The sequence below is a fragment of the Schistocerca gregaria genome, chromosome 1 (genome assembly GCF_023897955.1).
Source record: "Schistocerca gregaria isolate iqSchGreg1 chromosome 1, iqSchGreg1.2, whole genome shotgun sequence".
Lineage (NCBI taxonomy): Eukaryota > Metazoa > Arthropoda > Insecta > Orthoptera > Acrididae > Schistocerca > Schistocerca gregaria.
Window position 1 is genome coordinate 572,232,648 of NC_064920.1, and position 144,179 is coordinate 572,376,826.

At 39.0% G+C, this 144,179-nt stretch overlaps 1 protein-coding gene across 6 annotated transcripts; it reads left to right on the plus strand.

Annotated features, from left to right (window-relative positions):
• Positions 1 to 12,083: 12,083 nt before the first annotated feature.
• Positions 12,084 to 101,454, plus strand: LOC126356406 (lethal(3)malignant brain tumor-like protein 3). 6 transcript variants are annotated; one of them, XM_050007368.1, is made up of 15 exons: positions 12,084 to 12,456; positions 12,725 to 12,908; positions 13,855 to 14,234; positions 21,278 to 21,671; positions 30,751 to 31,916; positions 37,271 to 37,564; positions 50,315 to 50,501; positions 50,636 to 51,135; positions 59,085 to 59,289; positions 59,962 to 60,185; positions 71,141 to 71,369; positions 76,935 to 77,246; positions 77,487 to 77,700; positions 93,460 to 93,588; positions 98,675 to 101,454. In XM_050007368.1, exons 3-15 carry the CDS (start codon positions 13,965 to 13,967, stop codon positions 99,207 to 99,209), a joined length of 4,659 nt encoding a protein of 1,552 aa, XP_049863325.1. In that variant the 5' UTR covers positions 12,084 to 12,456; positions 12,725 to 12,908; positions 13,855 to 13,964; the 3' UTR covers positions 99,210 to 101,454. The 6 variants fall into 6 exon arrangements, with proteins under 6 accessions (XP_049863325.1, XP_049863326.1, XP_049863327.1 ...); XM_050007369.1 differs by having other exon boundaries at positions 12,084 to 12,451; XM_050007372.1 differs by lacking the exon at positions 12,084 to 12,456 and adding an exon at positions 12,606 to 12,625.
• Positions 101,455 to 144,179: the final 42,725 nt, after the last annotated feature.

The window sequence follows — 144,179 nt, forward strand, 5'->3', positions numbered from 1 at the left end:
CATTGCAGTGAGGACGGACACCTCACACGATGACTCACCATGTTTTTGTTCACTGGAAGGTTTCCATAGATATTCTGCAAGCATTTCTGAAGATCTATGATGCTCTGGTATTCTTCTAAAAAAAAAAACAAAAAAAAACACTATTTGAAATGAACCTCCATTACAGATGTCACCTATTGGAACTATATGAAACTATAGAAGCTGAAGCAGAGATATTCCATGGTGTTTCACAACAAATTCTGTATTTTTTTCGGCTGGAATTGGCCAAGAAAAAAATATGTGTTGCTTTACTTATTGAATGACCCTTGTAGATAATTGCATATCTGCCAGATTCCTCTTCAAATATCTGTAAAATTGTATTTCTTTTTTTGGCAATATTGAAAATTCAAGGATGAGAAGAACTTAATACTTTTTCAGCTTTATTCAGATACTATTCCATCATAGATAATGATGTCATCTGCAAAAAGTCTGAGAGATTACTCTTTAATATCATCTATCAGATTATTAATGTGCAAAATGAAAATTAAGGGACCCAACACACTTCGTGGGGGCATACCTGAACTTAATTCCACGTCTACAAATGACACTCCAGTCCAGATAAAGCTCTGGCAGCTCCCTACCAAAACATCCTCAATGCAGTTGTCTATTTCATTTGATACTCCATATAAATGTACACACGTTAACAGGTGTTGGTGTGGTGCAAAGTCAATAGCTTTTCAGAATTCAAGAAAAACGGCACCCACCTGTTTGCCTTGATCAGTGACTTTAAGGATGTTAAGTGAACAGAGAGCATGCTGGATTATGTATGCCTAACATTTCTGGAATCTGTACTAGTTGGCAGCAAGGAAATCATTTTGTTTGAGCTCTGAATATGTTCTAAGTCTGTGCAACTTAGGGATTGTAGTAATATTAGCTGGTAGCTGTGTGGGTCATATATGCTCTCCCTCTCAAATACGGTTGTGACCTATGCTTTCTTTCAGCCACTGAGCAGTTTTCTGTTATAGAGACTATGACATACAGGTTGGTTGTAAATTGGTGTCCATAAATGAAGGGATATGTTCCTTTTATCAAAAAATTACAAAAAGTCAATATGAACAAGGGTCCTAAAATCCTTTTTTTAGAGAGCTACAAAAGGAAATCACGTGTAACATTACCAATAAAACCTTATAACTCCATAACGAAATGAGTTTGGACCCATATTCATATGGACCTTTTCTAATGTTTTGGTGTTGTGAAACATCCCCACATTTATGGACATCAATTTACAAATGCCCTGTGGTATGCTTAAGAGGGGGACTAACTCAGCTGCAAATTCTGTATAGAATCTAACAGAGACTTCCGTCAGGCCCAAAACCTTGTTCAGTTTTAACAATTTCAGCTGTTTCTAGACACCACTGGCACTAATATTTATATTATTTATCTTTGCAATCTTGAGACTTACCTTAGAAGATAGATTAAGGAAAGGAAACCTACATTTCTAGCATTTGTAGATTTAAAGAAAGCTTTTGAAAATATTGACTGGAATACTATCTTTCAAACTCTTAAGCTGGCAGGAGTAAAATACAGGAAGCGAAAGGCTATTTACAATTTTTACAGAAGTCAGATGGCAGTTATAAGAGTCGAGTGGCATGAAAGGGAAGCAGTGATTGAAAATGGAATGAGACAGGGTTGTAGTCTATCCACAATGTTATTCAATCTATATATTGAGCAAGCAGTAAAGGAAACAAAAGAAAAAATTGGAGTAGGAATTGAAATCCATGGGGAAGAAATAAAAACTTTGAGGTTTGCTGGTGACATTGTAATACTGTGAAGACAACAAAGGATCTGGAAGAGCAGTTAAACAGAATGGACAGTACCTTGAAAGGAGGATATAAGATGAACATCAACAAAAGCAAAATGAGGTTAATGGAATGTAGATGAAGTAAATCCGTTGATGCTGAGGGAATTATATTAGAAAATGAGACACAACCTAACCAACAGAAGAGATCAGTTGGTAGGACGCATTCTGAGGCATCAAGGAATCACCAATTTAGTATTGGAGGGAAGTGTGGAGGGTAAAAATTGTAGAGGGAGACCAAGAGATGAATGCATTAAGTGGATCCAGAAGGATGTGGGTTGCAGTAGTTACTCAGAGATGAAGAAGCTTGTACAGGACAGAGTAGCATGGAGAGTTGCATCAAATCAGTCCGTGGTCTGATGACCACAACAACACATCTTTGCAATGGGGCATGAATTACAGTGGGGCCTTTGTTACCCTCAATTTCAATTCCAGTGTCATCTGTGAGTGACTGTACACTATGTTTTGTGCCACTGACAGCCCTTAAGCATGTCCAGGAACTCCTTGGTTTTTGTGAGAACTCTTTGAGATTCTGACATGGCAGTCATTGAAGTCTTCACATGTGCCTTTTTGATAGTATATGTGTTTCATTTAGTATCTGTCTATGTGCCATTTATTTATAATTTTCTTCATAGAGAAACTGCACCTTGGAGAGACCCTCTCTTTATGAATTTTTTACTAGGTACACATTTACATCCAACCTTCTATAAGGTTCAAATAAAATAGAAAGAAACTTCCACATGGGAAAAATATATTAAAAACAAAGATTCCAAGACTTACCAAGCGGGAAAGCACCGGTAGATAGGCACAATAAATAAAACACACACACAGAATTTCTAGCTTTCGCAACTGACGGTTGCTTCTTCAGGAAAGAGGGAAGGAGAGGGAAAGACGAAAGGATGTGGGTTTTAAGGGAGAGGGTAAGGAGTCATTCCAATCCTGGGAGCAGAAAAGCACCGAAACTGGAATGACTCCTTAACCTCTCCCTTAAAACCCACATCCTTTTGTCTTTCCCTCTCCTTCCCTCTTTCCTGAAGAAGCAACCGTCGGTTGCGAAAGCTAGAAATTCTGTGTGTATGTTTGTGTGTTTTATTTATTGTGCCCATCTACCAGCGCTTTCCCGCTTGGTAAGTCTTCTATATGGTTCTGTAGAGGAACTTTCACTCTGCAGTGATTGGACTTTCCAGTATCATATTAAGTATTAATGCAGTTCGCAATGGCTCAACCTCTTCGTTGATGTGTATCTGGACTTATTCCATATCCATGGAGGTTCGCTTTAATGATGGAATGTGTGGAAGATATGCTGAAACTTGCTGTATTGACTTATGCCTATGGTTCAACATGAACCACAAAACACTACTTGTGATTTATTCTTTTCTCATTCCTCACAATATTTTTCCATTCATCCACCTTGTCTTCTATATACTTTAGTGAACATTCTTCTGCATTTACCTTTTTTCTTTGTTTTGAATGTCATCATCCAGTATACTTATTGAATTACCTATCTTTACTCTTGAAATATTAAAAAAAATATTAATCTTTGTTCCTCTGTCATTTTCATATGTGTAAGAAGCATAACACGGCTCTTCTAAATCAAATCTGGGTGTCTCAAGACAGTCCTGTAAACTTCTTCCTCACTTTTCATATTTTTTACCACAGATTTTTGGAAGGCCTTTTCTTTATGGGTAAGGAGATTTATTTGCATTCTAATGTCTAATTTTTGTATGAATTTACATTGCTGTTTTTTTAGTATAGATGTTCTTACAAAGTTAGCATGTCATCTCAAGATTAATGATTCTAGCACCATTCATATATTAGTGAATCACAGTATCTGAATTACTCAGCTGAGGTTTACAAATTTTTGGGTTTTATTGGACTTTTTGCAATTTCAGTCTTTGACATTTTGAGTGCATCCTAAATGTTGATCTTGAACTATTCCAAATGTTGAGATTTGAAGGTCTTTTTCCTTTGCAATTTTTTCCAAAAGATGTATCTGAATAATGGCTGAATATGTATTTTGAACAAATACTCACCTGCAAAAGCCAGATGTAAAATCCAAAACCTTTGTTTTTGGTTTCCAGTTTGATTTCATTATCTAGTTATGTTCCTTATAATACCATTTTCCATTCCCAAAATAATTTTTTCCACAATATAGTTAAAGAGATGCCTGTCTTCTTGGAGCCTTGTTTTATTCCTGGATGCTTGCGATAATTTTCTTACAAATTTCACTTTGGAGTCCATGCGTTTGTGAGGGATTGTATGATTCAGTTTGTCAGTCAGTTATCTATTTTGAATTCATGGTGTGTGGACAGAAAAGTTGATCTGTCTACAGAAATGTATATTGCTTGGAAGACAATGGAAGTGGTGGAAAACTCATGGTATTGTTTTGTCTGTAAGTAATGTCAGGTTCATGTGAGGTAGTTGAATATTGGTTTCATCTTCCTTGTGGCATCCTCCCTGATGTAGCTGTCCATCAATCTGACTTTCTAACCAGCTCCATATGGCACTTTCTAGGAATTTAGTTTGTTACTGGATGGATCACTCATTCCCATAGTTGACTGCGTCCATTTTGTCTTTCCTTTTGTGAAGCTTATGAATTAGTTCATCTTTCCAGTCTTGTGATATTTCTTAAACTTTCATTTTTTTTTAAATATGTGTAGTACATGACTCATTTGTTAGCTTTGGACAAGTAAGTGCCCATGTAATTACTTGTATTCCATGTTCTCTTTTAGTTTTAGCTTGTTACCATTTTTCTTATTGTTATGGACTAGGTGGTTAACAAGATCACTGCTCAATAAATGACTAGTTTTAAGTTCATTGTAAAGAATGGCTTTTTTGTCCTTTCAGTTGATGCAATTGTTAACCCTACAGATGGGGCCTTAAATGCTGCTTTACTATGGAGCCAGATGAAGCCTGGTTACTATAACAAGTTGTTGCCCTCCATTACTCAAATAATCTTGAGATGGGCAATGATGCCTCTACAGCATCATCATCACCATCATCCATCTTTTGACACACACTGCTGGATAAAAGACTCCTGTAGATTTTTTCGTGCTTTTTGATCTTCATATATTTCCTTACATTTCACCTGCATTGTTTGTAATGTCATCTGCCCATTTTCTATGAGGTCTTTTTTTCTTTTACTATCTCTAGGAATCAATCAAAGAACATCAGCAGATCAACTGCCATCTAGATATTCACCTGGCTGCATGTCTAACCACATCTTTCATATTTCATTAGAGTCATGGCTTTCAGTCTAGTCTTTCGTGTGATCCGTTTTTTTGTCGTTGACTTCATTTGTCAAAGGTTTGATTTCCCCTCATTCCAACAATTTCTAACATGCACTTCTGAATCACTCTCTGAGTAGTCCTTGTTTTTTTAATAGTTTTGCATTGAAAATGCATGCCTAAGTGATTTAAATCAAAACAGTTAATACGTGCTGGTTATAAATTTTTCTTTTCAAATAAACTGGAAAAACAGTTTTCGAGCTCCTGTTTCATTCCCAAAAGCATTCCAAACCATTGCACTCTGCCTACTTATTAAGTTTCTTCTTACTTTACTTTACTTTACAAGTGTCTAGGGCCTTATCAACCATACGCCTGCTCTATGAGCCTCTTCCACTCCTGTCTGTCCAATGCGCTGTTTGTCCAGTTGCTGTTGCTGTTCATCTTAGTTGTTTTCTCCTGTATGTTATCCCATCATCTGATTCTGGGTCTTCCTCTTTCTCTTGTTCCATCTAGTGTTCTGTTGAATGCCATTCTACATAGTCTATTCTCTGTCATTGTTGCTATATGGCCTGCCCAATTCAACCTTCTCCTCTTGAGCACTTCGACGATGTTATGGTATTTGTATGATCCTCTTAATACTTCATTTTTTTTCTTATTCTCTATTCCATGTTATTTTCGTCATATACAGGTCCAAAAATTTTCCTTAGTACTTTTCTTTCGAATATTAATAGTTTTTCTTCATCTTTCTTTCCAAATATTAATGTTTCACATCCATATAACATCACAGGTATAATGGTCGATTGATATAAGTGGATTCTGAAGTTACTGGTAAGTGATCTTTTTCTTAGAATTTTGATGAAACTAAAAAGTGTCTTGTTTGCTGTTGCTAAAGGGGCATCTATTTCTTTATCTGTTCTGTTGTTATTACTAAAAAGACTTCCCAGGTACTTGAAGAGGTCAACAGCCTTGAAATTGAATTCATCTACAGTCAAAGGTGCATCTTTTCTGGTTTTCTTACTTATGAGCAGGTATTCTGTCTTTTCTTCATTAACATGTAATCCTGTTTTCTCAGCAATTTTGTAGTAATTGTGCATCATTCTGATTAATTCTGTTTTGGAACTACTTATCAGTGCTACATCATCTGCGTAGGCAAGTGTTATAAAGTTCACATGCTGCAGCTGGATCGTTTGTGGACTGGTTTTAGAAAATTCTCTATCGATCATCTCTAGAACAAGGTTAGATAAAATAGGTGAAATGGCATCCCCTTGTCTCCGTCCAATGCACACCTTAAAATCTTTAGTTTCTCCTACCACTGTCTTTATGCGACATAAAGTTTCGTCTATACTCATTTCAACTAATCTGATTAATTTTGATGGTATTTTAAGTTCCTTCATTATATGTAGGAATGTCCGCCACACACCGTCAGGTGGCTTGCAGAGTATGGATGTAGATGTAGATGTATGCTATCATAGGCCTTTTTAAAATCTGCAAATAATATGTGGACATCTACATTGAATTCCCACGCCTTCTCAGTTACATGTCTTGGGGTGAATAAGTGATCTAGTGTGGATCGGTTTCTGCGGAAACCACATTGGTAGTCCCCAATCAGTTCTTCTGTTATTGGTATCAGCCTGTTTAATAGGAAGCTTGATAAGATTTTGTAGGTGACATCCAGTAAGGCAATTCCTCTGTAGTTATCACAAACAAGTGGATCATTCTTCTTAAACATGGGGCACACAATTGCAGTTGTCCAATCTTAAAGAATGGTTTCTTTCTTCCAAATTGTTTCTATTAATGCCTATATTTCTAATTCCAGTTGTGGGCCTCCATTCTTTAATTACTCGGTGTATATCTGGTCTTCACCACAAACCTTGTTATTCTTTAATTTCATTATTGCTTGCTGTATTTCATTTACTAATGAGGTAGTAACTGTATCAGCTGTATCAATTGTACCAGGTTCTTCCAATTTAAAGTAAGAATATGGGTCATTGCAGTTGAGCAGTTGTGAAAAGTATGTCCATCTTTTTTGTATGTCACTTTTGTTGGCCAATATTTTCCTGTACTGATCTTTTGTAAACTGTTCCCTTTTGTTGAATTTACCAAATGATTTTTTTAATGTTTTGATACATCTGCCTTGTCCTGTGATGATGGAAATCATCATCTGCTTCTTGGATCATATTGTTATAGTATTCCCTTTTCTTTTGTCTTAGGGTTCCTTACGTTTCTTAGTGGAGTTTATAGTATCTTTCCTTCAGTGTCATATTGTCCCTTTCTTTAATCCATGCATTCCTTGCATTTCTTCTTTCCAGCTATTTTTCATTATATTTATTTGGTCATTTTCTTTTACCTATGATTTTGAAAGCTGCTTCTTGAATACAGTCCTTCAGGTGTCTCCATCTGCTTTCAGCATCCTGTGGTTCTGTATTGGTCAGTCTCGGATTTGCTAGATTGCTCTCAATTTCTTTTGTAAAATTTTCTTTTATATTTACTTTCACCAGGTTTCCTATGTTATATCTTGTAATTTCTTCTCTATTTCTATTTACTTTCCTTTTGAGTTTCACTTTCATTTTTGATATGATTAACATGTGGTCTACGTCACAATCATCTCCCCTAAAGGTTCTGACATCTTTAATACTGTTTTGGGATCGTTTCTGGGTAGCTACATGATCTATTTGATTGACTACCTTTCCATCTGGGGATACCCATGTTCCTAAATGAATGTATTTATGTTGAAATTTTGTGCTGCATTTGCAAAGTTTATAAGCCAAACCCCATTATCTGAACTTTCCTCATGTAAGCTAAAACTGCCAATGGTTGGCTTGTAGATTTCCTCCTTTCCTACTTTGGCATTAAAATCTCCTAATACTATTTTCGCATTGTGCCTACTTAATGAGTTCTATGTTTGTTCCAGTTGGCTGTTGAATTCTTCCTTCATATTGTCATCCTTATCTTCTGTGGGTGTGTGTTCATTTAGAAATGTAATGTCTAACCACTGCGCCTGAATGGTTATGTATGATATACAGTTATTAACATGTTTGAACTCCCTTATTGAGTCACCTATTGATTTATGAATGTACAAACTGGTTCCAAATTCATGGCGCTGACCACAGTCTCCATACATTATTGTCCCATCTGCTATTTTCAGTGAACCTGTTCCCTGCCATCTTACTTCTTGGAGAGCTACCAGTTGCACTCTATATTTTCTTAATTTGTTTGCTAGTATTTGGGCAGTTCCAGGGTGGTACAGAATTCTAATATTCCACGATCCAAAAGAGAATTCCTTCTCGCTTTGCCAGTTTTTGTTCCAGTAAATCCTGTCCTGTTTCCAAGGCTTCCATTGAGTATCCTGACCATTTTGTATTTTTACACGAGTGGGTTGGTAGCCCTCTGCACAACCCCCAACATGAAGGACCAGGAGTCTTGATTTTGGGATACTCTACCCCTAGGAGGGTTTCCTTCACTGCGGCTGAGTGAACCTCTCCTGCCCGTGCTAGTTTTGGTCCAATCCGGGTATTTTATTTCCCCGGTACCCTCTATATCTAGACAGCATTTCCCTATCCCCCACCTGGGGAGGCGCCCAATGGAGAACAAGCAAACCCCACTTAGGATTAATTTTCTTCAGTTGCCCTAAACACAAAGCCTATATAATCCCATTGTTAATGTGTGCAAAATTAATTTTTATATGTTGATTACAAATTATTTTAGACTTTCAGTCCTACTTTCAAGCTTTCTCTATGAATTTCTTTCATTTTTTGTTGAAGTTCATCTGCACCAAGAGTAAATCGTACACTATCCCCAGCAAAACAAAGGAAATATTAATGTGCTAATTCAGATGCATTCATCCTTCTTTCTCACAGTATAGGGCTCTGAAACTAGGGTGCTAAAATTAGTTTTGTTGATACTGAATCTCTGTGCTCACTGATCTACCAGTTCTGAATTTATTACTGCCTTGATGAAGTCTGATGGGAGATATGATATTCACATAGATGTTCTTCAGTGCATCGGTATAGAATGAACCATTGGTCAGATTCTGAAGCGTTGTTAGTATACACTTTATTGAAACTAAATGAAAAGTCTTCTGAAAATGTGTTAACACCAGGCAAAGAGGTTAATTTGCATTCTTTTCTGCACTTCATAGTTCTGTCCTCAGCTTGAAAATCGTCTTTACTAATTTACATTGCTTGCGAAAAACAAAGATTCTGGGTTCAAATCCCTGTCTGGTGCACAATTTTAACCTGCACCACTGCAGCAGAGTGAAAATTCATTCTGGAAAATGTATTCATATTGCTTGTATGTAATATAGCTGATGGCTAGCGAAATCTTTACTTCACAAAGTAAAAGTCAAAGGAAATTTGTACCGTACTAAATGAGAGAAGCAAAGAAATCTCTATAAGAAAATTATGTTTTAATTGACTATGAATATACACTATCAATTATTTCCTGGTCCTTAATATTGCAATTCAATCTTGTTATGCAAAAACATTCCCATTTAGATACTAACTTTGACTGGTGGACTCTTGGAGAAAGACACTCATGAAAATCTTGTACCCATTTCCAAGATAAAGTTTTCAGTACGGAAATATCTCAGCTTCCTCTGTCTGCTTCAATAGAGATTTTGAAGGCAAAATTAGACTAACAAAAACTCACAAAGTGATGTACAAACAATCATTAAACTTACATTTTATCCACAGATAAGAACACACTTCAATGTAGGTCAAAATAGGAAATAACATCCAGCAAGTATTTTGTGGTGATTTGCTAAGTATAGATTCAGATCAGAAGTAAGTCTCAAAAATATCAATGTCAATGACCTCACTAACATTAAACTGGAATAAAAGAGCTGTTCATTAAACTGTAGGCTCTGAGATTTTACTCTGTTTTTTTTTTTCTTTTTTTCATAATGAACTACTGCTTCTTTTCTTTCACTAGCGCAAAATAACAAATTATTCCTGTTGATTAATTTTTGTGTCTTCCACATGATTCTCTGATAACCACAACACACATTCTAGTACAAATGTTGCTGTTTATCATCTTGGATTTAAAAATATTTTGCCTATATATTCAACACACCTTCTGTGTTTTGCTGCAGTATGTAAACAAGTTCTTATATATACACTTACTTTTGATAATTTTAACCTATACTATTTTGTTTTGCTTACAGCATCATCTGCAACTGTTCCTAACTGTAATATCTATCTTGTAGAATAATTTTACTCTAAAAAATACCTAGCAAACACATTAACTTCAGTGGGATGGGATGGATAGCTTAACCTATCCAGTGACAATCAATGTGTCAGGCGGAGGTCATGCAAATAAATCCTGCCTTGAAGCAATTGGGGTGCAATCCAACCATGTATGATGTCAATGAATGAGAGAGTATCCAACTGTCACATCCATGTGTGAACATCCTGGTCTTTTGACAGATTACTCAAACCCTACATTTACATGACTACCAGAATGTTTTTACCATGCTGTGTCACATGGCTTATGGAGCATACTTCACCACATTACTCTGATAAACATGCCCAGTGATGTTCTTCAGTTACACATATTTACATCACCATCTCTACGAATTTTCCTGCGATATTTGACTGCTTCCTTCCTTTTACTTTATAATTGTAGTAGTTGGATTCATGACAACAGAAACGAAGATTCTGGTAATTGTTGTTACTGTTCTTTGTCATTAACAAGACCATCATATTTTCTCCCTGTTCTGAACCGACCAGAATGTGTTTTGGCAGTCGCACAAAGTACCAAAATCGTGTTATTTATGAAGTGAAAGTCTGGGGCCAATTAATTAAATTGTAGGGAAATATATCTAGCGACTATTAATTTTTTGCAGACTTGTCGCATTTTATTTTTTAATGGCAGATCTAGATATACTTCACAGTTGCGGTACACAGAGGATTTGACGAGATGTTACAGCAGCCCGGCAGCTATATTCCCACCAACAAATGAACAGAGTCTAAACAGGAGAAAGGAATTAAACAAAACATAGAACTAGACGAGTTGGGGTAACCTGCCAATTCCGTCTCTTGTCAGCATATCTTCTTTTAAAGACAAATCTACTAACCTATTAAGTTCCTCGGTGTAACATAATTATAAAATACAGCATCTAGACATAATGTAGATGCAAATGTTGTGCGTAACTTGTGTTCGAATTGAACTTCCTACTTTAACATTTATAAATATACTCTTTCCCGCCCTACTGAAGATAAATACCATAAAAGAAAACTGGATGTTGCGCTTGATACGTGAAATGGGGAAGACATATTGCTGGTGTGTAATAATATTAAAGAAGCGGCAGCTAAGACCGAAAATATTGGGGCTATGTTGAACAAAAATGCAGTTCTGTGTTTAGAAGTTTTATTCGACATATTACAGATTATACCCTGTGCCAGGGATATTACATAAACCTTTGGAGCATGAATTTAAAATTCTATGGCGTAGTGCGAAACGTATTTCTTTCCCTCGTCAGGGCCTGAGCACTGAGCCGAGGTGATAGGTGCTGTCATTTATCCAAGAGGATTAGCATAGTGTATGCGCCAATTTACTCAGTATATCCTCTCAATTATAGCAGCAATCACTGAAGCTCTAGTGAATGCACTCACTAAGTCAGCGCGTAAAAGTTCGTTAAAAACTTGGCAGAAGGGCAATCAAGTCATACAAACTAAGCCTCCTAGCAAGTTACGTTGATCTCTACATTATTACGATCAGTTTTATTTTATTGTCATAAGCAAAAAAGTTATTTCAATAACCGAGAAGTTGTTGTTCAGATAGTAACTTGCTTCCTGTGTAAAGTAAGCTGAAAGTAGTGTTATCCGTATTTCAGGTGCTGCATCTTATTAAGAAAAGATCCTTTTTTTAAATAAATTCTGAAGGCTCGAGAACGCTTGAGATAGTCACATAAACCGTCCACTTTGCGTCAATAGCGCCCAAGTACTATTAATTATCTTTGAAATCCTTGGATTCAACGTCTCTGGAGGTGTTTTCAAACAGTAGTGCGTTGCGAATAGCGTAGGCATTCATAAAATGTAATTATTGATCTTCAGATCAGTCGATTGGAATATTTGTAATATTTTTGGTGACATATGCGCAGTTACATTCGTGGCAACTATTTTATGTTTCATATGGGGTGAAATGAAGAACTGTTCCATACGTAATAGTTTGCAGTTCTACCCCGTCTACAACCTCTGTAGTGGCGCGGAAACTGCCCTATTCGTCATAGATGTTACCAGTCGAGGCACCGCCTTCTCTACTCAATGAGCGAAGTTCGCTGAACAGCAATACCACTACCAACCATGAAGCTACGTAATGAACGGTGTTTGTGATTAAAACAACAAAAGTTTTCATTGAAATAAATTTAAGAAAGATCCTCGGAGGGACGGTAAGGTATTTTGAGATACAGTATTAATGTTTCATTGTTTTTTTAAGGCGCTAAAGTGAAATAACCGTATTTGCGAAGTTTGTTTTGTTGTGGTATCTAAACGTTGGTAGAGCGGACTAGTTGAGCCAGCGTAGTGTAGATTGTTCGTATACTGTAGACCTTCGGTGTTTATAAGTAAACGTCGCTAAAATAAATAATCAACACAATTATTGAAAAATTATTGTTGCATTTGAAGAGCGACTTTTAAGTTTGGATCTGCTTGTTGGTTTGCAGCACTTTTTTCGTAGGATGAAAGCGCTTGTGACATGCGAATATCAGTGCTTGTCTTCGGAGTTGCGTGATGTTAATTTTATTTGCCCGTTTCTTGCGAGCAAGAGAATTGCAGAATGATAATGCGTGATTTTACGATGGGCACATATTGTTGATCTCATACTCAAAAAGTAAAACCTATTTACAGGTAAGTAACTAATGAAATTCGAGCGTGCCTTGTACTTCCTAAACGCAGTTGTGCCGTAGAGTGATTGCGCGAATGTTACGTTTCGAATTTAACGAAAAATCTTCATGTTCCATGAGTTTGTACGTACTGATATTGTCAGATACGTAACTTGCGCGTATTTTTAAATTAAAATGAATTATAATTCTAAGTTGATTAGCATTATTCTGCGTTACTTGTGTATTTAATGTGCGGTGGACTATTGCTCTTCCTTTAGTATACAGATTAGTCATCTTGGATATGAAACTGCAGAGATAGAGATGTGTAGCTAGTGTTTTTATTTCTCTTGCACACAGTTTGCTGATACGTGCGCCGTTATCACCACCAATAATAAATCGCCGCAAAATGTCAACGAAACTTCAATATTTACGCTAAATGAATGTGAATTGTTTCGTAACCGGTATCTGCGTAAACTCGAAGACACTCCGAGTTGTAAGGGTTTAAGCGTATAAAGTGTCAACGCACGTTTTATTTTTGCCACTTCCGCGTCGAGTAGGCTGAATGTTTCGAAGCTTCGTTTACAGTGTACTTGTAGTGTAAAATGCTTGTACTTCACCCATTGTATAATAGAGTCGTCTATATTAATGCGATTCATCGCACACCAAATAACCTGTAGCGTAAACAACGTGCAATTCCTTGCAGCAGGAACTAAGATTTTCCTTCGAAACACGCTTTCCTTAGACGTGTTATGATTTTAAAGCTGATGTGAATTTAGTAAAAAAGTAATATTATGCCTATGTCTGCATCGTTTACTTGTGTTTTGAATTCTGCAATGCGTTAATAAAACCTGCACTCCTTTATTCTGATACACAAGAATCTAATATGTATTTCTCATTAAAAAAGGTAAAAAAAATGTTTTTTAAAATATATGACAGTCCACTACTCCCTCTAACAACATTTTTGTCAACAGGTTTTCGCCAAAATATGCCTGTTCTCTCATGTGAAGAAGTGAGAAAAAGAAACTTTTTGTTTATAAAATTTTGTTGTTAGTAGTGCCAGCAACATTAACATTACTTTACAATGAATACGCCAATTATTACAACAGTTGCTGCCCAGACAACAACTGCAACAGAATCTCCAACTTCAGTTTTGGTCACCAGGCAAACAGTAGAAAAAAGCCCTGTTGAAATTCCTGTAGTGTCATGCCCAACAGCTCGATCAGTTGTCACATCAAGCAGTGCCAAAGTGATGCCTGTATTCTACATTCAGAGTTCATCATCAGGCACCGTTCGTGTAGCACCTGCTAATGGTACTACTGCTGCCAGCACAGCAGGCACTTCAACAATTCAGGTATGTGTTACTCAGTTAATTGCTGGTGTTCCACCTACTTTCTTTATTGATAACCGAAAGTGGTTGTAAGCTAATACTATTATGCAAAAAAGTGAAGGAACTGGCAGAAATTCCAGTTTGGTTTTAAAGAAACTTATCATTGATATGTGAGTCCTCTTGTTTGTTGTCAAGATGTATCAATGTGTCATTAGTATTGGTGTTCCTAAAACTGACAGACTTTATGTCACTTACTTATCGCCAACAGCTCATATTAGCCTTAGGTGCAAATAATTTCCGCGTTCCTCGTGTTAATTGACTGTACTCATGGATTTGGGAATATCTCTGTTTGACTCAGAAGGTGGTTTCTGGTCCCTGTTTCTTCCAGTTTTAGTAGTTTATGCTGAAAGGTGATAATTTGGCTGTGAGTTGTCGAAGTCAACAAATGTGAAAAAGAAATCATAATTGCCGTGAAATACTGACATGTAACATAGCCTGAGGCCTGGATTAGATTGAAGGTGACAGTTTGGTTATAAATTGATGAGTCGGTATTAAAGGCTTCAGTTAATCCACAGTGAATGGACACACTTTGTCTACTATACATTGAGGGTATTAGTTTTTGTATAATTTGTTGGTAATAGTATAATAGGCCATGAGGTGTTTGAATGATTTCCTGATCATGCAAGATAAATTTGTCATGTGTTATGAAATTATACAGGAGTAGGTAATATAGTAATATGACAGTTTGTTGCTCAACCTCACATAACAGTGAACTTGCTTGTGTGTCTGTGAGCACTTGCTATGCACCAATAACCCTACAGTATATGAACGTGACAAGTTATGAACTTATGTTGCCAGTAAGGTGACGTGATACTTAATTCAAAAACAGCATGTGTTTTTTAATTTAAGTGTAGTGAATGGAGAAAAGTAATTCTGCTGTCCTTTAGAATCACTTTACATGTATTTTGTTTTATTGTTTTTGTTCATTAATGAAGCATGCAAAACAGTGAGTAGAACAGAAACAAGATTTGTCAAAATGGCTTTGATATTTTACAGTGTGGCACATCCATATTTATTTTGATAGGTTAAATATACAAGACCTTAAGTAATACCTCATTAAGGTTTATCTCGATTACATTTGTTGTTTTAGGCCTACAGATTTTACATTCTGGAAGTATAATTTTGTTGTCAGAGGAAAATTGAGGTTTTCTTAAAGCAAGAATTAAGTAAAACATGTACATATTAGCTTTTCATTTATCCTCATTGCTATTTTTTTAAATTTGTTTTTGGTGTGGTTTATGATGACAAAGCTCATTGTGCACTGCTGTGCACTGTAAATTTATTGTTAGTGTTCTCATCAATAGATCACACAACTCCAAATTACATGAACACAATGGAAACTATGAGGCCTTAAAAGCGGCAATATCCTTGATTTAAAAACAACACAGCAGTTTGGATGATCGAACACACTACTATTTACATACTTCGCATCTGACCAGTCATCTTCAGTGAATATTTCTCATACATAGAATTACACCACCAATAATAAGATTCCGTCAGAACTAGGCAGAATTATTTGGCAAGATAATGATTACACCACCATACTTTGAAAATAAAGTGAGACCACAGGAGTCACCTTCCTAGTTCTGCCTAAAATTAACAACTTGAGATAATCATCTTATGCATCACATTGTAATTATCCAAAGCATCAGATCCCACCCGTTGGCTTTGACCCGTGATGTAAGGCTGTTGTGGTGTGTGACGTCACGACTGTGCGGAATTTAGTTTGTGAGAATGGCGTGTTAGCAGGTGTCATTTTGATGTGATTGGGGGCTCTCTCTGGTTGTGTGTCAGGTGATGTTTCTGGTTTAGTTCACGTGTGTGGCTTGTTTATAGGTGGTTTATTGTTGCAGTCACTGGTTATGCGGTTCATTTGCGTGATAGCATTGCACGTGTGTGGTATCGGAACTGTGCTTTCAGCAGAATATTTTTCAGTGAGTTAATGATTTTAGTTGTGTCATTTCAACATTATTGTAGTTTTTTTCCTGTTCGTGTGTGAATTTTGGTAAATTGCTTTTTTTATGTCTTTGGTAGGTATGGATGTGACTGACAAGGTCAACAGTTTTCGGTTATCGGCGATGATGGGAGACAGTGCGTTGTCTATAGTAAAATTTCTTCAACTATTCAGATATTTGGATGAAGTCATGAAGTGTTCAGTATGTCGTGAAGAAATGAGGCTTATTAAAGTTCCGGCGTCTCGGACCAGGGACTGCTGTATTTGGAGATGTCGTAAGGATAATAGGTCAAGGAAAGTGTTAGATTCCAATTTTGTTGGTTTGCTGTGTTTTTTGAGGTAGTGATGATTGTGGACGTGGTTGTAGTTTTGGGTTTTATGGTTTAGTATTGGTAGTTTCTGTTGACCTATGTAGGTCAAGGGAAATGTTCAATTCCAATGTTTGGTTGTGGCTGTGGGTGTTCCGGTATCAGGAGTTGCTGTTGAGCTATATAGGTCAAGGGAAGTGTCTGATTCCAGAGGATATTGTTTATATTTATATAACAGAGGGAAACATTCCACGTGGGAAAAATATATCTAAAAACAAAGATGATGTGACTTACCAAACAAAAGCGCTTGCAGGTCGATAGACACACAACACAAACATACACACAAAATTTCAAGCTTTTGCAACCAGCGGTTGCTTCTTTAGGAAAGAGGGAAGGAGAGGGAAAGACGAAAGGATGTGGGTTTTAAGGGAGAGGGTAAGGAGTCCTTCCAATCCCGGGAACGGAAAGACTTACCTTAGGGGGAAAAAAGGACAGGTACACACACACACACACACACACACACACACACATATCCATCTGCACATACACAGACAGAAGCAGACATTTGTAAAGACAAATAGTTTGGGCCCAAACTCTTTGCCTTTACAAATGTCTGCTTGGGCCCAAACTCTTTGCCTTTACAAATGTCTGCTTCTGTCTGTGTATGTGCGGATGGATGTGTGTGTGTGTGTGTGTGTGTGTGTGTGTGTGTGTGTGTGTGTGTGTGTGTGTGTGTGTGTGTGTGCGAGTGTATACCTGTCCTTTTTTCCCCCCTAAGGTAAGTGTTTCCGCTCCCAGGATTGGAACGACTCCTTATCCTCTCCCTTAAAACCCACATCCTTTCGTCTTTCCCTCTCCTTCCCTCTTTCCTGAAGAAGCAACCACTGGTTGCGAAAGCTTGAATTTTGTGTGTATGTTTGTGTGTCTATCGACCTGCCAGTGCTTTTGTTTGGCAAGTCACATCATCTTTGTTTTTAGATATTTGTTTATATTTACTTTGTCTCCACCCAAAAACCCCCAATTTCCCACGCTTGTCCCATTAGTTTCATTCTACATCTACATCCATACTCCGCAAGCCACCTGACAGTGTGTGGTGGAAGGTACTTTGAGTACCTCTATCGGTTCTCCCTTCTATTCCAGTCTCATATTGTTCATGGAAAGAAAGATTATCAGTATGCCTCTGTGTGGGCTCTTATCTCTCTGATTTTATCCTCATGGTCTCTTCGCGAGATATACGTAGGAGGGAGCAATATACTACTTGACTCTCCAGTGAAGGTATGTTCTCGAAATTTCAACAAAAGCCCGTACTGAGCTAATGAGTCTCTCTCCTGCAGTCTTCCACTGGAGTTTTTTCTATCATCTTCATAACGCTTTCGCAATTACTAAATGATCCTGTAACAAACCGCACTGCTCTCCGTTGGATCTTCTCTATCTCTTCTATCAACCCTATCTGGTATGGATCCCACACTGGTGAGCAATATTCAAGAAGTGGGCAAACAAGTGTACTGTAACCTACTTCCTTTGTTTTTGGATTGCATTTCCTTAGGATTCTTCCAATGAATCTCTGTCTGGCATCTGCTTTACCAACGATCAACTTTATATGATCATTCCATTTTAAATCACTCCCAATGCCTTCTCCTAGATAATTTATGGAATTAACTGTTTCCAGTTGCTGACCTGCTGTATTGTAGCTAAATGATAAAGGATGTTTCTTTTTATATATTCACAGCACATTACACTTGTCTACATTGAGATTCGATTGCCATTCCCTGCACCATGCATCAATTCGTTGTGGATCCTCCTGCATTTCAGTATAATTTTCCATTGTTACAACCTCTCGATATACTACAGCATCATCCGCAAAAAGCCTCAGTGAACTTCCGACGTTATCCACAACATCATTTACGTATATTGTGAATAGCAACGGTCCTACGACACTCCCCTACGGCACACCTGAAATCACTCTTGCTTCGGAAGACTTCTCTCCATTGAGAATGACATGCTGCGTTCTGTTATCTAGGAACTCTTCAATCCAATCATACAATTGATCTGATAGTTCATATACTCATAAGGTTTTTTGTGAAATGTGTGTGCGTGTGTTGGTTTTTCAATGTATTTTCATGTTTGTGGTCATGTTTACGTAATGATGTCAGGCGCTATATTGAAGACATAGTGTATGGTCGTTTCTGCCATATTTGTGGTGTCATGGGTCAAAGAAGACGGGTGGAATTGGCTGTTTCTGTATTTCCATGTATTTTATTATACATTTACAAACATATAAAGCATATACCAAAGAAGGCAGCAGCTACAAAATGTGAACAGCACCGAACTCTTAGCCTAATATCACATGCATCAAAAATTCTCATAAAAATAGTTCTGAAGAGAATTGAAGAGAAGGTGGAGGATATGCTGAGTGAAGATCAGTTTGGTTTCAGAAGGGGATTGGGAACAAGAGAGGCGATTCTGGCACTAAGACTCATTATCGAAAAGCAATTACAGAAAAATAAACCAACTTATATTGCCTTTATAGACATGGAAAAGGCATTTGATAACGTTATCTGGCAAGAGATGTTCAGAGTGCTGAGGAAAATTGGAATAAAGTACAAAGACATCCGCGTGATACTCAGTTTCTATAAGAATGAGGTGGCAGTGATTAGGAACTGTCACCAGGAACAACAAGCAAATATTAGAAAAGGGGTAAGACAAGGATGTGCTCTCTCTCCTCTTATATTCAATGCTTACATCTAGGAAGCTATAGACCAAGTTCGAGAAACTACTGAGGTGGGGATCAAAATTAATGGGCAGAAGATAGACATGGTACGTTATGCAGATGATATTGCTATAGTCACGGAGACAGAAGAAGATCTAGAGGAAGTCCTCAGAACAACGGAAAAAATTCTATACAATCAGTATGGAATGAGAATAAACAAGAAAAAGACTAAAGTGATGGTATGCAGTACAGGAGCAGAATATGAACCTCCGAGAATTAGAATTGGAAGAGAGGAGCTGGAAGTGATACAGGAATTTACTTACCTGGGAAGCCAAATCTCAAGGGATGGTAGAAGCCGGAAAGAAATTGCGACCAGAATACAAAAGGCCAAAATTGCATTTAATCGGAGAAGGAACTTACTCACCAGCAACAACATCAGTCTGAAAATAAGGAAATGCATCATGAAAGGTTTTGTTTGGAGTGTGGCCCTATATGGATGTGAAACTTGGACAGTTGGAAGAGCAGAGAGAAGATGGCTAGAGGCCCTGGAGATGTGGTGCTATAGAAGGATGATGAAGATCAGCTGGACAGACAAAGTAACAAATGAAGAGGTGCTTAGAAGAGTACAGGAAACCAGATCTCTGTGGAGGCACATCCAAACAAGAAGAGACAAACTTGTAGGGCACATCCTACGACACAACAATATCATTGGAACAATAGCAGAAGGAGTTATTGAGGGAAGGAATCGGCGGGGGCGACCAAGGATATCATACATGCAACAGATCATGAATGACGTTGGATGTAACACGTATGTGGAAATGAAGAGGAAAGCAGACAGAAGAGAGGAATGGCGCTCTGCTGCAAACCAACCTGAGGGTTGAACACTAAAAGAAGAAGAAAGCTTTGCAAAAAAAAAAAAAAAAAAAGGAAGCCGCAACAGTAACCAGTTAAGTCTGAGACGTTTCAGAGTGTCGAGCTATCATCCATGTGATGGGAGAAAACCAGTTATAACATAAAGCAGAATTTGTATTGTACTGCTAAATGTTAATTTTTTGTTTTAATATTACTATGTACAATAAATTGTAAAGTTATTGATAAATTTGAGGGAAAAAAGATTGCTGTTTTAATGGTGCAGGATGTAGGAGAATCTTCTCTCTCATGTGGAACATTTCTTCATATCATCTAATTTCATTTGATTATACTGTTGTGCTTACATACAAAGTACGAGAGTTCTTAAATTCCAGCAGTGTACTGCATCATATTGTATCTTGAAGTTATTACACCAAAATTTGAAATATTGGAGAAGTTTGTTCAGACATCATCTTTTGAAATCTAAGCTGTTCTACTGTGTAGCAGAGATAGTAGTTGTTTATTTTGCAAGTCATCTGCTTAATGCACCATAATCCCAATTTTAATTAAAATCAAGTGCAATTTCTCATTTATCAAAACATTAAAAGGTGTGAAAAACATAGGAGCAGTATAAGTACATTTCTTTAATGTAATGAGTGTATGAAAATTGAAAAATATCATTTATTGATATTTGTTTGAAACATATTACCCTTCTTGTATGATGTGACTTGCCTCTGCATAATGAGAATCATGATTTTCAAGCAGTTCTCTTTTTATGCTATTTACAGTAAAGAAATTTATCTGACTTGGATGGGTATCATTTGCTAATAACAAAAGAACATTTAAAACCTTTAATATACAACACAGAGTCCTTCTTAGAGGTTAAGCCTGCACCACAGTATATGAATGTGTGTTGTTATTACTGTCACTGTAACTCACAATATTGTTATAGATGTCACTTTCATTCCCACACTTCGCATTGACCAGCTCTTACCATTATTGACAATTTTACCTAGCACTTCACCCTTACTTTTATTATAGAAGGAATTAGTAACGTACTATATTTTAATATGATATATTTTATGGTGTCAATGTGCACATGTCATGACAATATTACTTTTAGAATGTTAATGTATTAAAAGATTAATATCGTCATTTAATACTTTGTGCCCTTCTTTCAAAATAGAAGCTGCCTACAGCTCCAAGAATAGTTGCTGGTGCACATTCTGTGAAACAGCCTACACAACATTTGGTTATACAACAAGCTGGTGGAAAACAGTATGCCTATGTGGGTACCATCATCAAACCACATGGAAACAAGGAACTTCTGTTATCAGCGGGAGTTCTGCCCAAGCTTGCACCAGCTCCTGCTCCCCCACCTCCTACTGTTAATGTTGCTGCAAACCAGCCACCGGCTCAAGTACAGGTGACAGGATCTGGAAATACTGCTTCAAATAAAATGACATCTCTGCTTGTTACTTTGCCACCAGGAGCACAACATGTTCCATCAAAGCCAGGCATGATAAATCTGAAGATATCAAATGGCCAAATTCACACAGACAATAAAGGCTGCATCACAGGTATGAAAGCATTTTTGCTGTGTTGTTATTACAGTGTGCTACCTTATTAAGTTGCTGAATAGTGATTGTGCACTCTTTCTTCGTGCCCTTTGGTTTCATTGTATTGGTGTTCGTAAAAGATGTTAGATGCATATTCATTTGATAATTTGTCATTGATGTTTTGGCTTCATGCTGTCTTATTAGGAGAAACATGTAAGCAGAATGTTTCACATAATGGAATAATCATCTGCTGTCTGCACTAACCAAAGCCCTAAGTTATTGATAGGTTTGCATTTTGGTGGACAATTACTCTTTCAGAACACATTTCTTGAATATCACACTGTCATTACCATCAGTTATAGCCAAACCATAGATGAGTGATTATTAGATGTTGTCTAAATAATTTATTTTGAAGTCATTCAATAATAGAGAGACATTCACTGTCATACTAATAAGTATGAAGTGTCTTCTTCCTGAAGTATGTGTGTACAGAGCAAACTGGATAAATATAACACTGCACTCATAACTGAAAAGAATCCAGTTGAAATCTGCATGTTTTACAGGCTTTATATAATTTCCATACCCTAGCCCAAGAGTACACACACCTGGATAGCCAGGCTTTTTAAAGCACTGTTTCTGTGGCAGGGAGATGTGCCAGATCTGTATCGAGTCCCCCCAACAGACTAATGATGAATGTCAGTGTGCCGGCCACCCTAGGTATGGCCTTTAGGCAGTTTCCCCTCATTGCAGAATGTGAATACCCATGTCCTACCTCTGTTAACATGACTCACAATTATTTAGAAAAACTGTCATTCACTTTCATGTGAATAACACTACACACAGACTGTTGGGGTACACACATTCTCACATTCTCGGGGGGAGGGGGGGGGGGGGGGTAACAGGGTGGCAACAGGAAGGGTATCTGGCCACCCCCTAAATTAACCATGCCAAATTCATTAATAACCATTGCCAACCCTGTGCCAGTGTGGGGAAAAAGGCACAAGAAAAAGAAGTCTTAGACCAAGTGAACAGTGTTGTAATCCCTTTTTAAAGATTCTGAATGTGTGGAGAATGCCCATCTCTTATGGGTGGATTGTCAGTGGGATGTGTTTGTCCACTTAAAAAGACATATTATATTCTTGACGGCTAAGACACTGTTGATAGTTTGGTCACAAAACTATTTTGCATATCTCATATCAACTATCTACATGACATAAATTAATTGTTTCCAAAGGGTGGCGTTTTACTGCATGAAAATTAAATGTGGATACTGTGTAGTGTATTATACACGTTGTAGATGCAACTACTGTGAGTATTTTCATGAATGAATTGAAAGGTAACTGCGACACAGTAGGTGCATAACAATAACAGAAATTCCTGGATTGAGCAATATGTAAAATTATGGAAAGGCAACCACTCACGTATAGTGAACTGATGCGCGGAGCACAGTACCACTTAACAGGAAACACCATTCCCACTAGCTTTTGAGCAGTAGCTGTTTTTCCAGCAATAGAACACACATTCATACACACTACTACAAGTTTTGCCTTGGTCATGTGTGTGTGTGTTTGTTTGGGTGCCTGTGCAGTACTGCTGGAAAAAGAGGTAATGTTTGAAAGATTGTATGAATGTTGCTTTTTGTTCATGTGCTCCACACGTCAATCAGCTTTAGGCAAGTGGTTGTCCTTCTCTAATTTTATGTATTACTACATATGGGAGATGGATAAGAACATCACTATAGCATTCACCTTTGATGCTGAGTGAACAAACCACAAAGTGATAGTTTCAGACAGTTCAGGAATTCTTCCCGTATCAACAAGCTTGTGTGTATGGCTCTAAAGTAAATGTTGTCTTTGTAGGCATCCCAGTTGCTTTCATTTTGATCACCACCTACATATTATCATCACTGATTTTTATTGGTAAGGGGCATTATGTGCATCTGAATTTGATTTTGTCAGAGGATTTTAATGTAGGGGGAAAAAGACAATAAGCTTCCTGTTATTTTGTGGAGCAGCATTATTATCAGCAAACACATGGTAGTTCTTTTGGGAGTGGAAAAGATGAGCTCAGTTCCCCCATGTACTGCTGCCAACAGTTAAAAAAATTCTTGTTGCATTGTATTGATTTAAATCTGTCATCAAGGCACAATTAATATTCTGCCTATTACCAAGTCAAAATAAACTTGGTAAGAGGCATGTGTGGATTGTGACATTCATTCTGCAAACATTTATAAATTATTTGTTGCCACTTTGATGCTTATTATTAAGATCAGACACTGTCAGTGCAACCCCAGTAGGTCAGGCTTGAAAATGAACCTGTAACAATCAAAACTGGTTGCCTAATATAAATACTGCAACTATTGACAGAATCATTAATAAACATGTTAAAAAGTAAGGACATTGTTGTTTCAGTACAGTATTGTAAGACTGTAGTATCTTGTAGGAAGATCTGTTAGTCAAAATACCAGTAATATACGACCAGTTCTCAATTTTCTAGTTAGTAAGCTCCTAACTATACAAGACATTCATGGACACAGCTGCGTGTGAATAAATGTGTTCATTTCTTCCATGGCTTTTTGTTTCACTAAACTGCTGACACTTTTTCTGTACCTTTGTTTTCAGAAATATTGTTTGTCTACTCAAGATTTCGTATACTTTCATACTCTCCTGCACTATTAAGTTGGTGCATTAGTTCATAGCGTTTTTCCATAAATTTTTTAAATACAGCATACACATAACAGAGATTTTAGTCATCAATAATATATTCTCCTTCACTATTTGTAACAGTCTGCCAACACCAGGGAACTTTTCAATTCCATGACTATAGAAATTATATGGTTTAGAGGCAAAGAACTAATTAAGACATATTCAGAGCACACTTTCATCTGGAAAGCAAGTTCCTCGCAGATTGTTTGATAGAGAGTAGAAAAGGTGAATATCTCAGGCAGGAAATGAGCTGAATAAGGTGGGTGCAGAGTGACTTCCCAGCCCTGCCTTCCCTGTCAGTCTAGCAGAATGAGGGCAGGCCTTATCATGGAGCAGAATCACTTCAAGCAATCTTTTTGCTCATCGTTCTTGTTTTACCTCTGCAAGATGTGTCAGTTGTTCAGAATAAATGCCAGATGTGATTGTTACACCTCAGGGAGGCAATTCGTAACATACCACACTGTCACTGTTCCACCAGATGCACAACCTTATCTTTTGTGGATGCATGCAGATCTTTGTACAGGGAATTGGTTCTTTGTTTGGTCTCATTCATTCACTTCTTTTCCTTATTTTACCATAAAGGCACCATTCCTCATCTCCATTAACAATAAAGGGTAGGAGTGGTTGGTGTTGTTTGCGAACCATTTGATGATGGGCAAATAGAGATGCACATATGGCCAACTGCTGACTTTTGTTGGCTTTTCTTGAGAACAATGACATAAATCATATTGGTTTAAAGCATTTAAACAATCTTCATTGAACCCTGTAGGTCTTCCTGAAGGTGGAGTGTCAATCCTCCTTAGAAGGAGACGACCGTTTTCTTGTCATGTTCCATCCAATGGCATTATCCCCATATACAGTGCACTGTTTTCCACAGTGGCTGCAACAGTGCTCGTCATTATGATAATCACTGCCGCACAGCCCCCAGATCTACGATCTTTCCAAACAGTGGCAGAAACATGATAGTGGTGTCCCTTACCCTTAGACATTTGAAATACATTATTTAAAAAGACTCACAAATAAATACTGAGTGAGATTTTTTGTGAATGGGAGAATATGAACCCTTCAATAAAGTAGCAGGCTTTGTTAGCTAATAACTCTTTTGTGTGACATGAAATTAGTTATAGGAAATATACAACCGGTAAAGACAACAGAGTAGTAAGACAGTACACAGTTTTTTGTGTTGTCTCATTGTCACTGAACACTTGTACCATGGGAAGCAAGGAGAGGATGCTGCTTGGTGGCTGGTATCCTCTTCTATAAAACAAACTGCACACATGAATTAACAAGGCTCTTTATTAACTTAAACAGGAAGCTACTTAACTTAAGTTAGTCCACGTGTTGTGGTACAAACTCTTACATAATAGTTCATGTTAGCTTCACTGCAGGTGAAGTACAAGTCCCGCTATGTGCATTACTCTGGTTGCTAGGTACTGACTGACTCTGAGCTAGTTGCGACTGCGACTCGCACTGGGCTGCAACTGATGATTCGAGTTGTTGACTCACTAGATGACTGACTGACTGAGCCCTCCAGTCCGCAGCAGTTATCTAAATGCAAGCGGCCGAGATGGATTTGTTGGCCTGTTTCTTGTGAATCTGTCTTTGGCCTCCCTCCTGATAGGCTTGCTTGCTCTGGTGCCTACTATCAATCTTCTAGCAGCCTTTTTGCCAACCGGAGTGCTGGCAATAGCTTACACCAGCACATCCCCCCCCCTTCCCCCCCCCCCCCCCCCCCCCAAAAATGCCACTGTCGCCGTGTACTGGGGCTGCAAACGACAATGGGGAGGGAGGCAGGATTCTGGACATAGAGATGAGCCAGGAGCTGTGCCTATGAACAGTGCACGCCAGACTACCCCACCATCTGGCTTCTGAAGCAACAGGAACATCCTCCAGAAAACAGCTGCCAGGGCACACGTCCAGGTCTGAGGGCGTGTCTTGGGGTGATGATGGCGATGACGGGGCCAGGTCCATTGGCTTGGCAACCGGGGCAGCAGGGCTGAAGGCTGCACAGTCCTGTGAGGCTGTAAATCTGGGAGAAGAAAAGCAGCAGAATCACAGAGCAAATGACATGCGTGAATTTGGTTATGGTGGCGGCCCTGCAAATCATCGGGACTTACAGTCATATAGAAGAGGCAATGCATTCCTGGATTATGCCTCTTTCCCAGTGCCCACAGTTGTGATAAACCCTGAAAAGAATAAGAACTTGTGGCACAAAGCGATACTTGCAGACCATTGGTGGCGTCGGGTGCTGCAATGAGTGTAGCAAGTGTAGCAACGTCAATGACAGTGGCTGTGCAGAAGTTCTGCTGGTGATGGTGTGTCTTGTGGATGGGAGCAATAGGAGGTGAGATAGAGTTGCAGTGCCTGCTCTCCAAGTGTGGGTGGTGTGAAGCTTTGCCATCTGTTGCTTAAAAGTGGTACGAGACGTTCCGCTTCTCTGTTGCACTGCAGGTGAAACGGAGCACTTATGAGATGACAAATGCCATTTTGTTCACAAAACTATTCAAAGTCATGTGAAGTGAACTGGTGTCCATTCTCTCACACAAGTACTTCTGGCAAACCTACTATGCAAAATATGGAGTGCAACACTTGAATGGTGCTACATGATCTGGTAGAAGCCATAGGCATCACAGAGGCTGAAAGAGTCTATCACTATGAGCCAACGAGTGTTCCAAAATGGTCCTGTAAAGTCTATGTGCACTCATTGCCATGGCGATTGAATCTTAGGCCAAGCTGAGAATGTCTGTGGTGAAGCAGATTGGTTTTCCATGCATACACAACACTGTGACATCATCTGTTCAATGCCAGCATCCATGCCCTGTCAAGTACAGTACTGTTGCGTTAACTGTTTAGTGTGAATAATTTCCCAATGTCCTTGATGGAGAAGTCGCAACACATTCTTTTGCAACACTTTGGAAATAAGCACATGCGATTGTCCACTGACGTTTTGAACTAGAACCACACCTTGTTGTACTGAAATGTTATGCCGATGTGCAAAATATCGGCACACAGCTGAGTTCTGGATACTGGTCAATGGGGGAGGTCAAGACTTGTGAATGTAATACAACAAAATCTTGAGATTGGGGTCTGCTTCCATGGCCTGTGATATTTTTGTGTGGTGCAGGGGAAATGATTCTAGCAATTCAGAGTCCTGTGCGTTGATTTGGCAACAAGGTACGGCAGATGCACCAAAATCAGTCTCTGGGCCAATTGGAAGGCAACATAGGGCGTCTGCATTGCCATGCTTTGCTGTAGGTCTGTACACAATTTCATACTAATACTGCGAAAGCAACAAAGCACAAAGCCCATCATTGCAATTTTTGAACAGTGCATATAGGAACTGGGTTTGACAGATAAAACAGGGACTGCAAAGGCTTGTGATCTGTCAGTAAACACAACTTGCGACCATACAAAGAGTGATGGAATTTTGTCACACCATATACAATAGTGAGAGCCTCATAATGACGTACCTGCTTCATGAAGACATCTTATCATCTTTGAAGCTGATTTATTTACTTCTTCAGTTTTATCTTTAGTTCTTTTATGTTTTGAACCCCAGAAAGCTTTTTTTCTTTGTGTGCTTATGATTTGCTCTTCACTATATAAAAACATAATGTATTTTAACACTGATGAATCGATCTTACATACAAAATCGTGGTCATGTGTGTACATTTATAATATATGTCTTTCATATAAACATATTTTTATTTTAAAACAAAGATTCCAAGACTTACCAAGTGGGAAAGTGCCGGTAGACAGGCACAATAAAATAACACACAAACACAAAATTTCTAGCCTTCGCAACTGACGGTTGCTTCTTCAGGAAAGAGGGAAGGAGGGGGAAAGACGAAAGGATGTGGGTTTTAAGGGAGAGGGTAAGGAGTCATTCCAATCCCGGGAGCGGAAAGACTTACCCTAGGGGGAAAAAAAGGACAGGTGTACACTCGCGCACACACACACACATCCATCCGCACATACACAGACACAAGCAGACAGAAATGTCTTGTGAAATGTATCCCAATTGGTTTTTGAATACATCCTAAGCTGATTTCTGAACATTTCCTAAGTCACATTATGTATTGTATTTTAATAAAATGACACACAAACACACACACACAAAATTTCTAGCCTTCGCAACCGACGGTTGCTTCTTCAGGAAAGAGGGAAGGAGGGGGGAAGACGAAAGGATGTGGGTTTTAAGGGAGAGGGACAGAAATGTCTGCTTGTGTCTGTGTATGTGCGGATGGATATGTGTGTGTGTGTGCGCGAGTGTACACCTGACCTTTTTTTCCCCCCCTAGGGTAAGTCTTTCCACTCCCGGGATTGGAATGACTCTGTACCCTCTCCCTTAAAACCCACATCCTTTCGTCTTCCCCCCTCCTTCCCTCTTTCCTGAAGAAGCAACCGTCGGTGTGTGTTTGTGTGTTATTTTATTGTGCCTGTCTACTGGCACTTTCCCACTTGGTAAGTCTTGGAATCTTTGTTTTAATATATTTTTGCCATGTGGAAGTTTCTTTCTATTTTATTTACATATTTTTATTTTATGTCACTTAGTAGTGTAGTATCCTGGTAAACATTTCCTGCAAAAATTCGTTTTCTTGGATCGATTTCATGTTGTTTTTGGGCTGTTTGACTGGTCTATTAGATTTGTAAGAAAATACAATACATAATCTTTTGTACCAGTTATTCCTCTTAGCCGTTTAGTTCCATTACGGTAGTTTAAGTTTAAATCTGTGGAGTTTGCTAATGATAATAATGCTGATTATTCACACACTCAGTTAATCACAAAAACATATAGTGATCGTCACTTGATGTTCAAATGTTACTGTTTATTCAGTTGAACTAATGTGACACAATTCCCTTTTGTCTGTGGGAAAGATTTTTTTTTCTCCCTAGAACACTTGACATGTGACTTAGGAAATGTTCAGAAATCAGCTTAAGATGTATTCAAAAACCAGTTGGGATGCATTTCACAATCTAATGAATAATCAATAGAACAGTGTGTGCTGGATGCTAGATGCTTTGCGAAACAAGTTATTTGAATTTTATGTCCCATGAAATTGCCACCTGGGGCAGGTACCCAGTTTTGTCCCCACCTAAATCAGGGTCTGCTGTTGCAATATGTTCACTGTATGCAATATACCATGTGTGATGTAAATAATTTATTATACACACTACTTTTTTTGCAGTAAATGCACCCCTTTTCTCACATCTGTATTTTTTTTTGTTGCCATGAAGTGCTCCCCACCCCCCCCCCCCCCCCCCACCCCCCCATTCTTTTACATGAAGCAATTTTCTTTTATCTTTTTAAAATGCAACAAACTTAAAAATTAAATTATGTGACCAATGGAGGTATTCCAAACTAGGACTTGAATTATAAATTTTGCTTTCGTAGTTAATGCTCCATCAGCTAATTTTAACTCTATCCCACATCTTGTTAATGTATCAACACATTTAACCGCTTAATTTAACGATTTTTTTTTTCAAATTATGTTCCAAATAATAATATTTTTTGATTAAAGAAAACTATCCCATTATGAATGACATTACATATAGACATATAAAGAGTGCTTTTAAAGCTCAGAATAATGAGTTGCAAAATTTTGAAAACCACCGATTACAAAGTCCTGCGTATACTCGTGCACTGGAATTTGACTAAAATAGCCTGTGTATTATGTGTAGCTGTCAAATCTAACCATGAATTTCCTATTAACATAAATTTTGGAGGAGCTGGCTGGAGTGCAGTGGATGTATTTATCTGATACCACAGGTGAGCAATTGTCACTCAGCTGCCCAAGTGTAGTCACTTTTGGTCTCTAGTGAAATAACATCACATTTTTCTTCACTTTCGAGTTGCTAAATTCAACCTCGACCTCAGGATCACTATAGTAATCTATCTTTTTTTTTCTTCCTAAACAACAATATAGAAGAGATATAGATGATATCTAGTGGCAACTATTTCAACAAAAACATGATAGCCAAGCTGCAAATGTAGTACCAGACTTGCTCTTGCAGCCAAACACATAACTATCAATGCTGAAACAGATATAAGCAGGGTTTTATTTTTGCATAGATCGGTTCTTAAGTTGCTTGAGTATATTCAGGATTTTAAGTTTCTATCAAAATAATAAAAATGAGATAACTCAGAGTTGTATGTTAAATGGTTAATTGCATGTTCAGTTTTCTGTAGATTGAAAGTTTCATTCTGGAAATGTTAGTTGTGAGGGGATTTCCTCAAAGACTCTTCACATAAGACTAATGCTAAAAGAATATCAGTGATATTTATTGCTTGATTATAACTACATAGTTATCTTCTGACTGATTGATGGTAACATGTGTGAATCTTTGCTTTTTTTGTTGTTTAATAATTTCATTGTTATTATCATTTTTTCCAGTTCTTCGTGATTCTTCAAAAGTACTACCAACCACACCTACACTTCAACCAGCAACAGTGAAGCCCAATGGCTTGCTGATACCTGAAGTTACATCCAGTACACTAACTTTAACTCCAGTGCCTTCAGAAGCACACACCCAATCTGTGCCAATAGTGACCCAGCAGCCAGTGATACTTCCTGCACCTCCTGTGTTGCAACCACAGCAGCCAAGACCAGAGCCATTGGCACAGCAACGACAAAGAGTCCAACAGCAGCAGCCTCAGCAGCAGCAGCAGCAACAACAACAACAACAACAAAAGCCACAGCAATTGCAGCTTCTACAACACCATCCTCAAAAACAGCAACAAGTGGTACAACTGCAACCAGAACAGCAGCAGCATCTACTTCAACAGCAGCAGAAAGTGAAACAGGAGCAGCAGCAACTACTTCAACAGAAAGTGAAACAGGAGCAGCAGCAACAGAAATTAAAGCAGGAACAGCAGTTACAGAAACTTAAACAGGAGCAACAACAGCAACTGCAGAAGTTAAAGCAAGAACAGCAGCAGCAGAAACATCAGCTAGTTCCCAGCTCATGTGCTATTGCTGTTGTTCCAACTACTGGGACAGCCACAGTCATTTCTGTTCCTGCTGTTGTCACTTCATCTCATGGGACTTTATCTGTTGTCCCTAAGCTTAAGGAAGACAGCACACGTATTAATACTGTTGTCACAACTGTCACAACAACTAGTATCACCAGTGTTACAACTGTTAGCAGTTCAGCCTTGGGAACCGTACCTGCTGCCTTCAAAGCAAAGGATGATAGTGGCTGTACTGTAACTGCAGCAGCAATAGCTGGAACGACTGCCGTCATCACTGTTCCTGTTTCTGTTAGCCCATCTCCTCGTTCTGCATCTGGTGCTCCAAAGATGGTGGAAGATAACACACGTACTTCTGTGCTTGCCACGAGCACTGCAACAGCTTCTCTCATCACTATTCCCAATGCTGGTACATCACCTCATGCAACTGTATCAGTTGCTCCCAAGATGAAAGAAGATAGTGTACGTACAACCTCTGTTCTCACAACTGCTGGGACCACCATCATCAGTATTCCTGCCGCAGTCAGTCCATCTCCTTCCACAGTATGTGCAGCTGTAAAATCAAAAGAAGATGGCACACGTAACACACAGGTGATGAGGCATTTCTCAGAGGTAGCTAAACAATAACTATTAAACTTTTTCTGTAATTGCATTATTGATTTGTTTTATGTAATGCATGGATATCATATATAAGGTTATTTAAGTTCACTGTCCTGAACTGAATAACACATTCCCAATTTAATGTTCATCCATTAAAAAAGAGAAGGTAGAAATAAACTAAAGCAAGAGCAACCTAATGTAGGCTTACATGATCTGTAACAAGAAGTAAACGCTGTTATGAGCTGCTTCTAGGGCTGTATTCACGGGATGAACCAGGCTGACACTGAAACACACATGAGATCTATTACTGAACTTATTTTTCTTAATAATTGTTCGATTTCTACATGTAAAGCAAATGGCTACTTTTCACTTTGCATGACTTTTTAGTTCTGTAATGTTTCTCATTTGATCTTGAAGACCGTTTGTAGTTAAAAATTCTCATGTTTTTACACGTAGCAGTGTAGCATCCAACCTTCTTAATAAACTACTTAACATTCCATAATTCATTATAAGACATAATGAAAATGAAAGCTCCTAAACTAGCCACAGTGAGGTAATAATTTTAATATTAAAAATATATAACCTCATTGCTGATAGTTTTGGAGCTTTCATTTTCTTTATGTATTATTATGATATATACAATGCTGCAGGCACAACAGAACACAAAATATTTTTGTAATTTGTTGTGGTTGTTGTCAGGTATTGGTATTTGTAGACAGACATGCACTTGATTTACAAACCTTTTATTGAAAACCGGCATTAGAGAATAACTTAATGTTTGCAACATTCTAGGCCATGTATTAGTGGGAATGGAATTAACTGAAGGACAAAAGAATTTTTGGAATGTTGATGTCACTTCTTTCAGAAGTAAATGTGGGTTACTGAATTTCTTTAATGCTACAACCACAAGCTGACAAGATTCTGCATGGGCGCAGTGTAGCATCGGGGAGGGGGGGGGGGGGGGGGTACTGAATTACCAACTATGGATGTGGATGTAACGCTAGGCCCACATGTAACTTTAAAATCATCCATGAATAGGAAACTCCAAATATATTTGAATTTTCCCTCAACAGGTCATTTAAATGCTATGGTCTTCCAGTCGCTCATATTTTACCTTATAAAAGGCAGGCAGTTAATTCTTGCCCATGCCCTACATTTAAGTGAAATGCACATTGTGTATTCTAAACTAGTAGTGGAGAATGTTCTATAAGTTAATGCAAGAAGAGACTTTCCTTTGGATGGACATAACATTTCACTCAATTGCTTTGTAGTTGAGATGAGAAACAGCAGATGCCAAAAATACAAATATATTTATTTAACAACAGTGGAAATTCCTGGATGTGATAATATGTAAAATAAAGGAAAGATAGTCACTTAACTATAGCTCACCAATGCGTTGGGCATAGAAACACTAAACCAAATACAGTACTTATACTAGCTTTTGAGCTCTTGCTCTTTCTCCAGAAAAAGTACGCACATTCATGACACAACCACACAGACATCCAAATGCTTGCAACTGTGGCTGTGGTGAGACTGACACTATGTCTCAGAATGTGAATGTGTGTACCTTTTTCTAGAGAAAGAACAAGAGCTCAGAAGCTAGTGTAAATATTGTATTCTGTTGATTGCTTCTGTGTGCCACACATCTGTAAGCTATAGGTGAGTGGTTTCCTTGAATTTATTTTACAAATATATTTATAAATGTTTTATTGCCCAAACTGACTGATATGCTAAATCTTCTATAAGACAGTGTGCCTTGTTGTACTAAATGTTCCTTTTTGAAATTTTCATGTTTTTACATGTAGCAGTGTAACATCCAAGCTCCTTAATAAACTACTTAACATTCCACAATTTATTATAAGACATAAAGAAAAAACTGCATAGGTTGTACAGATGGAATGAATTCTGGCAGCATTTTCTAAAATAAAGAGTATTGTTATTCTACTGCAAACGATGCAGTTGGTGAGTCTGTCTATGAATTTGTAGTCATAATATTTTGAAAAGGATAGTTACTACTCACAATGTAGCAGATATGCGAAGTTGCAGGTAGATGCAACAAAATAATTGTCAAACAAATCATTCGGCCAAACAGGCCTTCGTCAGAGTATATCACACACACACACACACACACACACACACACACACACACACACACACACACACAAATGCAACTCTACACATACATGACCTCAATCTCTGGCTGCCAAGGCCAGATCTAGCCAAGCCTTAGCAGCCAGGGGCTGTGGTCTCATGCATTTTATGTGTGTGTTTTTTTGGTTATCTACTCTGAAGAAGGCATGTTTGGCCAAAAGCTTTGTTTGACAGTCTTTTTGTTGTGCCTATCTGTGACTCAGCATCTCTGCTATATGGCAAGTAGCAACTATCCTTTTCATAATATTGTCATTATTCCATACTGGATTTTCCACTGTTTGAATTTCTAGTCATAGATGTTTTCACCTACAGTAAACAATCTGACAGAGGCAAGTTCAGACAAAATGTGTTGTAAACTTATGTATGCAAAACTGTTACTGCTTTCAACTAAAAGATTTGAAGGAATGCAGAATAAAATACTAAACCTCATTTTAGGAGATGACGTGTACCTCTGGTTAAAGAACTTGAGGACACCTCTCCTTCACAGATGTTTGGACTATGAAAAACATCTATACAATTATATGGACTTCAAAGCAACCCGATTTGTTGAATTTCATTTGGGCTAATGAATAAATGAAATCCAGTGTGTGTGGAAATAGGAACATCAAAATATCCATCAGCATACCCAATATTGTCATTGACAGGAAATGATGGCTATTGAAGCTGAACTATTTTGCAAACAACAATGGTATGTAATCATCTCGTACAACATCCAGCAGGAATACAAATATTAACAGGGGATCAACACACAGACAGTACACATGGTGATTCATGTTGACAGCAATAATATTCTGTAATCATTTCAAGATACTGAAAACGTTGTTTGACAACTGTTAGATCACAAAGCAGAAAGTATTTTTTGTGTGTGTGTGTGTGTGTGTGTGTGTATGTGGGGGGGGGGGGGGGGGGGGAAGCAAAGCAACTTCTCCTTTCTTTCAACGATATGTGAAAAGCAACAACTAAGTCATTTCCACATCATCTGAGAGATTTTGACAAAAGGAATTCATTAAGTGGTATTAGCAGTGCAGGTTTTCATTAAATCTGATGGGAGAGGTGTGACCGTTACCACAGAACCCCATGTGTCACTCTGCTGGCTTGCTTCAGCCACTGATACGCACCAGAAATGTTAAATGTTCTGAATGTTGCTCGCCCAGCTTGCATACATAGACTGCTCAGCTGGCTGCCAGTATAAACATGGTGTAAGGGAAGGAACTCTGAAGGCTAGTCAAAAACAGCAGCATTTAGGATAAAACTATGTTGCACTAAGCAATCAAAATTATCTCAACCTACACCTGACATTGCATAATGAGTTCCAGACTCTACGGATATGATATCAGTTTTTAGCAGATGACCTTGTGTTTTACACAGTAAAGTATGTGGTCAGCATATTATAAGTTCACTGGTTATCCACAAACTTGTTGTTATTAAACATAATAGGAAAGTAAGGTAACAAATAGGTAACATCTTTAAAAATATGCTATATACTTTAAGCAAAGCAGACAATCCAACATGTTTTCGGACATGTGGGCTGTTAGCCAATGATCTTGCATTATAACTGTTATTGCAATTACTATTCTGCTAACTTACATTTACCATAGATCAGCATCATTTCTACCTCGTTTTCATTGATACACATTTTACTCACACATACCTCCAACTAGAGATGGTTGACTGAAGGGCCAGTGTTCATTTTCCTTGTGTTTCTGTCTGTTTGCTGCCAACTCGAGCAAGTGGACGAGTTTTGTTATTGTCGGTACAAGTGCAGTGCTCTACTACAGAAGGGTCAAAGTCAGTTTTGTGTGACAGTTTTGCTAATGTCGTATTTATATGAAAGTATTCTGTGATACATTTTTCAGCAGGAATTTGGTTTCTGAATAAAGACAGCTAGAGTGCTATTTAAAAAAGGCTTACTGTTGTTCATATCTTCACAAGAAACAAAGATAAAAGGAAGATAGTCGTGCTGTTTAATGTTCCACTGATTACTAAATAACATTACTTTATAATTTTATTTTCCTTCTGAACAAGGTAATGGAGACTCCAAAAAATGCAGTTCAAGAAATTCCAATTTATTTTAACATATAAATATTAGCTCATAAAAGATTGTACTAATATACTAGTGTTGCTGAAACTCAAATGTAATAAAGTATCCCATGTAAGAAATCATTTGTAGTGGTAACTGCTGTTGTCTCCTCTGCTTTGATCAAAATGAAAGCTATAAAAATCTGGGAAACCAGTTATTCTAACTATGTCATTGCACTTTTTTTTATGCTTTCGTGCCATTACTGAATAATTTCTCATTAACAATATTTGTGTAAGAGGAATGTCTACTAACTAGTTTTGAAATAAGTAGCATTTGGAACTGCATGAGGAACATACAAATTAGAAAACATGGTTAGCCCTTAAAACTTTCGTATTGTTCAGTGAGAGATCAGGCAAACTAGCCGAGGAGGAGAGCAATTGAACTGGAGAAACTAAGGATAAAGGGCCTAGTATAAATTAAGACTTTGTCCATGTTAACAGCTAAGTACATGTGGGGCACCCAAAGCCCATCTTCACACAGGGCGGTGTTGAATACAGTTATCATGCTGTACTGAACAAGACCTAAAGGTCAACTAGTAGATCTCTTGCAGGTCATGGCTACATTGGCTGTGTATGTTCTGTCAGTGCTGAGACTAGGGTTTATGCTACTGTTAGAATTCGTGGAGCAGATTTTACATCAGGGCTGTTCCTAATGGTAAGAGCCATGAGCCATGATTTGATATGTTGTAGTTTGTAACAGGTGGGAGGAGTGGAAAGGAGTTTTGGAACGGTGGACCCTTTGGTGAATTTTGTTTTATGGGCATTAAAGCGATGGCCTTGGATTACAGCCTAATGCCCAATAAAACAAAATTCACCAAGAACTCAAACACAATTGACGAAAGCTTGCAGTGTAAACTCTCTTGTCACAACCTGAACTAAAGAACTCACACTTGATGTGTCAACTGATTATTGTGTTTTACAGTCCAGATTATTGCAGCTTAATCAACTTCTTTATTTCATAATTCTTACTCATGATTATTGATATATACTGTTGTTAGAATTCTCTCTAAAACTTTTTATCACGTAAATTTTTGTCTCTTGATCAGTATCACAAATGTAGGCACAGCCCAGTAAAAATTGTTAGTTTAAAAATAAATTTAAATTTTTATCCACAGGACCTAAACCGTTGCCTGCAGGAGGCAGTCGATTCATTTTCACCACCCCATGTTCAGAATGATGAAGTAACACTGATAAAAGTGGTCAAACCAGATGGGCCTGATGCTTCTCCCCGGCCTGCACAGTTGCCACCAGAGGATGATGTCAAAATAGAACTCGTGAAGCAGGATATCACAGTGAGACAAAGCCAGCCACCAACTCAGGCCACCGATATTGACAGTGATGACTTTGATCCCATGAAAGTTCTTGAATGGAAGAATGGAGTTGGCACTCTACCAGGTAGTGACCTTAAGGTGAGTTTAACACAGTTTCTTTATTTGACTTGTTTCAAGTGATAGTGACAGCTGTCACAGTTTTTCATGTATTAATATTGTTAGAAATTCAGATACAAAACTTACATGTACACTGATATGCCAAAACCTTGTGAAGACTGGCCACTATGATGCTGGATGCCGCCTGGTCGGATTGCAGCCATGTGACGTGATAACAAAAAGTATGTAAGTGGGGCAGACGTGGACGAGGGACCAACTTAGCGAAGATATGGGCTGAAAATGGGGAAATACATTGGAATAAGCAACTTTGACAAAGATAAGGTTATTATTATGCAGAGCCTGTGAATGAGTATCTCGAAAAGGGGGTAGCTGGTCAAATGTTCTCATGCCGTCTGTGCATCTATGGAAAGAGGTAGGACATTGAAACTGTCACTAGGTGCTAAATAGTTGGACATCCATGACTCTTCACAGAACATGAGGTTTGGGTGCTTTAAAGTAGGATAGATGGTGATCTGTAATGTTTCTGCCAAAAGAACACAATGCTGGTGTATGCATAAGCGTTTTGGAGTACAACAGTCATTGTACATTGTTGAACAGTGAGCTCCGCAGCAGACCACTCCTGTGTGCTCATATGTTGACCCAATGCCACCATCAGTTATAATTGCAGTGGGCACGGGACCATTGGGATTCAGCCATTGATCAATGGAAATGTGTTGACTGTTTGGGTGAATCATGTTTTGGTCTCCTCCACAAACACCATCATTGAAGTGAATGGTGGCTCAAGACTTGCAGTGTTCCTTGGATGCAGGCTGTTGGGAGTAGTATTATGCTACAGGAGACATTCTCCTGTCCTTGCATGGGAGCTTTGGTAGTAATCAAAGACATGCTGACATCTGTGAACCACCTGCATCTCTTCACGCTTGATGTCTTCTCATCTTTCACCAATACAATTAGTGTGTCTGTGTCAGAACCATGCTACAGTGGTCTGAGGAGCATAATAGTGAACTCATTTGATGTCTTGGTGACCAAATTCACATGATGTAAATCCTATGGAACCCATCTGGGTCACTATCGGGCACTATCACCATGTTCACAAATCAGCAGCCCGTTATTTACCCGATTTACATGACCTGTGCATAGACATCTATTGCCACACACTTCCATAAACCTACCAAGAAATTGTCTGATCACTGATACACAGAATCAGTGAAGTATTTTCTTCCAAAGGTGGATAAACAAGCTATTAAGCAGGTGGTCATAATTTTATGGCTAAACAGTGTATTTTACCTCTCAATTATTAACGTGCAGCTTTGTATTTTGAATTCTGAGCATTTGTTGCTGGCTCTCTCTCTCTCTCTCTCTCTCTCTCTCTCTCTCTCTCTCTCTCTCTCTCTCTGTGTGTGTGTGTGTGTGTGTGTGTGTGTGTGTGTGTGTGTGTGTGTGTGTGTGTGTGTGTGTGTGTGCGCGCACGCGCGCGTGCGTGTTCAAAGAACATAACACAGGAAATGCGAAACAAAAGTCATAAGATCCACAGGTTAAAAGGTATTTTTACATAATAATTGCACTGAATTATCAAGAACTCACACTGAGCAGTGACACAGCTGTTAGCGCACTGGACTTTCATTTGGCAGGCTGGCCATCCAGATTTAGGTTCTCTGTGATTCTCTCAATCGCTTCAGGCAAATGCCAGAATGGTTCTTTTGAAAAGTTACAGCCAATATCTTTCCATAATCTGACCTTTGCTCAATCTCTGATTACTTCATAGTCAATGGGACATTAAATTCTTGTCTTCAGGAGATCACAGTGGTGTCAGTTACAATTAGCAAAACTAGTGTAACTTTACCTGACTTACAAACAATGGAAAACCCAGGAGGCAAACCAGCCAGAGACAGTGATCCTGTGTACGTGAGTTTGTTTGTGTGAATATGTGTGTGTGTGTCTTTTGTCTATTTCAAAAGATTGCTTATTGGTCGAAAGATTACTTGTTTAGCAGCCTTCTTGTTGTGCCTGTCTGTGATTCGACATTTCCACTGTATGGAAAGCAGCACTTTATCCTTTTCATAATTTTGTCTGAACTTCTTTTGATAAGAATAACATAAGAAACATAACATGTAATTGCTCTACGTAGCAACTAAGAAGAGATATTTCAGAATAATGTTTCTTTTCTGTCACGTGTACCTTAAGTTACAAATATTAGCTAAATCAGTAATAAATTGAAAATACATAAGAGTATCTGTAAGCACTCACTTATATAACATAATCCCATAAAACAAGTATTTTTACCTCCATCAGAAGAAGAATTTCTGTTATTACATAATGAAAATTGTTTTTATACAGGATTCATAAAATATGAAGATGTAGCAAATTGAGCAAAAAATTATGACAGAATACAAGCAAAGTATAAAGTGATACGAGTAAGAGGATGTCAGAAATACAGCACAATAAATATGTTTGAGTATTTCTATGTTACTTAAAAAAAAAAAAACTGTGTTTTGTGAATGAGCACTGCTTATAATACAATAAGATACAAACTTCGTAGTAAAAAACAAAGGTGTCATTTGGAACTTGGCAAGCAGTCACACCATCCCATCTATACAATTTATAGGATGGTGTGCCATAAAGACACACAATGATATTAGGTCACCCGTGTATGTACTAATGAAACAACTGGACTTCTGTGGACTATTGCAAGTACCAACTCAGAAATTCATCATCATTTGTGAAAATTTTAAAAGTGGGAGACTGAATGCAAGTTATGTATTGATGATTTAAGTTCTCATTCACTGGTCATGAGAGTTGTTCTCCAAGAAACACTCTCTATATTGAAACAAGGTTTTGATTTTCATGTGTTAAGCTTGTTTCATTATTAGTTAGTGATGGCACACTTCTTGCATGAAGGAAACTATTATGAATAAGTTGATGGGGTTGCTGATTGAAGTGGCACTTTGAGTCATATATGAGAGGACCAAAATTCAGTTCCCCAACCAAACATGCAGATTTAGGTTTCCAGTAGTCTCCTATTATCACTTAAGGCAAGGACCAGAATGCTTCCTTTGGAAAGGACACAACCAGTTTCTTTTTCTAATTGAAGCAAGAACTCCATATCTAATGACTTCTTAATCTTCCTTTCTTGCTTCTTTCCTTCTATTGGGCTTGCCTCAGTAATCATTTGAATGCTGACCAAGAAAGGCATCAAGTCTGTCTTCCAACCATCTGCAAAAATAAGAAATCTTCTGGACCTTGTGAAAGTTAACCTAGGGCTTCTTATACTGAAGACTCTCACATTCTGTCTAACCAACTACAAAGATAAGAACTTTCTAGACAGTGTGAAAGGTAACCTCAGGCTTCACACACCTGCAGTCTTTCGCATCCTTTTCGACTGTGGAAAATCTTACATTGGACCAACATGGTGATGTGTCTCATGACATGCAGAAAGTATGAAATATGTACACTATAAGACTTGAACCAGAAGACAAGTCTGCACTGTCTGCCTGAACATCGTTTATGAGAGGAAACAAAAACATCATCATACTGCACAGTATGGGTCTGTGGTGTGTCTCTGCAATTGTTGTGGAATAATCATAATGAGATTTAATGGATCACTGCCACCAAGTTCTAGATGATGACACTATGACAGACTGGCATTTTGCCAGGAGGTAAGAGTGCAGAATATGATACTCTTAAAACATGTCTACACCTTGGGAATATATGCAGGCTATAGCACAAAGAATATTTTGTTGAAATTTTTAATAACGAGAAATTTAGCACAATTCTTTCTATTCTTGGAAGTCTTGATTTGTACACAGTTTTGAAGGAAGGAAGATTGGTTTCTACACTATGTGATCAAAAGTATCCGGACACGCCCAAAAACATGTTTTTCATATTAAGTGCATTGTGCTGCCACACTGCCAGGTACTCCAGATCAGCGACCTCAGTAGTCATTAGACATCATGAGAGAGCAGAATTGGGCACTCTGCAGAACTCAAGGACTTTGAACATGGTCAGGCGATTGGGTATTACTTGTGCCATGTGTCTGTTCATGAGATTTCCACACTCCTAAACATCCATAGGTCCACTGTTTCGGATGAGATAGTGAAGTGGAAACATGAAGGGACACGTACAGCACAAAAGCGTACAGGCCGACCTCGTCTGTTGACTGACAGAGACCGCCAACTGTTGAAAAGGTTCATAATGTGTATTAGGCAGACATCTATCCAGACCATCACACAGGAATTCCAAACTGCATCAGGATCCATTGCAAGTACTATGATAGTTAGGCAGGAGGCGAGAAAACTTAGATTTCATGGTCGAGCGACTGCTCCTAATCCGCGCACATGCTGGTAAATGCCAAATGACACCTCGCTTGGTGTAAGGAGCGTAAACATTTAACGATTGAACACTGGAAAAACTTTATGTGGAGTGACGAATCATGGAACACAATGTGGCGATCTGACGGCAGGGTGTGGGATGGTGAATACGTAGTGAATGTCATCTGCCAGCTTGTGTAGTGCCAACAGTAAAATTCGGAGTCGATGGTGTTATGGTGTGGTCGTGTTTTTCATGGAGGGGTCTTGCACCCCTTGTTGTTTTGCATGGCACTATCACAGCACAAACCTACATTGATGTTTTAAGCACCTTGTTGCTTTCTACTGTTGAAGAGCAATTCTAGGAAGGCAATTGCGTCTTTCAACACGATCGAGCACCTTTTCATAATGCACGGCCTGTGGCGGAGTGGTTACATGACAATAACTTCCGTGTAATGGACTGGCTGGCACAGAGTCCTGACCTGAACCCTATAGAACAGCTTTGGGATGTTTTGGAACATTGACTTCGTGCCAAGCATCACCGACTGACATCAGCACCTCTCCTCAGTGCTTAACTCCGTGAAGAATAAACTGCCATTTCCCAAGAAACCTTTCAGCACTTGTTTGAACGTACGCCTGCGAGAGTGGAAGCTGTCATCAAGGCTAAGGGTGGGCAACACCATACCGAATTCCAGCATTACCAATGGAGGGCACCACAAACTTGTAAGTCATTTTCAGCCAGGCATCCGGATACTTTTGATCACAGTGTATGTCCCGTCGACATTGAGGTGATTAGAGATGGAGCACAATCTTAGATGGCATCAACGATGGGGAAGGAAATTGGCTGTGCCCTTTCAGAGCAACCATCCCATCATTTGCCAGGAGTGATTTAGGGAAATCACGGTAAATCTAAATCTAGAAGGCTGGACATGGGTTTGAACCATCGTCCTCCCGAATGTTAGTCCAGTGTTCACACAGTTTTCATGTATTGCGGCTTGTCTCTGAAATATGATGCAGACGAGATTTCTAAATGAATGAATGAGCTGCAAGAACAATAATACGAAGAAAGACATGCAATTATAATTGTACAGATAAGGAACTGAGCAATAGAGAGGCACTTCAAAATGCTCTTGATTGCTGTATCTCATTAATGATGCTTTGATTCTTTAATCGGTGTGCATTAATGTCATTGGAATTGTTTGCCCTGTCTCTGTTGAGAGTTTGTGCATGGCACACACAGAGCCCAAAAGTATTGCAGCACATTCTTTCTTCCTTCCCTGGCTGCATTTCCTTCACCCTGCCCCTCCCTCCTTACCCTTGCTCCTTCCCCATTGCCCCTCCCTTCCCTCTCTCTGTGTTCTGACTTGTATAGACCTGGCTATCCACTTAGTTCCCTGTATTGATTGCAATTTTGTTTCTTCTGCCTGTCCTCTTTCATTCTTTTTGGTATTTAGGTCCCCACTTGAGGTCTGACCTGCACACCTAAATTTTCTGTTTTTAGTGTAATCCATTTGTAGAACATCTCCCTCCCTAGTGTCTACAGCGTGGATTCCTCTCCTCTCTTTCCCTCTTTCTTCCTCCACCCTGCTAGGTCACCAGCACGTGTAGCCAGTCCATGAGGCGGGGCTCTTATTTACCTATTTGATTTAACCCTCTGACAAGACAGGGATCACACTATTGATACCTGAGCTGTTCCCTCGAATCATATGCCAGGAGTGGTTACTTGTCTTCCTGGAGCATTGGAACTCCTGGCAACAGCCACAGTGCAAGGCGGCCCTTGCTGTCGCTGGATGGTGCCCATGGGAGAGCCCCTGATCGGAGCGGGTGATATCAGGGCGGATGCTTGGAGCGTGGAGTATATCAAGCTGCAAAAATCTGGCTGCTCTCAAACGGATGTCTCTTTGAATGGTGAAGGATCATTGAATGCTGCTTCGTATGACCTGGCAGCCTTCCCTTGCCTGACTACTTCAGGGGGGCAGGGCTAGGCTTGATGACTTGGGATGAAGCACTTTCCCCACTACCTTTTCTGTACTAGGACAGATGAGGACACATTCACTGCCACATAGCCATTACTTTTTGTGGAGAATATCAAGGACATGTTTGGTCAAGAAGAGTCTCTCAGTAAGATGCAGTTGGACTCCCTGTTGATCAGAGCTTCTTCTGCCACTGAGTCTGCAGCTCTTCATGCTTGTGATCCTGAGTATGGTCCAGGGAGTGATTTTTCATAGGGACTGCATCCTGCAAACTGATGATGCACTCCAGACTAATATAGAGCAAAACATTGTTCATTTTGTTCATGTAGAAGGGTCGCAAAGACAACCACATTGATACCAGTACCTTTATTGTGGCTTTTGAGGGGTATATCCTCCCAGAGGAGGTCAAGGTTATATGCTACAGATGTGACGTGAAGTCGTACGTCCCACCACCCATTAGGTGCTTTTGGTGCTTGCATTTTGGGAATATGTCTTCCCGCTTTGTGGTGGAACCTCTGTGTAGTGGCTGTGGACACCCAATCCATGAGGGAAGCCTCTGTTTTCCGCCACCTGTGTTTATCAATTGTTTTGACTGTCTCTCCCCTCACTCACCGAACTGCCCAGTGTAAAAGAGAGAAAAGAAGATCCAAGAGTACAAGCCTTATGCTGAGGCTCACCTAAAGTATATGAGACACTCCATCCACTGTCACTTTCTTGAACTTTTACCTCTGTTACATCCTTTCCCCCTCTTACAGCTTCCTTACCCCAGCCCCATCCCCCTCTCCCCTCCCCCTCCCGTGCAGTTCCCATAACCTCCCCTCCCGGAGCCATTCCCCCTCCCCAGCCAGATGTGTGCCCCCCTTCTTTGGCACCTGCCAGTGATGGGGCTCCCTCCTGGGGCCCCTCTTCCCAGTATCTCTTAGGCCACAAGCCCACTACCACAACTTGGCCACAAGACTCACCATCTAGACGCCCCAAGGTCGCCTGCTCTCTTTTGTAGACGCCTTTACTCTCTCTGTGCTCTGTTCTCCTCCACCTCTGAAAGATAATAATAAGAAACTTAAGTCCCAAGACAAGGCCCCTCCGGTGATCCCAAAGGTGCCATCTCCACCTTCACAACCTGAGTCTGACATCTTATTTGTAGATGTCATCCCATCCTTGTCGGGGATGACCATTGACTGAGTGACATGACCCCCTCTCAGCTTCTTTATTTCTAACTTGGACTCTCGTCACGTGATCATCCAGTGGAATTGCAAACTGGACTATCGTCACTTGCCGGAAATACAACGTCTTGTTTCCTCATATTCTGTGTTCTGTCTTGTTCTTCAAGAAATGCACTTTCATGATGAGCACACTCCAACATTTCATGGTTATTGGCCATTCTGCTGGAACTGCGCCGGCCCTGGGGTAGCTTCTGGTGAGGCCTGCACTTTGGTTTGCTCTGTTGTCATTAGTGAGTTGATCCCTCTTCATACCAACCTGGAAGTAATAGTGGTTAGAGTGCAAATGACTCCAGCCATCATTGTTTGCAATGTCTACCTTACTTCAGATAGGCCACTCCCTTATGTTGAACTGTCTACCTTAATAGAGCAACTCCCACTCCTGTCCCTCCTCCTCAAGGACTTCCAGTGCTCACCACCCACTGTGGGGGAGTGCCACTTCAACAGGTACGGGTCTCCTAATTGACTAACTTATTACAAACTTCAATTTCTGTGTCTTCAATTACAGTTGCCCTAGCTCTCCTATCTGGACTTGTGGCTTCCCTACATTGGTCATCCCTTGACGATCGTTGTGACAGTGTCGTCTTTCCGGTGATTCTATCATTCCCCTGCTGTCGCAAGGCAGAAAGACACCCCCCCCCCCCCCCCCCCCCCCCCCCCGCCCTCCACAGGCTGGTGTGGCCGAGTGGTGCTAGGAGCTACTGTCTGGAAACATGTGACCACTACGGTCACAGGTTCAAATCCTGCCTAGGGCATGGATGTGTGTGATGTCCTTGGGTTAGTTAGGTTTAAGTAGTTCTAAGTTCTAAGGGACTGATGACCTCAGAAGTTAAGTCCCATAGTGCTCAGAGCCATTTTAACCATTTTTAGACAGCCCCCCATGTTGGGCATTCCACAGAGCCAGTTGGCCTTCATATACATCTGCTGTGCACATTGACACCTCCCTTTTGAATTGCATTGATGCGATCGTGCGAGGAGTCTCTGCCACTATTCTTCATGCTGCTGGCACGGCTGTCCTCCTATCCATAGCTCCCCCTCGTCGTCGACTGGTACCAAGATGGACCAAGAATGTAGCAGTCACCGCCCAGGACTGCTGATGGGTACTTTGGAATTTAAACGACACCCTTTACAGACCAACTTCCTCGCTTTTAAGCGTCTGCATGCTAAAGCTCATTACCTTATTAAGCAGAGTAGAAAAGGTATGCTAGGAGCACTATGATTCCCAGCAGGGAACGTATGCCTCTTCATCGCAGGTCTGATCCAAGCTCTGTAGCCTTCTGGGCGACCAGCGACAGTCAACTGTCCATGGCCTAAACCTCCAAGGTGCTCTGTGCACTGATCCATTGGTCCTTGCAGAACATCTTTAGACACACCTGGTGATGGCATCCCACTACCTTCCACCTGCAGAAATACCAAGTTGAACAGACCCTCCTCTATTTCAACTTGCATCATGCTGAACTGTATTATTTACCCTTCATCGCATGGGAATTGGTGCAGGCTCTTAACCCTTCACAAAACACAGCTCCAGGCCCGGATTCCGTCCACAACCAGATGATCCAACACTTTGACATTATCCAGAGCTAACATCTCCTCAGATCTCCAACCACATTTGGCTCACGAGCACTATCTTGCCACAATGGTGAGACAGTATTGTCATCCCCGTCCTTAAACCCGGGAGGAACCCATGTTGGGTACTCAAATCTCGGGGCCTTTTGTCCCTGTATCAATGTGGCTTTCAGGAAGGATAATCCCCAACTGATCATTTACTCAGATTAGAAACAGCAATCCGACAAGCTTTTACTGTCAGCACCTTGTCACTGTCTTCTTTGGCCTACATAAGGTGTATGACATGGCTTGGCGCCATCACATTTTAGTTGCCCCCATGACTGGGGCTTCCATGGCCATCTTTTGATTTTTATCCGCAAGTTTTTATCTCACTGGCTCTTCCTGGTTCGAGTTGGTGCTTCACTCAATGCCCTTCAGATTCAGGAGAACGCTATCCAACAGGGTTCTGTGTTAATTGTCACCCTCATTCTCATAGCCAACAATGAACTTGTAACCTGTGTGGGGGCCTGTGGTTACCTCAGCATTGTACGTCGAGGATTTTGGCATCTGGTGCAGCTCCCACTTGGTAGCATCTGCTGAGTGCCGGCCACAAAGTGCCATCCGATGGGCCTTTGCTTGGGCCATCTCACAGGGCTTTCAATTTTCTCCCCCCATAACATGGGTTATGAATTTTTGTCATCAACCCACAGTGCACCCCAATCCAGAACTTTATTTAAGTGACCAGCTCCACGATGTTGTAGCACAGTCCCATTTCTTTGCCCTTATTTTTGATAAAAAGCTGACGTGGCTGCCTCATATACACCACCTAAAGACTACATGCATGCAAAAGCTTAATGCTCTCCACCTCCTGGCTGACACATTTAGGGGTGCAGTCCTTGCCACTCTTCTCCATCTCAACCGTGCTCGGGTCCTGTCCAGACTTGTTTATGATAGTCAGGTTTGTGGCTCAGCGGCTCATTCCACTCGGCAACTACTTGACCCTGTTCATCACTACTTGACCCTGTTCATCACTGTGAGGTGCATCTGGCTAGTGGTGCTTTTCGCACTACTCCTGTTGACATTCTTCTCACAGAAGGGTGAGTCTCCCTCTACAAATATGATAGAGCCAACTCTTGGTTTCTTACGCAATCACCATTTGCCAAGTCCCTGATCATCAAGTGACCCTTCGCAAATGAGTCATGTCTGCCTCTTGATTACTGCCCATGGGTGGGATTGCTGGTTGGAATGCATCTCACTTCCCTATGTCTGGATCTCCATATCTACTCACTGGAATGCGCCCTGTGTATTTCCTCTAACACCTATCCTTGGTTGGTGCCTAGACCATGGATTAGGACCGACCTATTCCAGGGTCCTAAAGTCTCTGCCACTCCAGTGGTTTTCCAGCATCTTGTATATGCCATCCTTGCAGAGTTCCAGGGTGCCACCATCTTCTACACTGATGGTTCTAAGATGATAGATAAGGCGGGATACACCTTCATGTCTCCTACTGGCTTAGAACACCATTTATTGCCGGGGTCATGTAGTGTGTTCACAGCAGAGCTCTTAGTCATTCACAGAGCCCTCCATTCTGTTTCTCAGGCCTCCCTCCGCACTGTGTTAATTTGTACTGACTCAATGAGCAGCCTGCAGGGCATCGACCAATGCCAGTCTTCTCACCATTTTGCCTCTCTTATCCATTACCTGCTCTCTGCCCTTTGCCATGTCACCTGATCAGTTGTCTTTCTGTGGGACCCAAGTCAAATGTGCATCCCAGGGAATGAACTGGCTGATGATTTCGCTACAGAAGCAGACACCTCCCCCCTCCCCCCAATTCCATTCCATGATTCCAGCTGTAGATATGCGGATCTATATCATATCTCTCTTTTCCCAAAAGTGGAATGACATCTGGTGCTCTACTGCTCACAGTAATAAACTCCACATGATCAATGAGTTTGCTGCAGTTTGGCACTCTTCCTTCCACTCCTCTCATAAGGCGTCCACTGTCTTATGCTGTCTACGTCATATATTGGTGGAATGTTCCCTTCTTTTGGCCCTTCGTCCTAAGTATCATCTTCCAGATTCCTTAAGTTTAATATTGGTAGATGATTCATGGATGGTTGAACTCGTCCTCAATTTCCTTCATGAAAATGATTTATATTTTGAGATATGAGGTTTTGCTTTACTCCTGGAGCAGGGGCAGGGTGGTTGTGGTTGGAGCCTCTCTCCACATTTTCTCGGTCTGGGACCCATGACCACTCCCTCGTATCCCTCTGTTTTCCCATTTTTTTAGATTTGGACTACCATTTTATATCTTCTACTGTGTGTATTTTATCTTCCTCATTTTATAGTTTGACTCCTCTCCACTTTTAGCGGACGCTCTCTCTTCTGTGTGTAACTTTGGAATCGTGGAACTGATGACCTTGCCGTTTAGTCCCATGCTCCCTCAATCAATCGATCAATCAATCAATCAATAAATTAGCTACAGTTTGATGGTGAGCACTTATGCACATAGACAACTCATTGGTTGCCACCCCTCCTCACTGAGACTGGAGCATAGTAGACACTTAACTATTTTACACTTGACCATAACTGTTACAGGACAGGAAATACGTGTGGGATGAGGTGGTGGATTGGCGTATAAGACAGGTCTTGCATGTTGGTTATCCAACACTTATGATGCAGGATTCAGAGCACAGTTGACATAGGCATGGACTTCTACATGTGTAGATTGGGTTATTGATGTAATTCTGATTTGTATGTGTGTGTGTATATGTGTGTGTGTGGGAGGAGGGGGGGGGGATAGTATTTTTGATAGGATAACCCTTACATTGTTTGCTGAACATGAAGGCCACTACCCAATTGTGACCAGCCAGTCACAAATTCAACCATCCTGTTGCTGAACGTAATGCTTTCCACAACACCAATTACTTCTGTAGGTGCTTCAGTATCTGTATTGTTTGGATCCCTCTGCCACACTCACACCCTCAACAGAACTTTTTAACTGTGTTGAAGGAATTGCCCAACCTCCACTAGTCCCCTCCCTACCATATTACATATACTCTCACTTTGCCTGTCCTCTCATTTTCCACATTACTTCTCCACTTTCCAAACCTTACCTTTGGCCTCCCCTCACATTTGTCCCAAACCTTTCCCTTTTAGTTTTATGAATGTCACCATTTTGAGTCCAGTTTGGATGTTTATGTGCGAGAGAAAATGAACTTACAGTTGGAACAAGTATAATAGTTTGAAAGCTCATAATATCTCCATACTGTTATGTTTTTCTCTGTACCATCATTATTCAATGACAGGTTAGTGGTTGCCTTTCCTTATTATTTCATGAAAGAAGTTTTGTGTAACATATTTTGCCATCACTTATTTTAAAAATATATTGATTGAGTAGTTGCGTTTTCTCATTCTACGTATAATTTCATTATTATAATACTGTTTGATCAAGTTGTAAGACTAGCCAAACAGTCATAGCAAGGCTCATAATTTAGCGACTGTGGGTTATTTCAGTCGATGTAATAAGATTAAAATTTCCGAGACATCAATAGACTGCTTTGTCACTTAGGCAGATAAATTACTGTTAGTCTGTTCTCATTTCTATGGTGACTCTTGCTTAAAAAAATTGAAATTCTATGCTTCTGTTCAACTGCAGCCATTTTCTTTTGTAATCCTGCTGTCAAAGTATGTTAAGTGTAATGAGTGTGTTGTATAATCTCTTTCCAGTTTCGCATGAATGAATTTGGAATTATGGAGATGATTGATGAAGATGACTGTGAAAAGCTGAAGCAAGACTGTAAATCAGCCCCTGAAGCTCAGGAATGTGAAAATACTGAACAAACATCAGCTACAAATGATTGCTCTTCCATTCTTAAGGCTGTGGACAAAAGGGAGGAAAAACATTCCAGTAGCAGTAAGTGTATTCAATACACACATTGTTTTTCTAAATTTAATTCATTCTTTCATGAAATAAAAGTAGGCAGTAAGTAATTTAGTGTTTGAAGAATGGAAAGAAATGTTTAATGATACTGTTTCTATTATTTATAGCTCCCTCTTTACAACAGCAAGTCGTACGTCCTCCCAAGAAGGAGAACCCATCTGGAGGTAATTCAGGACAAGCAGCTGATGGAGGCAGCAGCAGTAGTGGCACTGATGAAATCTATTGTTGTGAGGGATGTGGCTGTTATGGATTGTCAACAGAATTTGTCTCTTCAAGGTTCTGTAGTGATCTTTGTGCTTCAAACTTTGCAAATAGGCGTGCTCAACAGAGCAAGCGTGAACGTGATTTGCTTCTACTCCGTTTGCGGCGACGCAAGAAGCGTTTATTGCAGTTAATGCAACAGCAGCAGTCGCAAAACTATGCACGGCATCGCCTGCGACCAATGCCTCGTGATCGTCAGTTACTTCAGCATTTACAACATCATTATGCTCGTGCTGTGCAAAGTGGCATGGTGTCCAGTACTGCAAAAGAAAACTGTGAAATAGAGATATCTGCACAGCCTGTGGCCAAGTCTGATGAAACAGCAGATGATGTATCAGATGACAAAGTATGTATTTGAAATCACAGTACACATTTGGATTTTCATTTAGAGTAGTTGTATTTTTGATGCTTATAAAACCCATTGGAAAGTGGTGCTTCCTGAACATCGTAATTCATCTATTTTTGTATCTTAAAAAGATGAAGGCAACAGCCACCATCTCACTAATTATTCCGTTGTCGCGCAAGTTCGTGGCATTTTCCATAAGTTTAATAAATGCAACGGATACACATAACAGACTTTAGTCATCAGTAATATATTCTACATCAACATGTCTATCTATATAGATACTCTGCAAATCACATTTAAATGCCTGGCAGAGGATTTATCGAACCACCTTCACAATTCCCTGTTATTCCAATCTCGTATAGCTCGCAGAAAGAACGAACACCTATATCTTTTCACGCGAGCTCTGATTTCCCTTTTTTTATCATGGTGAACATTTCTCCCTATGTAGGTTGGAGTCAACAAAATATTTTCGCATCCAGAGGAGACAGTTAGTGATTGGAATTCATGAGAAGATTCCATCACAACAAAAATGCCTTTCTTTTAATTATGTCCAGCCCAAATCCTGTATCATTTCAATGACACACTCTCCAATATTTTGCGATAATACAAAATGTGCTGCCCTTCCTTGAACTTTTTTGATGTACTCCATCTGTTCTATGTGGCAAGGATCCCACACTGCACAGCAGCATTCTAAACGAGGACGGACAAGCCTACTATGGACAGTCTCCTTAGTAGATCTGTCACATTTTCTGTGTGTTCCTTCCAATTTAAGTTTGTAATTCAGAGGTATTTAGTTGAATTTATGGCCTTTATATTTGACTGATTTAGCGTGTAACCGAAGTTTAACGAATTCCTTTTAGCACTCACTGGATGACCTCACACCTTCTGTTACTTAGAGTCAACTGCCAATTTTTGCACCATTCAGATATCTTTTCTAAATCGTTTTGCAATTTGTTTTGGTCTTCTGATGACTTACTTAGTCAATAAATGACAGTGTCATCTGCAAACAACCTAAGACGGCTGCTCTGATTGTCTCCCAAATCGTTTATACAGATAAGGAACAGCAAAGGGCCTATAACACTACCTTGGGGAATGCACAGAAATCAGTTCTGTTTTACTTGATGACCTTATGTCAGCTAGTATAAACTGTGACCTTTCTGACAGGAAATCACAAATCCAGTCACACGACTGAGACGATATTCCATAAGCACGCAATTTCACTGTGAGCCACTTGTGTGGTAGAGTGTCAAAAGCCTTCTGGAAATTCAGAAATACAGAATCAGTCTGAAATCCCCTGTCAATAGCACTCAACACTTCATCCAAATAAAAGAGCTAGTTGTGTTCCTAAACCCATGTTGACTGTGTGTCAATAGACTGTTTTCTTAGAGGTAATTCATAATGTTCGAACACACTATATGTTCCAAAATCCTGCTGCATATCGAAGTTAATGATATGGGCCTGTAATTAAATGGATTACTCTTATTACCTATCTTGAATATTGGTGTGACCTGTGAAACTTTCCAGTCTTTGGGTATGGATCTTTGGTAGAGCAAATGGTTGTATGTGATTGTAAAATATGGAGCTAATGCGAAATTTAAAATTTTCCTGGTGAACTAAATATTCAAAAAGATTTCGGGCTTGTAGCCGGTCGTCGTTAGCTTCCATCCACGATATTTTGACTGGACAACTGCCAGCCTTCCTCAGGTGAGCCATCGAACACTGACGGACGCCTTCCGTTCCGTAATATATAGCGTGCAGCGAGTATTCAGCACGCGTGTGTCAATATCATTTTTCTAATTTTCACAGGATGTCATGTCATGCCCTCCACTAACAAAACTAGTTATTTCAATAGGTCATTTTCCTGTGTTTAAAATATGGTTTGGTTTGTTGTTATTCGGACTGCTTATAACATTTAAATAGCATTTACCACCAATATTATCACAAAATATCTCTTATTTTTATGTAATTAAAGCTTAAAAACCATTAAATATCAAGATTTGGTCACGTGATCGAAAATGCATTATGTTCCTCCATGGCAGACCTTCAGTGCACAGTATCACTGTTCATTTTTGGAGCATCATCTGCAACCAGCTTTGCGATGGAAGTGGCAACACTTTGTGCACGACCCACTCATCATTTTGTATGACAATGCACAGGCATATACAGCACAAGCTGTGGCTGCTCTGTTCGGTTGATGGGACTGGGAAGTACTGTACCATCCACCATACGCCCTGGACTTAAGTCCTTTTGACTTTGATTTGATTCCGAAGATGAAGGAACCACTTTGTGGCATTCGCGTCAGATCTGTTCCAGAGATTCGACAGGCAGTAGACCACTCCATTTGCACCATCAACAGAATAGGCTCTGCTAACAATATACTACACCTTCCACATCACTGGCAATGGGTTCTACACAATGCTGGTGACTACTTTGAAGGACAATAACAGGTGCAAATATGTAACTCTTTTGTATCGGTTGTGAATAAATAGTTGCCATTATTTAAGTTCCAACCCTGGTATATTGTATGTAGTGTTAATGCATTCTGTGGAACTGACACACTATGCATCACCAGCAATTCATAAGGTGCACTTCAGAAGGTTCGGTATAACTTTGTGAATCATCCTGTATTTGCTTCTTCTGACTTACAGGGGCAGAGATAGTGTGATATTCTGGCTCACTCTTCAGTTTGCAGACCTGTTAAGTAAATAAGTATATGATCACAATCTGACAGCTTACCCTCCTTCACACTTTTTCTTTCCTTTGCCCCCTCCAATCCGTTACACTTCCAAAACACAATTTATCCGGTAATACAGGTCTACTGCACTTAGGTATGGTACGCACATTTCATAATTGTTCTTTCCTCACATTATTCCACAATAAACATTAATTTTACGCTACTTAATCTGTGATTTTTCCATCCCTGCATCGTGGAAGCTGTTCGTACCAGAGAAAAAAAATCATAGAACATTTTGTGTTGAAAATTTAATTCTGTAGAGGAAGACATTTTTGATAGAAGTTGCAGTTTTTGAGCTATTTAAGAAAAACAAAAACTTACCTTTAGACGCTCCCTCTACCACACACACACACACACACACACACACACACACACACACACACACACACACACACACACACTGCAACAGTCAGGATTCTTAGTATGTTGTTTATTCCATTCCCTCCTACCACTGTAGAAACATGTATAGCCACACGAATTTCCTCCCCTACATTTTCTTCATTGACTGGACTAAAAGGCCAGTGCCACAATGAGATTTATTGGAAAAAAAGATCCAAGAAAACATAATTCACCCCTGAAAAATTTGGTTTACAAAAAAGGAAATATCTCAATAAAAGTTAACATATTTTAGATTTTATCACAGGTTTGTTTAGTAAAAGCAAGAGCTTCACAGAATACTGATTCAATTCCAGTGATGTACACTTCTGGAGATAAGCCTATGGAGTGGTTTGCTTTTAAAATTATGAGCAAGTTATGTTTCAAGAAAAATTAAATAATATATTAAATGCATATATTAAATGACTGGAGAAATTTGAGTTCATGTGGAGGCGTACCAACATTTCTTCCTTCTGACTGTTCATAAATCCCAAACGAAATGAGAAATGCCAATGATATGCAAAGTACCCTCTGCAACACATCTGGTATGCATAACGTAGATGTGAACCAGGGTGGTGGCTGGGGGGGGGGGGGGGGGGGGGTTATGGAGTATGGAGTATCATATTACACTGGATAAAATGACTTCAGAAATCAGCGAATATATTGCTTCAACAGATTACATCATTTTTTTTATAATTATGTAGCAATATAGGTTGCAATGTGTTTCAAAGACATTTTAACAAAACAATTAGAGCAGCAAATAGCTTACTATCTAAACTAATAAATATAATTGAACTTAAAATGGGCACCTTATTATTTATTAATATAAATTAGATGTATATTAATGTACAAGTACCACTTACAATAATCAAGAAAGATAAATATGTTGGGTATGCCTACCAACACGTAAATTGCTGACCCCAGACAAAAACTTCTAATCGCCAGACATCTGGGTCAAATCGTATTATTTTCCTGGGCACACATACGTTCTGTAGATACGTTTTTACCCTGAACTCCAAAACAGTTACCAAAAACTACTTTAAGCAACATCAAATTTTACCAATTTGACAGTGGAGGACCCCCAACTCTCCTTTTGTTAAGTGATATTCCATTCCCCACCCCACCCCCACCATTGGCCCCGCCCTCACCCCCCACCCCCATGAACGACTTCTAGAATCACCCCTGGATGTGAAATGTAGTTAGCTTTGTGGTAAAAATTTTCTGTCAGTCTGTGTGGTCTTCTGGCTTTAAGTAGTTCATATATATGATAAGGTTGAGGTCATGTGATGATGAAGACATGAATTTTGTATTTGAAGTGATAAGATTTCAAATTCCCACAAAGCTGTAATTACTTTGCTTTCTTATAGTCACTTCAGATGAATTCAGAAAATTTCACTGAAGGAGACCGCAGCTTATTCTTTCCCATGCAGTTGTTCGTATCACAGGTTGGCTGCATCAGTCCTGTTCTGTTTCTCACAACCTCTTTGGGGTGCAAAATCATAAAACAATGTTCTTGGGTATCCATTATACAGGGTGTTCAGAAACAGTCTGAAAAGCTTCTGAGGGTGTTGTAGGATAGGCTTTGCTGAGAAAAAGAAATTCAGTACATTGTGCTGTTTCCAAGTTGATTAGCACTGAAGGTAGCCAATCAGGCTGTAGCACTTTCAGGTTCAAGCTGCCTGCCAGATACAGTTTGTATCAGTTATTCTCATAGTGTAGATGATATCACACGAGACTGCTCAGCCTTAGACTCACATTCAATCCTTACTGCCAACCCATGTCCAATATTTATATAGCCCTCATGTTCTGTTTTAGGAAACCAAGAACACATTTGGTGTCACCATCTGTGGTGGACCACTTGAATTCGTGCACACGATGCTAATTAACTCAGAAACAAAGCAATGTATCAATTTTTTTCCTTAACAATTATTTCACAGCACAATCTACCTTGCAACAGCCTTTCATGAGTCTTTAATCATACTTACCTTCATTTTATTACATCATTTCTTCAATGTCGGAATCAGTCAGTCTTCATATTTCCCTACTCAAAAAAATAAATGTATCTGCTCTAAAACCAAACTGAATCTGGGACCAACCCATCCAAAATATATTTTTTTCTATTAAGAAAAGTATAGCTACCACTCATTTCATCCGTTCTCAGGCCATTTAGGTACTATGTTTTCACATCATTATTCATGAACTCAAAGTGTGTAGTCCATCCCCAAAATCTTAATGAACGTATGCTGCATTTTATTTCATGTTCTTATTTCCTTAAATTTTGTTCCTCTTTCCATTGTTATGACAGTTTGTCAAAATGGGCTGTCTCATTTGGGTGACCAGCAACTAATTACAATACCTACACTTACAGTGCTGCTTTCCAGCCACCTAATCCTTTTGCCCCTAGAAAAAACTACACTGTTTAGTAAGTACAGTTTGCTCCACATAGCTTAGTTGTCAGGCATTTTACCCCAATATCTATAATTTTGATTCAGGTATAATTAAACACCAGAACCACAACATTTGGCTAGTCAGGTTGTTCTGCCATGTTTATTTATTTATTGTATTTCTGGAATTCCGTACCTAAATCAGAAGGAATGAAACCCTTAGAGAGTCGCTTTGTTGTCTGTCTGTGTGACTGTTAAAAACCTTTTCTCTCAAGAATGGGTAGACATATGCAGTTGAAATTTATGTCGCATATTGAGGACTATGGTTACTTGGCAGCATAAAACGTTGAAGGTTCAAAGTCAATGCAGTTAAAAGATATGACAATATAGGTCATATTATTTTTATACTTGCAAACGCTCATCAAAACCTATAGGGTACTTTCTGTTGACCTAGACTCATGAAGTTTGGCAGGTAGTAATGTTTCACAGTACAAGTAAAGGAAAAATTACAAAAATTGTTAAGTTGTAATTATATTAGACAAAAAAACTTCTTTTGTCATTTGTTGTGTGACGTCAAATTTGAAAACAATCAGTTTTTCTGCTCTTAAGATAACTGGGTCACAATGGTAAAAACCAAACATCAGACAAGGAATTAAGTTATTGTTCGTGTGACATACCTGGAATTTATCCATCATCAGGTATCCAGGAGTGGTTAAAACACATACTACTTGGATTGCCATACCTAAGTGTGGTAATCACTCCTGGATACCTGATGATGGATAAATTCCAGGTATGTCACACGAGCAATAAAGTAATTCCTTGTCTGATGTCTGACTCTTGCCATTACGACCCATTCAGACTGAATGGAGAACTGCTGATTATTATAATAATGGTTGCCTGCCTCCTGCATGACTTTGTCACATTCATATTATTAAAATTGAAACAACCTCGAAAACCTTGGAATCCCTGGGACCGATATCTCACCAGCATCAGGGTCAGTAATGGGCAAGAACGGTCAATATTCTCAATTCCTGGAATGAATAACTGTCTATATACATAATTAACTTTGTACAGAACCCTCAGTACGTGAGCCCAACTCGCAAATGTCGAATTTTTTTTATCAGGGCACCCATAAATTCTTCATATTTGATCATTATGTCCATTGTGACATATGCGTTACAATGGGTAGACAAATACTAATGACAGGACTAGTGAAAAAAGTATTAGTTACAGCAGAAAAAAGTTTACCTAGATTTGTAAGTAGTGGTGATATAAAGATGGTTTACATGCAGTTGGATTTAGACTACAGGCCATTCCATCAGCAGATGGGATTGGAGAGGTGGGTGAGGTCAAGACGTTTGGAAGCTGCAGTGTCATATGTAATGAGAGGAAAAATGAAATGGGTGACAAAAACATGAAAAGAAACAGGTAACTGTAAGAAGAAGTCAGTGCTTGCCTCATTGTTTGACAGAGAGAACTGATCATACATTGGTGTTTTTTGATGCCATGGAGAGGGGAGGAGTGGATAAGGAATCATTTACGAATTAGAAAAAGTGAGTGCTTTGAATTTTTCGTAAATACAGTGGGGTATTGAATTGTGTGCAGAGTCTAGGGTAGCTTGTTTCATAAGTGTACAGAAATAGTGGGAAAGGACTTTGGAAATGTTTTTGTTTTATAGGTGCATATAGCTGGAGTGCTGTATAAGTGAGATCTAGTGTTGTGATTATGATGATATAATAGGTACTTGATCTGTGATGTGAAGTATATAGAGACTTGCATACTGATATGCTGCTGGATTAGGCAGTATCTCGTGGACACACAAGTTGTTTCGTTGTAATTGTTCTGACTGGGCATGCGAGGCACTAATATGTTAACTATTCTTTGTCAACACTACTGTTAGGATGAATGGATTTCACAGAAAAAGACATGATTAAAAAAAAAAAAAAAAAGGTTGGCCATGTCAGGCCTCCCACTTGGCGGTGAGTTTCTTTGTGGTGAAGAAGCTTACAGGAACTAAAAAATGTGATATTACATGCTAGATATATCATGGTCCTAGACTTGGTTGAGGGTTAAGACTTAGCATCTCACTAACAGCATACTCTGTGGTGATGAAGCTCGTGCTCAGTTGGGCATAGAGAGAGAGAAACTTCCCAGGAACCTTTCTGACATAGATTTTCCACTGATTTCCAAAATAATGTCTTACAAATGCTGTGAAACTAACTGAAAAAAGTCAATAATTCATTTATGGAGTTTATTGTTAACTGTTGGGAAGCAATTTAAGAGTGTCATATCCATCTATGTAATACTAGTAACAAAAACAACCTCCAGTATGCAATGTTTATTTTTACTGTGGCGAATTTCAACTAGAGATTATGAGGACTCTGTGTCAGAAATAAAACAATGATTGTTCCTTTAGTATAGATTTCTTTATTTGTCATGAGTTTATTTTTTTCCAGACCACTGTTTCATGGCTCTCAAGCAAGAAAGGTTTCTTATGGCCAAAATATCTGGAACATTGTAAAGGGAAACAAGCTCCACAGAAGCTGTTTCGTGACCCTTTTCCATATATGAAAAATGGCTTCAAAGTTGGCATGAAACTTGAGGGAATTGATCCTGAACATCCATCATATTTTTGTGTGCTCACTGTTTCTGATGTACAAGGTTAGAATTTAATATCTAATGGTATATGACAAATATGTAACATCTGTGTAGCTATAAATTAATTACTATTTTTAAAACCTGAAACACAACTAAAGAATTCAGTTAAATAAAAAAATAACAAGACACAGATGCTGTTACCAAATATCTGACATTTGTGGCATTCAAGTGATTATTGGATATTGAATAGTGAATTCCTGCCTTAAAATGATTACTTTTTAAATGAACATTATAATTAATTCTCACATCTCCTGCTTTATATACTTAGCTTTTCCTATACTTATTGCCTGCATTAGTAACATTTATGTTAACCAAGAAATCCATCTCATTCAGTAATAGAATATTGACTTCTGATGATATGGTAGTATTATTGTTGACTTTTAAATAAGAAACAAAATCATAGTAATGAAAATCTCTAAGTAAACATAAATAAAAGAGCCAGTCATGTAAAATGTAGGTGTCCTAAAGCAAAATTGTTATAAGTAACTTTTCAAGCATTGGTAACACTACAATTGCAGGTGCTATTTGAAGTAATGCAGAAAAGTGAGATACTAAGTTATGAATACATACTCAGGAGATAAACAGAAATGAATGAAAGTGAGCTGAACCAAATCCTGTATTTTCACTTACTAAAATTTTATTTGTAAAGTAATTACACTGTCTCTTTCCAAACAGGCTATCGTATCAGACTGCACTTTGATGGCTACCCTGACAACTATGACTTTTGGGTAAATGCGGATTCAGTTGATATTTTCCCAGCGGGTTGGTGTGAGAAAAACAATCATAAGCTACATCCACCAAAAGGCTATTCGCCTGCCAGTTTCAACTGGAATGCCTATCTCAAGCAGTGTCATGCTCAGGCTGCTCCGAGGAATCTCTTTGCCAATAAGCCTGGAAATGTAAGTTAGTACACAAAATTTATTCCATTTTTTGAATACTCCAATTTTGTTCAGATTATTTGTTTTCCATTTTAGTGAAATGGTTAACACTCAGATTTTGTACACTTTTTGAAACCTGTCATGCCAAATACAAGTATTGTTATAAGCTTATTTCATTATTCAATAATTGTGGGACTGTACCCAAGACTGTACCCATACATGCATCTCTTTGGCTGAAGCAAATAGATAGCCACAAAAGTCTTCCTTCAGGACTTCAAAAATATGGAAATTGCATGGGGAGAGATTGGTACTGTAGAGAGGTTGGGTAAATGCATCCCAGCGAAACTGATGCTTCTTATTGAAAACACCCTTGACATCATGTGATCAGATATTAACTTGCAACAGAATGTTGCTGGTCTGTCAACATTTCTGAGTGTTTGGATTCAATGATGTGCTTCAAATGATACACATTGGTATGTGGGCACTGCAGAAATCGAAATGCGCAGTCAAGTCCAAAAGCCCAGGCATGTTGACGGGCAACATCATTCTGTTGCAGGATAATGCTCGTCTGTACATTTCCAAGGTTGGTTCAATTACACTGCAGAGGTTTCAATGGGAAGCCCCCCCCCCCCCCCCCAAGAGCAACAGATCACAGCATCTGTCTAATGGATGACCGATTGCTTTGTAGATTGTATGTGTGTGGACAGATCACAGCAATTGGTTGTTGATCACAATGGAAATCCCAGACAATCTGGTGAATCACATCAATTCATACACACAGACAGCTGACATCTGGTTAGCAAAGATATGACTGTGACTCCTTCATCAAGTTATTAAGTATGGTTGTGCATTTTTGTTTTGTTTCCCCTTGCCCATGATGAGTAAGAATTTTACATTGGAATTAATAGGTATTCAGGGATCACAAACTACTCTGAGAAGTGAAGTCGAGGCCAAAGTTGCCATTTATATTAAGAAGTAATGCAAAATACAGCCTCCGGTTTTGTAATGCTGTAGAAGCAGAATTGGTTGGAGGTTTATAATTATAGTCTTGATATACTAGGCATTATCTGCTGATTTTGAGTTATTTATGAAACAGTTACTCTTATTATTAAAGTTTTTAACTTCTTAACAGAATAGCAGACAGCTACCATAATATTAAGTGTGCATCTTAATTTAAAGCTCAGGCCAAATCTGTTATGCAGCTACACTCAAACCCCTTGTCATTTCATGTAATCAAACTCTCCTTCCGAGAATGAGTTATGATAAACAGCAGTTGTTCTATTGACATTTCTATACATGCATTGAGCTTGCAAAACAAAATGTGTTGTGCGACTACTTAAAGTTAAACTATAATAACAATGGATAAAAAGAAACTGAGGACTGCTAAATGAAAAATAAATTGTATTAGCACACTTGAAAGATGAACAGTCTTCTTGGAATCAGTGAAAATAATTATATAAACAAAGAGATAGAGGGGCTGGCCAGTACTTACCTCAGCTCAGTACAGCCGATAGAAACACAAAAAACAACCGAAAATTTAAGTTCCTAGCTTTCGGAATAAATGTTCCTTCATCAGGGAGGAGAGAGGGGAAAGAAAGGGAAGAAGGAAAAGTGGATTTAGTTACTCACAACCCAGGTTATGAAGCAACAGGGAAAGGAAAACAGGGAAGGTAGCAAGGATGGAGGCATGGTTGTCTGAGGGAAGCCAAAGATATTCTACTGCAGGTACTGTGCCAGCTTCAAACCAAAGAGGATGCATACAGAAGTAAAGAGGTGTATAGTATAAAGATGTAGGATGGAAAGATGCATGAATGGCTAAAGAGGAAAGGGAAAGAGGAGAAGACTGAAAAGTAAATGGGAGTGAGGTGGTTTAACGTAGGTTCAGTCCAGGGGGATGGCGGGATGGAAGGATGTGCTGGAGTGCAAGTTCCCATCTCCGCAGTTCAGAGGGACTGGTGTTGGGTGGGAGAAGCCAAATGGCACATACAGTGTAGCAGGTTCCTAGGTCCCTAGAATTATGCTAGAGGGCATGCTCCGCTACTGGGTATTGGACATCTCCTAGGCGGACAGTTCGTCTGTGTCCGTTCATACGCTCAGCCAGTTTAGTTGTTGTCATACCAAAGTAAAAGGCTGTGCAGTGCAGGCATGTCAGCTGATAAATGACATGTGTAGTCTCACACGTGGCCCTGCCTTGAATTGTGTATGTTTTCCTAGTAGCGGGGCTGGAGTAGGTGGTTGTGGGGGGATGCATGGGGCAGGTTTTGCAGCGGGGTACGGTTACAGGGGTAGCTCTGGTAGACCAACACCTCCAACCTATCACCTGCAGACTCCCATCCTACATCAAGGACACAAACCACTTCCTAGAACGCCTCAAATCCATTCCCACTCCTCTCCCACCTGAAACCTTTCTTGTGACCATAGATGCTACATCCCTTTACACAAACATCCCATACACCCATGGTCTCTCTCCCCCTTGAGCACTACCTCTCCCAACGCCCACCCGAAGATCTTCCAAAAACCTCGTTCCTTATCACACTTACCAACTTCATCCTCACCCATAATTACTTCACTTTTGAAGGCCAGACCTACAAACAAATCAGGGGAACTGCCATGGGAACCAGGATGGCTCCATCATATGCCAACCTCTTCATGGGCCGCATGGAGGAGGCTTTCCTGAAGACCCAACAGCTGCTTTCCCTGGCCTGGTATAGGTTTATTGATGACATCTTTGTGGTCTGGACTCATGGTGAAGAAACACTCCTTAATTTCCTCCATAACCTCAACTCCTTTTCGAATCTGAATTTTACCTGGTCCTTCTCCAAAACCAAAGCCACCTTCCTGGATGTTGACCTTCATCTTGTTGAAGCTCACATCCACACCTCTGTCCACAAACCCACCAACAAACAACAGTACCTTCACTTTGATAGCTGCCATCCATTCCACATCAAACGCTCCCTTCCCTACAGCCTAGGTATTCGTGGCAAACGTATCTGCTCCAGTGACGAATCCCTCAACAATTACACCAGTAACCTGACCAGTGCTTTCCTCTCCCGCAACTATCCTGCAGACCTTGTCCACAAACAGATCTCCCGAGCAATACATTCCTCCCCGTCCAACAACAATATTCCTACCCTCAGACCACACAGAAGCATCCCCCTTGTCACCCAATATTATCCTGGCCTCGAATACATCAATAAATTACTCCGCCAGGGATATGACTTTCTCAAGTCAACCCCTGAAATGAGATCATCCCTTGACAAAATTCTCCCCACACCACCCAGAGTTGCCTTTCGTCGTCCCCCTAACCTCCGTAACATCCTTGTTAAACCCTGCAATATTCCCAGACTACCTTCTCTACCCAGCGGTTCCTACCCCTGTAACCGACCCCGCTGCAAAACCTGCCCCATGCATCCCCCCACAACCACCTACTCCAGCCCCGCTACTAGGAAAACATACACAATTCAAGGTGAGACTACACATGTCATTTATCAGCTGACATGCCTGCACTGCACAGCCTTTTACATTGGTATGACAACAACTAAACTGGCTGAGCATATGAACGGACACAGACGAACTGTCCGCCTAGGAGATATCCAATACCCAGTAGCGGAGCATGCCCTCTAGCATAATTCTAGGGACCTAGGAACCTGCTACACTGTATGTGCCATTTGGCTTCTCCCACCCAACACCAGTCCCCCTGAACTGCGGAGATGGGAACTTGCACTCCAGCACATCCTTTCATCCCGCCATCCCCCTGGACTGAACCTACGTTAAACCACCTCACTCCCATTTACTTTTCAGTCTTCTCCTCTTTCCCTTTCCTCTTTAGCCATTCATGCATCTTTCCATCCTACATCTTTATACTATACACCTCTTTACTTCTGTATGCATCCTCTTTGGTTTGAAGCTGGCACAGTACCTGCAGTAGAATATCTTTGGCTTCCCTCAGACAACCATGCCTCCATCCTTGCTACCTTCCCTGTTTTCCTTTCCCTGTTGCTTCATAACCTGGGTTGTGAGTAACTAAATCCACTTTCCCTTCTTCCCTTTCTTTCCCCTCTCTCCTCCCTGATGAAGGAACATTTATTCCGAAAGCTAGGAACTTAAATTTTCGGTTGTTTTTTGTGTTTCTATCGGCTGTACTGAGCTGAGGTAAGTACTGGCCAGCCCCTCTATCTCTTTGTTAGTAATTGTTTCACATCTTTATATGAGATTTTCCATTAATTAGTTAAAATAATTATATATGCTGTTAAGTAACCTACAGTTTCCAAGAAAAGCATCATAAAGCAAGTTTAATAAATTGCAATACACATTTTTCAATTTGTTTTTTGCAAGTGTTCCTGGAGATACAGAAATCAACTGCAACTGCTTCTAAAAATAGCAGATCCTTTTCCATAGCAAAAGTTCTCGATGCAGTGGCATTTTTTATACTGTTTGAAATTGCTTGCTAAATCACTTGCGTCGAGGTGAGAAAGCGACTGATTGCAGTAATATCCTATGCGACAGATCACTGTGATCTGCCACTCATGTGTGGGGCCCATTATACATCCTCCATTCATTTCTGATCCCTCCTCATGTGATTTCCACATTTTTGAACCCTGAAGAAAAACATTTGTGGCCATCAATGCACTTCAAAGAGGTGCATGGCTGGGTACTACCATGATTCCTTAGGCAATTGCAAACATTTCTTCATAAAGGCATTGACCATTTTGTCTTACAATGGGATAAATGTGTTAACAGTTACGGTGATTACTTTTGAAATAGTTAACAGTTTACTTAATTTTTTACATCTGTGTTGTTTTAATTTGACTGCCCCTTATGCTTCTTATTTGTAAGAAGAACGAAGGATAAAGATCCATTTCAATTTTGTAAATATCTATCAGCCTCACAATGCCTTTAAGGTGGAAGAAAGTCTGTGCTCTTGGTCAATGATTTATTTAACAAACTTTTTCCATGGTAATAGGTAAGGTTAATAATATGAGTTCCAGTAACCTAATGATTACGACAGTTCTAAGGTTTAACAAAGAGAAAGTATGGCAATTAGTACAGGAAAAAGTTCCTTGATGAAGAATGATTATATTCACTGTATTATTTAACATGAAATATTTGTACCCTCATGAATTATTTGGTATGGTTTACTAGCCCAGCTTGTGTATCCACAAGCCAAATTGATTGTCTGCCTTACTCTACCAAAAGCATTAATGTACTTTTCAGGCAACATACCACTCTTCTTCTGGCATATTAATAATTGGATTTTAATTTGCTTTTGACACAAACATTTAAAATTTGGTAACACTCATTACATAGAATACCACCTGGTAATGAAACACTGAGACAAGAGTTCTCACAGTAGGCTGACAAATCCACATGTGCAGATAAAAATAGCCCACCTTACATTTTTATTTAAAAAAAAGTATTCATCAGGAGAAAGGAGTAAAGAAGGTAGGAAGAACCAAAAATATTCATAGAGGATAGAAAAATTTAATCATTTAAACTGTATATTGAGAGAGAGAAAATTGTGCAGTGAGAAAATTACAATAATTGTGTCCTAATAGTGATATTGTGTCTTATCCTGTTTACCAAGTATCTTTTCTCATTCTGCCTCTGTAGTTACCCTTCTCTGATATTTTTTTGCTATTTTCAAGGCTATTTCAGTATTAATTTTCTTTCTTTTTTCACTTTTCAATTTGGAAGCATATATTTTCATCACTATTTTTGTGCTAATCTGCCTCGTACTCTCTCCTGTTGAGTTTTGTGTGTTTTCCCTCTGTATATCTTCACAAGTGTGGCCCAGTGATTGTCTTAGTAGCTCAGGTTGATGCTAAATAAGTTCTAGGGCATTTGTTTTCTAGCAGTTGACATGCCCTTCACCTTTGGCAACGATTTTTGTGTGTAAAAAATGGCATGTTGCACCACAGTTCTGATTACTATAGATCCTCTGATAAAAGGCTTGATATTTTGCTTCAAAGGCCACAGACAAGCAAGTATATACCACCTCTTGGTACTCAGATCAGCCTTTTGCTTTATAGGTGGTTTAATGTGTAGCATATCCTCATTATAGTCCTCCACTTTCCAGTGCATAGCTGATACTGTCTGCCCCAAAATTTCTGATACTGATTTCATTGCTGCTTTATAAATGACACCAGAATAGTGACTATGGTGGTAGCTTGAACGAACAACTATAAACAAAATTTCATTCATCCAGTCAGTTGTGAGCTGGTGAAATTAGGGAGTAGATGTGCAGTAGCAATATGATAACATTGTTGTGTCATAAATCACAGTGGAGCAACATCTCTAAATCAAATGTTCAAGCAATTCTTCAGAATATTTTGAAGAAGAAAAGTGCATGCAAAATTTGTTCACACATCTTGATTCCCAAACAAAAAGAACAGTGTATGGACGCATATTGCAGTTTTATTTAAATGAAAAATGCAGACAATTCTTTTTTGGAGCAAATCACCATGCGTTACAAGACTTGTTATCTGTACGAACCTACCACAAAAATGACAAAGGGCAGAATGATCCTCAGATGGTTCACCAAGACTGGAGAAAACATGAATATGACATCCAAGTTGAACACCATACCAAAGAAGGACCATTCTGACAGTTTCACATGGTTGTACAGATGTTCTGTACTCAAGTGGGGAGAGACTTTGTAGAACACCTGAACTTTCCTCTATTTTTAGTAATATAGTCTCAAAACCTTGTGGACTGATGGGTAATACAGAACTACTCAGTTCTCTGGAAAAGAACTAGTAAAATACTTTCTTAGCTGTTTCCTGAATTCAAACTACAATTTTCAATGCTAATGGTTATGTGGGCAGTTCAGTAAATACTCACAGAAACAAGTTCTCTGTTATTGAACATAGGCCCCTTTTAGAGATTTACACTTTTCCAAGTGTCTTGCAGAAAGTATTAATTGTGACTCTCTAAAATATACCCCTGTCTCAATGATGAGCTAATTGAAGAAACATTCCACATGGGAAAAATATATTATAAAAAAACGATTCCATGACTTACCAAACGGGAAAGCGCTGGTAGATATACACAATAAAAAAACACACACACAAAATTTCAAGCTTTCGCAACCAACGGTTGCTTCTTCAGGAAAGAGGAAAGGAGAGGGAAAGATGAAAGGATGTGGGTTTTAAGGGAGAGGGTAAGGAATCATTCCAATCCCAGGAGTGGAAAGACTTACCTTAGGGGGAAAAAAGGACAAGTATACACTTGCACACACACACATATCCATCTGCACACACACACAGACACAAGCAGTCATTTGTAAAGTCACAGAGTTTGGGCAGAGATGTCAGTCGAGGCGGAAGTACAGAGGCAAAGATGTTGTTGAGTGACAGGTGAGGTATGAGCGGCGGCAACTTTTATAGAGTTGGGCAGCGACGACGCTTATTTCCTGAAAATTTTAGTCTTAAGACTTGTGTATTCCAGAGGATTTGCTTGGTCTATGCATTCAAATCTCGGTTTCGACACTATTAAGAGTCGAGTGATGAATCAATACGCAAGGACATCAGATTCCGAAATTAGTGGAGGTTGAGGCCTGGTGGTTAACGAGAAGAGAGGATATACTGAAGGGCAACTTCCCATCTCCGGAGTTCTGACAGGTTGGTGTTAGTGGGAAGTATCCAGATAACCCAGACGGTGTAACACTGTGACAAGACGTGCTGGCTGTGCACCAAGGCATGTTTAGCTACAGGGTGATCCTCATTACCAACAAACACTGTCTGCCTGTATCCATTCATGCGAATGGACAGTTTTTTGCTGGTCATTCCCACATAGAAAGCTTCACAGTGTAGAAAGGTCAGTTGGTAAATCACATGGGTGCTTTCACATGTGGCTCTGCCTTTGATCGTGTACACCTTCCAGGTTACAAGACTGGAGTAGGTGGTGGTGGGAGGGTGCATGGGACAGGCTTTACACCGGGGGCAGTTACAAGGGTAGGAGTCAGAGGGTAGGGAAGATGGTTTGGGGATTTCAGAGGGATGAACCAAGAGGTTACGAAGGTTAGGTGGATGGCGGAAAGACACTCTTGGTGGAGTGGGGAGGATTTCATGAAGATGGATCTCATTTCAGGGCAGGATTTGAGGAAGTCGTATCCCTGCTGGAGATCCTCATTCAGAGTCTGATACAGTCCTGGGAAGTATCCTCTCACAAGTGGGCCACTTTTGGGGTTCTTCTGTGAGTGGCTTTGGGTTTGAGGGACTGGAGATCTGATGTGAAAATAGTCGAAAAAGTGTTGGTTAAAGCTAAGCTATGTTGATCCTGTGGTGAATTTGGGCTGGTAAACAACAGTGTGCACAAAGGTTAGATGGTTGTGTTGCCGCCAAAACACGTTAAAGGGCGGAGAAATTTGGGAAAATTTCGAAAAAAACTGTGTGTAAATGTATTAAAAGGAGTGGTTATGTGGTGGCAGATTATGAAAATGAGGCTAACAATTGTCTGACGAAGAAATAATGACGTTAAAACCTGTGGGAAGTGGCTAAAAATGATCAGTGATGTGGGAAAAATGGAAATGGAAATAAAGTGAAAGTTATTAGAACTAGCCGAAATGGTTGTTTAATATGTGAAAGGAACTGTTTGTGAACTGGAAACGGTGGATTTTATAGCAGTGGTAGTGTAGAAAGCATAAAAATTTTTTTTGTGGGTTATGGTTTGGAAGTGGGTTACATACTATTGAGTATATACAGGCAGGATAAAATTGTATGGTAGATTACGGTAAAAAGGAGAAGGTGAATACAAAGTGAAACTACTTGCAAAAACAGAAAAAGAAAATAAGATGACAGAAAAGATTTCGAAATGCAACAGTGACAATAACAAACGTAATTGTTGGGTTCAAATTAATGATATGAATATAATAGAGATAAAAACATTCCACGTGGGAAAAATATATCTAAAAACAAAGATGATGTGACTTACCAAACAAAAGTGCTGGCAGGTCGATAGACACACAAACATACACACAAAATTCTAGCTTCCGCAACCAACAGTTGCTTCTTCAGGAAAGAGGGAAGGAGAGGGAAAGACGAAAGGATGTGGGTTTGAAGGGAAAGGGTAAGGAGTCATTCCAATCCCGGGAGCGGAAAGACTTACCTTAGGGGAAAAAAAGGACAGGTATATACTCGTGCACACACACACACACACACACACACACACACACACACACACACACATCCGTCCGCACATACACAGACACAAGCAGACATTTGTGCCTGCCAACCCAAAGTTTGGTACAGATTTATTGATGACATCTTCATGATCTGGACTCACAGTGTAGAAGAACTCCAGAATTTCCTCTCCAACCTCAACTCTTTTGGTTCCATCAGATTCACCTGGTCCTACTCCAAATCCCACGCCACTTTCTTTGACATTGACCTCCATCTCTCCAATGGCCAGCTTCACACGTCTGTCCAAATCAAACCCACCAACAAGCAACAGTATCTCCATTATGACAGCTGCCACCCATTCCACATCAAATGGTCCCTTCCCTACAGCCTAGGTCTTCATGGCAAACGAATCTGCTCCAGTCCGGAATCCCTGAACCATTACACCCTCCCGACCTGGTACAGAAGCAAATAACCAGAGCCACTTCCTCATCCCCTCTAACCCAGAACCTCCCACAGAAGAACCCCAAAAGTGCCCCACTTGTAACGGGATACTTTCCGGGACTGGATCAGACTCTGAATGTGGCTCTCCAGCAGGGATACGATTTCCTCAAATCCTGCCCTGAAATGAGATCCATCCTTCATGAAAACCTCCCCAAGGGTGTCTTTCAGCCGTCCACCTAACATTCGTAACCTCTTAGTTCATCCCTATGAAATCCCCAAACCATCTTCCCTACCCTCTGGCTCCTACCCTTGTAGCCGCCCCCGGTGTAAAACCTGTCCCATGCACCCACTCACCACCACCTATTCCAGTCCTGTAACCTGGAAGGTGTACACGATCAAAGGCAGAGCCACGTGTGAAAGCACCTACGTGATTTACCAGCTGACCTGCCTACACTGTGACACCCTGTGGCTAAACATGCCTCGGTGCACGGCCAGCACATCTTGGCACAGTGTTACACGGTACGAGTTACCTGGATACTTCCAACTAACACCAACCTGTCAGAACTCCGGAGATGGGAAGTTGCCCTTCAGTATATCCTCTCTTCTCGTTACCCACCAGGCTCCAATCTGTGCTAATTTCAAGTTGCCGCCGCTCGTACCTCACCTGTCATTCAACAGCATCTTTGCCTCTGTACTTCCGCCTCGACTGACATCTCTGCCCAAACTCTTTGCCTTTACAAATGTCTGCTTGTGTCTTTGTATGTGTGGATATATATGTGTGTGTGCGATTGTATACCTGTCCTTTTTTCTCCCTAAGGTAAGTTTTTCTGCTCCCGGGATTGGAATGATTCCTTACCCTCTCCCTTAAAACCTACATCCTTTCGTCTTTCCCTCTCCTTATGGTGCCTTATGGATTCCCATTATGTTGCAAATGTTCTGTAAATATATTGCACCATTTTTTGTGATTACTCAGTCTTTGCTTGACAGATCTGCAGATGGCAGCATAGTTTGCCAAAACTGGTAATCTGAATAATTGCTCTTCTAAAGCAATTATAGCATTATGAAGTTTGTTACTTCTATTTTCATATCAATCCAGACCATCCCTAGAGTGGAATTATGTCAATAGTCTGTGCTGTACACTTGCTTTCTGTGGTCCTTTTCAGCAGTATGTGTATTTTGGGGAGGGGGTGAGTTAATTACACAAATAATAATATAATAATAATAATAATAATAATAATAATAATAATAATAATAATAATAATTGGGACAACCTCGAGAGATGTTGTAAGTAACAGTCCTGATCTGCCAAAAGTAATGAAAAAAAGATCTATTGATTGTGTGTTAGTTCCTAAATGTCCATGTTGGTGATGCGAACACCTAATAGAGTAACAGTTTTTGTTCAAATTCTTTTTACAGGCTGTGTGTCCTAGTGGCTTCCGTATAGGTATGAAGTTGGAGGCAGTGGATCGCAAGAACAAAAACTTGGTATGTGTGGCAACAGTGGCAGACATTGTTGATAACAGGATACTAGTACATTTTGATGGTTTGGATGAAGCGTTTGATTATTGGGCAGATCCCTCATCTCCATACATACATCCTGTTGGCTGGTGTGAAGAGCAGAATCGTCAGCTTACACCACCTAAAAGTAAGTTCTAAGTAGAGATTTAGATCAATTATAACAACAATATTTTTTTATTTTGGATAGAGAAAAATTAAGCCGGATTTTATACATTTCTAAAAACCACTGAACAGGATTACGAAAAGTCTTCGTTACTTATACAAAACAAGTAATGTGACTAATGCTTCAATAGTAAGTCAGAATTATCTCCATTTAAAACAGTAATAGTGCAAATTTTGTTTGTGGTATGTGAGATTGTTAAAAATGTCAAAAAACTATTATGAAATTATTCTAAGGTCCCATTAAAATTTGATATCGGAGATTTTTAACAATAATGGACATTCCTATATAGAGCAATATGTAAAACAGGGGAAAGGCAACCACTCATTTATAGGGGAATTTTGATGCGTGGAACACAGAAACACATGAGAAAAACAACATTCACACTATATTTTGAGCAATAGCTCTTTTTTCTATGGCAAGGACACACATTCACACACACAACTACAAAGACACCCAAACACACACTCCCATGCACACAACAACACAGATTACACAGGCCAATGATGGAAAAACTTTTCTACTGAAAATACATTACTGTTATGTTATTTAGGGTGGGGAATCCAAATATGATAAAAACTGTGTCACCCATCATTTCTTCACATTTTAAAGTTAAATTTATTAAATTAAGCAATTTTTTAAAGACATTAACAGCTTTTATATAGTTAGAATAATTTAAAAAGGAGGTGTAATGAATGTAGATGACATTGGTAACACTGCTGAAAAACATTTGCTGGCAAAAAAAGGTCGATTGTATTTTTGTGTTAACAGATGCTGTTTTGTTTACTGTCCATCTAACCTCACTTTCCCCGTTTCCTGTACATGTGCTCAGTACAATGTCTAATTGTGGTTGTAAAAACTCTGCTGACAGTTTTTTTTATTTGTGGTGGATTTGTGATTAAAAAACACAAAAGAAACATTACAGACTTTGTGAAAAAGGTTTATCTATCATACTTTGGATCTAAACTTGGTGATCAAGATAAATCTTGGGCACCACGTAAAGTATGTTATGTGTGTGTTGAAGATTGAGAAAATGGTCCAAAAAGGAGAAAAAAAGCCTTTAGATTTGCTGCTCCTATGATATGGAGGGAGCCAAGAACTAATATACAATCTGATTTAAATGAACCAGATGATGATGAATTCCATTATAATACAGAAAGTCTAGAGCTCAAATTGTTTACTCAGACTGAGCTTAACGATTTGGTAAGGGATCTGGGCTTAACGAAAGAAAAAGCTGAATTGCTTGGCTCTAGATTAAAAGAAAAGAACTTATTGGCAGTCGGAACCCGCATATACATAAAGAGAAAGAGAGAGCAGCAATTTTCCAAGTTTTTTTTTTAACAAGAAGGTGATTTAGTGTACTGCTCAGACATTCCTGGTCTGATGAATGAGTTTGCTATTGTATACAAAAAGGAAGACTGGAGGCTGTTTATTGATTCATCCAAAACTAGTTTAAAGGCTGTTTTATTACATAATGATAATGTATGCATCTATACCTGTTGGACATTCTGTAGATATGAAAGAAAGCTATGAAAAATTAGAAATAGTGCTAAATAAAATAGGCTATTCTCCTCATAGTTGGATGATATGTTGCGATCTAAAAGTAACATGCATGCTCCTTGGTCAGCAAGGTTGTTTTACCAAATTTCCATGTTTCTTGTGTGAAAGGGACAGTAGCACTACGGATCAACACTGGTGCAGAAAGAACTGGCCTGTGAGGGAGTCTTTAAAACCTGGTGAGAAGAACATTCTATGCTAAAATCTTGTAGATTTAAAAAATGTACTCCTACATATAAAGTTAGGCCTAATGAAACAGTTTGTAAAGGCTTTGCCTAAAGATGGACTGTGTTTTAAGTATCTCTGCCAGAAGTTTCCACACCTTTCAGAAACTAAACTAAAAGAAGACACCTTTGTCGGATCTGATATTAGAAAATTGATGTTTGATGGGGAACTTTGAATCCACAATGACCTTAAATGAGAAAGAAGCATGGGTATCATTCAAGCAAGTCATTACAAAGTTCTTAGGATATGAAAAAGACCCAGAATATGTTTCTATTATAGCTACAATGTTAAATAAGTTTAAAACTTTAGGATGTTTAATGTGGCTGAAAGTTAACTTTTTGAACAGTCACCTTGATTACTTCCCGGACAGTATGGGAGATGTTAGTGAGAAGCAAGGAGAGCGTTTTCACCAGGACATTAAAGTGATGGAAAAATGCTACCAAGGCCGCTGGAACACCAACATGATGGGGGATTGCTGTTGGTCACTTCACCAAGAAGTTCAGCAAGCGACTCATCGTAGAAAAAGCTACACAAAAAGCTTCAAAGAAAAAAGAGAAAGAAAATATAAATCACTTCCAGCTGACAATTTAAACCTCTATTAACACTTATCATTGTTTTAAGTAGCTTACTTAAATACAAACCACACTTACGTTGTAATAAAGCATTTCATTATTTTCCCTGTTTACTGTATAGCATAGGATTTTTATATTATATAATAAAAAGCATATTGCTTGAAAACAATGGGTGATACAAAAAAAACCTAAGGCTAGATTTGGATTCAGCTCATAAAAATCTATAAAGATCAGCTATCAGAGTAAAAAAAAAAAAAAAGTTTATCAAAAGAAATTTTTCGTTGGCCTGTGTTATTGATACTCGATTATTGAAAGCAGTTGCCTGAACAGATGGACATGGGAAGGAATAGATAAGAATGTTAGGAGGGGGTAATGGGAAAGAAGCAGGTCTTTGGACTGATGACAGTGTGGGCACACAAGAAGAAGAGGAGAGTACAGAGAGGACAGCAAAAAGAGATGTAACAAGAGAGAGGGGGGCAGGAAGAGAGAAAGGTGAAGATGAAAAGACAGAAAGGGAGGGGAGAGGGCTTGAAAAAGAGAGGTGGAGGTGGGGGTGGGGAGAGAGAGAGAGAGAGAGAGAGAGAGAGAGAGAGAGAGAGAGAGAGAGAGAGAGAGAGAGAGAGATTGACAGAAGAGAGAAGGGAAAAGGTAAGTGAGGCAATGAGAGAAGAGATTTAGGCCAGGGGGATTGCTAGAGTGCAGGATATGATTGACAGACAGTTCCCATCTGTGTAGCTCAGAGAAAGGAGAATTCAAAGGTTCTGCATAGTGAAGCAACTGTCAAAGTCATTTATGTTGTGGTTTGTAGCATATTGGGCAACTAAATGGTGAAGTTTGTGATTTGTCACAGTTTGGTGGTGGCAGTTCCTGCAAGTAAACAGTTGTTTACTTGTCATGCCCACATAGAATTCTGTACAGTAATTGCCTCTTGGCTATTATGTAACATAGCCCTGGCTGTTATTGGGTAGAATATGCCGCCTATGACTGGACTACAGTATGAGGTGCTTGTAGGTTGTTTGGGACAGGTCCTGCACCTGGGCTAACCATAAGGGAATGACTTATTGAGTGCAGGATTGGGAATATGATTAGAATAGGGATTACGATGAGAGTTAATGGAAGCCCTGCACCCTACCTTTTATGTATTCCACAAACCCAACCCTATGGGTCTCCCCCCTACAGGTTGCATTATAACTGGGAACAATGCTCCTACATAGCAAATCTTTGCCTTTGTTGCCCATCCTACATTCAAGACACTGATCCCTTCCTTCACCGCCTCTCCATAGCTCCTGTCCTATTACCACTAGACTTCTTTTTGGTCACTGTGGATGTGATGTTCTTGTACACCAACATCCCCCATGTCCATGGACCACTCCCTTTTCCAGCACTGTCCTTATACCAAAACTACCACCTCTTTCTTAATCCTCTTAGCAAACCACATCCTGACCTGCAATTATTTCACTTTCCAGGGCCAAATCTACAAACAAACTCATGGTACTGCCATGGGTACTTTCATGATCCCATGCTATTCCAACTTATTTATGGGCCAGCTGGAGGAATCTTTCCTATCTGGTCAACACCCAAAATCTCTTGTCTGCTTCAGATTCTTTGATGACATTTTCATGATATGGACTCCAGCAAGAACAACCTTTGCTCTTTCCTCCACAACTGTAACACCCATTCCCAAATCTGCTTTGCCTGATTCTTCTCAACTCTTTGAGTACCTTTCCTAGATGTCGATGTCTACATCTCAAATGGCTCCATAAATACATTTGTACCTATCAATCATACCAACCTCCAATAGTACCTCCACTTTGACAGATGTCAACCGTTCCATGTCAAAAAGTCTCTTCCGTACAGTGTCATCATCTGTCAACACTGCATCTACAGTGGAAAGCAGAAGTCGTTAAAATATACCGATAACCTTACCAGAGCCTTTATAGTCAGACAACATCCTATCCAGTCCATCCATAAACAAGCCTGCCATGCTGCTCTTCTGAGATCAGTAAGTCTATTAAACAGCCACTGACGAGCACTCTTCTGATTACCCAGTATTACCCTGGCCTTGAAAAGCTCAATCACGTTCTCCACCAGGGCTTCAACTAACTCTCATCATAATCCCTATTCCAGTTCTACTCACAGTCCTCCACCCCATGGGTCATTTCCTTGTGATCAACTCAGGTGTCTACTCACCATCTCCTATTGCAGTCCAGTCACAGGCATTTCGTCCCCCCAGGGGCTCGCCACTCTTTAGCGGGTTCGTGCTTGGCTACCATGAGGTCCCAACCTTTGCAGCATTTTTTCCCTTCAGTGTTGCTTGTCTGTCCTCTTGCTATTCCTATTTCCCTCCCTTGGTGAACATGTCTGGGGTGTTTTTGGGAATGTGTTCCCCATTTTCTGTAGTGGACATAAGAACAGTCTCACTACTGTTTTTTGTACCTATTTTCCTTTCATCATTCACCTTCTCTTATCCTTCCTCTGCTTTGGCATTTGAGGCTCCTCTTTTTCTTCTTCCTCCCTGTGTGCTCCAGAAGTCCACTCCACGCGTCTAAAGCATAACAGGTCACTGGGTAACATATAATTCTCAGCCCCGGGTCAACAGGTATAATTCGCACGTACCACTTGGTGCAGGCCAGGCCCATGGAGGGGTGATTGCCTGAGCTGCTACCTTCTCACATTGCCGATTGGTTCCTATCATGTGTTTGGGAGTGTGACCTGAGATGTGAACAATCATCTAAGGTGGGTGAAGCTGCTCTGAGGGGGTGGTGGGGACCCTCCAAATGGAAGCGATAATGGGGTATTTTCTCACAATGAGCCAATCATCATCTTCACTGTCCACATCTACCAAATGTAAATGGAATAAAGCTCCCAATTCATAGGCCCTCCCAGCTTCACTACGGTTCCTCATGGTTTCTCATACTGGAGTTGGTCAGTCTTTTGCAACAGAGAATCCATTTCTTACTCATTAAAGTGCTGGTACAATTGCAGCTTCTTACTGGTAGTTGTGTTTGGTAGCTGTCCTGTAAACAAATAGTTGCCATTCATTTTTTTATTCTTATCCAGATGTGGAATATTAATGATAGAGGTCAAGATCTATAGGTGACTAAGTGCAACACTTTATAAACACTTGTTAAACAATATTATCTTAGCAGGTATCACTATAAATATTTCTTTGTTTCAGCTCATCACTTCCCTCAGCAGTTCTCTTGGCCACAGTATCTCCGTGAAACAAAATCGGTACCAGCACCGGCGAGAGCATTTAAGCAGCGACCACCATCAGGTTTCAGACCTGGTATGCATCTTGAATGTGTTGACAAACGAGTGCCACAACTTATTCGTGTTGCCACAGTTTCTGCAGTGCGTGGTCACCAGCTCAGAATTGAATTTGATGGTTGGCCACGGGAGTACGGTTACTGGGTGGATGATGACTCTCCAGATTTACATCCTGTTGGTTGGTGTCAAAAGACCGGTCATCCACTGGAACCACCACTTGGTAAGTGGCATAACGTTTTTGCTCTTGTAAATATTTAATTTATTTGTAAACCTTGTGCAAAGAGCTAAACAGTTTTGCCTTAGTAAAGGTACGCAGAATTTTTTTAAAATAGTGTTTGGTTGATGTGTGTAAGATCATCACATATGTGATGCATCTAGATCATGACAAGTGTGATGCATCTCTGTCTTCAGCTCCTTTGTGGTGTCACAGTTATTTCAATACATGTTTGAACATTTTCAGTGCCAGAAGAAACTGGAAGTAACTCAGAATGTCCAATTTTGGGCTGTAATGGAGTGGGGCATATCAAAGGTCCCAAATTTGCAATGCATACTTCAGCAGAGTTCTGCCCATATGCCCCAGGAAATTTCCAGTGCATGGCTCACATTTCTGATCGATTGTCTGACAAAGTGGCAAGCACTGAAACCCAGTCGGAAACGTGTTCTTCAGAAAAAATGTGAGTCACTGTTATTACTGGTTTAAAAATTAGATGATTTTCATTTCATACGATGTAACACATTTCCTACCATGTAATATGAAATAATGGAAGTGGTTCAGACAGATAATGCGAAGTGCTTTCTTGGGAGACAGAACAGAGCAATAAGTGGTGATGTATTGTTGGAATTATGAGGCATGTGAGAAAAGCAATGAGCCTGTCAACTCTGTGAATGAATGATCTGGCAACACTGTGTTATTCTACTTGTGTAAACAGATGTTTTCATCCTTTCAAGATGCTCAGTCTTAGTTTGAGCTCTGTAAAGCTTTCACATGATTTTTGAGAGTGCCATTGATGAAGTTATGTTTTTGTTGTGTGTTTTGAAAATGGAACAGTGGAATTTAGAGCAATGTTATGCCATCAAGTTTTGTTTGTTAAGCTTGGGGAATCCATAAGTATGACCTTTGACAAATTGAAACAGTCATATGGGGAGCATTGCTTATCTAGAATACAAGTTTTTTACTAGCAAAAATCTTTTTTGGAAGACCGAGAACACATTTAAAATGAATCATGCTGAGGGAGACCTTCAATTTCAAAAACTAATGAAAACATCGAACATGTGCATGCTTTTGTGCGACCAGGCTAACATTTAACAATAAGGATGATAGGGGTGGCCTGTTAAACATTTTCAGCGAACATCAGATTTTGTCCAAAGATTTGCAAATGCAAAACATTTGTGCTAAAATAATGCCCAAAAACCTTACAACTGAGTGGAAGGAGAGTCAAAGAAACTTGTGCATTGATCTTCTTGAGAGGATTGCCAAGGACCACGAATGATTCAGTCATGTGACCATATGTAATAAATCCTGGATTTTTAGTACAATCCTGGGACAAAGCAGCAAACTAAGGAATGGCACATTGAGGCATCACCGTGACTGAAATAAGTTCAAATGAGTAAATCAAAGATCAAAACAATGCTTATTTGCTTTTCCGATGGTAAAGGTATAGTGCATCGAGAATTTGTTTCTGCAGGAAAAATTGTCAACCAAATGTTTTACAAAAATGTCCTTGAAAGGCTCAGGAAAAAGGTGAATTGAGGGAGACCAGACATTGCAGACAAGTGGGTGTTGCATCTTGACAATGCCCCATGTCATATGACCACTTCTGTCATGGAATTTTTACTTCAAGAAATATTCCTGTTGTTCCACAGCCTCCCCAATCACTTTATCTGAGTCCTTGTGACTTTTTTATTTTCCTAAAATTGAAATGTCATTTTGGGACTCTGGAGAATGTTCAAGAGAATGAGACTGATGTGTTAAAGACGATACCAGTTGAAGCTTTTCAGCACTGCTACCAAGATTCCACAAGTTATAGCTGTTGAAGAGAACTGTTTTGAAGGGGACAATGTTGCTGTTTGAAAAATATAAAAATGTTGGTGGATAAAAAGTCAGTCTCATTACTTTTCTCACACACTTCATAGATTGAGAGATTTAATACATGGTATGAATATTGTAGAATTTATTTTTCCCTCATATTTGTATCAGTTGTGAAAAAAATGCATTTTCTTAACTTGATTGATTTTTGATATGTGTTGAAACAATATTCCACATACAATAATGAAATGTTTGTGGTACTTTGTTTTAGAATTGTATGTTTCAAAGTAGTTTATTTAACTCACTAATTTATGTAGTCTGTCTGCCCACCTCTCCCCCTCCTCTTCCTCCTCCTCCTCTTCCTCTTCCAATTTTCCCAAAATAGGACTCTTGTGCTCAAGAAGCATTAGTTTATATCCTGGTTTTTGTATCTGTAATCCACTTACCAAGAAAATGAGTCTCTTATCTCTCGGTTTTTTGTATTGCTCATCACCATAGTAAATAGCTTCCTGTCTCTGGCAGCTTTCTTGAGCTCTTTTAATTCATCACCATCACGAATAGTTCCCTCATCGAATGCTTTTGTTTCTTGCAAGCTATTTTTTTTGCATTTCTGAAGTATTTTAAACAAACCCTTTCTTGCCAAATTAATGTGATTTTTTTTAAAAAAATGTTGAATAATATTGTACAAGAGTATTTTATTAGGTTCATTATAAAGAGGTTTAAGATAGTATAAACAGGCATTTGCTCAAGTTTATTGTGCAAGTTAGATGGACAAGTGATCATAAATAAAACAGTAGCAGAATTCTCAAAATTTCCTAACCCCCCTCCCCCCAAAAAGGAGGAATGAAAATGTGAATCTACTTAGCTGAGAAACTAATTTAAAGAAAAACATTTACTTCCTGAGTGAATATTATCAAAATGTTATTAGTCAAAAGACCAGATAATGATGAAAGAGTCAGAAGTCAGTCACTTTTAAAATTGAAACTTTTGTATTTACCCTTACTGAGCACATGAGGTGCATAAAATTTACATGTTTCTGTACTTACTATTATCAATACATAAACAGTCAGAGTTTTTCCAGATCCAACTGGCTAATGAATATTAAATATGTGTTACTGCTACTTATACATTTTGCAGATGGTTAACTCGATAGTTTAAGTATGTTAATACTTACCTGAACTACTACTACTACTACTACTACTACTACTACTACTACAAATACTGTTTGGCACTACAGCCCTTGTAGGGCCTTGGCCTCCTGGACAACCTCCGCCCACTATTCTGTGCTGGGTGCCTTGGCTCTCCATCTTCTCATTCCCATCCTTCTCAAGTCCTCTTCCATGTCGTCTAGCCATCTGGTCCTTGGTCTGTTCCTTACATGACGTCCACTGGGTTTTGCTTTGAAAACTTTAGTGACTGTGCTGCTCTCCATCATTATTTCTATATGACTCAACCAACATCGTCTATTACTCTTTATTTCTGTCACCATATCTGTTTGTTGTACAACTCTCTGATCTCCTTATTATTTCTGATTTGTCATAACCCCCTATCATTCACTGGCCTGTAGATTTTCCTAAGTATCTTCCTTTCCCATCTCAACAACTACTCCTCATCATTTTTTGTCATATTCCAGGTCTCCGAACCATACATCACCACAGGTCTAACTACTGAACGATACACAGTCAGCTTCAGATTCCTACTAAAGTTTCTTGCTTTAAACACTTTAACCAGTGCAAAGTAGCTCCTGTTACCAGCTGCAATCCTTGCATGTATTTTTTTCTCTCATATCATTGTTCTCAGTTACCAGTGACCCAAGATATTTAAAGCCCTCACAGTATTCATATTCTTTTCTGTTCACAGTCATGCTTCTTTCTCCTTCACTTTATCTTTTCCTAGATGTTGGTCTTTGACTGGTTAATGGTCAGCCCCATCTCTCCAGGTCCTGTTTCCTCCTGGATAACAAATCAATATCATCTGCAAACACATGCTCCTGAGTCACTCTATTAAACAGTGTTCCCCCATGGTTGTTGCTTTGTGTCTTTCGCATTACACTCTCCAAGGCGACATTAATCAGAATAATGGAGACCACATCACCCTGCCGCAGTCCTTGGTTTACTTCAGATGCCTTTGATAAAGTGCCCTCAATCTTTATTTTGCCCACTGTTCTTCTGAAAGTCATTTGAACCAATCTTATCAGTTTGTTAGGGACTCCTGCCTCTTGCATTGCCTTCCAAAGTTGATCCCTTTTGATACTGTCATTAGCTTGTTTGAAGTCAATGAACAGCTGGTGGACATCGATGTTGTACTCGTAACATTTTTCAAGGATCTGTCTGATAGTGAAAATCTGGTCTGTAGTGGATCTGTTAGATCTGAAACCACACTGGTAGTTTCCTAATACTCTTATACGTATGTTGTTAACTGCCCAGCCATGATTTTTCCTAATACTTTATATGCTATACAGAGCAGTGCAATTCCTCTCTAATTCCCGTGGTCACCTTTATCATATTTCTTATGTATAGGGCTGAGTATTGCTGTTCTGGCATATTTTCTTTCCACCATATATCCACTATAATCTCATGCAAAACCTTTAATAGTTTTTCTCCACCATATTTTATCATTTCTGCTGTAATATTGTCTTCTCCCGGAGCTTTATTGTTTTTAAGAGTTTTGATACTAGCTTTAACTTCTTCAGTGTGGGTTCTGCTACTGATCCCTGGTGCTCTTCACCTCTGTTTACTTCCTGCTTCACCTCTTCTGCCATACCAGCTTCAACCCTACCTTCGTTTTCCAATTCTGCATTCAGTAGTTCACTAAAATACTCCACCCATCTGTCTAAAATCTGTTCTTTTTCTCCAATCAGATTTCCCTCCTTATCTTTACAGAAAACTGCTCTGGGTTGGAATCCTTTCCTTGTATCATTTACACTCATATAGAATTTCCTCGTTTCTTGAGCAGTATCTCTCTCTCCTAACACATCAATCCACCGTTTTTCAAATTCTCTCTTTTTCTTCATGCATTCCTTATCTGCTACCCTTCTATTCTCCTGTATTTTTCTCCAGTACCTCTAGTTCTCCGGTGCAGCATTCTTTTTCTTGCCTCATTTCTTTCTTCTATCTTCCTCCTACAGTCTTCATCAAACCAGCTCTGGGTTCTCGATTGTTTCTTTCTGTCAGTACAGTTTCAGCTGTCTCATGTATTATTCCTTTAACTGTTTCCCATCTTTCTTTAATATCTTCTCTTGCCCACTCTTCGGCTTCATTAAGTCTGTTTCCAAGATAGTTTTATACTGTTGTACTGTATTTTCATCATTTTTTAAACTTGGTATCATCAAACCTGGGCGCGACATCGTTCTTGATCTGTCTATAATTGGCTATCCTCTGTCTGTATTTGATTCTCACCAAATAATTATCACTGCCTCCATCTGCACCACGACAGATATCCACCTCTAATATATCTGAAACATGTCGTCTATCTATGAGTATGTGATAAATTTGATTTTTTGTGATCCCATCTGGGGAGGTCCATGTAACTTTCCTTTTTTGCATCCATGTGCTTCTAATAATCATGTTATTCCTCATGGCAAAATAAATTAGTCTGATACCATTATCATCAGAAATATCATGCAGACTCTCCTTACCAGCTGTTTTCCTGTATGTGATTCGTTTTTCTACTTGAGCATTGAAGTCCCCTTAACCACTTTAACATCATGCTTTGCCACCCTTGCTATTTCCAGCTCCATTTGCTCATAGAATACATCTTTTTCCACCGACTCTGCATCTTCTGTTGGTGATATGTACATGTTGTTGTTGTGGCCTTCAGTTCAGAGACTGGTTTGATGCAGCTCTCCATGCAACTCTATCCTGTGCAAGCTTCTTCATTTCCCAGTACCTACTGCAACCTACTCCCTTCTGAATCTGTTTAGTGTTTTCATCTCTTGGTCTCCCTCTACCCCACTGTTCCAGCAAAATATTTTCTTCCCACCATATTTCCACTATAATCTCATGCAAAATCCTTACTAGTTTTTCTGCCGTAATATTGTCTTCTCCTAAAGCTCGTTTTTAAGAGTCTTGATACTAACTCTAACTTCTTCCAGTGCGGGTTCTGCTACTGATCGCTGGCACTGTTCATCTCTGTTTACTTCTTGCTCTACCTTTTCTGCCATACTGTCATCAACCCCACCTTTATTTTCTGATTCTGCATTCAGTAATTCACTAAAATACTCCACTCATCTGTCTAAAATCTGGTCTTTTCCTCCAGTCAGATTTTCCTCCTTATGTTTACAGTTTCATCCTTTGATATAGAGTGATGCCTTCCTGTTGAACCAATAGGAACTGGAGCACTTACAGTCTTCAGAACATCGTGAACAGGAAGTGAGCACTGATGGTGTTGTTGCTGTCCATAAGCTGGAAACCTGTATCTAGTATCTGATCCATGTGGTAGTGTAAAGTTCACTACAGTTTTGTTTGACTCATAACTAGTGTCTATAATCTTTGCAATTCATCAGTCACAGTCATACACACATGCCACAACATCCCCTCTCAGCGTGTGAATCTGAATATTATCCTGCTGTTTCTGAGGTGTTGGCTGAACAAATGAAATTTCTTCTTTTGTGCAATATGAGTTCACCCATCACTTTTAGTCCAAAAATGTGTCTTCTGAATTCCTTTCATAGGAGTAGTTTGTTTGAACCATTCTTCTTTTTTCTGCTCATGGAATTCTGCGATTTCCTCTTTGGACAAAACAGTGAGGGCTGTCGATATGCAAGATTTCACGACTCTCATAAAATCCTCAGCATTCTGAATCACAGCTGCATTTGGTCTGGAAAAATTATGTTTTGTAACATGGTGCTTCAGCAGGCACCTACACAATCACCACTATCACAAAGCCTCTTCCCATGACCAGTAGCACTGTATACCCAGTCAGTTGGCACAAGTGACTTACTCAATTCAAACAGCTGGTAATGATTTTTAAAATGACTAGGAGCACCATCAGAAATAATGATGATCTTCTTTGTCTCTGTTTGCAGTTGAAGAATTTTGCACATTGCTAGCAAAGCATGTGCTGAGAGATGTCCTGTGTCATCACTTATAACTGCAAAACTTGTGGTCTTGTTTTGAAAAAAAAAAAAAAAAAAAAAAAAAAAAAAAAAAAAAAAAAAAAAAAAAAACTCCTGTAAAAATTGAAACCTGGTCATTACTCCAATGATACTCTTGTACTTCTTGTGGGAGGATTACAGACCAGTTCTCAGCAAAATCGCAGTGAAGCACTAATCGTAGTTCTTCAGCCTGTACACACCGTTTCGCTTCTGCATGGTGGGGGTGTTGCAATTTCTTCAGATACTGGTGTGTTACTGCTTTCACTGACCATTTACAAAGTTCATCAATGAAACTGTCAAAGGCAACAGTTTTCTTAATTAGTTTATTTTCCTCCCATGTCACATATGTAATTTCTGCAGAGTTATCTGCTATGTCTTCCAGGTCAAATGTCTGTAAAGACAGTCCTCCCTTTCCAGGGCAGTCACCACATTCTTGAAACAAAAAAGACTTTCACTTTACATCACAGACTACTAATGACTTCAAACGCCCAACCATGGTGTCATAGGTCACCTGCTCCAGTAAGTTCAAAATTTGCACAGTACACACATAAACAGACATCTGCTGGGTGGATGTGGAACTACCCACTTAGGTCGTAGTGCATAAATTTTTGATCTTCCCATATGCGCAGTTGTATAGTTGCTCTTATAAATTGCAGACATTTCCTTAATATTGTGAGTCATGTACATCTTCACTTTCACAACTTTTTGATCTTCCACTGTTACAGTTAAAGCATCTATTTTGTTGGCACTCTGGCGAGAACAGTCCCATTTATCTTAGAGATAAAATGTCTGCACTATTTGAACTTGAGCTGCTTCTACAGGATGATCATAATAGTGATCTGGTCTTCCAAAGACGCCTTTTACAGTCCTCACATTTCTTGATTTGTCTGCCGTGTACTTTGATACTGGTGGAAAGTGGTTCAAAATTGTTTTCTTTGAAAATGTCTCTGGAATAATAGTAAAAACTTGCACCTTCTCACTGTAGGATGCACAATATTCAACAGCTGAATTGATATTTGTGAAAAATTCCTGGCAAGAAGTCGATCAGTTGTAGAATTTTGGAACACACATTATGTTAGAGTATAATGACTTTTCTGGAAACTAGAAATCTACTCTAGGAATCAGCATGGGACTCGAAAAAAACATGAAACCCAGCTCATGCTATTCGTCCACGAGACTGAAAGGGCTATAGACACATGTTCCCAGGTAGATGCCGTGTTTCTTGACTTCCGCAAGGCATTCGATACAGTTCTCCACAGTCGTTTAATGAACAAAGTAAGAGCATATGGACTATCAGACCAATTGTGTGATTGGATTGAAGAGTTTCTAGATAACAGAACGCAGCATGTTATTCTCAATGGAGAGAAGTCTTCAGAAGTAAGAGTGACTTCAGGTGTGCCGCAGGGGAGTGTCGTAGGACCGTTGCTATTCACAATATACATAAATGACCTTGTGGTTGACATCGGAAGTTCACTGAGGCTTTTTGCGGATGATGCTGTGGTATATCGAGTGGTTGTAACAATGGAAAATTGTACTGAAATGCAGGAGGATCTGCAGCGAATTGACGCATGGTGCAGGGAATGGCAATTGAATCTCAATGTAGACAAGTGTAATGTGCTGCAAATACATAGAAAGAAAGATCCCTTATCTTTTAGCTACAATATAGCAGGTCAGCAACTGGAAGCAGTTAATTCCATAAATTATCTGGGAGTACGCATTAGGAGTGATTGAAAACGGAATGATCATATAAAGTTGATCATCAGTAAAGCAGATGCCAGACTGAGATTCATTGGAAGAATCCTAGGGAAATGCAATCTGAAAACAAAGGAAGGAGGTTACACTACACTATTTCGCCCACTGCTTGAATACTGCTCAGCAGTGTGGGATCCGTGCCAGATAGGGTTGATAGAAGAGAGACAGAAGATCCAACAGAGAGCAGCGCGCTTCATTACAGGATCATTTAGTAATTGCAAAAGCATTACAGAGATGATAGATAAACTCCAGTGGAAGACTCTGCAGGAGAGACGCTTAGTAGCTCGGTACGGGCTTTTGTGGAAGTTTCGAGAAAATACCTTCACTGAGGAGTCAAGCAGTATATTGCTCCCTCCTATGTATATCTCGCGAAGAGACCATGAGGATAAAATTGAAGAGATTAGAGCCCACACAAAGGCATACCGACAATCCTTTTTTTCCGTGAACAATACGAGACTGGAATAGAAAGGAGAACCAATATAGGTACTCAAGGTACCGTCCGCCACACACCGTCAGATGGCTTGTAGAGTATGGATGTAGATGTAGATGTAGCACTGAACAACTACAGTACAGAAACCTGCAATGAGTGAACAACCATGACAAAGAAACTTGCAAGAAACTACAACAAAGTGTAAGAAATTTCTGCAACAGTGAAAGTGAAAAGAAATAACTGCAGCAAAGAAACTGATAAGAAATAACTGCAGCAAAGAAACTGATAAGAAATAACCGCAACAAAGAAAATGATAAGAAATAAACATTATAACAAAGAAATTAGTAAGAAACAACTTCAGTGAGACATACTTTACCCTTGAAAGTTAAAAAAAATGATTTTTTTAAAAATAAAACCTGTCCAACTTAAATGTGAAAGCTCTCCTTTACAAATAATGTAGTACTTCATGGTACTAATCAACAGAAAAAAGCTAACTGTTCTGGATTGGCATTTTTGAAAAAAAAATTTCTGTAAATTATAAAAAATATTTAAAAGGCGACAGTAAAAGAACTTTTACAGATACTTCCAAATGGAGAATACCATTGTAATCATAAAGCAATTGTCTTTCAAACAAAAAGCTCTAACAAAATATCTAAGACTGCTACAGGGATACAGCATTTTAAAAAAGAATTCCAAAATTCGCATCTTCACAATGGTGTTTGCAGTTTCATCTTTGGAGGCCTGTATCTCGGGGCAGAAAGTTTTTTGGATAAAACAAAAAATATGTTTTTTTTTACTTATTCCTGAATTTTAACATATGCTAAATTCAATAACATGCAAGACTATGAAGGTAACCCCCCAGCCTGAAGTGTTACAGACTACACCAGTCATGTTAATTCAGGATTTCACTGTGATGGTCTATGGATAACCTCAAACTTGAGGCCAGAATTAAAACTTTGCCAGTTCTGCACTAGACAGATAGGTCTAATTGTGTACCAAAACATTGACTACAAACCCCATATTAGCATGACTAGAGGAATGAAAAACTATTGTACACAGATGAAATCTACTGTACCAGTATTTTTTTTTTCTTTATTTTTTTTTTTTATTCTGTGGCCAATCCGTTTTTAGACACAATGTGCTGAGGGCAAACCTTTAAGAATGAATTGAATACTAAACTGGATGGAAACTGGAGAAAATAATGTCAGCTTTGGAATTTCAAATTAGAAGATAATATAAAATTAGCATTGTTGAGCAGAACTCTCATATTGAACCACACTTAAGGTAAGAAAGAGAAGTTATGTTGGGTAGTGTGTACTTCTGTGCTTAAAAATAACTTGGTAACATCATTAGGTAAAAAGTCAGTTTAGGATTTTAAAAGACCAAATAAATCACTAACTTTGGGAAAAACATTAGTTGCTGCCATCTTCAGCTATGCTTTAGGGTACCTAAAAAAATTATAAATGAAAATGGATATGTTTAACATTCAGAATCAAAGAAAATTTTTTGTTGCACTGCAAAATGAAAAGGTGATTTTTAGACACATCCATTATCTCCATACATATAAACTGAAGTTGCTAGCTGAGTCCATCTGTATACACAGGCTAATCTCAGAAACTGCTGTAGGGATTTTGTTCTGGTTCTGACTAATAGGTACACTTATTCATGAGGTAGATTTTTGCATATAAATTATAAATATTTCTTAAAAAGCGCTAAATTATAATGCATTAAACTTAAGGTTGTGAAGAAAATGCCGTTGCCACCTAATGAACAACTGCCATAACTCGAGAGCAGCAGAGTGCTGAGAATGCAGCAAGTGCACTCTTAGATGCAGCTAGTGTGATGGTTCAGAGGTGGAGCATGTAGCTATAATGGAAAAGTTGTGGGGTCGAACCCCAGCTAGGTCACCTTTTTCAGTCTAACTTTTGACCTAGCAATCACCTCTCGTTGACACAGAGACAAGCATTTCAAAATTTGGCAATAATTCCTGAGTGTCAGTATCTGCTTCCCTCAAATCGGCAAATACAGTTCACAGTCTTAATCCCCCCCCATGAACCATGGACCTGGCCGTTGGTGGGGAGGCTTGCGTGCCTCAGCGATACAGATGGCCGTACCGTAGGTGCAACCACAACGGAGGGGTATCTGTTGAGAGGCCAGACAAACGCGTGGTTCCTGAAGAGGGGCAGCAGCCTTTTCAGTAGTTGTAGGGGCAACAGTCTGGATGATTGACTGATCTGGCCTTGCAACATTAACCAAAACGGCCTTGCTGTGCTGGTACTGCGAACGGCTGAAAGCAAGGGAAACTACAGCCGTAATTTTTCCCGAGGACATGCAGCTTTACTGTATGATTAAATGATGATGGCATCCTCTTGGGTAAAATATTCCGGAGGTAAAATAGTCCCCCATTCGGATCTCCGGGCGGGGACTACTCAGGAGGATGTCGTTATCAGGAGAAAGAAATCTGGCGTTCTACGGATCGGAGCGTGGAATGTCAGATCCCTTAATTGGGCAGGTAGGTTAGAAAATTTAAAAAGGGAAATGGATAGGTTAAAGTTAGATATAGTGGGAATTAGTGAAGTTCGGTGGCAGGAGGAACAAGACTTCTGGTCAGGTGACTACAGGGTTATAAACACAAAATCAAGTAGGGGTAATGCAGGAGTATGTTTAGTAATGAATAGGAAAATAGGAATGCGGGTAAGCTACTACAAACAGCATAGTGAACGCATTATTGTGGCCAAGATAGATACGAAGCCCACACCTACTACAGTAGTACAAGTTTATATGCCAACTAGCTCTGCAGATGACGAAGAAATTGAAGAAATGTACGATGAAATAAAAGAAATTATTCAGATAGTGAAGGGAGATGAAAATTTAATAGTAATGGGTGACTGGAATTCGAGTGTAGGGAAAGGGAGAGAAGGAAACATAGTAGGTGAATATGGATTGGGGCAAAAAAATGAAAGAGGAAGCCGCCTAGTAGAATTCTGCACAGAGCACAACTTAATCATAGGTAACACTTGGTTTAAGAATCATGAAAGAAGGTTGTATACGTGGAAGAACCCTGGAGATACTAAAAGGTATCAGATAGATTATATAATGGTAAGACAGAGATTTAGGAACCAGGTTTTAAGTTGTAAGACATTTCCAGGGGCACATGTGGACTCTGACCACAATCTATTGGTTATGACCTGTAGATTAAAACTGAAGAAACTGCAAAAATGTGGGAAATTAAGGAGATGGGACCTGGATAAACTGAAAGAACCAGAGGTTGTACAGAGTTTCAGGGAGAGCATAAGGGAACAATTGACAGGAATAGGGGAAAGAAATACAGTAGAAGAAGAATGGGTAGCTCTGAGGGATGAAGTAGTGAAGGCAGCAGAGGATAAAGTAGGTAAAAAGACGAGGGCTGCTAGAAATCCTTGGGTAACAGAAGAAATATTGAATTTAATTGATGAAAGGAGAAAATATAAAAATGCAGTAAATGAAGCAGGCAAAAAGGAATACAAACGTCTCAAAAATGAGATCGACAGGAAGTGCAAAATGGCTAAACAGGGATGGCTAGAGGACAAATGTAAGGATGTAGAAGCTTATCTCACTAGAGGTAAGATAGATACTGCCTACAGGAAAATTAAAGAGACCTTTGGAGAGAAGAGAACCACGTGTATGAATATCAAGAGCTCAGATGGCAACCCAGTTCTAAGCAAAGAAGGGAAGGCAGAAAGGTGGAAGGAGTATATAGAAGGTTTGTACAAGGGTGATGTACTTGAGGACAATATTATGGAAATGGAAGAGGATGTAGATGAAGACGAAATGGGAGATACGATACTGGGTAAAGAGTTTGACAGAGCACTGAAAGACCTGAGTCGAAACAAGGCCCCCGGAGTAGACAACATTCCATTAGAACTACTGACGGCCTTGGGAGAGCCAGTCATGACAAAACTCTACAATCTGGTGAGCAAGATGTATGAGACAGGCAAAATACCCTCAGACTTCAAGAAGAATATAATAATTCCAATCCCAAAGAAAGCAGGTGCTGACAGATGTGAAAATTACCGAACTATCAGTTTAATAAGTCACAGTTGCAAAATACTAACGCGAATTCCTTACAGACGAATGGAAAAACTGGTAGATGCGGACCTCGGGGAGGATCAGTTTGGATTCCGTCGAAATGTTGGAACACGTGAGGCAATACTGACGTTACGACTTATCTTAGAAGAAAGATTAAGAAAAGGCAAACCTACGTTTCTAGCATTTGTAGACTTAGAGAAAGCTTTTGACAATGTTGACTGGAATACTCTTTTTCAAATTCTAAAGGTGGCAGGGGTAAAATACAGGGAGCGAAAGGCTATTTACAATTTGTACAGAAACCAGATGGCAGTCATAAGAGTCGAGGGGCATGAAAGGAAAGCAGTGGTTGGGAAAGGAGTGAGACAGGGTTGTAACCTCTCCCCGATGTTATTCAATCTGTATATTGAGCAAGCAGTAAAGGAAACAAAAGAAAAATTTGGAGTAGGTATTAAAATTCATGGAGACGAAGTAAAAACTTTGAGGTTCACCGATGACATTGTAATTTTGTCAGAGACGGCAAAGGACTTGGAAGAGCAGTTGAACGGAATGGACAGTGTCTTGAAAAGAGGATATAAGATGAACATCAACAAAAGCAAAATGAGGATAATGGAATGTAGTCAAATTAAATCGGTTGATGCTGAGGGAATTAGATTAGGAAATGAGACACTTAAAGTAGTAAAGGAGTTTTGCAATTTAGGAAGTAAAATAACTGTTGATGGTCGAAGTAGAGAGGATATAAAATGTAGACTGGCAATGGCAAGGAAAGCGTTTCTGAAGAAGAGAAATTTGTTAACATCGAATGTAGATTTAAGTGTCAGGAAATCATTTCTGAAAATATTTGTTTGGAGTGTAGCCATGTATGGAAGTGAAACATGGACGATAACTAGTTTGGACAAGAAGAGCATAGAAGCTTTCGAAATGTGGTGCTACAGAAGAATACTGAAGATAAGGTGGATAGATCACGTAACTAATGAGGAGGTATTGAATAGGATTGGGGAGAAGAGAAGTTTGTGGCACAACTTGACTAGAAGAAGGGATCGGTTGGTATGACATGTTTTGAGGCATCAAGGGATCACAAATTTAGCATTGGAGGGCAGTGTGGAGGGTAAAAATCGTAGAGGGAGACCGAGAGATGAGTACACTAAGCAGATTCAGAAGGATGTAGGTTGTAGTAGGTACTGGGAGATGAAGCAGCTTGCACAGGATAGAGTAGCATGGAGAGCTGCATCAAACCAGTCTCAGAACTGAAGACAACAACAACAACAGTCTTAATTCACTGAAAATTCTTCAAACAATGGGTTGTGAGGTGCTCACCTTTGAAGTATCATAAAAAATTATACCACTAACAAAATGATAACCATCTAATCATCAAGTTGTAATGTGAGACTTAAAATTTGGAAGAAGCAGGTATTTTTAACCAATAGTTTTTCTGCAATCATTTGAGAACAACTGCACGGTGGAAAGATGTGTGAATCCAAAATATATGGTGCTTTATTTTTTATGCTACAAGTAAGAAATACTTCAGGAACTTTTTGGTATTTAAATACAATATGTTGTTTCAGCAGCATAGCAGATGACTTCATTTTCAACTTTCAGCTTTTCTTGAATTAAAGCTAGCTGTGGATACGATTCCTTGAGTGCCACAGTTAAGAATTATGTCATAAAGAGTGTTCAACGTGGAGTTGCAGCATTGAGTGTGAATAACGCATTACAGTGTGTTCTACGCTTCACAAGAGGACTGCTGTAACATGAGCTAAACATTTAGATAATGCCCATTTTTTCTGATTTTTTCGTTTATGTGTGCCACCTCAGCCAGCCTGCAATACATATTGACTCACTCATATATCCACAGTTCGCATACAATGTTGTTGAAGTTGGTTGTAAATATATTACTCTCATCATGAACTATTCCCATCATTGCCATGAGACATCACTCCAAACTCCAATTCTGTATGGAACATACATTTCCTAGCTTGCACTGGTTAAGTCAAGTAAGTTATGTGAAAGTGATGGTATTGATGTATGTAATGTCGTTCTCTGAATTTTATTCATATCTCTACACTGTGGCCCATAAACAAAACACGCTAAGGCAGATAAGTCATCTGTTCATAGATACTTAATGCTACCTGTGCGAAGCCAGGCTGGGACACTTGTCTTGCATAATTTCTGTTTCTTACATTAAGTGTGGTTCAACTCATCAGGGCTACCAAGATTTTTAATGACATAAGATTTTTGAAATGCAGAAAAAAGTTAGAGATTAAATATGATCACTTGGAAATGTTGAGTGATACTGATACTGGGCAGTCTTTGCTGAATATTGTGAACTTTACTGCATAGGAAAGAAAATACTGAAAGCGGTTGTTGGACATTGTCACATTTACATACAAAAATTGTCTTTATAGCAATATTTTTCATTTGCTATTATTATTATTATTATTATTATTATTAAACAGTGGAATATTCAGGATGGAATAATGATGATATTATGAAAAGAATAGATTGCTACTCACTATATAGAAGGGACGTTGAGATGCAGACAGGCACAACAAAAGGACTACTAAACATGTAAGCTTTCAGCCAGGAGGCCTTCTTCTGAAATGGCAAAACAGCCCCCCCCCCCCCCCCCCCACACACACACACACAATATATATATTCACTCAAATGTAGCTCAGACATGCATGTCAACTGTCTCTGGCTCCCAAGGCCAGAGTATGGCCTTGGCGGCAGAGACAATGGTCGTGTGTGTGTGTGTGTGTGTGTGTGTGTGTGTGTGTGTGTGTGTGTGTGCGCGCGCACGGTTCAACATCTTCACTATTTGCTGAGTGTTATTATTATTATTATTATTATTATTATTATTATTTTGGTTTACAGTTTAAATTTGTATGGTTGTGATTGTTTAATCAAACATTGCTATCACAGATAAAAAGTAATCTCTGTGTCAAAAAGCACATTCCAAAATTATATACAATCAAATATACAGAGGTGAAGCCAAGTCACATAATACTGAGAGTGGAAGGGGAAAGTGAAGTCCAAACTGAAATGAAATTATTGGAATGTTGTAGGAAAGTTCAGGAGCCCCACAAGAATCCAGTAGGACGGCCAGCAAAGCGTCGTCGAGTGGAGAGTTGTGAAGAACCAAAATCACTGATAGTTGTCCAAGATGAAGAGGAACCAGCAGCAAAAAAGGATCGGTAAGCGAGCGGCAAAAATTTTCATATTATTCTTCTCTGATTGTTTGCCTCTGCGCTGTTTAAGCCCTGTAAGAACTGAAGACTATTTGCAACTGTGATTTCCAAATCCTGAATACAAGCAATCAAATGACGTATAGTGTAGGCCTGCAGGAATGATATTACAGATATTTGTATCAGAAAACATCCACTTTGAAGTGTAGATAATGAAGAATACTGATAATAGTTTCTGCGCCTTCTACTACAGCTGTGCAAATCACATATATTGACAAAAGCGAATTGGGTGATACAGATGTAAAATATAGAATATGACAAAGCAGGAAAGTATGAATTCATTTGTGTGAGACAAAAACATTTCAGGAAACAATAAGAAAGAGTGGGTAGACCAGTGGTTGAATTGGTCCTCTTCTGTGGATCAGAACTGTGGATTTTAAATACTGACCTTAGAAGGATACTAATAGCTGTTGAAAGAGATTATTTACAAAGGAGCACCAAAATATTATTAATCGAAAGAAAACCTAATGATGAAGTAAGAGCTAGAATGACGGAAAACGAAACAATGATAGACAGGACTGAAAGAAAATCATCAAAGTAATATGGAAATTTATTGAGAACACCAGATCATCAGTGGCCAAAGAAAATTTTTGAATGGAAACAACCTGGCAGATGTAAACACTGCAGACCAAAACATTCTTGGAAAGACCACATCAATAAAATAGTGGAGCATCACAATGTGAACACAGAGGATGCCCTGAGAGAGAGGCTTGGCAGGAGGTAATAGGGATACAACAAAACATTGTTATTAATTGATGTTGCTGTCAGTTACTCCTTTAATAACAATATAAAAATTAAAATGCACTTGATCCTGACTGTTATTATTAATCAGAAATACAACTAATAAGCAAATGTGGAGGTAGTTGCATATTTGTAAAAGACAAGATTACTGCTACACCTCTTGATATTTGCAATTCGTATAGTATTGAAAAAGATATAGAACTGTCAGGTATAGAGCTTACAGATCTAAATGTTTATGTAATAGCACTTTACATGTCACCCTCTGGTAACATAGAGACTTTCTACAAAAATCTAGCACCAGTAACAGAAAATCTAAGTAAAAGAAAATCATATAGTGTTCTAATATGTGGTGACTATAATATAGATTTTCTCTCAGAAAACTCTAGCCATCTAAGCATTAAAAATTTTGTGAACAGCTACAACCTAGACCTAATGGTTAACACTCCAACCAGGATAACAAATCACAGTACCACTTGTCTGGATCAAGTAGCAAGCAATATAAATTGTGCTGTATCCTCTGTCAAACTAGGATTTTCAGATCACAATGCATTAATTATGCAGGTCTGGTTGCAAAATAACAGTCACGAACACAATAAAACCACTGTACAGAGGAGAAACTTCAATAAAACCCACATGCATACTTTCCTCTTTGATATACAAAATGAAAACTGGCAAAATGTATATGAGGCTCAAACAGTAGACAGCAAATATGAAGCATTCTTGGATATTTTCTGTTATTATTTTAATTGCCACTTTCCCTTACAAACAAAATGTATCAACAAAGATAGGAAACTCTCCAGCTGGATCACCCCAGGAATCATTAGATCATCACAAAGAAAAAGAGAACTTTTTTACATTAGCAAATCCAAACTAGGTAGTAGTGAAGCATTTGAGTCATACTTTACTCTATATAAAAAGATATTAAGGAACATAGTAAATGCACCCAAAAAGCTACAGAATGATAACTGCCTCGAATTGTCCTCAAATAAGAGCAAAAGCATGTGGCAACTTATTAATATGAATACTAATAGAGGAAAACAACTAAAAAGTGATATTAGCTTAAAAATAAATGGAAAATTAGTCTCCAGTGGGAAAGAAACAGCAGAGGAATTCAATAACTACTTTACAGAAACAGTAGAAAACCTGGCCAACCATCTTAAAAATAGCTGTCCCTTACAACTAGAACCAAACTTATGCTCTGAGACTCTATTTTTAAGGCCTGCATCTGAAATTGAAATAGAAGACCCCACATAATAAACTTCTCATTCCTGAATGGTGCATTTCCTGGTATGCTCAAAATTGCAAAAATTATACCCGTCCACAAAAAAGGGAGCAAAGAGGTTCCCAGTAATTATCGACCCATTGTACTGCTTTCAACTTTTAGTAAAGTATTTGAATATATAATGGCCACAAGAATCATGTCCTTTCTAGACAAAGAAAATATCCTCTCACCTGCTCAGTTCGGCTTCCAAAGTAAGAAAGCTACAACTGATGCAATTCAAGAATTTCTAGATCATGTACTGGAGCTTGTCGACAAAAAACTCCTAGCCATAGGTATCTTCTTAGATCTAGTATACTTTTGCAAAAGATGCTTTCCTATGGAATAAGAGGAAATGCCTATGACTGGTTTAAAAGCTATCTGGAAGATCGACAGCAGTATGTTGAATTAAATGAAACTAAGCTCTCAGGTACAGCTAGCACTGTACATTCCTCCATACATACCATAAAGCAAGGCGTTCCCCAAGGCTCCGCCCCTGGGCCCGTTGCTGTTCTTACTTTACATAAATGACCTTCCTCACAGCCTATCAGACGCAAAAACCCTTTTGTTTGCTGATGACATCTCTATACTCGTATCTGCGCCCGAACAAATTCTCAAATCTAATATAGATAGGACCACAGATCAAATAAGTCGATGGCTTCAAAGTAACAGGCTGCTGCTTAATGCAAAAAAGACAATTGGAATAACCTTCCACACGGCCCAAAACAGAAATCCATTACTACCAACTATATCACTGGAAAAAAATAATGTTAAACTTGAAAATGAAATAAAATTTTTGGGGGTCACTATTACTGATACGCTCACATGGAAAAGGCACATTGATGTTACCAGCACAAAACTTAGTAAAGTATGCTTCATGATTAGATCAATAAGGAATGTCACTAACACAAGTACCCTAACCACAATGTACCATGCACTCTTTCACTCTGTACTTAACTACGGAATCATGTTCTGGGGCCAAAATTCTGAATCAATTAAGATATTCAAACTGCAGAAGAAGATAGTCAGAACAATTATGTTCAAAAAACAAAGACACACTTGTAAACCATTATTTAAGAAACTAAATATTTTGCCCCTCCCATGCCAATACATACTAGAATTATTATTCTTTACCAAAAAAAGTATCAACAAAATTAGCAAAAATATGGATTACCACGATTATGACACAAGATCAGAAAGCTCTCTAAGAATACTTACCCACTCAACTAAACTGTACAGTGATGGTGTCAAGTGTATGGGAATAAAATTATATAATCATCTTCCAACTTTTATACAAGAAATCCAAGAAATAAATAAATTCACACAGACAGTGAAGTCTCTTTTAATAAAAGACTGCTTTTATACCATCCAGGAACATTTGGAATCAAAATTGTCTTAGTGCATGATAATGTATCAAAGCTGAATGTTGTTAAGTCAATTTTGTCACATCATGTAACAATTCTCTGTAAAGCTGTAACTTTAAGTAACATAATTTTGTAGGTAATGTAAAATAATCATTCTTCTGTGTTCTTGTTTACTGTTTTAGACTCCTGTAAACTGTATATTTGTATTGACTTATCCCATATCAGTTGTACAAGCCATTTTACTGATTTGATCTACGGGACAAATAATAAATAAATAAATGTACTTGGACATTAGTTTAAGAATGTCAGGGCCTTTCAAGAAGCACCTTTATTAGTTGGTCATATATTACAAATAAGCAAATGTAGATTGAAATTAGTTTAAGAAAGTTAGTGCCTTTAAAGATGCGCCTGCACGATCTGTTCTTATTGTTCACTTTCACACAGTAAATATGTGGATGATGATTCCGTGAGAGAACAAATAATGGACGTAATCAGAATAAATAAATATTCTCAAAATTTGTTGTGTGATACTTCTTTGAAGTGAAAATTGTATTGCACAAAGTTTTTTGAGGAGTATATCAGTATGCTGAAACCATTTTAGTCTATTATTAATATGGGCAGCCACTGTTCGACCACTGATATCTGTTCTTAGTGCCTATTTTCCAGTTTTTGAATTTTTGTAAGTTTCATCAATTGCTTTGAATCCTTCATGATTTTTGTGGTTTTGTTGACTGTGGGTCTTCAATTACTCTACATCTGCTGTCAGTGAACATTATAACTTAAGTTTTTATTACATAACTGGTGCTGATTTTGGAGCACTGTAGCTGCTGTGTTTGAAGCAAAAGAGTTTTTACAGCAATTAAGAATATAGTTACAACAAAAAGTTAAGAACTTCATTAATTTCATGTTGAGCAATAATGTTTTGTTTCACTTTTATGGTAGCCACTTGTAGTGTGCAGTTTGATGCTTAAATTAACTTCATTTCAAATTATAGCACAAAACTGAAATATCTTGACAAGTAAGAACATAATTGAGATGAGTGTACAGAATTTCAGCAGATTACATTCCATAATTATTGCCATGTCTTAAAAACAGATTCAGTTCTTATGCTTTCTTCACAAATCATAAAGATTTAAACAGGTTTTGTGTATCATTAAAGCTTTTTATTCCATCTTGTTACATTTTCCTTTATTGAGAGGATAATGATGGGCATTTTTATCTTTTTATCAGAAAATTCAGTTTCAGCTTTTATCCAACATTGTTTCTGTCAGTGAATTATTCAGACACATAAAAACAAATGAAAAATGGAGTTAATAAATATTGCTGAGGTTTGTTGCCATCAAAGTCTATTGTGATCCTCTAAGTCTGGTAACCTCTGAAATTTACACCTTTTCACTGCATAAATGTGTAAATTTCCTTATGTAATTTATATATACTATGAGTAGAGAAAATATACTAATCTACTGGTAGAAAATGAAAACACATAAATCACAAAAAATTATAAAAATTTTGATTTGAAAAGCTTGAAAATTTACATTGTTTTGTGTATTTCCATATACTTCCACTTCGTAAGTAGATTTTCTGTATCTGCATTGTAAATATTTTCAGTTCTTTGATCATTCATACAATGTATTTTGTGTAGCCATGTACTGAATCACACTTCTACATACAGGCACTTCTTGGAGTCCACCAGCATGCCAGTTGCCACAAGTGACTCAGCAGTACAAAGTGGCGAAGACTTGGGAAATGGTAGTACTGTTCGTGAAACGAGTACATCACCTAATCCTCTAGCATTTGCAAGTAGCTCACAAAAGGATTCAGCCGATATAACACAACTGGAACTGGAAGTTCGAAATAGTGTACGCAGCCCAGGTTATGATCCACAACCTTCTCAAGGACCGATACCGTGGACTCAGCACACAAAGTACCTTAATACATTCCTAGCTGCTGTCCCACAGCCTCCAGAGCTTGTCAGTCACTGGACTTCTAATGACGTATCAACATTTTTACGCAGCATACCTGGATGTGCCCATGCTGTTAATGCTTTTGCAGAACAAGAAGTGGATGGTGATGCATTAGTACTCATGTCACAAGACGACTTGGTGAAGGCAGGAGGTCTTAAACTGGGCCCAGCTGTGAAACTGTACAATTGTGTTGTTTTGTTGCGACAGTTAAAAGGTCAGGCAGAAGGACAGATACTGAGTTGATTTGTGTTTGAAGTGTGTGTATATACCTGTATAGTGTGCTGTAAATTCAGCATATGTGGTTATTGTTGATATATGTGAGAAATAGCTATATCTTTGTAGCTGGTAACTCAACATGTTTGCCATGGGAACTGCATAGACCTTTGTGCAGGAAACTGGTTTGATCAGTTCTGAGACAGTATTTCAGCCTTTATGACAATGTGCCGCAAGTGCCATAATAGACATAGTTTTGCAACTAGAGCTTTTCAATTTGTTCTACAGACTGAAAAGAAAAACATTTTTATCGATCCAGTGTGTCTTGAAAGATATTAATAAATCTGAGGATGCTTGCTTGATCAGTTTTTTTAGCAAAGTATATAGTAAAGAAGGTGAAGTTGCTTTTTTAGTATGAAAATGTATTTCTCACAATGTAAACTGTAGTGTTTGTAGTCACAGGGCCACTTCTTAGTTCCCTTAAATTATTAATATTCCCAAGTGATTATTAGATCTTTCCAGTAATCATTATTGTTTGTGGAAACAATAATTTCACATGTCTTTCTTGGCAGAACATACTTTTTCATACAGAGAAAGTAACATATCACACTCATAAATCATCATCATGGGCTGGAATTTCCAGAGTCACATTGATAAGATTAGAGGAACAATGGCAGTTACATGCATTGTTAAGCAGTATTACTTCTCCTGCATCCAGTACATGATCTGGATAGTCATTTGCCCAGAACCGACTAATTTACATTTCTCACTGTAAAGATAATTTCAATTATATAAGGGTATATATTTTCACTATTATTGCTTTGGACACATGACAAACCAAATAAATTACAACTGTTTGCTATACAAGGAACTTACTATCATTGTTCATTTGAAGCTATATGTATATTGGAATAAATGAAATAGCTCAAGTATACAGTTGTATCACGGTACCTACTATGTCATGAAGACTCACCAGTGTGTTGGCCTACTTTTTTCTCAGCTGTCCATCATTACACCTCTTTGATAATGGTTAAGTGTTACTGGCAAGAGCAGAGTTGCAAATCTACAGTGGCTGTCATCTCAGCAGTTACTGCTCTTCTGCATTCATAACAGATATGTTGTCAGATGGTGAAAGGGCAGCTGAAAGCATATTCTTCATATTAACATTACAAAATCCATAGACTACGGTAGTCCTTGTTAGGGATAAAAGCAGTCTGATAGAGGAGCGTATTGATTTGGTTTTGAGACCTTATGAAGAGGAAAATAGGCACATTGTGATAAAACAAAATCAAATAAGGGAAGTAAATAATCCACTATTTGCTCCAAAACCCTATAATAACAAGGAGGAAAAATGCAAAATAGAAGTACTGTACCAACTTTTCAGAAGAAAAGTCTCCTCTTCTGATAAACATGTAGGATGTATAGACGGGGAGATCAACTTTCAGTTCTGATGTAGAAAGGTGGTATTGAAAGTATATCACTCTGTTCTAAATTTTTCTGTTGGTTTCATTTGAAGGTGTGAATTAATTAGGGCTAAAAATATCACAAGTGGGTGCCCTTAAACCAGTAAACATACACACAAAATTGCTAGCTTTGCCCAATACTATTAAAATGTGTTATATATTGCAAGCTATTACTGTTGCATAGAAAAAATTGATGAGATATCATTTCATTGTATTTGTTATATAACGGCATTATGAAATATGTAATGCAAGAGAAAGGGGTGTTTGTTGAGGAAGAGGGACACTGAAAGCCATGATATGCATTTGTTTAGGAAGAGAAACAGCAAAAGACAAATGAACTTTTATTAATTTTATCTGTTTCAATATTACTGAACTTATTTTTGTCCTTTCTTGTATGTTCATTGTTTTTGTTGTTGAATTATCAGCTATTGATGTTTCTGTGTGTAGCATTTTCCTTGTGCCTTGTGATACAACTTTTGCAAGATATTTTGCATGTTTGTTGCTGAAATGTTAAGACTTTCTGTGTTTGCAAGCAAAATAAGAAAAGGGTGTATTACTTCTGAAACCAGTAATATTCTGTGTATATGTATATGTATATATATATATATATATATATGTGTGTGTGTGTGTGTGTGTGTGTGTGTGGTATAAATTTTTTGTACAAAAAATGAATTTTGACATGTATATTCCATTATAAAAATGAGGAAGCCGCATTATTTGTTTTGTTTTTGTGAGAGTTTTATTTTCAAAGTAGCTATCATGTCTTTCTTGGTAAACTATTAAATCTTTTATAATATATTATACAGTGACAACTTGTGAGATGTCTGTTTTATTTCTCAAATACCTATGGCAACATAAATATGAATTGGAGAACTATTGTCAAAATCAAAATGACTTCCCGTTTATATTCCATCAAGGACTTGACATTACCATATCAAAATTTCTAAAATATGCAATTCATGTAATTTAACTGGTAAGCTGAATGTTTGAGGAGTTTTTAAATGTGCACAGCAGTATCTTTACTATCTCATCAGGGTGACAACTTGTTTCAAAATTGGTAATTCCCAGGGAAATTGAATTTACTGGGAATGTCAGGAAAGTATGTAAGCAATTTTTGGTGGGGAAAGAAAAGTACTGTGGTGTTTTGTTGTAGATCGCTTAGATTCTTCTTACAAAATGATTGTTAATGGTGAAAACATGCATTGAACATTTATAATGTTTGTTTCTTCATTGCAAATACCTCCAGCAAGCTATGCTGACCTTGGGAATATTCATTGTTGTGTGTAGTAGTGGGTTATGTATGACTGCTGCCATACTTCGTTTGTGAGGCTGCCATAGCTGTTCTCCACCCAGGCCATGCATTTTTTCTTTGAATGGCAGTTTTTAAGGTCTTGATAAAGTCAACAAGTCACCAGCAGCTCTGCCAAAATCCCTTGTCAACAAGAAGTGGTTTAGTACATTGACAGAGACAAATAGCTGCCAATGAGCACTGTCTGGCTTCCACACCTGGTGTGAAGCAGTGGCAGTGTGTCCATCACACCACATTCCTTAGAGCAAGAAGCCTGAGAGCCTGGCGTGTGCAGCAGCATTATGCTGGTGGCTTCTTAAACAGTACTGCTTCATACATATGCTGATTTTGTCTTTACGACACAGGCATGGTACTTGGGGCCACACAGTGTTTGGAGTGATACCGTGACCAAACAGCTTGATGATCAGTGGAATAGTGGATGCCACAGTGGGCTGTATTGGACATCTGTATGCAGAGGCCACTTGTCTTGACCAAACAACGCCTGCTCTGATGATTGAATAGGTATATATCATTAATACTTTGATGGTGGATTGGTTTGCTCTTGTTGACAGCAGCATCACTTGAGGATGATTGCTGCAACACCGATTTCCCACCCATGTGATAACTTGTCTCAATGCCAATGCAGTACTGGTGGTAGTATGTGCACTAGTGAACTGAGCTGCAAGAGAACTTCAGTAATAGATGGAGAAAGTGAGTTCTGCTTTCACACTGCTATATGTTTTGGGTTCCTGGTTTCCAAGTCCATTTTCCATTGCACGAATCTGAGTGCGGTGCACTGTAATGTGTACATGAGAATTTGTCATTCACACAAAAGCAAAAGTAATATTTTTAATTTTTTATAAAGTATAAAAAGGGTTCCATGCTTAAACAAACATGTTTTACAGATCGATACTGAATATTTTGGCTTAGTTATTTTTTAGTAATTTTACTGCAAAGTGGTACTTTGCCAACTTTGTCATAGTGCCATGACTCAACATTAACAATGACCCTCATGTGAAGTGTGTTCAGTTGTAAACACAATGCATTGTTGCTATCGCAATCTATTGATATTATATTCCAGTGATAATGGCTCAAGTTGTCTTCTTGTGAGGAGTTTCCATATTTTTATATTACATAGGTTATAACACAGTGACATAGTATGGTAATGCGCAACAGTACTTACAGAATTTCCAGGGGCAGTAAAAGCTGATAATGTACATAATTTTAGCATGTTTCCTGCCACAGGCGTAGTGATGGGTGTTCCATTGCCAGACTAGGCCCTGCCACGGTGTTGGGCAGGGAGCTCTTCTGTGGCCACAATCAGCCTCACGGCAGTCAGTGTGTTACATAAACCATCGTCTAGCGTTCTGATTTCGACTAATCATTTAGGTCTAAACCTCTACATCATGGACATCACTGAGAATGCACAGAATATGGAAAAAGAATCAACTGCCACATGTTGTAAATTCTACATTGTTATCCTGCAGCAGGATGGGATAGAGATCTTAGCCCTAACGAAATCTCTTCTCAAAACTTGACATATTAGTCATTAGTGATACAAGATCCTTATGTCATCGATCAAAGGATTGAAAATAAGTATATTTTCTAAAATCTCTTATACTCAGTGATAGAGACGCATGTTCTTTGCACTTCAATATAAGGATATAGTCATTAGAAACAGCATACTTTGACAGGTGGCATGGAAGTAGAGGAGGATAATATTTGAAGTAAAAGAGTTAATGGCGAAACACACAAGAATATTAGCAAATGCCCATAAAGAGATTAGCAATCCAAGGGAAAATGAAAGATTTAATGCAACAGAAAATTAAATATTTTCTAGATAAGCATGTAATCAGTCACTGAAAAGAGTATAATATATTAGAACACTACATGTGAAATTACATTACCATAATAATTTTTATGATAAGGCATTTTATCATAACTTGACTGTTTTCTTTAGTACTTTTAGTCAAAGATCAGTCACTATGGAAGAAATAATGCAACATGCTTTGCAACTGCTCAGTGTTTTTGAGACTGCAGGAATTTTATTCATTGCGCCAAAGTTGGCTATCTTACAGTAGCTCTTTTTATGATCTGGTGACAAGAATATTTATGGACTGTTGTCAGTTCATTGAGCAACATAAAGAACAGTAAGTACCTCAAATTATATTCCTATTTTTTTTTTTTCTGTCAGTGTAAATTATAGTCCACTTCTCTGTCGGGTACAACAAAGGTGAAACCTGCACATATCCTTCTCTGTTGCTTGAACCATCAATGTATATTACAGGAATATATTGAGAATAGCTATGATATCACATAGGAACTTTGGAAGGACTTCAGTTTGATGAATTTTGGTTTGCAGGTATTTCCAGTATTTGTTCCATTCATAAAGAAGCCATATTTTCCTCATATTTCTGTTATTCGCAAGATGAGAGAGAGTCTCACACTTTTTGCTGTGTAGATGGTTAGTGTTACCATTCTTTGTAAAATATGACAATCCCAGAGTACTGTTCTGTGGATATGTAAAGGCCTTTCTATTGATTGCAGGAGTACGGCATAGCTCCGAGGCAGATGCATAGGCTTTTGCTCTGTAATTTGTCTAGCAGCATTAGATACATATTAGCAGCATTGTGGTCAAGCATACATCTATAATCTGTATGGGAATGTATCAATACGTTATACAGAGTAAGCAGAATGTTTAGCTGAGCCCCCCAGGATACTCTCATCATCTTTCTGGTAAGGTTCAATGCTTTTTTGCACATACTGTTGATGGTTTGATTACAAGGCTCCCAGCTCATTCTGGTATCAAAGAGAGTGCCAATAAATCCAATATGTGGTTTTAATTTTATTATATGAGCAGAGATTCTTACACTTCAAACTGCCTGGTACAGATTGTTTTGTGAAAAGAACAATTACTTATTTTTCTGGAGAAATCTGTAATCCACAGCTGTGTAATGTTTTACCAGTAAGTCCCTCACCTTTGAGTGTACACGCACAGCCTGATCCATACCACTGATTGACACAAACATACAAATATTGTTTGCATGCTGGAGGCTTTTCACAAGAGACTGGACAATTCTCTCTGCCTCGTTAGTATACAGTGCAAAGAGTTTGGGACTGAGGATTCCTCCTCATGGAATTGTTGGAAGGAGACATGATCCAGTTAGTTTATTCTGGAAGCAAACCTATATGCATTTTTTGGGAAGGATAGTGCCAATTCTGTAAATCAGCTGTGGCTGGATTCCTTAGTAGCACATTTATTTGAACATTATCATATGCCCCAACAACACCAAGAACGAATTTTGAATAAAAATCAGCATTAGTGGACGTGGCATGAGAAGTCATCCTCATTCTGCCAATGGTCTTGTCAGAGAGGGTGGACCAGCTGATAGAAGTTCAGGGTGTACTTTTACGCGTGAGGGTGGGTAACTGATCTAAAGATGGAAAAGGCAGAATAATCTGTAATGCTCAATAGCATGAGGATACAAAAGGCAATGGAAACCACTGCATTAAAGACACATTATGTGTATGTTGCCTGTAATTGAAAAATTATCATCATGATCTATCCATTGGTAAAATATTCCGGAATAGTCTCATATTCGGATCTCCAGGAGGGGAATGCCAAGGATGACATGACCATCAGAAAGAGACTGAATAACCAATGAAAGGACAACATTCTATGAGTTGGAGTGTCAGAAGCTTGACTGCGGTAGGAAGCTAGAAAATCTGGAAAGGGAAATGTACATGCTCAATCTAGATAAAGTGGGGGGGGGGGGGGGCAGTGAAATGAAATGGAAAGAAGTCTGGATTTCTGGTCAGGTGAGTATAGGGTAGAATAACAGGAGTAGGGTACATTATGAATAAGAAGGTAGGGCAGTGTGTTACTGTGAACAGGTCAATGATAGGATTGTTCTCATCAGAATCGACAACAAACCAACACTTGACAATGATTATTCAGGTATACATGTTGACATTGCAAGCTGAAGGTGAAAAGAAAGTATATGAGGATACTGAATGTGTAATTCTGTATGTAAAGTGAGATAGCCCTGCGGGCCTGGAATGCTGTTGTAGGGGAAGGAGTAGAAGAACAGGTCATGGGAGAATATGAGCTTCGTAGTAGGAATGACTGAGGAGAAAGACTAATTAAGTTCTGTAATAAATTTTAGCTAGTAATAGCAAATACTCTGTTCATGAGTCATTAGAGTAGGAGATACACTTGGAAAAGGTCGGGAGATTTGGAAAGATTTCAGTTAGATTACATCACGGTCAGACAGAGATTCCGAAATCAGGTACTGGATTGTATGGCATACTCAGGAGCAGATATAGACTCAGATCACAATGTAGTAGTAGTGAAGAGCAGGTCAAAGTTTAAGAGATGAGTCGGGAGGAATCAGTAGGTAAAGAAGTGGTATATGGGAGTACTAAGGAATGCAGAGGTGCGCTTGAAGTTCGCTAAGGCTATATATACTGCAATATAGAATAGCTCAGTGGGCAGTACAGTGGAACAGGAGTGGATATATCTGAAAAGGGCAATCACAGAAGTTGGAAACAGAAACATAGGCTCAAAGAAGGTAACTGCGAAGAAACATGGGTAATAGTAGAAATACTTCGGTTGATCGGTGACAGAAGGAAGTACAAAAATGTACAGGGAGATTCAGGAATATAGAAATACAAGACACTGAGGAATAAAATATATTGGAAGTTCAGGGAAGCTAGGACAAAATGGCTACATGAAAAATGTGAAGAAATCCAAAAATAAATGATTGTCAGAAGGACTGACCCAACATACGGAAAAGTCAAAACAACCTTCGATAAATTAAAAGCAAGGGTGGTTAACATTAAGATTGCAATGGAAGCTCCACTGTTAAATGCAGAGGAGAGAGCTTACAGGTGAAATGAGTACACTGAAGGCTTCTATGAGAGGGGAAATTTGTCTGATGTGATACAAGACAGGTGTAGATTTACAAGAGATAGGTGACCCAGTATTACAAACAGAATTTGAAAGAGCTTTGGTACAGTTAAGATCAAATAAGGCACAAGGATAGATAACATTCCATCAGGATTTCTAAAATAGCTGGAGGAAGTGGCAACTGAACTACTCCCTGTGTTGGTGTGGAGGATGTAAGAGTCTGGTGATATATTATCTGACTTCGGAAAAGATTGCAAGAGCTGACAAGTGCAAGAATTATCACACTATTAGCTTAACAGCTCATATATCCAAGTTGCTGGATAGAATACTATACAGAGGAATGTGAAAGAAAATTGAGGATGTGTAAGATGACATCAGTTTAACTTAAGGAAAGGTAATGGCACCGGAGAGGCGATTCTGACATTGCGGTTGATAATGGAAGCAAGACTAAAGAAAAATCAAGGCATGTTCATAAGATCTTTTGACCTGGAAAAAGCATTTGATAATTTCAAATGGTGCAAGATGTTTTAAATTCTGAGAAAAATAGGGTTAAGCTATAGGAGGAGATGGGTAATGTATAATATGTATCAAGAACCAAGAAGGAACAATAAGAGAGGAAGACCAAGAACAAAATGTTTAGATTAAAATGGGGGTAAGACAGGGATGTAATCTTTCACCTCTATTGTTCGATCTGTACACCAAAGAAGCAATGATTGAAATAAGAGAAAGGATGAGCAGTGGAATTAAAATTCAAGGTGAATGGATATCAGTGATATGGTTCACTGATGACATTGCTATCCTGAGTGAAATTGAAGAAGAATTACATGATGTGTTAAATGGAATAACAGTCTAATTAGTACAGAATATGCCCTGAGAATAAATTGAAGGAAGGTGAAAGTAACAAGAAGTAGCAGAAATGAAAACAACGAGGAACTTTACATCAGGATTGATGGTCACAAAGTAGGTGAAGCTAAGGAATTTTTCTACCTAGGCAGCAAAATAACTAATGACGGATGGAGCAAGGACGACATCAAGAGCATACTAGCAATGTCAAAAAGGGCATTCCTGGCCAAGAAAAGTCTACTGGTATCAAACATAGGCCTTAATTTGAGGGAGAAATTTCTGAGAATGCACACCGAGAGCACAGCATTGTATGGTACTGAAACATGGAGAGTGAGAGAACCATAACAGAAGGGAATCGAAGCATTTGAGATGTGGTGCTACAGGTGAAAGTTGAGAATTAGGTGGACTGATGAGGTATGGAATGAAGAGGTTCTGTGCAGAATTGGAGAGGAAAGGAATATGTCGAAAACACTGACAAGAAGAAGGGACAGGATGGTAGAACATCTGTTAAGACATCAAGGAATAATTGAGGACATAGGTTGCAAGTGCTACTTTGAGATGAAGAGGTCATCACAGGAGAGGAATTCATGATGGGCCGCATCAAACTAGTCAGAAGACTAAAAAAAAAAAAGTAATTGAAATGAGCTATTGGTAGATATCTTTCAGACCTAACAAGATTGGAACTCTCCTGGACTGTAGCAGTCAGCTTCCATGATATGCTAACAACTGTTTGGATATATACTATTGACTGGATACGTATTGTAATTTCCAGAGGAGGATAATCTGAACTAAGAACTTCATGTTTGGCCGTCCACTCTGTAGACAGTGAAAGTCAGCAGAGCATAATGTCAGTGGCTTATGTATCATGACAGGAGGGCCATCTTTTAGGAACTGAGATTTCTATTTCACAACCGCATACTGAGTGGTGAGTGTTGAAGTCTGTGCAAAGAAAAAATGGCATTTGAGCTGGACAGTAATCTGATTCAGAGAGTGAATTACAGCAGCCACTGCTTGGCAGTCTGTTGTGCTCATATTGATGTAATTTTTTTAAACTGAATTGTATCACTAACTGAAATGGCTATGCTTCCTTTTTCATCATCTCTATCATGTCGAAACTTTGCATAACTTACAAACTGTAATCAACTGGGTGGCGTAAATCAAAGTTTGTAAATACAGGCTGTCTATTGCTATGTTCACTATAATGACTATCTTTGTTCAAGCTAGCCAATTACGCGTTCCACTGAAGGACTTTAAAGGCCATTATCGGATATTTAGAAGCCTTTAGCAACATTCTACATAAGTGCCTATCTTGTTACCATATCCATTTCTTTAAGGAGGGGAAAGAAAGATCTGTAGTGTTAAAGCACAAAAACTGTTGATATTAGATTCTCAGTCTGTCTGAGATGTGATCAAAGGAACGGGAGGATATGGACTGTTTTGTTCTTAAATTCACATAACATATCGGAATAACTAGGCAATGAGTGAATGTTTTATTTTTGTAAGACTAGGAGCTGGAACTGATATAACTGCATGCTTAGCCTCTATCATGTATCATGTTCAGGTATATGGTTTCCCTCATACTTTAGGCCAGTCACTAGAAGGGAGCACTCATGTAATAGAAACATCAGCAATAACGAGCACAAATGAGGGTTGCAGTGACGGGGCATCAGATGCACAAGAACTATCTGCTTCACTGCAATCGGCTTCCATATGCTGCTGATAGATTGGCAACAGCAATCTGTGGTAGTGTGGTTTCCGTTGCAATTAAAACACTTGTGCTCTCAGCTATGTGCGCACTTCAAAGTCTCATGGGGTCCTGTGTGACATATGTGTTCTTAAATGAAAATACCTAAGACAGTTACATCATTGCATATCTGTGTGGATTTATGTTGCAAATGGGAAGCACAAATATACATAGTGTGGAAATTGTTGAGATTTTAATGTTACAACAAATTTAGGTATGGGAAGGACTTGCATTTCTCCATTTCCAGTTACTGTCTTCATGAGCCTTTTTACACTCATTACTAAAAGTCCAGATTTTATTTCAGCAAGGATGTCTTCAATAGATTATGCAATGTCAACATTGTGTATAACTTGCCCACTTATTTGTAGAAAATTAGCGATGTAAGCCTTCTTACTTTTCTGGTAAAAGAAGTCAAGCAACCTTAATCTGCTTGCTGCCTGTCCAGTTTTAGTGTTGGTTTAATACCCGTTTCTGACAATAGCTGAAAAATTAATAATTTCATGTCTTAATTTATCACTTTCTTTAAACGACATTCTTCCCAGGATTGTCGGATTTAATTCCATCTACAAATACATCTTAGGGATCCTTGTCTGTTAACTGATATGTTTTGTCTTTTGTAGCTTGTTTCCTGTTGACAGCTGTGGGAACTGAAGTGTCAAAATCCTTACCGTCTGACTTCTGGGATGTAGATTGCCTGTTGCAGTGGCTGTTTACTGAATTATCACACAAGTCACTGTCTATGGTTCCCACAATGTAGGTGACATTTGCAGCGTATACTATATTTACATCCCGTATAACATTACTAACATACATTTTACTTGGTTTTGCCTTCTTTGGCACATTTGTGCCAGGAGCAGGTACTTGTTGTCATGATGGTGATTGGTGTCTTGACTTTTGTCACTGGTGGTTTTTGTTGGAGATTGTTGTATGAGGTGAATTATATTCCACCTCCATCTGATAATTCTTAGAACAGTGATCTTGAAAGCACATTACCCAACTGATGCTTGTCTTAATTAGCTCTTTTGATGGGGACTGTGCCATGACTGGCTCAGCGGTACGGCCCATACGTAGTGGCTGTAAATGACCATTGGCATCAGCTGGGCTCACTTCATTTGTTTCCATTTTAACTATTGCCACTGAGTGTAATCTCCCAGCAACATTAGTTGAATGCTTGTTGTGAACAACTTGTTAGTTACAAAGATGAATGCATGGCCAACCCTTAAACCTAAACATGCTTGCAAAGATGAATGCATGGCCAACCCTTAAGCCTAAACATGCTACTGATACAATAAGAAAAGTATACTGCTGTGTGCTAAACTCACTGGGAATTGAGTCTTCTGTGTCTCAGCAATGAAGTGTAAGAAATACAGGTGAGTTTCAGTCAAAGTGTTAGTTCATACTTATAATTTATACTTACTCTTCCTTTATGTAATCTCAGCTAAAATGGTTTATAAGCTTGGTTTAAATTCAATGGTTTTATTTCCTTTCTATACAGTTGGCGATAATCTCTATGAGGACTCAACGGGTGAAGGGTTTTTAATGCACCGTTCATCTCCATTTCTGCTGGTAGAACAATTAATCCTTGTTGCAGTTTTGGTCCACTGACTTTTTGTAAATAATTTCGAAAGCTGCTTTTGTGCTACTGTATTCCTGCCTTAACCATTTCTGTTAAAACACTACTTTTCCATGTGGCATTCTTTTCTTCATATCTCAAATGGCTCTATATACTTCTAGTACTACTTCCAAATGCAACTATTATCATTGTTAACCCTTTGACTGCTAAAGACACTGCTGTTATATTCTGTCTTGAGCTCTGGGTCATTATTACCTAATCTGGTTATCTGCACTGAGTACCTTGTGTTTACGCTGCTACCAGGTACTGAGTTTAAAAAGTGGCCTGGTGTGCCCTGTGCTGAATATTTCAGGAGCACTGACTATGACTACATGTCTCTCAACAGCTTTGTCATCACTAAGACAAAAATAAATACAGTAGCCATAAAAATTATGCAGACCACTAATTTCAAATGGTGAATGGCCAAAACCATAGGTATATTAAAATTACTTTTTTTGGGAAGAATTACAGGTTTAGCAAGAGTTTTCTGACTAATATTAGTAGGTCATGACAAAAGTGACGCGTCACTTTTGATTCACCTCAGTAACGTGCTGTTCCTTGCTGCGTAACCAGAAAACCTGTTGTCCTGATTCAAGTGGTGAACAAATCTGTTAATAGTTATATGGATACTTTTTGGATCAGTCTTCACTGGGTACTATTTGATGGGGGCAAATTACCCTGTTTGCTACGTTGGCTGTGAGGGCAGCTTACTTTGTATTTTTGCTCTGCAAAGCATCCTGTTAAGTCATAATGTGAACAACATATATAGACTGTGTGTGATATTTCTCTATCACATCAGTGTTTATTATGATATAGTGGCAATAACTTAAGTGTGATATGTTTGGTAGCTTCATGTATGGTTTGTTCATTAAGCTGTAGCAGATTGAGCATGTAGTCAGAGGAGGACCAAAGATTAAGTATCGGTAATACATAATCTGTGTAAAGAGTGTGACGACAACAGTTTTTTTGTCATCCTATTTAATAGTTTACCAAATGGGGCCCCCCAACAAAACTTGTGCAAGGCTCTTTTTTTTTGTCACGGATTTCACCTCATGGGTATCAGTTGTTGAGACAGCTCACCTCCTTAAAAGAACATTCAAGAATTTATTTCGATCAGATGTATGAGTTACTTTCTACCTATCACTGTAAATGTATTCATGTTATTGCTACTTGTATGCAGTTTTATTGCTGGCAAAAATGGTGGCATAGGCAGCAGAAGTACATGGGCTTAGATCTCATCATAATTTTGTGATAAATGTTCATAAGGAATCCTATGTCAATCAAATGGTTCATAATTCAATCATATGTTTTTGTGCCTGATGGGGAAATTTGAGAGTAGCTCTACAGTGTAAAAATTGTATGCTTATGGAAGTACTGAACATAGTCCAGTCATTTGAAGTTTTAATGGGCTGCAAGTAGTCAGATAGGTGCCCGCTACAAAGTTACAGAAATTGGTTTCTGTCACCCCTCCCAGTCTTCAGTCCAGCAGATGTATCAGCTTCATGTAGGTAATCGGCATTCACAACAGCAACAGTCCACATCGTAACAGTGACAGCCTCGTGTTCCATTGCCTTCATGACCATGCTGTTTCATTCAACATGAACAGGCCACATGTCCCAAGCACTGGGCAGTGTGTAATAGGTGCCATAAGAAAGGACACATTGCTTCTGTGTGTAATTCCTTTCCAAACCTGAGTGAGGATGAAATGAACATGGATATGAACAGTGTGTCAGCAATGACAGTGCCTCAAAGCAAGTTACACTCGGAAGCAGTAGCAACGTTGGTGAATTCTCAGACTTATGTGGATTTGGGTTCTTCCCCTCTGACTCCAGTGTTACGGAAGCTGGTGGTTTATAACAAGCAACAGATTCCAATTCTTGGATAGTTTCCTGCACTTTTGAGCAGAGGGCTGCGGTTCATTCGTTAACATTCCTAGTTGTGGATAATGCTTACACTGAAAATCTGTTTTGTTTGGATGCTTTTAAACTGTTTGGATTCTCCATCAATGATGAAGCGCATTTGATTTCTGATAAAGGTTAATATCAACAGTTAGATGCTCTCTATGCCAAATTTTCTCCAAGACCAGGCTATGTAACAGAATTTCAGGCTCATATTACAATGAAACCGTGTGTCCCAAATTTTTCTGGGCTCACCCAGTACCAGTAACTTTATAGTACCAAGTAAAAGCAGAATTAGATTGTTCAGTTGCTTGATGTCATTTGTTCTATTTCTTCCAGTGATCAGTCAACATTACTGGTGACAGTCAAAAAACCTACTGGTAAATTATGCCTCTTGAGGTGACTCAAAAAAAACAGGAAATCATTGATACCTCTCCTTTGCTGCACCCTGACAAGCTGCTAGCAAAATTATTGGAGGGCCATTATTTTTCCGAGATTGACTTTGGAGAGGCATATTTACAGCTTCCACTTGATGATGAGTCTAACTGCTTTCTAGTTATCAACACTCCATTTTCACTCTATCAGTACCAACATTTGACTCTTGGGGTGGCAAGTGCACAAGCTATTTTTCAGTGCTTTTTAGAGCAACTTATTGCATCAGTTCCATGCTGCATCAACTATTTAAATCACATGGTAGCGTCTGGTGCCTCTACTAAGAAACATTTGCAGAACCTTTATGCTTTATTTGCTGTTTTACAGTGTGCAGGGTTAAAGGGCAAATGGACAAGACACCGTATTTTCAACCATCCATTATTTAATTGGGTTTTGAAGTGTTGCATGCTGGCATTAAACCACTGTGCCATCATAGTGAAGCTATTGCCGCATTGTCACACCCCAAGTACATCAAGGAATTACGGGCATTCTTAGGCAAAATTGTGCACTACCACAAATTCTTACCATATGTTGCTACTGTGGCACAACAGCTCCATGCATATTACATAAAGATGTTCCTTTCCACTGATTTCTTGCTTGTGACCAGGCATTCAAGTTGCTGAAACCAAAGCTGCAGTCAGCCCCTTGTTTGGTCACTTCTTGAGTGCGCAGACTTGTGTGAGGCCTTGCGTTGTCACAGAGAGAAGGAGAAGTTGGTTGGAATTTTTGTGGCGACAAATGCATTAAGTCTTGTGTTTAGCGATGGGCATGTTTCATTTTGGCCTTGGCACCATTCTTGCTCATAAGTATGTGGACAGTGCGGAATTCCCTACTGAATATGCCTCCGACTCCATAATTTCAGCTCAACATTGTTATTCTCAGATAGAGAAAGAGGCTCTGGTGATCATGTACGCTCTAAAAAAATTTCATGGTTTTCTATATGAGTCTCCAAGTTTCACCTTACCACAGACCACAGATATCTCCTTTTAATGCCCCAATATTCTTGCTGGACAAAGCCACACATTACTTATCAGCGGTGGGTTCTTTTCCTGTCACGACACAATTATAAGATACGGTTTTGACCTACAGAGCAACATGCAAATGCCGACGTCTTATCGCAGTTGCCTGCTGGTCCAGATCCAGAATCTTATAAAGAGGAATTACTTTGTTTCCATTTAGACATGCACACTCAAAATGTTGTTGATGGTTTCACTATTACTAGCACTAAAATTGCAGCAGTGGCAGCCACAGATCTTGTTTTAAGTAAAGTTGCTTCTTCTGTGCAACACGGATGGCTGAAAAATCTCTGGGCCATGCTTCTGATCCTTTGAGAAATTATTTTGCAGTACAAAATCATCATCTTGTTTGGTACGGTGTGCTACTGTTAGCTACAGAGGACACAGGTTCTGAGGTGGTTGTCCAGTCTGCCCTGTAGTGTGATGTTATGCGTGGACCACAGGTGTGTGTCACATATGAAAGCATTAGCATTCCAACATGGTTTTTGGCCAGATATTGATGGGAAATTAGCACAAGTGGTTGTAACCTGCACCCCAGTGTGCCACCCATCATGTGGCTCCCTGTGCTTCATTGTCACCGTGGTTGGCTTCATAGTAGCCTTCATGCAGATTTTGTGGGACCTTTTTTGAATTTCTACTGGCTTGTTGTAATTGATGCTTATTCTAAATTTCTGCGTGTGGTGCATTGTCTGTCTGCTTCTGTCACGGCAGCAACTTCTACTTTGTCAAAAATTTTTACAATGGAAGGCCTTCTGTATACATTAGTTACCGACAACAGCACTCGGTGCCTATCTCAGGAATATGAAGATTTTTTGTAAAAACCGTGGTGATTCTCCTTTCCACCTTTAGTCGAATGGGGAAGCAGAACAATTAGTACAAACATTTAACACTCAATAAAAAATTCATTTTGAGTGTGTCATCAGAAATAGCTGTTGACTGTTTCCTCAGTTCTATAGGTTCTCACCTGTTGGTGACAGCAGGATTGTTGCACAGTCATTAGCCCTGGGCTCCACTACATCTCTTCAGCTGACACCAGGAAATCTGCCAGCACTGGCACTTTAATGTTTTCATTCTGACACAACTGTTTGGGCTCACGTGTTTGGCCATCAGCTGAAGTTTGAGAGTATCCATGGCCAAAGCCCATTAGTCATCCACATGGATGAGGAGAGTGCATTGCGAGACATTGACTAGCCACAACCTTGCATGGGCAGCCGTGCACTGGGTGGTCCTCTGTGCCCCCCTCCCCTCTCCAGTGCCTTGTTCAGCAATGGCAGGACCCCAGTTCCTCTGCCACTGCAGCCGATGCCACATGTTCTGTCACCTTCTCTGCAACTTCCTTCCCTTAAGTTGGACTTTGAATTGAAAAAAGACACTGCACTAGTGTTGCCTGTCCTATCATACGGACTCACAGGGGAGGGGGGCACCACATCTGTCCATACTCTGCCACGTGCACAATCCTACACACCGGTGGCAGCGTGTTGCATTATTCAAAATCCTGCATCAACCACAGAAGAAATGGACATGAGCACAGTGCTCACTTCTTTTCGCAAAGGAAGAGGAGTGCTGTAAACTACCCATTTTTTGTGTGTGCCACATCATAGTTCATGAGTGAAGTTTGTGCTTCATTTGGCCACTAGAGACCTCTTGGTCTGCTAATACGACAGCAGTTTTGTGCACTGCTTGCCAACTGTGACCCCTGTTGGAACTAATGAATAATTAGGCTGGAGCTCTAGACTCTGCCAGCCACTTGTATATTGCTAATTGTATTGTACCTTGTATTCCATGTGTGTGTAATATCTGAGCAATAAATCACAGTGTTCTTGGGATAGAATGCTAGTTGAACACTGCGTGGTGCATTACTTTTACAAAGTACGCATTCCAATAAACAATTGTGTAAGCTCTGTACATAACATAAGAGAGCTAGGTCAGTTCTCTCACCCCTCATTTTCCCTCTGCTTCTAAGTGCCAATGAGAAGACTGGACTGTGGCCTAGTCCAGTCTGGTTAGTGGCTCTAAGCTAACACTGTTGCCACAGTGCCATTTTTGTCATGTGTGTTCTACAAGTATCATCCTAGGGAGCAATGGCTACCAAATGATTACGTAGCATTAATAGCATTTATGTGAGGCTGTTACACTTCATTGAAGCTGCTGTTGTCATCCTTCTGCAACTTTGTTGCTACCCCCATCGAGCATTTATTTATGTGTGTGCTGTGTAGAAGTGTGTTTTTAAAGAGAGCAGTGCTTTTCATTGGGTAGTATTGCTATTTTTGTTTGTGAATTAAGATGATTGAATGTCATGTACAATGTATACAGATTTCTTCATGATCAGAAAGACAATGCCAGAAGAGATTAAATTTTATATACACTGCAAACTGCAGCAGCAAAGATGTGTGGATGGTGTTTAACTATGAATTACACAGAGAATATGTACATCTACATCTACATCTACATCTACACTCTGCAAACTATCTTGAGGTGCATAGGAGAGATTATGTCCCATTGTACCAGTTATTAGGATCTCTTCCCGGCACCATTCGCGGATGGAGCATAGGGAAAATGAGTGAATGTCTCTCTGCATGTAGTAGTTATTCTAATTGTGTATGTCCTGTTAGTCCTACCTGATATGGACTCCACACACTTGAGCAACATTCTAGAACTGGCCACACGAGTGATATGTTAGCAATCTCCTTCATAGACTGACTGATTGAACTTTCCTAGTATTCTATCACTAAACTGAAGGCTACTGCCTACTTTAACCACAACTGAACCTATGTGACCATTCCATTTCATAATCGTACAGAGTGCTACACCCAGGTATTTGCATGCATTGGCCAATTCCAACAGTGACTTACTGATGTGAGAGTCATAAGATACTATTTTTTCTTCTTTTTTGTGAAATTCACAGTTTAACATTTCTGAACATTAATGGAAAGTTGTCAATCTCTGCACCACTTTGAAATCCTATCAAGACCGGACTGAATATTTATACAGCTTCTTTCAGATAGTATTTCATTATAGATAACGGCATTATCTGCAAAAAGTCTGATTTCACTATTGACATTGTCTACAAGATCTTTAATATACCATATGAACAGCAAGGGGCCCAACACACTTCCCTGGGGCACACTCCAAGTTAACTTCTACATCTGATGATTACTCTCCATCCAAGATAACATGCCGCATCCTCCTTACCAAAAAGCTGTCAGTTCAGTCATAAATTTTACTTGATACCATGTATGATCATACTTTTGACAATAAGTGTAGGTGTAGTACTGAGTCAAATTTTTTCAGAAATGAAAAGATACTACATCTATCTGGTTTCCTTGATCCAGAGCTTTCAGCGCACCATGTGAGAAAAGTGAGAGTTGGGTTTCACATGATCAATTTTTTCCAATCCATGCTGGTTGGCACTGAGGTGGTCTTTCTGTTCAAGATACCTCAGAATGTTTGAGCTCAGAATACGTTCTAAAATTCTACAACAAATCATTGTCAAGTATATTGGACAGCAGTTTTGTGAATCTTTTTTGCTACTCTTCTTGGAGACATGTCTAACCTGTGCCGCTTTCCTGGCTGAAAATTCAGTTCAGAGTCTGGCAGGTATTCCCTTGAGCCTTGAAGTTTTGTTCAATTTCAATTATTTCAGTGGTTTCTCAACACTGCTGACACTAATACTTATTTCATTTATCTTTTCAGTGATATGAGGATTAAACTGGGACAATTCCCCTAGGTTTTCCTTTGTAGCACTTGAAAAGAGAGTTAAGCATTTCAACTTTTACTTTCCTACCCTCAGTTTCAGTTCCTGTCTTATTTGTTAGAGACTGGACATTAACTTTGATGCCACAAACAGCTTTTCAGCTTTTATTTTGCTTTGAAATACACAATTTCCTTCCCAGAATTGTTCTTCAACAGTGGGAAGCAAGAAGGTGCTTAAAACATAGATGTAGACCTGTGCTGTGATAGTGCCATGCAAAACAATAAGGAGTGCAAGCCCCCTACATGAAAAACACCACTGCCTCTGAATTTTACTGGCAGACGACATTCACTGGGCACTCACTATACCCACACCCTGCCATCGGATCACCACATTGTGTACTGTGATTTGTCACTCCACACAACATTTTTCCACTGTACAACAGTCCAATGTTTATGCTTCTTACACCAAGTGAGACGTCGTTTCGCATTTACCAGTGTGATATGTGGCTTATGAGCAGCTGCTTGACCATGAAATCCAAATTTTCTCACCTCCCGCCTAACTGTCATAATACTTGCAGTGGATCCTGATGCTGTTTGGCATTCCTGTGTGATGGTCTGGATAGATGTCTGCCTATTACACATTACAACCCACTTCAACTGTTGGCAGTCTCTTTCAGTAAACAGACGAGGTCGGCGTGTACACTATTGAGCTGCGTGTCCTTTCGTTTTTCCACTTCACTATCACATCGGAAACAGTAGACCTAGGGATGTTTAGGAGTGTGGAAATCCCACATACCATCGCATGACACAAAGTGACACCCAATCACATACCACGTTCGAAGTCCGTAAGTTCCGCAGAGTGCCCCATTCTGCTCTCTCACAATGTCTAATAACTCCTGAGGTTTCTGATATGGAGTACCTGGCAGTAGGTGGCAGCACAATGCACCTAATATGAACAACTTATGTTTTTGGGGGTGTCCGGATACTTTTGACCACATAGTGTGTCTCTGACACATGGTTTTGAGTATAAAGTAATACCATTGGAAACATGCCCATTAGATTGCTACAGAGGTTGTACGATTTGCCCCAGCCCTTGACTAGCACAGATCTCTTCCTGATTCAGCATTATGAGAAGACTGATTTACACCCACAATAAATAGGGATGCCCACCCGGCTCATAGGTGGGAAGGCGTGCCGGTCACCAGCACGAATCCGCTCGGCGGATTAGTGTCAATGCCCGGTATGCCGGCCATCCTGTGGATGGTTTTTAAGGCAGTTTTCCCTCTACCTCGGCAAATTCTGGCAGGTTCCCCTTATTCTGACTGAGTTACACTGTGTCAGCAATTGCTACGCAAAAACACTGTTTCCACATATGCGTGAACCATAATTACTCTAACATGCAAACATTTGGGGCTACACTTGTCTGGTATGATGAAATGTTCCTGTGTGTGTGTGTGTGTGTGTGTGTGTGTGTGTGTGTGTGTGTGTGTGTGTGTGGGGGGGGGGGAGGGGGGGGGGGCAGCGGCACTGGGGGCTGAATTGTACAATAACCGGGGGTTCAGCGTGGGGCAGCAGTGGGGTGGGTGGACAGCTGTAGGGTTGTGAACCACTGAGGGCTATGGCGGGACGAAGCCTCTCCATCGTTTCTAGGTCCCCAGTTTAATAAATACATACATACAAATAGGGATAAGTTCAGATGGTCTTTCTGTGGCACAGTTTCTTTGCTACTGAGGGGGCCAGACTACAACCATCCCTTCTGCCGAAATTGTGGGGCGACTGCTGTTAGCGGCTATCCAGATATTTTTGAATACATTCCTGTTTATTCCTTACACTCTGCTGCACAAATTTTTCTTCTACAGAAGAGGTGTAGCTCTGGATAAACCCTTCCGGCAGTCTCACTTTTCCATCATAACTGTGAGGCGCTGTGCTCTCCCTCGTCGCAGTGACCAATTATCACTTTAGTGTGATCTTTTTCCTTTTTGTGTATAACCAAGTATGTCATTAATACTCAGCCTTATAGCTGATTAACACACATCCTGAAGTCTGATTCTATTTTGGACTGTAATGCCTGGGTACATGTCTGATTGGCTCTGCATCCTCCTTACAATCTTCAATTACACCTGTTATAAACTCTCTCCCTAGCTGGCCATTTAAGAACAAGCTAATGTACCGTACCTTATATGAAACTTCTATGTACATCTAGCAGACATCCTTCCCTGTCCATTTCTCCCATGGAAACTCCAGTCTCCAGTTAGCTGCAAAGCGTGCAGTCCTATGTAATTCACAACATGTTGGAGTACCTGGGATACTTTGAGTTGTATGGATGACCACAATTCTAGCATTATCCATCCTGGTTCATCCACAAACTCTCCACATTTCAACTCAGATTTTACAATTGTCCTTGGCATGAGCGTGGCACAGTTCTGTCCAACACTAGCCTTCAGCTAAGCTGTGTAGACATCAATTTCATATTTCTCTTCCTTCATTTCCAGCCTGTGGTGCTAAAATTAAGCCTTGCACTGCATGCGCTTACAATGTCTGATCATAAGTTCACACAAGAGCAGGGACAATGTCGACACTTCATTCATGAACATTTACATCATGCTGAAAGTTGGCAGGATCAAGTATCTTCTTACAACCAACACTCAACAAAAAACCAAGCACGCCTGTGCTTGTCACCAACTTTAATGGGATTGCCACAAGTTTCCCCAAGTGAATTTCCCTTATTTACAGACAAGTTTTAGCATTTTTCCCTGGCAAATTTTGAGATCTCAAGGGTAAGTAAAGACATAAGTTGAAGGGGGAAAAAAGAAAGAAAAAAAAAAAAAAAGGGCAAATACTTCGTACTTCTAAACGACTAGTTAATCCTCTAGTTTTGAATGAACAGCAAGCTGTTTCCTTTACAGGATTTATGATCTGAAGGGTAAGTAAACAGGTAAGATGGGTAAATGAAAGCCATTTTTAGATGAAAGATTTGTGTGTTCATTAATGAGTTAACTCTAACTTTGAATTAACAGCAATCCCATAATTGCTCACACTAAATCAGAAAGAATTGAGACAAAAGCATATTATGCAAGAACTTTTCTTCTGTTATTGTTAGCTTACCTTTTTATCTGCTTTATTCAATTTTTAAATACAAAGATGGTGAACATTATATTGTAAAACACACAGCTAAAAATGCTACAAAAGTATGTCTTCTTGAAATCCAGAAAAAATATTGACACACATCCCCATGTCTATGATGTATCCTTAAAAAACAAATTTATCAAAGCAAAGAATTAAAGTGTGTACAGAAAATTTTACTTGGCTAAAATTGTTTTTCATCTAATAGCTGTGACAGTGACGTATGACAAAATCATAACTACAAAGAAATTTTTTGACAGAACCCAATATTAATTACAACTTATCACTCTAAAATATCATACATCATGTTGAATACTTTGATTTTAAGATGTTTGTATTACGACCATGTGATAGCTTCTGTCACTGTTTTTAAACATAAACCACATTTTCCATGCAATCAAACCTTTCAGACATATGTCATGGTGTCAAAACATCATACAAATTGTTTGAGTCACAGTGCATGAATTTAATATGGGCAGAAAACGGTTCATCAGATTAAAATTGATAACAAATGTGAAGTTTGTAAAAATGGCTATTACTTTCAAAGGGCTGATAATCTTATGATTAAATGAAAACTAAAAAGAAGTTTTGCCTTTTCATTAGGTGTTACAACATGTGAAAATTCAGTAATTTTTTGCAAATTAGGTGACACTTTTGGTTTGTTCACGTAAAATTCAAACAAATTTTAAGCTCTGAGAAAACAGACACCATGTATAAAATGAGCAGTAAAAGGACTCTGGCATTATATTTAGTCTTAAATGACAGAGTGTCTATTTTTTACATAGCTGCAGTCCCAATAATTACCATGTGGGACTGGAGGACTAAGAAAATTGAACAACTACACTCATGCTCATTTATTAAGGATAATTGCAGACTGTGGTACCATGCAATGTGGCACTACACAAAACTGGCACTAACTGCATGGGCACATAGGTAACACACGACACAGATCTGCAAGTCCACGGTATTAGTGATAAGTTGCGAAAACCATCCCAAAACACATGTGCTACAAAATGCGACTGTTTCCTGCGCATGTAACCCGACATCAATATGGGATATAATCACCATGCACACGTACACAGGCCGCACAATGCGTTGGGATACTCTTGATCAGGTGATCGAGCAGCTGCTGGGGTATAGCCTCCCATTCTTGCACCAGTGCCTGTCGGAGCTCCTGAAGTGTCATAAGGGTTTGAAGATGTGCAGCGATACGTCGACCGAGAGCATTGCAGATGTGCTCAATGGGGTTTAGGTCTGCAGAACAGGCAGGCCACTTCATTCGCCTGATAACTTCTGTTTCAAGGTACTCCTCCATGATGGCAGCTTGGTGGGGCCGTGCGTTATCATCCATCACGAGGAAGGTGGGACCCACTGCAGCCCTGAAAAGGTGGACATACTGGTGCAAAATGATGTCCCAATACACCTGACTTGTTACAGTTCCTCTGTCAAAGACATGCAGGGGTGTACATTCACCAATCGTAATCCCACCCCACACCATCAAACCACGACTTCCATACAGGGCCCCTTCAAGAATATTAAGGGGTTGGTATCGGGTTCCTGGTTCACACCAGATGAAAACCCGGTGAGAATCACTGTTCGGACTATACCTGGACTCGTCTGTGAACATAACCTGGGACCACTGTTCCAACGATCATGTACTGTGTTCCTGACACCACGCTTTGTGGGCTCTCTTGTGACCAGGGCTCAGTGGAATGCACCTTTCAGGTCTCTGGGCAAATAAACCATGTCTGTTCAGTCATCTGTAGATGTGTGTCTAGAGACAACTGTTCCAGTGGCTGTGATAAGGTCCCGAGCAAGGCTACCTGCAGTACTCTGCGGGAATTGATGGTGAGGTATTGGTCTTCTTGTGGTGTTGTATACTGTGGACATCCTGTGCTGTAGCTCCTGGACACGTTTCCTGTCTGCTGGAATCGTTGCTATACTCTTGGGATCACACTTTGTTGCAGACGGAGGGCCTGTGCTATGACCTACTGTGTTTGACCATCCCCCAGTCGCCCTAGTATTCTACCCCTCATAACATCATCAATATGTGTTCATTGAGCCATTTTCAACACAGTCACCATTAGCACGTCGGAAAACATCTGCACACTTACTTCCTGCACCGTACTCTGACATGCACCAACACACCTCTGCTGCATATGTGGACTGCTGCCAGTGCCACAGTATGCCAACCGCAGGTCAAATGCACCACATAGTCATGCCCTGAGGTGATTTAAGCCTGCAAACCACCCACCAGAGCATTGTTTCACCATGTATCAGCATTACCCTTAATTTATGAGCATGAGTGTATATACAACTGCTAAAGTAATACAGCAAGACATACACACAAAAATAACAACAGTACATTTCTTCATCCTTTGTATACAGGGGTATCACATTTTTTTATTAGGTGCAGGTGTAGGAAATTTACAATTTGTATTTGAAGTTAAATTTCAGCTAATGTTGAATGTTTACCCACCCAGCATCATCCATATATCTGAAAAGTTTTTAAGGAAGAAAATAACAATTTTTAACAATAATTCGAATCATAACTACAGTACACCTCCTTGTAACACATTGCTGGAAATGGCAATTCACCTGTGCATTAACAATACTTATTTACTACTATCTTGTTTTTAAGTTTTGTCTCAAGCCATGTATGTCATTTTTCAAATGACGGGTGAAGACCAATACTGCAGTAGAGATGACATCAAAAACTAATCTTTAGAGTACATCCTTCTTTCCACAGAGGATTATCAATAGTCATGCACCCTCCTGATAGATTAGAGGTGTCTGTTGGGTTATGACACAGACCTATGCTCTTGCACAGAACTCCAATTGAATTTGGAAAGCTGAGAGAGGTACTGGCAGTCAGAAGCAGTGATGCTGGTAACGACACATGCCTGAAAAGGCTGTGAAGTAAGAGGTTCATCCACAAAATGGCTGTGAGGTTCCTTCACAACTGATGGCAATAGAGTAACAAATGTTTTAAGACAACGCTTGAAATAATTTCTGGCATCAGTCTGTGCCACACTTTTGTAACTAACTTCTTTATGAATTTTTTTTTTCTTTTTGTGCAGTCTACATCTGGCATACAAGCTACCTGGCCATTATTTTCCTACATTAGTATGTATTGTTATGGCCTCTCTTGCTATGGTCCAGATTCTGACACACTTTTTTTTTTTTTTTTTGGGGGGGGGGGGGGGGCAGAAGCTAGAAGTGTATAAAACACGTATTCATATCCTGACAAGATTGGAAACATGAATATAAAAATGTAGACAGAGGTCTTTTCAGTCACCTTTCTCACTAGCTTTCATATTTTGGTAACATCTTTGTCTTACCATATACGATTTATGAACTTTCCAGGAAAGATGATGCAGTAGACAAGACAAGCATAAAAGAAGTATGTTTTATACCATAACATTAAATTACAAAAAATGAGAACAATATTGGGGTAGGTTTAGTGACTTCTCTGCCAAATAATAATTCTCTATATCTTGTCAAACAATTCAATCAATGGCAACCAGTCAAAACTCCTTTGTGAGGGAAGTGATCTCTCCATCAATTCCACTCAGTTCAATGGCTCTCTTGGCCAATATCCATGACTTTTTGGCCTCCAGTTCTTTAACTTGCTGGACGATGGACCTCTCCCATCTAGTTCTCTTGGCATCTTCATCTTCTTTACGTTGCTTCTGCTTTAAAGCCTCGCCATACCAATCCCAAGCACTGCGGTAGTCCAGAATCATTATCTTGTTAATGACAATCTTGAAGACACTGCCAGCTGATTTCAGGCCATCATATACTTGACGTATGTCTACCAATGTCTGGGTGACTATCATACATTCTTTATTAATAGAAAAAACATTTTCCTACAGAGGCTTGACTATAACTCAGAACGGGATCCTTTTGAAGAAAACTATACAGTTAGTTAGTTATATTACTTGTTCCATGGATCATGAACACGATTCTTTCGTAATGATGTGGAACATGTCAAAGTACACAAGATTCATTTATCCCAAATAATCATTGTTAGTCTTATATATGGTACAATTGTTAATGCTTACTGTATTTCTTTGGCCTATGTCTAAAAATTCATCTATGGAGTAGAAGGAGTTGTCATTCAGGAATTCCCTTAACTTACTTTTGAATGCCGATTGGTTGTCTGTCAGACTTTTGATATTGTTTGGCAATTGACCAAAAATCTTTGTGGCAGTATAATTCACCCCCTTTTGTGCCAATGTCAAATTCAATGAACGGTAGTGAAGGTCACCCTGTCTCCTAGTATTGTAGCTGTGGACTGTGCTATTAATTCTGAAGTGATCTGGGTTACTAACAACAAATTTCATTAGGCTGTATATATATTGTGAAGCTACTGGCAATATCCCTAATTCTTTAAATAATTGTCTACAAGATGATCTTGGATGAGCCCCAGACATTATTCTGATAACACGTTTTTGTGCAATAAATACCTTCTTTCTTAGTGATGAATTGCCCCAAAAGATGATTCCGTAAGAAAGCAACCAATGAAAATATGCATGGTAAGCTAACTTACTGATATGCTTGTCTCCAAAATTTGCAATGACACTAATAGCATAGGTAGCTGAGCTCAATCGTTTCAGTAGATTGTCAATGTGTGTCTTCCAGTTTAAATTCTCATCAATACAGACACCCAGAAATTTTGAACAATCTGCTTTAGCTAAAGATTTTCCCCCACAATCTATATTTATTTCTGGTGTTATGCCTTTCCCTGTACTGAACTGTATGTACAGTGTTTTTTCAAAGTTCAATGAAAGTCCATTTGCGGAAAACCACCTAATAACTCTTTGAAAAACATTATTTGCATTTTCCTCAGCTGATTCTTGCTTTTTAGGCTTGATTACAATACTTGTGTCATATGCAAAGAGAACCAAGTTTGCATCTTCATGAATATAATTAGGCAAGTCATTAACATATATTAAAAACAATAAAGGGCCCAAGACAGAACCCTGTGGTACCCCATTCTTGATACATCCCCAGTCTGAATAATCTGATGCCCTTTGTGTACTATGTGGGTTTACTGTTTCAACCTTCTGCATTCTACCAGTTAAATATGAAGTGAACCATCTGTGTACTGAACCATTCATTCCATAGTACTTCAGCTTATCTAAGAGGATTTCATGATCCACATAATCAAAAGCCTTAGAGAGATCACAGAAAATCCCAATTGGTGATGTTCTACTATCCAGAGCATTTAAAATTTAATCAGTGAAAGCGTGTATAGCACTATCTGTTGAAACACCTTTCTGAAAACCGAACTGACATTTTGTTAAAACGTTATTCCCACTAATGTGTAAAGTTACTCTTGAGTACATTACTTTTTCAAACACTTTCGAGAAGGACGTCAGAAGTGAAATAGGACGATAATTGTTGACGTCTGTCTTGTCACCTTTGTTATACAAGGGTTTAACTATGGCATATTTCAATCTGTCAGGAAATATTCCCCGATTCAATGAGCTATTACATATGTGGCTAAGAACTCGACTTATCAGGTGTGGACAAGGTTTTAGTATTCTATTGGAGATACCATCAGTTCCATGTGAGTTTTTATTCTTAAGTGAATTTATTATTTTCTTAATTTCAGACGGTGAGGTGGGTAGGATTTTAATTTTATTTGTTTGCACCGGGAATGCCTCTTTCATATAGAGTTCTGCCCTATCTGGTGAGCAGCTGGTGCCTATATTTTCCACTACATTTATAAAATGATTATTAAAAATATTTTCAACCTGTGATTTTTCATTTATAAGCTTTTCATTGTGCTTAACAGTAATACTGTTGTCCTGTGACCTTGGTAGCCCTGTTTCCCGTTTAACGATATTCCATATTGTTTTAACTTTGTCATCAGAGGTGCTAATCTCAGACTTGATACACATACTTCTGGATTTTTTATTACTTTCCTTAATATATTACAATATTTCTTATAATGGTTGAGCTTTTCTTCATCTCGACTTATTCTAGTGTCTTGGTATAGTTCCCATTTCCAGCTACAAGAAATTTTAATCCCTTTAGTCAGCCATGGTTTTTTATCAAGTTTATTTGAATTATGATTCACTAATTTCTTAGGAAAACTGTTTTCAAATATACTCACAAGTTTATCATGGAATAAGTTAAATTTAACATTTGCATCAGGTTCCCGATAAACATCCTCCCAGTCTACCCTTTTCAAGCTTTCCTTAAATTGTTGAATTGTTATATGGTTAATTGGGCATATTATTTTGTTTTTTTTTTTTTCACATTACTGTATGGAGCAAAGTCATGAATTGAAAGTAGCAAATGCTGACAGATGGTACTACAATCCAGTAAGTCTCTCCAAAAGATCAATTCTCGGCTCAGTCTTCCTGTAGTTTGCACAGAGATCCTAAAATACCTTCTTACCAAGAAATTCCATGAATTCTTTCTCAGCTTTATCACTGTCTTTAGCACTTATGCAATTCTGTGAAAAGAATTTCTGCAAGACATTCAAGATTCTAGCCTTGCTAGTTCTTGGGGTAATTATTTACGACAACTGGATCATAAAGGCTTAGGTATCTACAAATGCTGTACTTCAAAAGTGATTTTAGAAGGTGGTTTGAACACATTTCGATCGGAAAGTCACTGCATTCAGTCCTGAAAATTAAAATATACTCGGCATGACCTGCCCCCAAAATAAAACTAAAAAAAGATATTTTAGCCAGCAGCAGACGATCTTTGAGGTACTTCAAACAGTGTTCGTCAGCTGTATCTATTTTAATCTTGTGCTCCTTTAAGTTGTCTGCATAAGTCTTTAGAAAGGAGATCATTTTTACATTCCAAGGAGCTGCATCCTCATTTTTCAGCCAGTGCATGGGGCAAAATTTTTTAGGGAAGGGCAGATTTTCACATTTATTAAATCTTCAGTGCTTCTTGCAGGTACATTCTTCAGCACATTATAAATCAATATCACAAAAGGTACAATGCCCCAGTTAGTCTTTAAGGCTCTGTTCTTGAAACACTGATGAATTGTATGAAGTCCACCAGATCCCATATCAATAAAAAAAAGAAACGTTGATGCACTGTTCCCATGAATACTCTTCAGATCCAGACACAAATCCTTCAAGAATGCTCAGCTGACATTAGGCCCATCCATTGATACCTGAAGCATGTTAGTAAGATGCTGATCAGAAGTTTCTATCCTAAAACAATCCAAAATGTCAGCAGCAGTGGCATGGTCTACAAATGCAGATGAAAAATAGTGCCTTTCAACGTATTTGTTACCATTGTGCCAATATCTGAGAGCAATATCCATTTGCTGCAACTTAACCACCTTGTTAAGGCTATCGTCAAATAAGATAACTAAAGGAAAACACGTTCAAGATCATTGAGAACATTTCCCTAAAGTGTAGAGCTAACCCACAAACAATGCTGTATAATGTCTTGGTCTGCCCAAGCTGTATCTTAAGCTATATTATCATTAGGCAACATGGGGTACATAAAAGGAACCTCCATGAAGACTGCAATAGGAGAAGAACAAGATTTCACAACCGTCTCCATTCATATGGAGTGCATTCCAACTGGTCTTTCTCAAGATCATTTGTTTTTATTTCCATAAACATCGAGGGATCTTTGCAAGAGACGGAAGTATTAGTAGCAAATTTATGCCAAAAATATACATGTGACATTCTGTTAGCCCAGGAAACACAGAACGGAACTACTAAAAACCATCCAAGAACTGCTGATATGGAATTAATACTGGAAAGTGACAACAAACTGTCGTTAGAAAGATACTAAACTCTCTATGAAAAGGATCCATTTGCAGAAGAAATGATTCAAGCTGGTGAAATACTGCCACAAGCCATTTCAGCACCTCACAAAGCCACGTGGAGTAACCTGGTAGAGAACCTTGACATGAAGCTGAACAATAGGCAAGCCTGAAAACTGCTTAAAAACCTGAGTGGCGACCCTGTAAAAATCACTAGACAATTTTACGAGTGTGATTCCCAATAAAGTGGCAACCCAGCTCCTGCAGATTGACAAACGGAAAGACGCCCAAAGAAGCTCTTCAAGCATGACCCAGAAACAGAGCATTATTTTCTTAGGGATCCCTTCTCCATGGCTGAACTCTAAGCTACCATCTCCAGATGTATAAGGTTTCAGGTGGCAATGACCATAGAGTTGACCAGGTAAGGAACTTTGACTGTAAAACAATGGAGTGGCTACTAAGCCTAATGAACACATGTCGCTGCCAAGCTACACATCCCCAAAATGTAGCGGAAGTTTTGAGTCATTGCAATATTTAAGCCTGGAAAGGGAGCAAATGATCCAAAAAATTTTCGACCTATCTCCCTTCCATGCCACACTTTCAAGATAGTAGAATGGCTGTTACTTAACCAAATAAGTGCCACCCTCTAAAGTGAAGTTTATCCCACAACAAGCAGGCTTTCATGGCAGCAAATCAGGCTGTAGTCAAATCTTGAATCTAACCCAGCACACCGAGGACGGTTTCTGGTGTGGTGAGATTACTGGAGTCGCTTTTGTTGATCTAACAGCTGCATACAACACTGTGAATCATAGGAAACTATTAAAGAAAGTGTATGACCTTACTAAGGACTACCAACTAACATCCCTCATTAGCACCTTCCTTCAGAGCAGAAGATGCCAAGTTTCATTACAGGGTAAGAGGAGTAGATGGCGAACGCAGTAGAATGGTCTGTCCAATCCTGGCAGGGTCGCCAAGTGAAACCTTCCCGTCTAATATTGGATGAACGTTTGCTTGCTGACTGAACGCTGCATCTCTTAAAATCTTTTAACTGCTGCTCTGTCAAGACTACCTGCTGATTATTACGACGAAACATAAAATGTGTTGTCGCCGTGGCCCTCAGTCGTTACCTGAAATTATTAAGACTGATTCTTACCTTTAATTATTTATACTGGATCGCCATCTGACTGCTACAGCAAACTGTGGAATGAATATACTTACTTCTCTTTAACATAATTATAAGCTGCTGGTGGAGTTTCATAATACTTTGTGACTGGAATTCTTTAAGTTGAAGTTAATTTAGATTTGATAAAAGCTGAAGCTCAGTTTAGACTTTTCTTTTAAGATAACAATAAATTCCGTAAAGCATTTACGTGAATGATTTTGGGATAGAAAATTCTTAATGCATTTAATCTGGTAGAAGTTAACTATATTCTGAGAACGATCTTGACAAACAATTACAAGGGGTATAGTTCTTTACAAAAATTCTTAAAAAGTAGCGTTGCGCTACATACCTAATTTTCCATCAAAATTACATAACTATATTCTGAGAACGATCTTGACAAACAATTACAAGGGGCATAGTTCTTTACAAAAATTCTTAAAAACTAGCATTGCGCTACATATAGCAAGTGGCTGGCGAGCACACCGCTTCTTTCAAAGTGTTAATTCATACCTCGCTTACAGCGACCTCCTCTCATGTCTCGCTAGCTACGACTGCCTCGTCTCACATATTGTGGGCTTGCTCCAGCACTGTACAATATCTACAAAAATGATCAGCCAATACCAGCAAGTACTAAGCTCTTCATCTATGCCAATGACACAGCAGTAGCTATGCACGGGCCAACCTATAAAGAAGTAGAGGGAAAACTGTCTCTAGCAAAGGACGAAATCTCCAAGTACTATGATGCTGACCACTGGAAGCCCAGTCTCAGTAAAACTCAAGTGAGCAACTTCCACTTACGAAACAGGGAAGCACAGCAAAAGCTGGACATCAAATGGCAAGGAGAGAACTGAAACATTGCCCAACACCAGTCTACCTAGGTGTCACACTGGACAGGGCTCTAACGTACAGGCAGCAATGTCTAAACACAAAACAGAAAATCATTGCTCGCAATGCGGTACTTAAGAAGCTGATTGGAAGCAGCAAGGGAGCCAACTCACACCTACTAAGGACTTCTGCATGTGTGCTTTGTGTATCAGCCTCTCAGTATGCTGCTCCTGCTAAGCAAGTTGATATTACAGTCAACAGTACTGCAAGGATCATCTCAGGATGCTTGAAGCGAACACCAGTGTAGAAATTGTATCCAATTGTTGGAATAGCCCCACCCAATATCCGGAGGGCCACTGCTGCAGACAATGAGAGAACAAAGCAGGAGAATGACCGCCGACATCCCCTGTATGGTCATCAGGCAGCAAGATCCCGTGTTAAACTCCGCAAGAGTTTCCTTACTAGGACTGTGCCACTGGAGGGAGCACCAGAGGCAATTCGGTCTTGCAACATGAGAAAGCTCACTGCCTGTACACGTATCACCAAAAAAACAAAGAACTAGCTCCTGGCGCAAGCCTACAATACCCTGTATGGAGGTCCCTCAAACATCTAAGAGTGGGTATCCCCCAATGCAATACCAACCTGAAGAAATGGGGAATCTTTCCATCGAGCGCAGACACCTCTTGCGGCTGCGGGGCTGAAGAAGATCCAAGCCATCTACTTGTATGCCCCCTCCTGGACAACCCCACCACAATACAAGATGTTTATGAAGAAAATGACAAAGCTATTGCAGCTGCTATTTTTTGGAAATGCTGACCGGACATGGAAATGAATGAATGATTACGGACATGGAAATGAATGAATGATTAGGCAACATGACTAGAAACGAAGCTTTCTGCTTTCTTATAGTAGAAAAGGACACGCGCTTTTCGGCAGTCTGCAAAGTCCATAATATTTCCGCCTTTATATCATCATCCTGAATCAGATACTTTGAAATATGACTGACTGACACAGTGTTAGTGGCAGTGGTGGAAGTGATGCTGGGCTGCAATAGCTGGAAGGTTGACACACCGACCGTCAGCAGTGAGCTTCCCGATTCATGTGTCACCACTATCTTATCAAGCGTCAAGGGATCATCTTCATTATGCCCAGTTATCTCGCCAGACAACAGGGAGCTTGATCCAGAAGTACCAATGCCCTGAAAACAATCAAATATCCAAATATGATGATGATACGACCTTTGCAATACTACACACCTGCCAACATTTAAAAACCAAAAATCAAGAAATGCAGTTTGAAAAAATCATGAGGCAAGCATGAGCAAAAATCAGAGCTCATTTTCAGCACAGTCCCAAGACAGTAGTTGTGATTCTTTTCCTGTGGTGTTAAAAAGCTATATAATTGCAATAAAAATTCATATAAAAACTCTGGAACTAACCAAAGTGTCAATTCCACACCCACTATCTGTAGCATGGTTCAACTGTGGTACTAGGTTGGGTGTTTTTTGACCATTTCTCCTATGATTGTAACAGTTTTTGTTCTTGCTGAGCGTATTTTTTCCACTATATTGCCATTTGGTAACATTCTCCTGCGAGGCAGCTCACTTGGTCAGTGCAATTAACTGGCAAATTGTAAATGATGTAAATAATTCTAGCACTGAATTGCAATTTCTTTTATTAGTGACAAAATTCTCCCGGTGTTTTGAAACATAACTTTTTCCACCAAGGGACATACAAATGTCACGTCAGCAAAGACAAGGTATCTGTATGTCCGGCCAGCAAAGACAAGATATCTGTATGGTGCAAAGTGTGGCAATTAATCCTAAGGAAAGAAAAGTGTGAGGTCATCCCTTGTCAGAACTAAAAGAAATCTGTCAAATTTTGGTTACAAGATAAATTGCACAAATCACAAGGCTGTCGATTCAACTAAATACCTATGAATTACAATTAAGAACAACTTTAATCAGAAAGACAATATAGATAATGTGTGGGGAAGATGAACCAAAGACTGCGCTTTGTTGGCGAAACACTTAGAAGATGCAGTGAATCCATTAAAAAGACTGCCTACACTATACTTGTCTGCCCTCTGATGAGGTACTGTTGCACAGTAGGGATTTTTACCTGATAGGATTGACAGAGAACATCAGAAAAGTCCAAAGGAGGGCAGCTCCTTTTTTATTAAACATGATATAGCAGAGAGAGTGTCATGGAAATGACACACAAACTGGAGTGGCAATCACTAAACCAAAGGCGTTTTTTGTTGCGACGCAAGCTATTTACAAAATTTCAAACACCAACATTCTCCTCTGAATGTGGAAATAATTTGTTGACTCACGTCTACATAGGGAGAAAGTGTCATAATAAAGTAAATGAGAGCTTGAATGGAAATATTTAGGTGTTTGTTTTCCTGCACACACTATTTGAGGTGGAATGGTACGATGAACCTTCTGCCAAGCACTTAAGTGTGAATTGCAGGCTAATCATGTAGATAAAGATTATAAAATGCAAACAATGATCTTTCCTTGATATAATAATGCATGGAAATTGTTGCAATACTGTTCCAAGAAAATAGAATGAAAATGTTGATTTCAAAAATGTTAAAATGATTGAACTGGTTGCAGTACTGTAATATATTATTGTTATTCCTAAAAGTTTGGTCATGCTAATGTATGTTGATTCAACAGTTACAATGTTATACATGCTGCCAACGATATCTTGCCACAAATTTTCTACAAAATAGGTCTTAGTATATGTTTTATAACTGCACTACACTTTGTTCTATGTATTTGAAGTGTTCTGGCAACATCATTGTCTGAATTTACTCACATACAACTCACTTAAGTGACCACATGATTAGATCACACAGTAGAATAAAGGACAAGGGAACCGTCATCTTGATTCACTTCTGAAGATTCTTTCATGGTTTTGAAAAGTATTTTTGTTTACGATGCTGCAGCTGTCTTGTGTGTTTTTGGGCCACTACAGCTTCCTTGTCAGCATAAGATGATAAAATACTGCCACAAAATTTTCAAGATGCTCTTGCGTCCTGCCAAAAATTCTTTCTAAACAGTTTGAATTTACTATTGCAGAACCATTCAGCATGACATTCCTGGGCATACTGTGCCTCTACTTTACCCGTGTTCAGTACTAAAACAATATCCATTGATGTAACACCGGCACTATGTGTGCTACAAATTTGTTAATATTAGAACTCATAACAATACAGGAACAAAGAAATAATACCATGTGTTATAAACGTTCAGGTGATGTAAATTCTCGTGCTCATAGTACTATTTTCTGTAAGCTGAATGGGTCAAGTTATTTTTAAAAGTAACTTAACCATAAAACCATCCTAATTTGTTTAAAATCTATCTTAATTCCCATTAGCCACTAGGAAGGTACTCAAAAGCACCAGATTTAGCGGGAAAACCACTGACTTGGTTGCAATGGCACAGTAACAACACACAAATGCAAGTCCACACAGCAAAACTAAGCAATATGTGTGTACATTCTATAAAATGTGCAGGAAAGAAGAAAAAGTACAATCTATAACATGTTGCGTGCAACTTCCTGATGTATACAAATCTTGAGAATTACACTAGTTAAAAAGAATAGTAAACAGAGAACTTTCCACAAGTGGTCAAAAACCATAATGATAGATTTTCAAAACTATCGTTTTAAGTTTGATGATATTAGATAAAAATTGGGGCAAATAATGGAATAATCAAGAGGTGGGTGAAAACGCTGAAAATCAGGAGTCCTGCCTAAATCAGGAGAATTTGCAGGTGTGTACTATGAGCGAAAGAACAGTGGTTGTCAATAGATGGGTACGTCCAGCTTCAGAATGCATGCACAATGAAGTAGGAATTAATGAAATCAACTCTCTAACCCAAGGCGGTAGCAAGAAGAACAGAAGCATTGTGAAAGCAGCGTGGTAAGGCGTACCTTGTCAATCCTACCCCTTGACTGATAAACCAGTGGCAAGTTTCCATAATGAACGCCAAAACTTGTGATTGGAAAAGGATAGGTTACATCAACCTGCACAAGGATATGTAGAAAATGCCAAAGCCTGTTGGTCACTTTTGAGTGTCATTCTGTTGACAAGGTTTCCCAGCTCTCCTGATATTCCCGCTCTCCTCATTTACATTTTAAAGCATTATTGGGACATCCTTTTAATGACCAAAGCATTACCAAAACAGCAGGGTAAAAAACCAATAATGCAGTCATTGAAGATAAAACCCCATTAAGGTCTGTGAGATGTTGTGAAGCCTTTAAGACACTATGCATCATTTAACAGTAGTAGCACTTCACTTACCGAGGACTGAGGAAAAAGACAAACTTCCACTGTCTTCTTGATCGCCACGACTGTCTTGGATTGTGTAACTCCTTCCACATGGCTGATTATGGCCATTTTGCTCGTGTTGCTGAGAGTGTAAGATTTGCTGTTTACTGTGCAATACAAATGGAATTCTGTTATCTTGATGTCCTCAAACCTCCAGTCATTCAGCTGTTCAGCAGTGAATTTCACCTTGCTTGGTTTCACCATGATATACTACTAGAAAACTGTGAGAGTTGCCACATGACTGAGGATGCGAACTAGTTTGTTGACAACACTCATGCAGCAATCAAAAATTGGTGCACCTTCAAAGGCGAGATGCCACACAAAAAAAGGATTTTCCTGACGAGCCACGGATATTTCCGGTGAATTCTTTGATACCTACGGCCTCTGACTGTGTGTTTGTGGAGGCCCAACCTTAAGACTGTACCCACAGAACGGGAGAAAATATTCATAGCATCTCTAGTGCCTGATAAACAGTCCTGAGTTACCGAAATGAGATTTTGGCAAATGATAGCACGGAAACATTGGGGTATTTTTCTACATGATAGCATGTGGAATTTTTTATCTACTGTATTATATGAGTAACTGTATACTTCTGTAATGGAATGATGTAATTTTTTTAAGTCTTCAATAACTGTTGAAATGAGAATTAGTGTCAATTTGCAACAAGAAAAGTTAAAAAATTACAGTTTTTTATACCAAAAATGTGATTGTTCATAAACTTTTGATCTGAACTGACCACATTTCCTCGTTTAGTAAACCACAGTTTCAGAATTCTTTCACAACTGTACATACATTATGATGTTAGTGAGGTGACATTGTGCAAACTCAACTTCGTTTAGACAAAGGAAGTAAATCTTAATAAGGAAACGAGAGATTTTGCTGTTACTCAATATTTGCCACTTCTGAGTAGTGATATTCAAGAGACAGCAAGTTTTAACTGCTACAAATATGATGGGGCTGGACCAATAACCATATCGAGAAACATACAACTGTGCTGTTAAATACCTTGTTTGGAAAATTGACACATGAACATTACACAAACAAGAATGTGAAAAATATGGCATACAAAGAGAGAGTTGGAAACTGTGGACCACAGGATTCTAATAAAAACTAAAATAGAATATTTGCCATGAAGTTTCAGAAAAAAAAAAATTTCTTCATTTGTGCGACCGTATTGTCCGTGGCTGCTTTATAATTACTGAAGGCATTATACATCAGTGTTAGCAGCTACCATACAAGAAACAAGTGTCAAACAAGGAAAAATTAAAACTTACAAGCAGACAGCATTTCCTAATGCAAGCAAAAATCTTGAGTACTAACATCGACATCTTTTGTAATGAACTGTTTTCAGATGGAGAAAGCATGCCAAATGGTATGTGTGTTTCATTAAGACCACTGTTATTTTATTTCAATAAAATGAAAAATTTGGTGACAAAAATATGATTTCCTTGAAGTTGCAAGACATATTTAAAATATCTTCAGAGATTTCAGAAATAACTTTAAAAAAAGTAGGCCTCTTGAAAGAAATGTATAAGGTGGGGAAGAGTAGTGTAAGCCAGTACTGAAAGTGACCACCAATACTATGTTGGTTCTACTATGTTCATTATTGTCGGTTATCACCCACTGTGTTATATTCATTATTTTACAGGTATTTTGTGATTTTTCTTTCAAGAAATATATGAGTACATAGTGAACAAACTGCCAGTGAGTGTCAGGATTTTCTTCTTCTTATCATCCACAGTTTCTAATATATAAACTATTTTCAAAGTGCCAAAATGTACCAGAATAAATAAAATGTCTATAAAACGCAGCACTGTACAAAGTACTTGTGGTGAGCTAGTCACAATTCCTGAAATCCATCGCCCATGGCCTCTGGCCTCCCAAGGAGCACTGCAGTACTGGTGTCCATGATTAAACCATGAAAATTCACTGCATTATGCCACACACAAACAGACCCAACCTGCGGGCAAATCAATGAGACAACAACCAATGGGCAGGGCCTGCACATTAGTGGGAAAAAGCAGGCTTTGGATCGGCAGGCTGATCCGTTACACACACACAGAAATGGCCTGCAGTTTTGACCCGCCTTGGAAATCCACTTATGTGGCCAGTTATTCACAAGTCAAAGACAGCCTATTAATGAAATGAAGCCATGGTGATCAATCCATGCAATAGATAACTTGTGCAAATGCTCTGAGAATCATTAATAATGACGATAGGTAGCAACTCACTGTAAAGATGATCACTGAGCCACAGACAGGCATGTAGAAAAGACAACCACACTCACACAACTAAATTTTCAGCCAAAACCTTGTCCAGAAAACGAGCACTCAGACACAACTCATGCACACATGACTGGCATCTCTGATGTACAACATCTCGGTAAACAACCCATTTTGTCTGCTGATACAAAAACAAGATCTTTCCAGAGATTTTTTTTTCCTTTTTTCTTTCCTCAAATTTCCCTGACATATTTGAAATTCCCTTATTTCCACAACTTGTGGAAATCCTGTTTAAGTCACCAATAAGCCCTCTCCTACAATTACCCTCCATCTACCATATCCACTGCTTCGAGCCTTAAAGGGGGTTTAATCAATCAGCCAGATGAATGTCTGGGAGTCATTATCAGTGTGAGCCTATTATTACCAAGTTATCTCCACATTGATATCTAGCAGTTTGCACATGTAACAACTTATGCCTCTTCTCGTCATCTGACTAGACTGTGTGAATTAATTTGCCCTACCACATCTTAGTTCTCTTAACTAACAGTCTTATAGGTGGTTCTGTCTACTGTTGTTTATCATTATCTATATGCACCACTAGTGGATGTAAACACTGTTCCACATGCTTTCATAGCTGTGTTACTGATCATGGTGTGAAACAGCAATGTCCCTCTATCAGTTCAGTGCAATGAGGTGTCTTACTTTATTTGTTTTCTTAACCACCACCACTGGAAGTACCTCAGTTCCAAATTCAACCCTCCAACTCTGGTATACACTATGGAGGAGTGAACGATTTGCTGTATACACTCCTACATGCAATGATCTTTGCTGAAATCAACTTGGCAATCCTTCAGGAAGAGGAATTTGACTGACAGCACATAGCAAAGCAGCTTTTAGACTGTTAGTACACTTTAAGGCATTATTGTCAAAAAGGAGCCCCCCCCCCCCCCCCCCAGTCCGGGGGGATGAGATCTAGTCCAAGTGATTATGAATAATCATGAACAACTAAATAGCACTAATGACGCTGTACCAAAACGTTTAACAATGAGAGAATCATTCAACAATGGAGAAGCTGTACTTAAAACAGTGTTCAGAAGTCCCTAACATACGGACACCAACCAAAGCAATGTGCCACATCCCTCGCTATCCATGCTCACATTCCGATTCATCAATATGTGCGAACAACACACTTAGAAAATAGCTTGCTTACAAATGCTAGACAGACTTAATTCAAATTTTACCAATTCCATGCATTTCCTATTGCATGGGATGCCCTAAACAAGCATGTTAATTGGCAGACGAGTGATTTTCTAGCTGTTAGCAAAGACTACTAGACACATTCAATCCTGTCACTCACTGAACTTCACCATTTTATTAAAACAAAAAACTATTTAAGCTCCGACTTACTTCCAGTGGTGAAATAACCCTCCATGTCACTATCCCTATTGGTAACAGCTGACTGTGCTCAGTACCTGTGCCAGAACTTATGATTTAACTCTGGCTTCTCAAACCTATCACATTACTTTCGCCAGTAGTTGAGTAATCTTTAACAGTTCCCACAGTGATGTTATCACATCCATCCTTAAACTATTGGCCCATCTGGAATAAATTTTCTGTGTAAGCCTATTTGACTCATTTCTCTTTTATCTACAGGAGCTACCCTCTGAGATACTCTCCTAGTAACCTGTCGATACCACTCAATCTGATTATTACTATCTGCCTATGATCAATCCACCAACTTATACTCATGAAAAGGGACAAATTAGTACAAATCAAATCACTAAACATATCAATGATCCACACCAAATTAAATCTGACCTTACCTAGTCTCATTTTGACTTCTCTAGCTCTGCTTTTCGTTTAAATAGCTGTGTAACTCTTGCACAAAAAGAATTTACTGCTAGTGACTTAGTACGATACCAAAAGAATACCTGAGCCACAGCTGCCAAGCAATTTTCACAAATGAAAATTTTAACTAGAAGACATAAGACACAGGTCCTCCCTTATTCCTTAGACTATCAAAGGAACTTTTCTGTCCCATGAAGTGGCATTCAGGGACCACTGGGGTCACAGTAATTCCAAAACTTACAGGATGCTGTCCCACTGGTCTAGAAGTGAACATGAGACATTTAGTTTTGAATACTGTTCACAGAGGGTAACCCATATGATGTTCTGGGAAGGAAAACAGATGTTCCCAAACAGCTGCACTGAAGTGGTCATGCAGAGACACTGCTCTCTGTTTATATTGCGTTGATTTGCGAAATAATTATCCATCTTCACAAGTATTGGTTCTCTGCAATCAGAATTTGGCAACTATATAAAAGTATAGAAATATTGTACAATAATTTCATCAGTATTGCCTGGTGGGTTATGCATGTCCTAACGGTACTTCATCCTCAAATCAGTTTTCACCATGGTAATTTTGCAAATTTACAGGCCTGTGAATGCATAAAAAAATTGTGTTTAATACTGTTGTTTTATGTATTTGTAAGCCCTTGAATGAGCAATAAACGAAAACTAAAGAACAAAGATTTGCTGTGGATATTGGAGGAATCTGTGACTTAATTGCAGGTAATTCATCACATGAAAAATACTATGCCAATCAGGACGACTCCAACAAGAGAGAATATGGAAACTGCTCAGAGCATTCACCTGAAAATGGTGGTCAGTCTGTAACCACCATCAATGATGAGGTGAGTTCAGATGGAATGTCTGTGTCTACTACACCACCTCAAAATAATGTTCCTATCATGTGATCTGCACCAAACTGTTCATTTTTGCCTAGTCACTCTGTCAGTCAAGATAACACAACTATCTCATTATCCACCCTGAACGGACTATCTGGTAAAAGAGTGTCTGGTGAAATGGACTATTTCCTCAAGTGTTTCCTTGCAGTTTGATTACGTACATTAGCCAAGATACAAACAAGCTTTTGGATACATAACGAAGATGTAAGAAAAAGAGATCGACTATACAGGGCTTAAAGAAATAATGTTGTTGTTTGTCATATGCTTGTAATGAGCTACTATAAGGCATCCAGTGCATCTGATTATTGGTCCTACAATCACCCTTTGGGAAATGAGGTAATACAAGCAGCCACTACACACAACAGGTTCCAGCTGTTGCTATCAAAGTTATATTTCAATAACTCCCAGTGCCCTCTTGATGCTTCAAAAACATATTATACTGATCAAGTCCTAGCTTGCCTGAAACATACCTTTCCAACTGGACGGGCAGAAGGCCCCTAAAGAGTATGAGTCAATGACAAAATGCAAAGGGAGATCTGCTCTAAAACAATACCTGCCTCGCCAACCAATAAAATTAGGCATAACAATGTGGACATGTTGTGATGCTGTAACTGGATAAACTTATGATCTAAATAATAAGCAAGGAAACAAACAGTGCAACATCTTCCAGTGACAAACACTCTAGGGGATGGATTGTTTGACTCTGGCAGAAACAATTGGAACTGCATATGTCACACTTGTTTTTGACTTTATACTAGTATCAAGTTGCTCAATACCATTAGATTTCCATCAGTTGTTGTTGTTGTGGTCTTCAGTCCTGAGACTGGTTTGATGCAGCTCTCCATGCTACTCTATCCTGTGCAAGCTTCATCTCCCAATACCAACTGCAGCCTACATCCTTCTGAATCTGCTTAGTGTATTCATCTCTTGGTCTCCCTCTACGATTTTTACCATCCACACTGCCCTCCGATACTAAATTGGTGATCCCTTGATGTCTCAGAACATGTCCCAACAACTGATCCCTTCTTCTAGTCAAGTTGTGCCACAAGCTCCTCTTCTCCCCATTTCTATTCAATACCCCCTTATTAGTTATGTGATCTACTCATCTAATAATCAGCATTCTTCTGTAGCACCACATTTCGAAAGCTTCTATTCTCTTCTTGTCTTAACTATTTATCGTCCACCTTTCACTTCCATACATGGCTACACTCCATACAAATACTTTCAGAAACGACTTCCTGACACTTAAATCAATACTCGATGTTAAAAAATTTTTCTTCTTCAGAAATGCTTTCCTTTCCATTGCCAGTCTACAATTTATATCCCCCTACTTCAACCATCATCAGTTATTTTGCTCCCCAAATAGCAAAAATCCTTTACTACCTTAAATGTCTCATTTCCTAATCTAATTCCCTCAGCATCACCCGACTTAATTAGACTACATTCCATTATCCTCATTTTGCTTTTGTTGATGTTCATCTTACACCCTCCTTTCAAGACACTGTCTATTCCGTTTAACTAGTCTTCCAAGTCCTTTGCTGTCTCTGACAGAATTACAATGTCATCGGCAAACCTAAAAGTTTTTATTTCTTCTCCATGGATTTTAATACCTACTCCAAATTTTTCTTTTGTTTCCTTTACTGCTTGCTCAATATACAGATTGAATAACATCGGGGAGAGGCTACAACCCCGTCTCACTCCCTTTCCAACTACTGCTTCCCTTTCATGCCCCTCGACTCTTATGACTGCCATCTGGTTTCTGTACAAATTGTAAATAGCCTTTCGCTCCCTGTATTTTACCCCTGCCACCTTCAGAATTTGAAAGAGAGATTCCAGTCAACATTGTCAAAAGCTTTCTCTAAGTCTACAAGTGCTAGAAACATAGGTTTGACTTTCCTTGATCTTTCTTCAAAGTTAAGTCATAGGGTCAATATTGCCTCACGTGTTCCAACATTTCTATGGAATACAAACTGATCTTCCCCGAGGTCGGCTTCTACCAGTTTTTCCATTCGTCTGTAAAGAATTCGCGTTAGTATTTTGCAGCTGTGACTTATTAAACTAATAGTTCGGTAATTTTCACATCTGTCAACACCTGCTTTCTTTGGGAATGGAATTATTATATTATTCTTGAAGTCTGATGGTATTTCGCCTGTCTCATACATCTTGCTCACCAGATGGTAGAGTTTTGACAGGACAGGCTCTCCCAAGGCCGTCAGTAGTTCCAATGGAATGTTGTCTACTCCAGCGGCCTTGTTTTGACTCAGGTCTTTCAGTGCCTTGTCATACTCTTCACGCAGTATCATATCTCCCATTTCATCTTCATCTACATCCTCTTCCATTTCAATAATATTGTCCTCAGGTACATCGCCCTTGTACAGACCCTCCATATACTCGTTCACCTTTCTGCTTTCCCTTCTTTGCTTAGAACTGGGTTACCATCTGAGCTCTTGATGTTCGTACAAATGGTTCTCTTATCTCCAAAGGTTTCTTTAATTTTCGTGTAGGCAGTATCTGTCTTACCCCTAGTGAGATAACCCTCTACATCCTTACATTTGTCCTCTAGCTATCCCTGCTTAGCCATTTTGCACTCCTTGTCGATATCATTTTTGAGACGTTTGTATTCCTTTTTGCCTGCTTCATTTACTGCATTTTTATATTTTCTCCTTTCATCAATTAAATTCAATATTTCTTCTGTTACCCAAGGGTTCCTACTGGCCCTAGTCTTTTTACCTGTTTGATCCTCTGCTGCCTTCACTATTTCATCCCTCAAAGCTACCCATTCTTCTTCTACTGTATTTCTTTCCCCCATTCCTGTCAATTGCTCCCTTATGCTCTCCCTGAAACTCTGTACAACCTCTGGTTCTTTCAATTTATCCAGGTCCCATCTCCTTAAATTCCCACCTTTTTGCAGTTTCTTCAGTTTTAATCTACAGTTCATAACCAATAGATTGTGGTCACAGTCCACATCTGCCCCTGGAAATGTCTTACAATTTAAAACCTGGTTCCTAAATCTCTGTCTTACCATTATATAATCTATCTGATACCTTTTAGTATCTCCAGGCTTCTTCTATGTACACAGCCTTCTTTCATGATTCTTGAACCAAGTGTTAGCTATGATTAAGTTATGCTCTGCGCAAAATTCTACCAGGAGCCTTCCTCTTTCATTTCTTAGCCCCAATTCATATTCATCTACTTTGTTTCCTTCTCTACCTTTTCCTACTCTTGAATTCCAGTCACCCATGACTATTAAATTTTCGTCTCTCTTCACTACCTGCATCATTTCTTTTATCTCATCATACATTTAATCAATTTCTTTGTCATCTACAGAGCTAGTTGGCACATAAAGTTGTACTACTCCATCAGTAGGTACCACTATTAAGTCCAGAAAAGATATGCCAAAATTTCAAGGGAAATTTAACAGAGGAGAGCCTGTATTTTTTGCAAACCATGAAGGAACCATGGCAACAAGGTGACAAGGCACTAAAGAAGTTACTGTTCTCAGCAATTATCATGAGGCTACAGCAGAGAAAGCTTGTCACGAAAAGAAAGGCGGAAGCAACTTGGAGATAGACTGCCCAGCCCTTTCTACAAAAACTACATGGGACGGGTGGATTGACCAATAGGCTCATGTATATGACCTCAACATATGCTAAAGAAAGTTAAGGGAAGAAAGTATTTTATAAATTGCTTATGCTTTCTGTTGTGAATACATTGATTATGTATAACACTAGGAGGAAACTCAAATTCGCTAGGTCACACACAAGAGATGCAGAGGCAAGCCACCAAAAGGAGCTAAGGTAATGCTCAATGCAGGTGACTACTTGCCCATCAAATGTACTACAAGGAGATGGAGCACATGATGCACAAAGAAGAAAATCAAAACGAGGACAAAAACAGTTTTCATCATGTGTCAAATACCCCTCTGCAAA

What these genes read in the sequence shown, in the direction of transcription:
- LOC126356406 (XM_050007368.1), top strand. Translation starts at nt 13,965, where the DNA reads ATGAATACGCCAATTATTACAACAGTTGCTGCCCAGACAACAACTGCA. An exon ending in TCAGCTTACACCACCTAAAA is followed by an intron (nt 71,370 to 76,934) that starts GTAAGTTCTAAG and finishes TCTTTGTTTCAG; the next exon opens with CTCATCACTTCCCTCAGCAG. An exon ending in CCAGCAGCAAAAAAGGATCG is followed by an intron (nt 93,589 to 98,674) that starts GTAAGCGAGCGG and finishes TTCTACATACAG; the next exon opens with GCACTTCTTGGAGTCCACCA.